Source organism: Python bivittatus, unplaced genomic scaffold (genome assembly GCF_059951505.1).
Source record: "Python bivittatus isolate LINGU-HERP-01145 unplaced genomic scaffold, Pbiv_v1 ctg000080_np1212, whole genome shotgun sequence".
In the NCBI taxonomy this organism is placed as follows: domain Eukaryota; kingdom Metazoa; phylum Chordata; class Lepidosauria; order Squamata; family Pythonidae; genus Python; species Python bivittatus.
In genome coordinates, this window is record NW_028277035.1 from 86985221 (window position 1) to 87107116 (window position 121896).

At 43.8% G+C, this 121896-nt stretch overlaps 2 protein-coding genes across 3 annotated transcripts; one reads left to right on the plus strand and one right to left on the minus strand.

Annotated features, from left to right (window-relative positions):
- The first annotated feature begins 6351 nt into the window (after positions 1-6351).
- Positions 6352-105424, plus strand: GABBR1 (gamma-aminobutyric acid type B receptor subunit 1). The gene is made up of 23 exons (XM_025166383.2): positions 6352-6433; positions 37048-37126; positions 57796-57999; positions 59314-59502; positions 61321-61353; positions 69990-70150; positions 75354-75488; positions 75930-76100; positions 80270-80371; positions 88322-88387; positions 88733-88924; positions 90121-90363; positions 91061-91124; positions 92177-92254; positions 93327-93477; positions 94176-94308; positions 96301-96417; positions 97929-98036; positions 100450-100543; positions 101360-101487; positions 102345-102473; positions 102659-102802; positions 103510-105424. Exons 2-23 carry the CDS (start codon positions 37048-37050, stop codon positions 103753-103755), a joined length of 2967 nt encoding a protein of 988 aa, XP_025022151.2. The 5' UTR covers positions 6352-6433; the 3' UTR covers positions 103756-105424.
- A 3758-nt stretch (positions 105425-109182) lies between these two features.
- Positions 109183-120586, minus strand: RNF225 (ring finger protein 225). 2 transcript variants are annotated; one of them, XM_007427762.3, is made up of 2 exons: positions 120431-120586; positions 109183-111817 (listed from the first exon to the last, which is right to left on the minus strand). In XM_007427762.3, exon 2 carries the CDS (start codon positions 111706-111708, stop codon positions 111010-111012), a length of 699 nt encoding a protein of 232 aa, XP_007427824.1. In that variant the 5' UTR covers positions 111709-111817; positions 120431-120586; the 3' UTR covers positions 109183-111009. The 2 variants fall into 2 exon arrangements, with proteins under 2 accessions (XP_007427824.1, XP_025022160.1); XM_025166392.2 differs by lacking the exon at positions 120431-120586 and adding an exon at positions 118386-120343.
- Positions 120587-121896: the final 1310 nt, after the last annotated feature.

Here is a 121896-nt window from a genome sequence, read left to right on the forward strand (position 1 = left end):
CTTCATTTCATGGGTGTAAAGAAGGATTTGTAATGCCCAGAGCTGGAAGTTTGTCCCTGTGCCATACCTTTACTCTTGCTCATTGCTCCTGCAGCAGGAAGGGCTAGAGAGCGTTATGGCCCACCGCTAAGAAAGCTTCATCTCCTAATGGAGATTGTGCAGTACTGTAATTATTACTCAGTTCAGTTTTCTTTTGTTGTTTGAGCCATTAGGCACGACAAGCGCTTATTACAGACTAGCTGCATGCGCGTTCAGAGGACCGCCGTCTTCCATCACCTCGTTGTTAAAAGTTAAAACATTCGATTGCAGAGTATCTGGAAAACCTGTCGCTATGGGGCAGGCAGGGGGGCCAATAACGGGGTGGGACCCGCACAATCCAGTTCACAAAGCACTGCTAAGATTCCCGGGAAGCGCTTTCCTTTTTCACCCTGGCTCTCTGGGCTACTGATTTTTCAGGGTTACAGAGAAGGAGACGATTTGGCAAACATTGGGGTGGATCCGGGGACTGGGTTTATGGGCTTCAGGAAGGTCCTCCTACCATTTTCTAAAGAATCAATGCACAACCACAAATGATTTTCTGCTAGAAGCTAATCAAGTGCATATAAAACAGACAATCATGCCTGGTAGGAAACTACGACAGTTTCTTTGCTGCAAAACCAAACATGGAGATACACAGACTTATGAGACGTCTGTGCATGTGCAGTTCAAGATTAGAGTCCGTGGATCTAATGAAGTTGGCTTCAGTCCACCAAAGCACACGCCATAACAAATTTGTTCTGCAAAGCTGGTTTTCAGTGGCACAAGCAAGTATTATCTTTGCAGATATGGAGGGACCCAAGAGGAACTTTCTCCACCATCTTAAAAATAATTAAGATGATCAGGTTCATGCAATATGTTAATGTGGTTTGGGTTTAGTGTGCTTTGTATCCAGGCATTTTAGTTCGTTAATCATGTTTTTTTTTATGTATGAACCTAGTTATTGTGGCTTATCCAACCAACGATGGAAAAGACAGACTATGGCTTAGAAAGTTGTACAAACTGAGCACTGATTATGCGGCCCATCTACTTCAGTAAATTTTGGAGACAGCCTTCTTGACCTTGATGGGCTCCTATGTATTGAATTACAACTCTGATCATCTATATTCAGTATGTCTAGTGTCATATTGGGAAGAAATGCCAGGTTTTATGGACTGCCATACCTAGAAGGAGCCAGGATACAATGTATGCTATGTCTGCTTAAGCTTCCTAAGGCTTAAGAGGAATGGATGTTTCCTTTGTTTCACTGACAGCATAGAGATTCTCTAACGATGACAGAAATCAGGGTTAAAAACCAAACACCTTCGGTATGCAGAGCGAATGCTCCACCACTGAGCCATGGCATTTCTAAAGTGCATTAGTTATTGGAAGAACAGAACTGTGGCTATGATCTATACTTCCAAATTACTTCTACCCTTAAGAGACCTTTTCCTCACTGTCCCTGAGCAAAGGTAGCTTACAACACTAATATTAAGTAACTACAGCCTGCATGACAAGAACTGAAACTGAATCTCACATATGCTTGCTTCAGAATACATTCCCTTGATTTCAGTCGGATGTTCTTCCAAGTAAGCATAGGAATTTTGATTCTTGTGACTAAACTACGCTCATAGCTTATCTTCTACCTAGGATTCCAGGTAGATCTTGGAGAGATTTTGAAGACCATTACGTCCATCCCATTGGGATGATTGTAGCGGTCTTTGATGGATGGCAACCCAACGTCTGCTTAAATACTTCTAGTAAAAGATGCACACCATATCCCAAGTGGTCTGTTCTTCTAAGGAGAATATACACTAAAAGAAAGTACTGAAACATGCTTATTTAATAGTAGCAATAATGAAAAATGTGCACCCCCCCTATTTTTACCTAAACGAGGCTGCTAAAATCACACCAAGTGGAAACCAGGAGTAGGCGTTCCACTGAGAAGATAAAGCTTACATTGTTTTACTGAAAACAAGTTCCTAGCTCAGGGCATTCCCACACAGCCATTGTTTTCACTCACCAGCCCCACAGAAACCAATTCCTATTGATTTGAAATTGTTCCCAAAATTGTCATGCTGAGCTATGAATGAATCAGCCAACTAGTCAGTAGGGCAGTGTTTCTCAACCTTGGCAACTTTAAGATGCACGGACTTCAACTCCCAGAATTCCCCAGCCAGCTGGCTGGGGAATTCTGGGAGTAGAAGTCTGTGCATCTTAAAGTTGCTAAGGTTGAGAAACACTGCAGTAGGGGAACAACAAAAATGGTGGGAAATAATAATAACAATAATAACAATTGCAATAGTTGCATGTAAGAAATTTTCATGAACAGAAATGTTTCTGTTTCTGTCTTCACTGACTTCTCTTCAATTTTGCTCCCACAATTATCCATGCACAGATATGGATGTTCAAAATTCACTATATTTCAAATACAGAGGAGGGAGCAAGCTAGTTGTGGAGTAATGTGGAATTTCCCATTCCTTTTCCATTCTTGTTCCACAAGTTGATTCATATTAAAAGTGAACAGAGAAGGAGAAGCAAGGAGGCAAAATATTGGCAACAAGGATTTTACTGTTCCCAAATTTGCTTGGTATTCTATTGCTGAGATTTGATATCCCTTCCCTGAGATTCAGCATCCCCATATTATCCTTCCAATCTTTCAGCCTGCATCTGGGTTTTCCCCCTCCAGTGACCCAGAAGTACCACACACATTTGCATGGCTTAAAATGCCTACGCAAACAACAGAGAGCTGAGCAAAGAGTTGGTAATAGGTGCCTTGGGTGCAATCCCCAAACATCTGGAGCACCACTTGAACACCATTGGCATGGACAAAATCACCATCAGTCAATTGCAAAAGACGGTTTACTTGGAACAGCTTCCATCCTGCAACGATCCCTTTAACACCATCAAACAAACCTGAACCCCAGTTATGTGATAGGACTTCCCATACTTTTCCTTTTAAGATACTAGCACAAGTTTTATTGTTAGTCAGGACAGCCTTAATAAAAGTCATTTATATTGCCCATTTGTGTGTGACTTGATAGCCAGAAAATGTATATAGTGCTCACATCTATATGCTGAAGGATGATCAAAGACCACAATTGATGGGCAGTAGGTAGGCAAACCTGCTTCAGTTAATTTTCTGCAATTTCCCCACACCGAGATGAAACTATAGTCTGTCTGCAAGAGTGAAGAGAGAGGGAGAGACCACTTGAAGTTGTTAGGTTTAAATTTTTGTTAAAATCTGAATGAGGAGCAGTCATGCTGTTGTTTCAATAGCAGTTCACACTGCAGAAAGCTGTTGGTCTCTGGAGATGATGCTTGTACTGGCTTAATAATGATGCTGGAGCATAAGGCAATCCATCTGTGCTGCTGCCTAGAGATGGATTTCTATAGACAGGCCTGGAAGAATGATAGAAGCCTTCACGGGCCCAGTTGCATATATACTTGGCATATGTGCGTGCCAACTGCATCTTTAATAACATCCCTGATCTCTCTCCCATGTGCTAATTAATGACAGGAATTGGTCCCTCAGAGTAGAGATCATCCCATGTAAACAGGGATAAAGGTCCAGCAGAAAGTTTTGAAAGGTAGTTAAGACCTGGCTGATTCCCCAGGTGCCTGAATCAAAATGAGGAGAGCTTCCAATTGGTGAGATATAGTTTTTTTTAGTTCTGATCATTATTTAATTGTTTCAGTTGGTTTTAATGGCACATGTCAACTTTTCTTGCATTTTTCCTTGATGGTTTTTTGGCATGCCACCAGAGTCATGTGGTTTAAATTGGGTGGCCTTATAAATATTACAAAGAAAGAAAGAAAGAAAGAAACTGGAGTTGAGTAGCTGTCTCTTCAGAAGACAGTCCTCTGTTTGAAAGGATACCAAATCCCATGAAAGACTCTAAGAACACAGAAGGGAGGCCTTGAAGTTGCTGATCCACAGAAGGTAACTAGATCTGGGATCTCCAAAGTAATGTCCTTAGACTTAGTACTGAAGATGTTACCTAGCCGGGTAATGAAACGTTTGCAAGAAAAGAACCAAGCTCAGAGAACCCCAAGGACTGCACAGTTCAACCCTGAGCTACACATATTTACCTCTATTGGTACCTTAGACCCTCTTCTTGGCACCTATCAGGCAAGTTGCACCATCTGATTTAATAACAAAAATAATGAAAAGTAATGACAATGAATCATGCCCTTCATCCATGCAGCGATGTTGACAGACTCTACTTACCAAGGAGCATAGGTGGGCGTGGAATGTTGCAAGGACACCAGACAGTTGAAGAAGAAAAAGGGGCATTACAAGAATATCTGAAGGACAGAGAAGAAGATGCACTGAAGCTGGTATACCATGAAGGCTTATTGAACACTGAAGAGACCAAACTGGCCTATAAGACCAAATGAAGAACAGAAAAGAGACACGGCAAGGCAAAGTATTACATGGTCAGTACACAAAAAAACTAGCAGGCAAGGCAGATAACAACAAGACCTGGCAATGGCTAAAAGTGGGAAAGTTGAAGAAAGAGACAGGGGCTAATTCTGGCTGCACAAGACCAAGCCTTAAGAACAATGCATACAAAGTCAGAACTGAGAAGACAGCAACAGACAGCAAATGCCGCCTCTGCAAAGAAGCTGAAGAAACAGTGGACCACCTAGTCAGCTGCTGCAAGGAGATCGCACAGACTGACTACAAACAACGGCATGACAAAGTAGCAGCAATGGTGTGTTGGAATATCTGCAAGAAATGCCATTTGCCTGCAAGCAAGAACTGGTGGGACCACAAAACAGACAAAATAATAGAAAATGAAGAAGCTAAAGTGCTCTGGGACTTTAGAATTCAGACAGACAAGCACCTGCCACACAACATCCCAGACTTAACAACTGTTGATAAGAAAGACAAAAAAGCCTGGATAGTGGGCATTGCAATACCTGGAGACAGCAGAATAGAAGAGAAAGAATTGGAGAAAACCACAAAATACAAAGACCTGCAAATAGAAGTAGAACGACTGTGGCAAAAGAAAGCAAAGATAGTACCAATAGTTATAGGCACCTTGGGTGCAATTCCAAAACGTCTGGAGCACCACTTGAAGACCATCGACATTGGCAAAATCACCATCAGTCAATTGCAAAAGGCAGCTTTACTTGGGACAGCTTCCATCCTGCGACGATACCTTCAACACCATCAAACAACACCATCTGCCTATCCCGGGTCCCTGGGAAGGACTTGATAGATGGACAAAAATGCCAAATCCAGTCTAAACATCTGGCTGACTGTGTGACCAACCATGCTAATAATACAGCTCCAAATATTAAAGACAAATGCCAGCCCCCAATTCCATCCCATAGGCATTCTTAGAAAATAAAAATGGCCCATAGCTCAACTGGAAGGCCCCCTACTTTCTCAGGGAAAAAAAGACAAATGGAAGATGGGAGGGCAGAAATGTCCTGAGGGAGGAGGGATGGCAGAGCAGAACATCGTCAAGTTTTGTAGAGGGATTGCTCATGGTCAGCCATACCCACCATGGCATCCATTCTGAAAAAAGGTAAGTCTCCCCCTCAATCTTCTGTGAAACGCTCCACAATATGCCCACCTGCCCAGCCAGATGGTGGACCTCCGACCTCGACAACAGACTGAGCAGTCACGCAGCTCACTTAGTCACAGTCTTTCCCCCCTTGTTGTGAGATAAAATGTATTTTTACTTTAAACACATTCATTATGTTTACATGAACATCTCTCTCTATAAATTAGCACATGCAAATGTTATGCAAACCTGTTGGCGTCCTTTTTGGTATGTGTGCATAATATGTTTCCTTTTGGGGAGGGTATGAAAATTTGGGGAGTATGAAGGTATGAAGGTATATAGACCTCCTGGAGATCAAGGCTGTTTTTTTATTCCAGCATTTCCCGAAATGGCAGTGTTGAGATCAGGAGGGAGTACAGCTCCAAGACTTTTCAGCTTGCCTCTAGCTGGACATTTGGGGAGTTAAAATCCCAAGACAAGATCAGCCCTTGATATCTTCGTGTCTCATTACTGTACTCTTAATGAGGGCAAGCTGTAAGTGAGCTCTGGAGTTCAGCTGGTGCACAGCCTTGCTTTGAAGACTGGAAACATTATTCCCACAGGTGTCCAGGCAGGGGAGTGACAAAATGCATCTTGCAATGCACACTTACGTGCAAGTGTGCAACATCAGAAGGCATATTTTGCTTTTTAACATCACTGTAGTTCTGAACCAACACCTAGGATCATTTCTATGCTTTCCCTGCAGTAATTTGTGAATTGGAAAGAAGACTGGCTTTAAAATGGAGTTGCAAATCTCTCTCTTTTTTCTTTTCCCCAGTCAGGGCTGAAAATATAAACCAAGATCTGGATCCGGAAAGTCCCACCTGTGCGGCTGGGGAGGTACAATTCCAAAGAGGAAGGTAAGAAGAATGCCTGCAAACTGATTAACCTGAGTATGTTAAGGCTCACCAATATTTTAAAGCAGTGTTCCTCAACCTTGGCCGCTTTAAGCTGTGTAGACTTCAGCTCCCAGAATTCCCCAGCCAGCATGTTGAAGTCCACACAGCTTAAAGCGGCCAAGGTTGAGGAACACTGCTTTAAAGCTATGCATTTGGTAAGGACCTCATGTAGCTGTTGCAAAACCACCCCTTTCCCTGGCTTCAGACCAAACAGTGAGGCTCTACTTGAGCTTCACATACCGTGAAAGCCTGTGTTTACCAGGAGCCGTGTCTCTTCTGCAGGGGTCTGGCACCATGACCTGTTTTTCCTGTGGAAATGGTATTCATGAGTCTAAGAGCACTGTTCCCTAACTTCGCTGTGTCTGCAAGTCAAAGAGAAATGCTTGTATTTCATCAGGCATTTAGGGATTTGGGGAAACAAATTGGGCGTGCAATGAAGTATTGTTTTAGGGAAAGTTCCCATTCAGGTTGCCAATCCACATGAGCAGATCTTTGGGAAGAGGCTCCATTTGTTGGTTGTCCTACTCAAAATTTCAAAGTGTTCTGTGGCCACAGGGTAGGCTCAATCTTCATTTGGGGGAACGACTGTGGATGACAGGGGGCCGGTGCATGGAGGACCTTTGTATTTAGGCATATGTGATCCTTCTTTACTTTACAAGAATGGAAGTGCATAAGGAGGAGATGGATTTCTTACTCATTACACAACTGTTTGGGAGACCTGCTGTGTCTGAAATTCTGATCCTGAGTGGGAGAAATTCCAAGCACGAGAAAGTAACAGATAAGCACTAAAAATAGACTATTTTTGATAGCCAGGTCAATTGGTTTTGTACTTAAAAACTTTCTGGAATCCAAATGGCAAAGGGCTGCAATTTGCAAACATAACTTTACACTTGGGACGATGGACACCTAATCACAGGACAGTGAAATTTGTTGCCCTGCTTCCTTTCCATCCCATATTTTAATAACATTTTTTGCTGCTGAAGTTCTGCAGAACTGAAAAGCTTACACAGTCTTTGGTCCTGATAAAATTATGACCACACTATAGATGTTGGGTATTTTATGGCCTATCAGTGTTTAATATTTGTTAATGTAAATGTGCTATCAATCTACAGGTGTGTGTGTGTGTGTGTGAGAGAGAGAGAGAGAGACAGAAAGACAGAGAGTAGTACAGCTCAGTATAAAAATATGTATATCTAGCTGTATCTATGTATATCCAACACTTGAAGATGTAATCCTTGTTTCTCCTACTTAATATGTACGGCATAATATACCATCTGGACATTTATCTTTGAAGTTTTTTTTCCTCCATAAATAAGGTAGATCCATTGAGATGAGTAAGACTTAACGTTTTCAGCCATAATTAACTCTGGCTCTGTCCTATCCATTTGAGTCCATTTTTTATTTGCTCAAGACCATTATTCTTATTCTTCTTATTCTAAAAGAAGGTGAGGTGGAAATCTGCATACGAGAACCAAGAAGACCACTGAAAGACGCTTCTGTACATCTTTCCTTCCAACATCATGCATATTTCTTTTGCCTGGGAAACCATACTTCTCTTCCATGTGAGAACTTTAGAAAGCCTGGTTAAAATCTGAACTCTACAGAAGCTGGACTTTCTTGTTATCTTGTCTTTTTTTCTTTTTTCCGGCAAAGGTCTGCTTCTGAAAAATAAGGAAACCAACTTTCCTGAAATTTCACTTTGTAAATTACGGAGGTGACACACAAGTCATAGTAAGACGGAAAAAATACAGGAACCTAGCATCTGTGTGGACACAGAGTCTAGGTAGCCAGCTACAATTTTTGCTATAGCATTTTAAGAAAATGCTTTAAACTTGACTGTACACCTTTAAGAAATATTAAATCTCCATGTCTGCTCCTCTTTCATTTTAACTAATGGAAGCCTAAGTTCTTCCCATCAAGGTATTTGAAGCTTTTAAAAGACTGCAGATTGTACTTTCTGCTGTGTTCTTCACTTTGCTGATGGTATCTTTTGGGAGGATTAATTGATAAAAACACCAGTCTTTTGAAAATCCGGGTCCTTCTGGATTTTTGTTTTAAAAAGTTATCTCATTCGTCCTTTTTTAGCAATGATGGGGAACAGGGGCATCCACAGAGTGGTTGAAAAGGTCAGGATGGTGTCTATGACTGCACAATAGACAACCCTGCACCTTTTTAATCATGTGGTTGTGGTTGCCATCTTGACCCCCCTTCAGACGCCTCTCTTGGGGATCCTTGTTTCACCCAGCATTGCATTCTAACTTGGGAAAAGTCCATTGGCAGGTGGGCAAAAGGGGATTCTTTTTCAGAATGAAACATTTCAGACCCCATTTCAAGGTGCACCATTTCAAGTTGCATCTCACTGTCTATTAGTCCTACTCATGCTTACACAGAATGAAGCAGGACTATTCGAAAGATGAGGTACGGAGGTAGAAAGGAGCAGGCTTCAATCACATGGTTGTGGCCACCATCTTTTCTGAGCCCTGCTGGTGGACATCCCCGAAGCTTTCCAGAGCTTCTCAAAAGGCTCTAATTCTCTAAACAGATCTTCTTTTGAGTCATGAACTCTGCTCCTGAAAAGTTAGAATTGTGCAGTTAGGATTCGGGGGTCTCTGCTTGTAGAGCACCAGGCTTTAGTGAAGCCTCAGTGACCACACTCTGGCCAAAGAGCTGAAATTGGACCCCAAGGGCCCACAATGTCGATGAGGGGGAAACTATTTGCTTCAGTTACACACACTGATGCTTCCTTACAGAACGTTCCTGCAGGCTTCAAAGAAGCATTTATACAATCTTAATAAATGAAATCTTCCCCTGTTCTGTGGGTCATTCTAGGGCCATCTCAAAGATGACCTTTTTGGCCAAGGTAGTTGAGAAGGTAATGATATTTTATAACTCCAAGGGAATTTGTGAAATACTATTGGACCATTACAGTTCAAGTCTGGTGCTGGAAGAGGGACCGGAATTGCTTTGGTGGCCCTGATGAATGACTTACGCCAGGAAGAGGATGGGTGCAGCCCTGCTTGTTCTCCTGGACCTCTCAGTGGTTTTTGATATCATCAACCATGGTCTCCTCCTGACTCTGCTCAGCAGTGGTTTTAATATATCCTTTGGGACTTATTCAGGCATGGACTTTGGAACTATTATTAGACCAGTGAAATGTGCACCACACCCACACCCACCACACCACAAAGGTGTAGATGTGTTTGTGTGCCCAGGATTTCACAGGATTCCATCATGCCTGTTTCTCCCCTCCCCTCCCCTCCCCTCCCCTTGCTACTAAACATTGACAAAAGCTGCTTGGTGCAATCATCTGGAGCTTTAGAGCCAGGTGCTATCAGTTTGCTGATGACAGCTAGCTCTATTGCTTCTTGTTATTAACTCCAGTCAAGCAGCTGAACATTTAGGGGGTGAACAAGCTCCAGTTAAATCCAAGCAGGACAAAGAGGCTATGATGAGGCCAAAATGAGGCTCAGAACTGGGGGTTGGCTTGTCCTACATATGAACATGGTCCTGTTAAAAGAGCTAGTCTGCAGTTGGGGAGAGTTCCTACATTCTCTGAACAGTAGCAAAATCACATCTAGCATGAGCATTTTAGGCCAAATTTGGCAGTAATCCTTAATTATGCCATGCTTCAACTATCGTAATTTCCTCCACATGGAACAGCTCTTGTTCCTGTTTTGCCTGCCAAAAGGTTTTTGCCCACAACTGAATTTTGTGCACCAATCGATCGATTGATCGATTATGTGCTGTCAAGTCATTTTCGACTCCTAGCAACCACATAGATATTCTTCATGATGATCTGTCCCTAACCCAATCTTTTGGGACTGCCAATGGTGCAGTCATCCCTCACTGTAACTGAGTCCATCCACCTGGCTGCTGGTCATCCTCTTCTTCTCTTTCCTCCCACCTTTCCCAGCATTAGAGCCTTTTCCAGAGAGCTAAGTCTTTGCATCTGAGAGATTGCCTCTTCTCTTATGAACCTGTAAGACTCTCTTAAAGATGCTGCTGCTGCTGCTTTCAGAGGCCTAGTTGTCAAATATCTTGTTGTGTATCGCTCCCAACTAGGAAAGCTTTCCCTAGGGAATTTTATTTGGCGGCCACCCCATCCACCCTTAGAAAAAGAATTAAGGCGCATATTTTTAATCTGGCCTTTTGAGCGGTAAGTTTAGTACTTATGCATTATTTTAACTAAATTTTAATTGCATTTGTAGTTTTACTGTGCTGTTTGCTGCATTGATTGTCCAGCTAGGGCAGAATGGTGAGGTTTAAAGGAAATCAAGTGCAAATAAATAAATAAGTAGAGCCTATTTTCCTGTGTCAATTATACTGCTCCAGAATTTAAATCTGTCTCAGAGCCAATTAAAAAGAAAGAGCAAATTAGGCCAGGAGTAAGAAACTGTTGTGACAATTCCCATCTTCATTATTGTTGATCAGGCTAGGCGGAACTGGATCTGGAGAGGGCCACCATTTCCGTATTTCTTCCCTACAAAGAAGTAATGGGTTTCTAGACAGAGAGGACTTCCTTTTACCAGTACAGAAAGGTTAGTTATTTCCAGTTCCATTTCAATATTCCTTCCCTAAACAACTATAAAGAAGAAATGGGTTCTAGACCAGTATTTCTCAACCTCAGCAACTTTAAGATGCGTGGACTTCAACTCCCAGAATTCCCCAGCCAGCAAGGGAGTTGAAGTCCATGCATCTTAAAGTTGCTGAGGTTGAGAAATACTGTACTAGACAAACAGGACTTCATTTTACCATTACAGAAAGGTTACTTTGGATGCTGACTTCTAAATAAATGGAGGACACCTGGACGAAGAAAGGGAAGAAGGAAAAGGAAGTCAGAATGAAACACTTACCCACTTCCTTGTCTCTGGGATATGATGCAATACTGTATTCAGGACCTGCAAGACTTGGACCGTCTTAGAAACAGTTCTTGTGCTATAGCTGTGAATATGCATGGTGTCCTATTCAGTAGGGCAGTACTTCACTCTGCCAACCTGTCTTCCAATTATTTTTAAAGAAAGGGTTTTTCCCCCCTCCCAACTCAGTCCAGTCTCTGTGTTAGCCACTGGATTGTTCCAAATGCTTAGTGGCATTTTACGATTACTGTTTTATTTAATATGCCATTTACTGTCTTAAGAGCCAGAGCAGTGTACAGAAATAATAAAAGCACAGCATCACCGTACAACTGGCAGCAAATAAAACTGAAAGAATGAAAATTCACACACATGAATACGTCTTTCAACATAGGCACATATGAAAATTCCTATAAATCCTGCTGTTCCTCTCCTTTCTTTCTTTGCTCGAAAACCAGGAACTGATGCAACACCAGGCTGGTTTTTGTAAATATCTGGGATCACTTGGAGCTTTGATGAAAGAAAAGTGGATACTTTATGAGCTGAAGACCTTGTATGCAGAAGTACCAACCTACATCTCTTAGCTCAATTTAAATTAAATTGTATTTTCCTGGGGTAGCAATGCCGCAGCCTGAAATTTATTTGCACCCTCATTAATTTTCTTCCCAATCTTTGAATTTTCATTATTCTACATAATCTGGATCTCAGCCTTACTGCCTTCAGCACCACCATCCTCCCAGGCCATCTGCCTGGTGGGTATCCAGGTAGAATGAAGTATTTCAACTTTCCCCATCAGCTATGCTTGGCTGGGGATTATGGGAGCTATAGTTCCCCCACATGGAGGATGCCAGGCTGGGGAGAGCTGGTTTATCTGATTGTTTCATTAAAGGTCCATCTCACAGCTTGACTCAAGTTTACAAAAAAGTCAGAAGGAGTCTGGCAGCACATTTTCCAACTAACATTTTATTAAAAGGCACGAGCTTTTGTGAGCTACAGCACACTCATCAGAGGCATGGAGTGACTTGACTGATGTAGGATTTAAATTGGGATGAGGGAAGAGGAGACAAGTCAGTCTGCAGATGCAGGTTACACATGAGACAGATTGCAAGTATCTTATCAATTAAAACTTGCAATATATTAAAAATCCATTTATTTGTTGAGACCTATTGAGGCAGCCTGAAACCTTTTGATGTCTGTCAGTTCAGCAGTCTCTTGCTCTTAAAGTCTCTTAAGTGCTGTTCAAGTCTCATTTTTCCAAAAAGGTCATTCTGAAATCTGTAATAATGTCCTGGGAGATTGAAATCCCCTACCACTGTGTCCTTGTTTTGAGTGCTGATGTCAACAAACTTGCCTCCATTAATTCTTTTGCACAAGGATTGTCTGGTACACAACATTTGTCCCATTTACAAAGTCACTGATCAAGCAACCAGTCCCTGATTTAAGCCTTGTCTATGCAACAATGTCATTCACTGGCTTTAAGCAAGCTTTTGTTTCATCAGCTTCAGTGTTCTCATTTGCAGTATGGGAAGAATAATATTGTCTTGTCTCAAAAGGTTTTTCTTTGTAAAGCCTGTGAATGTTGCAGAGCGTTTCACACATGACAGATACTAACCCTGAATGACTCCACTCAGTTTACAGTTCTCAGCATGTCAATCTGATTGCTTGAAATCATGTTCCAAGTGGAATTAAAAGATTATAGACACTCTGGCCGTCCCTCTCAAAACAAACAACTCACTAGAATTTGGGGAGGGGGGTTAAGGTTGAAGACCTTTCTGTATACAGAAGCACCTCTGTCAAATTGTCAGGAAGAGAGAGGGCTTAAAAAAAATGACTCGGGCCGGGTAGATTTGGCAAGGTGTTAAAATGAAATTAGCAGGCTGTCTGACAAGGTGGCAACACCAGAAGTTGATGACTGTATTTGAAATAGTAAGTCCTTGCCTCGAAATAAGCAGGCTAAAGCCCAAAAGTAAATCAGCCAGTAAATATAAAAAAAGCTAAAGAGGGGGGCATGAACAAAGCAGATGTGACTAAAGTCTCTTCTACCGAGCAACAACAGCAAAACGCTGAAGCATTATTTAGCTATCATATCAGCACCTCATCCTTCCATCAAAAACAACTACGAGTGTACATAGCGCCCAGCTGGAATGAGCCATGTGGGCTATGTAGTCCAGGGAGGGGCAATGTTGGCCAGGGCCTCCTCCTCTTCCTCCTCCTTCTGACAGGGGCTTAATGCAAAGTGGGCAAGGCCAGGTGTACGTGAGCAATGTTGTATTTTTCATATTTTCCTAGTAAATGAGAAAGAATTGTGGGAAATTTTGGTGACAGATTGCAGGGAGGCTGGGAAAGAAATAGAAGGGAGATTAGACCTAAACTGTTACGATGAGTCCATTGGTAGCTTCTCTGTTAGATGGCAACTTAGCCCGGGTGCCAAGAAATCTGGGAAGAAGCGTTTCAAATCTGGCTGGGGAATTCTGGGAGCTGAAGTCCACCCATCTTCAAGTTGCTGAAGTTGAGAGACACTGCTCTGGAGAGAAGGGAGCTTTGTTGCTAGCAAGGTAATTTGGCTGGGTGCGGGGCTCTTGCAGCAGTGGAGGGTGAAGCCCAGAGCGACTCTTCTCCCTCCGTTCCTGCTTTCCCCCATCTGCCCTGCTCTGCTGCCAGAGGCCTTTGGACATTCGGTCAGGCCTAACCCCCAGAACTGGACCGGCTGCCAAGACCTGACAGCCCAGCTCCTGTTTGAAATCAGATCTGGATTGGCCCTGTTGTCAAGCTTTGCCCGGATGCGAGGCTGGCAGGCAGGGATTCAAGGTTGCAGCTCTTGGATAAGCTAGTTAATTATTCCAGAAAAGCCGTAAGAAAGCAGAAAACCCGCAACTTCTGGCTGTAACCCTCAAGCCGTGTATATATAGCAGGCCCGGGTTTCAAACCTTGCATCTCTTTCTCCTGCCTGAGCACCCAAAGGGACAGAGAACTGGTTGTTTCTGAAGCGGCTGATTTGCTACCTCCCCATTGTTACTGCAATGGACCTGTCGGTCTTTGCACCGGACTTCAGTCCTTCCTGCCCTATACACATACACATTAATATACTTTTATCATATTCATTCATTCGTTCGTTCAAGCCTTCAAATCAGTTTTTGGCTTTTGGCGACTGCCGTCCAGGTTTTCTTGGCAAGGTTTTCGGCTGTGGTTTGCCCTGGCCTCCTCCTCCTTCCTAGGGCTGAGAGAGAGAAGGTCCCCCAGCTGGCTTCATGCCTGAGGCAGGACTAGAACTCATGGTCTCCCGGTCTCTAGCCCGGTGCCTTACCCACTACACCACACTGGCTCTCAATTATTTATGTATTTAATTATCTCTTACAAACATATGACTCCCTTTCCAACACCTCTCCAAAGCATTTAACATTTTAAAGCATAATACAACAGCAGTTGGGGGAAAAAAATGAAATTAACCAAGGCAATAGCTAAATTTGATGAACTGATGGTCATGACTACATTCACCCATTGCACTAGACCATGGTATGTTGAATCATGGTTTGTTGAATAAAACCCACAAGGAGCTGATTTTTGTAAAAGGCTAAGCTGTAATCTTTGACACACTAATTCACAAGGGGCTGGGATCACATATCACTTTAAGCCAAAACAAACTACATTTTGGCTTTACAAGATGTGTGAAAGTGAAAGCACAGATTAAATAAATGCGTCAGAGAAAAGCTTTGGGTGAAAAAAGTCTGCAATAGATACCACTTAAAAACTTTATTTATGTTCCCAACTGAATTCTCTGCTGGTTTTATGTGATCTGTGTTTTTATTGCCTATAAGGTTATCAACGCCCACTATGTGTTGGTTATTTCATTTCATAACAGTGTAAGTCAGGGATGGGTAGAAAAACAAATGGGATGTACTGGGAATTAGGATGAGGAAGGAGTTTAGCACGCATCCCCAAATCTCAGCCATTTCATTCTCTGTTCTGCAGCAAACCAGGTTGAAGTTACCTTTGCACCCAGATCACCCTAGCATAAATAAGTTTTATATATCACACTAAGCCACAGTTTATTTATCCATGGCCTGATGATCGAACTATATTGGTTAGGTTCATACAATATGCTAAGTTACAAGCCACATAATAGTTCAGTGTATTTTGTGGACCCGGCTCTACCCATGATCCCCTATCCTTAAGCCTGGTGGGCGGACCTTGAGATTCTAATAAAATAATAATAACGTAACAACATTTATTCAGGCCTTTTAGACTTTTTAATGCAGCTGAGTAGTTTTAATATTTAACTCCCCACAGCTATTTGGGAGTGGGTGGCCCGTAAATGTGAAAAATAATAACAAAACAAATAGATATTTGGAAGATGTGTGTTATCCCCCTCCCCACTGCACCCCCCCCCCAATATAAAGGACTTATTCTGGCCTTCACCCTTTTGTGTTTATGGTGGTGGCCGCCCAATGAAACGTCCTGCCCATCTGGGCAGAAGGATGTTCCAGAGAAGATTAGCTGCCTGCTTCCTACTTAGCAGAGCGATTCGTGCGTGGGAAAGAGACCAGAGCCCTCTCCTGAAGCACACACATGCTTCAGAGCATGAGAATAGCATATGGCGGATGATGCAGAGGTGTGAATGCACTGCTTCTCGGTTAAGGACAGATCTATAAGACAAAACTGTGCCTCCACAGTTACTCATTCTGATATGTCAATTAAAACTTGTCTTGGCAGCTAGCTTGGACAACAAATAATGAGTGACTGAAGAAAGAGATTTTGTAGCTGCTTCTTCCAGCTATCATCTTGCTTCGCACATTTTGCATCCTTTTGAAAGGTGCAAAATCAAATGGGCTGGAGTTGACAGTCCTGGGTCCTAAGAAATGAGTGTACATGCAATGAATAATCATGGGGGAAGAGCGTGAGATTTCATTGTGAACTGGTATAGCAGATCTGGGCTGCAGAAGTCCAGGTGAGCACCAGATGACAGCAGAGAGATACAGAAAATATGTAAAATGCAATTTCTGTGGGGAGAATTAGTTAGTAGAGACTAACTAGAAAAGAGATGGAGATGGGTAGTTCAGTGAAATAGTCTGTAGCCTGGTTCACACATACTCAGCCATAACGTACCTTGTTTGATTTTGGCTTAGTGTGATGTGAAGCCACCTGTTGTGATTTGTAAATTGTAGTTTATAGCTTAATGTGTTGTGTGAACCCAGCCAATTGTGGTTCATTCATGAACCATGATTAAACAGACTATGGGTCCCTGTGATCCATGATTCTATCATCTATCTACCTACCTACCTACCTATCATCTATCTAGCTCTTTCATCCATCTATCTATCAGAAGTACATATCTTTGAATTTAGTGTGGCTTCCTCCTAAGTAATAGAGATAAGATAGCAGCAACTTTCACACAAGAAGGGCAGTTCTACTCTAGATGTAAATGCAACTGCAGTTACTGGAATTTACTTCCAAGGAAGAATGTAGAGAATTTTAAGAGCCACAAATTAGTTGTCACCACGAGTAGACAATTGACCCTGGATGTTGTTGAAAAAGCTTAGAGTAAGACCTGGTTTCTACTTAGATGGGAGATCACAAAGAAAGCACAGGGTGGAGGATAGATTGGAAAGTCACCAAATATCTCAGAAAAAGGCAATGGCAAACCATGGATTGTTGTCAAGAAACCTACATGGACACACCCAGAGAGTCACCAAGAGTGGAACTCAACCTTGATCTTTACCATTATAAATTAGTTACAGAAGAAATACCAATTGTTCTGTGATGAAATCAGCCTTTGTTATTCCTTTGTTCAAAGATAATAATCCTGAACAAAAAAACTAACCATTTTAATTCAATTCATTGTGAATAGCAGAGCTAGAATTACAGATTAAACCATAATCAAAAGTTTCTGTGTGAAAATGTCCATGTCACACTTATTACAGGGATCATGTATTTAAGCCTCTCATCTTCCCTTTTATCATTTGGCTTCCTTGCACTACTCTAATATCTGTCTGTCCATCTGTCCTATATTCCATGCACCTGCAGAAATGGGCAGTGATCCAGAAAAGTTTAGGCAATAAAACTGGTATTATCTTTAAGCTGCTGTTCTGAAAATGGTTGGCAGGGACCACTCACAAAACAGTTGTTGAGTGTGGCACAGTTATTTATGCAGAGGCAAATTGATTAAGACATGCAGTATGATGAAGACTCTCTATTAGGGTTGTGCTATGTTTGGAATTTAAAGGCAAAAACGGGTGGGCTTGGATGGGCTTCCACCACACCTGTTAGCAACTCTTTAGTGGCTGCATCTTTTCCTGGGATCACCCAACCTGTCTCTGCAGCTGCTGTGCAACCCCTGGAAAAGCTGTTATTGGATTCCAAGGGTTGTTGCCCACCGGGACCCTCAAGGACCCTTTTCCCTCTGAATCCCCAGCACTACACTGTCTTTGTATAATTCTTGAGTAAGGTGGGCTGAACATTCTGATGATGCTAGCCAAGCTTTGTCACTCGTTTGCTGAAGGATGGCTTGAGATAACTGACTGAGTATCTTGGAGAACTGAAGTTCATGAGTCCGGATATTTCCATTTCAGGTGTCAGACAATCTCCCTGCATTCTGTTGCGCATGGATCAGTCTGTTTATGCAGTGGAGAAGCCAGTCCATGACTTTGATACGATATGTAATCAATTGATATCTTTCAGTTTTAATATTAACTGAATCTATGTAGGTGAACAGAGTTAAAGAGTGAAATTGATTTATAGATATGAGTATTTTTATCCCAACCCGTCTAATGGACATGCATTACTCTGAACAACCTGCATCAGGAAAAAATCAGCTGTTTATTCAAGGGCCATGTAACAGTAATAAGGGACTGTCAGTCTGTAAAAGTGAAAAACAAAAAAAAAGCAAAAAAGCAAAAATAAAAAACCCTCTTCAGTTCCTGATAGTGAGGAAAAAAAAATAATTATGCAACCCTTCTCCTCGACGAGCCCACACACCCCTCTCCACAAGCTACGTAAGTTCTTTCAGTATCTGTGTAAACTTCAATTTAGTAGCAGTTCATTATCATAGATGCAGAGTAGAAGTTTGTACAGATAGTTTCAGGCCGCCTTCTCCAGCCTGCTCCCTACCAGGGGCAAGGGACTTCAGTGTGACTGGGGTCTTTAATGGGAAGATACGAGATGCAACAACTATCTGCCCCTTTCAGATGCAATGCTATATTTTCCCAATCTGCTACTGTCTAGAGAGGGCCAAGCACAGCTGGAAGGTGCCGGTTGGGGAAGACAGAGAGAAACAGAAAGTCTGGGTTCATGTAACATGCTCAGCCATGGTCAGCTTAACAATGTTTTATTTATAAATCACAATTAGCTGAATTAAGCCATAGTCTAGAGTTTATTAGCTGCAGTGCAGTTGTGAGAAAGATCTGGAGGGTTTGGCAGACCCCAGATTTAGAATGAGCCAGCAATGTGCTGCAGCTGCCAAAAAAGCCAATGTGGTTTTGGGTTGCATCAATAGAGGTTGAGTGTCAAGATTACAAGAAGTGATAGTACTGTCTGAGCACTGTTCAGATGGCATCTGGAATACTGCGTTCAGTTCTGGTTGCCATAATACGAAAAAGACGCTGAGGAACTAGAAAGAATGCAGAGAAGAGCGACAAAGATGGGCTTGGAGGCTAAATCCGATGAAGAGTGGTTAAGGTAACTTGGTACGTTTAGCCTAAAGAAGAGAAGGCCAAGGGAAGACACAACAACAGTCTTCCAATGCGTGAAGGGATGTCACAGGGCAGAGGGTGTGGATTTATTCTCCAGAGCACCTGAAGGTGAGACAAGAGCCAATGGGTGGAAGCTTTATAGTGACAAGAGCCAATGAGTGGAAGCTTTATAGTGAGAGACCCAAACTTGGGTCTAATAAGGAATTTCCTGACTGCAAGAGCTATTAAGCCAGTGTTTTTCAACCTTGGCAACTTGAAGACATGTGGACTTCAACTCCCAGAATTCCCCAGCCAGCTACGATCATAAGCACAGTCACTGTTTCACTTAGTGACCAAGTTGTGGTCGCTAAAGGAGGACTACCTGTATACAGGCAGACATGTACATATGTATTTGTATTTAAAGGATCCAAAGAAAAAATCAGATAGATCTGAGAGTCTTATGAGCACCAAATGAGTTGTTTAGGGTACATTAGAAACACTAAGTTGCCCACCTTGACTTAGGCTCGGCATTCCAGCTGCAACCCTGTGTAGAGAAATCCAGGGATGTCCATGAGGTATGGGAAACAAGGTCAAGATGGTGGCTGTGACAGTGCAACTGTAGCTCCACCAGATTTTTATTGGTGATGCAGACGTGATGCGCATAAAAAACAGGTGGAGATTCAACTGCACTGTATGCCGCTCTGCCTTTGGAATGTGATGTGCCAAGCGGGCGATATCTGCCCTGGTCCAACACCAGCAGTCGCTCACACGTTTCGGAGCCCAGTTAGAAATGCCGCCTTTGAATGTTAACATGTTCAGTGGTTTAGGTTTAAATGTCTTCCCTGTAATCCTTTCCATCCTTTAATGCCAGCTACACTGGTGCTTTTCTTTCATCTCCAGTTGCAAAAATAGGAGGGTGAACGTGAGAGAGAGGGCTTTTTCTGCAGTAGCCTGAAGCCTCTGCAATGAACTGCATCACGCTCAAAACTTGGCAGATATTTTAAGGAAGTTCTAAAGGTTCACTTGTTCACTTTGACATGGTTTACTTTGTTTTGCTCTTGAATCGTCTCTTTTCCTGGTGGGTGCTTAGCTACTATTTGGTGGGGTATTTGTTTATTATTCCCTCTGAAGAAAATACTGTAAAAATATTTTTTTAAAAAAATGTTTCTAGCAAATCTAGAAAGTCATGAAGCTAGGCATGTGGGTGCAGGCTGAACATGATTGCAGGAGTCTCCTGTCCTCTGCTGGTGGCTTCCTGCAGTGCAGGCGGTAGAGAAAAAAAGAAAGCTGGAAAGTCAGAACTCCGGTTTCAGTCAACCTATTCTTGCTGGCTATTGTTATGACCTCACTGTTTGATGATGTCACAATGAAACAAGCGGCATTGGTTGCGTGCCCCTCTTGTTGCATACCTGCTGCCTTCAGGACAGACAAATCTGTATCTAATAAGTATGTAACAACAATGCACAACTTAGTTTCACAAGAAGGTGCTAAACCAGCCATCTCCCACTGCAGCTCCTTTCCCTTCATGGTCACATACAAAGGGATGAAATTTAAAGCTCCCTAGCCTTGGTTTGTGAGCAACTACAGTTTCCTGTTGGCTCTTCTTTCTGGCTTTATCCTGATATATATAATTATGGTTGAACACACTGCACTCTCCTATGTTGGCACACCTTGGAAACTGTAATTTGTATAAACTGCAGCTGATGATTTCACATGTCCTTTTCTAACAAGCCGAGGATGCTAGAAAGAGTAAAGGAAGGAGGTGCTGTTTGACATTAAGGCATAGCTCAAATAATTAGCTGAATCTATCAGTTACTTCCTAAAAAGATGTTCAATAGATACAAAACCACAGTTCCCTTCCTCTTGTGACTCTGAACTCTTGAATATCCAATTTAATCTACTCTAACCACTCTATAAACAGTTCTTAGAAAATTATTTTGTAAAGAGAATGTTAAATTCTTTTAGGGCTAATTTAGGGATCCTGGCACGTATCTAGGCATCCACAAGTATTTGAACAGGAATTAATCCAATATTGCAGCTTTTAGACAAATTATACCTATATTATAGCTCCACAATGAGCAGAAATTCATAATCCCATCCCATTCATTATCAACTTTTCTTTTCTTTGGAATATGAACCCTCCTTTTCTGTTTGTGTAAATCCTCAGGGCAACTTACAGCAATTAATCGGGGGTATCTACACCCTATTCTGCCCAGATTCTCTAACGAAAGGATTGCCTCGCTAGTTTCAAGTTTGAATTCCCTAATAACTGATATAGTAAGAGATGGAAGTCCAAACGTTTCCGAGGCACTTGGCACCCCAGCTTGAAGGGGTGCTAAATACACTGAATCCAAGCTGGATGCATTCACAGGAGAAAGAAAATACACCTAGTGCTATACCTGTATATCTGGAAAATTAAAGCCTCTTGAAGCTTTCTGGGTGAAAACTGAAGGGGAGAGTGGCTTCAAACAAACCTCCCAAAGAATGCATTGCATTTCTAAAAATATATTTTAGGAACATGCAAAAACATTACTTTTGATTACTTTTCGGCACCGAAAAAGCCACTCCTGTCTTCCATGAAATCCTTTGTGTAATTGGACATTATCAGCACCCTACTGAAGCTCTTGCTGCAGATGACTTCATCAAAGTATTTCTTTCGTAGCGGTAAATCTCAACCAAGTAGGGAAAACACGCAGAGACGGGCTTGTGGCATTCTTTCCAACCCCTTTTCCAGCAGCGGCCATGACAAAGGGTCTGTATTTTCTCCCATGTAAAGAAGTAATACCTTGTGGCTGTGCGTGGGGGTGTGTATGTGATTGCACGTTCCTCTTGTGTTGCCTCTCTGAGCATTTGTGGGTCTTGTGTGCACAGGGCATCACAAGAGCAGGAGGAAGAAGGGAGGTGATTAAAATGAAGTCGCTGCCCACCTGCCTCTCCCATTGGGGAATTTTTTTCTGGAATGTTTTTCTCTAAGACAGATCAGGCTCACCCCAACCTTACTCTACTTGCCCCATAAAAATCACTCCAGGATCCCTGCTTGTTTTATTTCAACGGAACTCAGAATAACAAAAACATTCCAGGTTTGGTTTCTGTGAAACCACAGCTGATCCTGAATGAGGCAAAACTTCAGAATACAATGCGTTTGCTTTGAGTTTGGGATGAAGATGGAAATGATTTTATTTATTTATTTATTTTTATATATCAAATTTGTCAACACCCATCTCATTAAAAAGCGACTCTGGGTGGTTTACAGAAGAGATAAACTCCGTTAAAATATAATATAAAAACAGTCTTAAAAATAATAAATAAAGTCCAAGAATGATGGGATTGGTGGATAACTCAGGGAGTAACATCAGGGCTCCAGCCATACCCAGGACTGATCAAAACCCCATGCAAGCTGGCAGAGCCAGATCGTTAATCCTTTCCAGAAAGCCTGGAGGGCAGAGGCCCACTGCACCTCTGGGGGGAGAATGTTCCAAAGGGCAGGGGCAATGGCAGAGGAGGTTCTCCTCCTGGGCCCCACCAGCCGACATTCTCTCACCGATGGGGTCCGCAACATGCCCTCTCTGTCTGACAGGATGGGATGGGTTAATGTGATGGGGTGGGGCTGGGAGAGGGCGGAGCTGGCGTCGCGGCGATACGGCGGGCGATCCTGGGCTCCCAGGATGGCAGCCGATATCTCCTCGCCCGGACGGTCCCGATGGACCTAAGCCGTCCCGTAGAGATGGCGAACGCAAAGGGCGCGTCCCGCGGATCTCAGGGACGCCGCAAGTCCCAGATCGATCCGGGGAGAAGCTCTTGAAGCCGGTGGAGGAGAGGCAGCCAAAAATGGCTGCGAAAGCCGGGACAGCTCCAAAGGAAGATGGAAGAGAAGGGTGTCAACTGGGTGAGATGGACTTTTACTATTTAACTATTCTTAGAGAACACCTTAAGTAACTTAAAGAGATTTTTAAAAGTGAAGAAAAGTGGATTAAGCGGCGAGATTGAACCCTATTAAAAAAAAGAAGGGGGAGAAAATTTTTCTTTTCAACTTTCCCTTTTTAGTGGAATTGACAAGATGTTTTTCTTTTAAAAAAAATATATTTTTAACTGGATTGGCTTTCTCTTTTTAATACTCAATAACTTTTTATTTTAAGCCTTTTTTTTTTACTAAGATTTTTTTATTGTTATAAGAAATTTATATCTTTTTGACTTTGAAATGGGGAAAGTGGAGTTAAGAGAAAGTAAATGAAAGAAAGTTGCACTGCCATTTAGAGGCGCGAATTAGTGCTTTTTTTTTTCATTGTGACGCACGCTCAAAGACCCTGTGCTTTCTAAAAAGATAGTGGGATGTGCATGTTTATACAGGTGCCATCCGTAACTATAAACAAGAAAGTGGAGTTGAAAGCGACTTTGAAAACATTAAGATGGAAAGTTTGAGCCAGTCACAAGAGCCTTGATTAGTGGCAGTAGCTCTTTTTTCTGCTAGAAGCTCTGCTTTGCTTTCTATTCCCCCAGATGGATTTTTTTTTTTAAAGAGGCTTAGCCTTTTCCTTCTTTTCCTTTTCTTTTTATTTTTCCTTCTTTTTTTTTTATATCCTTTTGCTTCTTTTTTTATATTATTTTTGGCAAGAACAAAGATAAAGAATCCTTTGACTCAATGAAGGTTTATCAAGATAATAGACTATACGAGAAACACAATGCAGAAAAAGATCTTTAAACTATTGAGGATGACTATAAAAAATTGGAAGAAGAGCTGCAGAAATTCTCAAAAAAAAAAAAAAAAGATATTAAAGCTAAAATGGACTTAATTAAACATAAAATGGGATCATTGGAAAAGGAAGAAATAGTACAAGAAATCAGAAACATTAAACGGAATTATTGTGAGGCCTATAAACTGAGAATTAAAAGGGTTAATCAACTGATAAATGAAGAGAGACAGATTTGTTCTTGGCACTGAGGGTGAGAAAAAGATTATACAAGATTATAATGGAAAATCGTACTAAGAGAATGTACAAAAAGAAGAAGTAAAACAATATTGAAAGAAACTATTGCAGATGTTTAAAGAGAAAATCAGGGGAATACAACAATGATGGAACTGACAGAAGCTTCCAAAAGCAGAATGTTCAAAAGGACACTTATTATTGCTTTCTCTTATCCAATAATATAGAAAAAAGGAATGAACAGCCAGATATTTTGGGACATTGAATGAAAAGGGTGAACTCAAAATTATGCAAGCGCTGGAATAAAGTATAAATCTGAGATATATAGTTAAAAATTGTATAACATGTAGTGAAATCTGGTTAGAACTGTAACTTGGTTAGAATTGTAATTGATACTGTAACTGATATTGGTTAGAATTGTAACTCTTAAGAATTGGAAAAATTAAAAAGTACTTATGCAGGAGGAAGTTATTCAAAATTATGGAATGTGCAGAGATGAGTTAAATTGAGATTTGAAATTAGAGTAAGAAGATAAGCAATTTTATATGACACGGGATTTGTTTTTATTAATGATTAGATGAGAAAATATAGTAATGTAATAGATTAGGAAATTTTATAATAGAAATTTGATATTAATTATTATATATATACACATATAATAGATAGATGGAGATGTATTACTAATCCTATTGAAAGTTAAAATTTTTTGTAATATATGATTTTATAGATTAGCTATGAATGATTAATAATTGTTAATTGATAAGTATACAAGTATATTTTTGAATAGATGATATGAGAATTTAAGATTATGAAAGGGGCACCAACGAGTTTAACTGGTTGACACACGGTATAAAATGGAAGATGCTTTTTTATGCCTTTTTATGTTTTTGTTTGTTCATGTTTGTTTTGTGTTTGTTGTAAAAATAAAAAAAACATTATAAAAAAAAAAAATGTGATGGGGTGGGACAGTCCCTCAGGTAACCTGGACCCATGCCGTGAAGGGCTTTAAAGGTGATAGCCAACACCTTGAATAGGACCCGGAAGCAAACTGGCACCCAGTGCAGCTCCTGCAGCAAAGGTGTTATATGTGCCATCTTTGGGGCACCCAAGATTGTCCGTGTGGCTGCATTTTCAACCAGCTGTAGCTTCTGGATACTCTTCAAGGGTAGCCCCATGTAGAACACATTGCAATAGTCTAATTGAGAGATGACCAGGACATGAGTGACTGACCGGAGAGCCTCCTGATCCAGGAAGGGACATAACTGGCACACCATACGAAGGTGGGCAAAGCCCCTCCAGGCCACGACTGCCATCTGCTCCTTGAGCAGGAGTTGTGAGTCCAGGAGGACCCCGAGATTATGCACTGGTTCTGCCTGGGGCAGTGCAACCCTGCCTCAAACCGAAGATGGTAAATTCCCAGATACAGAGGGACCTCCAATCCACAGCCACTCCATCTTACCAGGGTTCAGCTGAAGACTGGTGTTCCCCATCCAGACCCCCACAGCCTCCAGGCACTGTGAAAGGGTGGTCACAGCATCACTCGGGTCATCCGGGATGAAGATGTATAATTGGGTATCATCTGCATATTGACGATACCTCATCCCATGGTGGCGGATGATCTCACCCAGTGGTTTCATGCAGATGTTAAAAAGGAGCAGAGAAAGTACTGAACCCTGTGGCACCCCACAATGGAGGGGCTGCAGGCTGGACCTCTCTTCCTATCAACACTGATTGGGATCGACCTCGGAGGAAGGAAGAGAACCAGCGCAAAACTATGCTGCCCACTCCCAACTCTCCAAGTCAACCCAAAAGGATACCATGGTCAATGGTATCAAAAGCCACTAAGAAGTCAAGAAGAGCAAGGATGGATGCACTAACCCCATCCCGCTCCTGCCAGAGATCACCCATGAGTGCGACCAATGCCATTTCCATCACAAATCTGGGCCCAAAACCTGACTGAAAGGGGTTCAGATAATCCATTTTCTCCAGGATTCTCTGGAGATGCAACACCACCACCTTCTCAACCACCTTCCCTAAAAAGGGGAGATGGGAGACTGGATGAAATTGTCCAATATTGTGGGATCCAGTGATGGTTTCTTGAGGAGGGGGTACACTAGTGCCTCTTTAAAGGCAGCTGGGAATACTCCCTCCCTCAAGGATGTATTCACCATTGCCTGGGCCCACCCACATGTCACCTCCCAAGTAGCCTTAACCAGCTAGGAGGGACATGGATCTAGTTGACAGGTGGTGGCATTGACCGCCCAGAGGACCCTGTCCACTTCCTTGGGTCCAGCAAGATCAAACTGTTCCCACATAACAGGGTAAGCCCGTAGCCTGGGCATCTCTACAGACCATGCCCCATGCTTGGCATCCAACTGGGACCGAATGCGGCCGATTTTATCCTCCAGATGCCTACAAAACTCCTCTGCACAACCCTGTAAATGGGCCTCTGGGCCCCCTTTCCCAAACGGGATCGGGGTGATCTTAAACAGGGCTGCTGGGCGGCATTCTGTGGATGCAGTAAGAGCGGAAAAATATTGATGCATTGCTGCTGCTGCAGCAGCAGCAGACGTTGCCACCACTGCTACCTCAGGAGTTAGAGCAGAGTTTGTCAACCTTGGCAGCTTTCAGATGGGTGGACTTGAACTCCCAGAATTCCGCAGCCAGCATGGCCTGAGTTCTGTCAAAAATGCTTCCTAAAAACACCCTTCAAATATTTAAAACAATAATTAAATATACAGTCAAGGGCTGGCAGAGCCAGTTGCAACTCTCTGTACCTTTGTTGCGGTCAGTCTTGTGTTGATCTTGAGGGCTGTTTCGCCTTCCTCGGAACTGATGAACTGGTGACTCATCTCTGGTTTTGTTGGCCAAATCAGAAAATAACCAATCAACTCTCCCAGCATGGCTGGCTGGGGAATTCTGGGAGTTCAAGTCCACCCATCTGAAAGCTGCCAAGGTTGACAAACACTGGGTTAGAGAAGTCATTTCTCTTTTTGAAGTCATCCCTTTGATGTCCCCTAGAGAGTTGATTGGTTATTTTCTGATTTGGCCAACAAAACCAGAGATGAGTCACCAGTTCATCAGTTCCGAGGAAGGCGAAACAGCCCTCAAGATCAACACAAGACTGACCGCAACAAAGGTACAGAGAGTTGCAACTGGCTCTGCCAGCCCTTGACTGTATATTTAATTATTGTTTTAAATATTTGAAGGGTGTTTTTAGGAAGCATTTTTGACAGAACTCAGGCCAGAGGGCATGTGGCCCCCTCCATGATGTCATCTGGGAAGGCCATAAAACCGATATTGTTCCAGAGGGCACTTGATAGGTAACTCTCATTTAACTTGTTCCTTAATTGCTTTCATCCATGAATCGTTGATGTTTTATTGCGTTATGTGTAAATCCCCCCAAATTGTATTTGGTACATGATGGTGTATAAAAATTGTAAACAAACAAATATACATTAAAAATTAAGCATCTAATAGATGGCAGGTATTGGACAGCACTGCTCTTGTATTGTAATGTAAGAACAGGAGAACAGCTGCTCAAGCAGTGGTGTCTGTGGGGTGTGTGTGTGTGTGTCAAACCAGCCTGTCTGACAAAAGCAGGGCCGCACCGTTGTGACAAAAGCCTTGGGCCTTTGGTATAGGCATCATATATGTCCCAAAGCAGGCAGCTTGTGGGTGCAAAGGTGCGCAACATTGCTTGTGTGAGTTCCATGCAATCAGCTGGAGTTGCAGATGCCCGGGGATCCAAGAACTCATAATCTGGGAAAATGGGTGGAGGGCTGCTCTTTGAGATGGGCAGAAGCAGTGGGGGGTTGCTAGGTGTTTAAGAACTGGCCGTGCCCTGCCACTAACCACAGAACAACAGGCATGACAGCTCAGCTTTGCCCTCAACCAGCTGGCAACATTTCAGAAAATTCAACACTCAGCTCTTCTGAGCCAGTGCAAGCCAGCTCCAGCACACCACGGGGCATAGAGGCGCCTTCCTAGACTGGCCTAAACTTGTATATATTACCTGAAAAAACCCAGCTCTTAAAACACTGTTCTGCGCTTTGGCCCAGGCGCACACCAGCATTTTTCTTGGGGCAGGGACTGAAGCATAGGATGTGATTGCCACTTGTGTGTATGCAGTGGGCACCACAACAACACCATTGCCCATTTTTCTTGTATGCGTGCTATGGCATATTTTGGGCCACCCCATGTTTTCCTAAATTTGACAGCTTAATGAGGTTTGTCAGGCAAAGGGCCCTGACAAATGCAGGAACGTAGGAAACTGTCTTGTGCAAAGTAGACCTTTGTTTGTCTAGCCCAGTGTTTCTCAACTTCGGCAACTTTAAGATGTGTGGACTTCAACCTCCAGAATTCCCCAGCCAGCCATGCTGCCTGGGGAATTCTGGGAGTTGAAGTCCACACTTCTTAAAGTTGCTGAGGTTGAGAAATACTGAGCTAGACCAATATTGTTCATAGTGATTGGCATCACCCCCTCTCTTCCGAGTTTCAGGCAGAAGTCTTTGCTATCCTTACCTGATGAAGGCAGGGATTCTACCTGAGGCCACCTGCTTGCAGAACGGAGGCTCTACCACAAAACTACAGCCTGTCCATCTTGAAAACATGGGCGAACATTCGGTAAAGAGTAGCCGTGGAATCTGTGGCAAATGTACTTTGTAGTGAGGATGACGAAAAATAAGTAGGCTTAACCAAAGATTGGGGACCCCTTTTTTTCTCACAGTTCAGGAGGCGCATTTCCCACCAGCTAACATAATACAACTTTGCCATTAAACTGAATGTTATACAGGGCTGATGCTGTTGGATGTCAGTCTTGAACTGGATAAAGTAACATAAATGGATGCTTCATCCAGTTTAGACAGAAGTATACCTCATCGGTCAATGCAGTGGAGAAAACCTTGAAGAAGTTATGCAGGAACAGTGAAGGGAAAATATGAGACAACTTAGTCCTAGGAAAAGGGAAAACGTGAGAACAAGACTCAGAATTGCCCTGCCTTGATTCTCTTTGGTAGAAGGGGGCTAGAAGGAAATTTGGTCAGGTTTTCAAGGTTCTGCTATTATACCCTATAAAAACAGAGTTCCAGTAGTCTGTTTTCAGAACTGGCCTACCTCGAAGGGCTGACAATCAGGGATGGAACGTCTAGTCATCGTGTGGGGAGGCAGATTATGGATCTGATAAACAAATATTTTCCCCGGCTTCCTTCAGTTATGTAAGGCCACTTGATCTAGCTAAATTACCCACATTAGAGTAGGTAGCTTTCTAATCATTTCTGAGCAGCCACGTGCCACGTCACCTCATTCCAGAAAGGGCAGTAAGAAAGAAAGAGACATTTGCAGCTTTTCTTAACATTGTCCTCCGTCCCTGCCACACTACTGGAAACTTGTAAAAACTTTTCTCCTCCCTCTGGCATGGGGAGGGTGCTTTACGACATGCAGGCGGTATCAGTGGCACGCATGGCTTATTGATGTGATTTTGTTTCTGCATACCTTTGGGCTTGGAGGGTTTTTAAACTGTTTGTTATTGTGAGAGCCTCCAGAAATGGGTGGCTTACAAGTGGAGTGAATAATGAAATAGAGAGCCAGGTTGGTCTAGTGGTCAAAGGCGGTGAACTCGAAGTGGGGAGAATCCCACCTCAGGCACGAAGCCAGCTGGGGGACCTTGGGCCAGTCCCTCTCTGTCAGCCCTAGGAAGGAGGAGGAGGAGGAGGCCAGGGCAAACCGCTTCTGGAAATGTACCCAAGAAAATTGCATGGATTTGTCCATGCAGTATATCAGCCAGGAGTCAAGGTTGACTCAAAGGCACACGTGCGTGCGCGCACACACACACATCTCATTTGTGCACCAGAAGCCATTACAGCCCTTAATAATTGCCTAGCTCCTGACTTCAGCTTCCACCAGCCATCCCATATTGTACTCTATTTCCTTCTATCAATATTGTATCATTTATGCCAGGGATTAAATTTCTATTTCTTACAGTTTATAGCTAGAATCTTATCCCAATGAGTTCGGTGTAATTTTATTCTTGAATATTAGGTTATGCTACACCTACCAGGACTTTCAATCAAGAACTGAGCTATTCTGCAGGATTATCACACATCCCTTTCTTGTAAATAGATATACCGTATTACCTTTCATGGCTCAATCTCTCACCCAGCACCCAAAAGAAAAGAAAGAAGTGGGAACAATGATTGCAGTAGTTCACAGATCCTATTTTTTTAAAAAAGAGGATTTCCCTGAGACTACCGTGTGTAACAATGGGGGAACTTATCTAGAAGCACAGAGAGCTTATGCTTTAAAACATGTATTAATTTAGGTTACCTGGGCTGCAGAACGGATGACTACAAGATAGGGGCAAAGGGACACTGCCTATTTGTTAACACCTAGGGGTTGTCCAGATATGGCAGCTCAGAGATGGTAACCCTAATAAACTATAATCTCAGGGAAATCCTCTTTTTTTTTAAAAAAAAAAAATAGGATCTGTGAAATACTACAATCATTGTTCCCACTTCTTTCTTTTCTTTTCTTTTGGTGGATACAGTCAGCCCACAATTGCCCAGTCAAAGCTGTACACAAGCTTGGATTGCTAGCTTGGTCGTGTTTTAAGAGAAGAATCACGTCCCATCAGTGAAGATTTTAAGAGTCGTTCCCCTCCAGGCAATGAGTGTGTCAGACAGTGTTAGAACTATCTTCTCACTGGCTTAAAAACACTTAAGAAGCAGGAACAAGAGGGACCAAGTGTTTTACTTTATATCCCCCCTTCTAGAAAAGCCAGAAATTAGCTCTCTCTCTCTCTCTCTCTTTTTTAAGTGGAAGTTGGGAATGAAGGGGTTTATTTACGGCATTTCTAGGAGGAGGGCCTCCCTTGGAGCCTTTGCTGGCACCAATGACTGGGAGGGCACAGCGGTCCTTCCTAGTGATTGCAGTTCTTGTCGAAACAGCCACACGAGGGCAGCCGTACACTTCTCTTCCTCTGATGAAAGGGCTTCCTTTCTTCGTAATCTCCAGACTGGGTTTAATAACAAAACAACGTATCTGCGCCATCCTTGCTTCACCCTGGAACTTTCTCTTGCTTCCCTGAATAGACCATCGTAGAAACAGTGGCAAGAGAGGAAGAGACCTGCTGCTGCTGATGGAAAACTGTATTTCATTCCTGAATTCTTCCCAACCAGATGGTACATGTGGCCACCCCATTGTGATTCTCCCTGCTTCTCCTTTTGTGTTGTTGATTGGCTGATATATAAATAGTCCTTGTCTCTGCAGCCCTAGGCTCAGGGTTGGCATGTAGGAGTTGTCTGCAGACCCCCTTCTTCACAAACATTTGGAAAGTGTGAAATAAACCATTTGGTTGCAGCACCTGCAGGAGGGAGAGATTTGGAAGGTCAAGGGTGAGGGTGACCATATTCCCCACCTACTTTTTATAAGACCCTCTAGTCCATTTGTCTCCAAAAGGAGTCTTTGTCTCCAAAAGGAGTCTTCCATACCTTAAGAACATAGGAAGATAAGCAAGGCCCTGGCCCATCTAGTCCACCAGTCTGTTCTCATAGTGACAAGGAAGTCCGTTATTCTCCTAGACGATGGCCTTCAAAGGCCGTCATACCTCTAAGAATTCCCACATAAAAATTGAAAACATGCCTGTACTAGTCCTATTACCATATCAAACAACTGTCTAGGCCTTTCCTGGTCATCGTATTACTGTAATGAGATAGGGCTGATGAACTGAATGACTTCAACATCTTTTCTCACATGGTGATTTTTGTGGCTGAAAGCTCAGGAAGGGAGCCAGAGTCATGCCAGATCGTTGCTGAACTACAGTGGCCAGCATTCCTAAGAAGCATGGTCAGTCGTGAGAGAGGCTGGGAATTGACGTTCAGCAACATCTGGAGTGACCAGTTATCCAACCCTGGCTGGAATGTTGGGGTCTGACACCAGAATGACTTCTTAAATCATGAAGGTGATGGTACCTATGGGCATTCCTTGCTATAAGACATTTTGCTGATTTATTTATTCACTTATTTATTTATGGAGAAATCTTGTCATCTAGCTCATAAATGGGTTATAGTAGTATGTAAAACTTCTGTAAAGCATCACATTTGTATTTGGAGGCTAGTTCCACTGAACTGAAAGAGAGTTGCTGATAAAGAATTATGTTGCAATTGGTCAGGCTATGGGGATAACATTTTCTTCCTTTTTTCCTACTTTGCTCAGTACTCTGTTCAGATACATGTATTTAACACCCAACTTCCATTTGTTTCATGAGAGTGGGAGGAAAATGACGACCTATTTGCTGGGCTATAATTCCCAGCATCCCTTCCCTGCATAACCACTGATGAACCATCCTGAGATCAACTTCTGGAGGCCTATCTATCTATCTATCTATCTATCTATCTATCTATCTATCTATCTATCTATTTTATATAGCTGCCCACCTCATACTTGTGACTCTGGCCGGCGTACACAATTAAAACACAAAGCCAAATAATCACCATAACTAAAACAAAACTGTTAAAATACAGTTAAAACAGCTATAATAACAAAAAGTCGGGGAGAGTGCATTCTAAACTTACACACAATGCAACCATTTAATGGGTTCCATGCTTCCATGGGATCCCCAGGCCCAATGGCAGAACCAACTTTTAAGGGCCTTCCAGAAGGCCGACAGGGCTGGAGTCAGTCTCACCTTGGGGGGAATGATGTTCCAGAGGGCAGGTGCCAAGGCCAAAAAGTCTCTGCTCCTGAGTCCCACCAGACAAACCTCCTTGGCCAACAGGACCTGGAACCTGCTCCTCCTGCCAGACCTGATGGGACAGGTAGATGTAATGGGGGAGAAGACCTATGGGTCCTCAACCTTCTTTTAGGGAAAACAGCTTTGGGAAGGAAGTGCTTTTCACGAAGTAGCAAACTATTTTGTGCCATGGGTTTCTGCTTCACTTCCCCCCAATGGCTGTCTTTCTTCTTGGCATCTCAAGTTTATATTTACTGTGCTTTACCTGGAAGTCCTCAGGGAGAAAATGCTTGCAAAGTAGGTACTGAAACTAAAAAATAACTTTGTAAGAAGAATTAAGCGCCTTCTCTGAAGTGTTTTGGATGGAAACTCTCCTCCCCACCTCACACTCCTTATAGGAAGGAAGCAAGCAATGTGCAGGTGTGGAGATCTGTTTGATAATGTTATGATGTAAGCTTGCAGCAAAATTAAGAGACCAATGTATGATGTAACTCTCTCCAATGCATGGGCTAAACTATTTTTGCCAAACTGGAGACTTCCAGATTGTTAGACTTTAACTCCCATCACTCAAGTTTGACAGGTTGAAGTCCATCGTATATGGAGGATTCAGGATGAGCCAAGCTGATGCAAACTCAACTTGGCTTGAATTGCAAGCAGTTCTAGCCAAGTCTGGCCAATGAGGAGAAATGTGGGGAGTTATATTTTATAACATTGGAAATTCCCTCCCGAACTAACACCCTTTCAAAAAGTAGATACCAGGCAAGAGAAAACGCATGCTTTGCAGATCTGTTTGAACTTCTTTGAGCAAACTTGAATGCTATTCAATCATGTGCTTTAAGTGACGGAGACAATGGAAATTTGGAATGGAGTTCCCTCCCACCAAAATTCTTTCCACCCCAATCTCCCAAATGGGCTTTGTGGTGCAAATTTTGGCTAGAGGTGCAACTGGACAGCAGCTGGGGAAGAGAAGTGATGGAAACTGGAGAAGTTCATCCATATGTGGTGGAAGTGCTCTCCAGAATCCATCCAATCTATATATGGGAATATTTTTTAGAAAGCAGTTGTTGTTGTTGTTTTTTTTACTAAATATGGATACAGCAGAAACCTATTTCAAAACCGTGCCCAGATGGTGTATTACCTCCATGTATATTTGAAAGAATAAGAATTACCATTCCAGGTGTTGAAATTGTAACAAAACAAACAAGATCACTATGAACAAATTCACTCAGAGACATATATGAATAAACACATCTGCCTCCTGCTCAATACACATTATACATTTTCATTTTATGATGGATTTCTTCACTTACAAGAATGCACTGGGGATAAGAAAATTACAGTTGGAAGGATTTGGGGATGCGATCCAAATTGTGTAGTCAAGTATTAATTATCAGAAAATAGTGTTTGTGGTTTAGATTAAAGAAAAAGAACAGCTCCAATAACAGCTGAAGGAATTGCGTGTGCTGAATAATGAAAATTAATAAAACAGTCTAGCTATTAAGGAAGAGATAAATAAAACACAGGATTACAGCTTTGAGTAAAATTAACAAATGGTGCTCAGAGGCACTTTTGGACTGGATGAAGGCAAATATGCTGAAGTATAATGCAGACCAGACAGAAATATGGTAGGTTGGAAAAGTAACCGTCTGGATGGAATTGAACAGGCTGCCTTGTACAAGAAGACGCAGATTACTTTGTATGGCACTACTGAGTCAGCATGTGGAACTCGTGAGAATTTCTTGTGAAAGACGTTTGTGTTATTTTGCCAGTAGAAATGGTCCTACTTGCTTTGGCATGGATGGCATGGTTTGACTAAATTCAGAGAGGGATATAACCATGGGACTAACCTTGTGTTATATGAGGTCACTGTACTGGCAATGAGGACTGAAATCTACTGCTGATCTCTAGATTGAGATGGGCACACCATGGGCCTCATATGGCACTTGATGGTTGTCTGCGTGACTCACCTCAGAGGCTGCCATGGGCTTCGGCTTCCCAACACTGCTAGATAGTGGGTTAGCATTTCCCCAGCATGACATTATGCATGCACGTCTCTGTGCAGATGCAACCAATATCCAGCTCTGTCGCACTAGCTGGAAGCCTTTGGAGATGAAAAGATTGACTGCTCATGCTCTAGATCCTTGTCTTTCCTCACTATTGAAATCTGCCAGGACTGGGTTCACAATATGTTGATTGGAGAAGAAATGTGTTAAAGGAAGATAGGGTGATCCAAGTGCTGAAGCAGCAGCTTAGGTCCTCTGGGTTTCAAGAATTATCAACCAATTTCTCTTATATAATTCTTGAGTTTCAGAGTAGGTGATATCTTGACAATTCCAAGCAGTTTTGGAGGACACAAATTATTTAAATTCCTTCTGCTCTGTTTTCTAGCCAGGTTTTGGAATGGAAACTATCTTGATTATCTTGGAGGTTGGGGAGTGAGAGAATACAAGTCTATAGATTCTCTGGACCTCTCAGTGAATCTTGGTGCCATCAGCCATTGAATGCTTCCTCTGGAATGGGACTTGTAATATTGGTGTCATGGTGACTTAAGTTCTTGTGGGGGGGGCAGACTCAGAAAGTGATGCTGTGATACTTCCATTCCAGCTTTTATCGTGGGTCTTTGGGGCTAACTCAAGATTGTCTCTTGCCCCCGTGTTTTTTTTAACTTTTACATGAAATGGCTTGGAGAAATCATTCAGAGATGTGGACTGAGATGTCAGTGTACAGATGACATGCTATTTTTCATCATTTCATCCCAGGGAAGTGGCTAAAACAATGAACAGGTTAAAGCCCAGCTCAAGAAGAAAAAAATACTGCTGATCTGGCAACTCCTTTTAAATTGGACTGCACTTCATTTGTAGAGTCATTTATGCAATGTGTAAGTTTTAAATTCAGCATGTTCAGAGGTGGTGTAGTTAGGGCCAATGGCCAGGCATGGTTTTGTAACCAATTTAGGCCAAGCATTACATACTCAGTAATGCTTATTTATTGGGTAAAGTCCAGGGTTGATTAATATAGTGTCCTTTTATGTGGAGCTCCCTTGAAGATGATTTGAAATCTGCAGTTAGTGCAGGAGCTTGTGGCCAGAACTTTTGTGATCGCCGTGCGACATTCAGACCAAATTCTATATTGGTTGCACGGCTTCCTATCCATTTCCAAATCCATTTTAAAGTGGTAATTTTGGCCTTTAAAGCCTTAAATGGACAGAAGTCTGCTCACCTGAGGGACTAGTTTACTGCTGTTTCTGAGCAATGAAATCAGCCTCTTGGCTCCTGCAAAGTGACCCAACATTCAGAGTTATTAGCATGGTATGTTCAGGATTAGATATTCTCTTTGCTGGCCACACACTCCTGGAACCCCAGAGGATGAAGCAGAGCTTCAACCTGTTGCTTTATAGAGCACTCTGAAAAGGCTTTTATTTTTGCCCACATGTGCTTAATGTGCTTGGGGGAAAAATAGCTTCTGGCTTCAATAAATGGGTCTGAAATAATCATCTGTTGCATTTCTCAGTTGGTTTATAGCTATTTGTAAGTGTTTTAAAACCAGTTTCATACACTGCCTTGCAGGCAGAGCGGTGTGCTTTGAAAGGCCAGTTAAAAATCCATTAAATAGGAATCCTACAGCTTCCACTTGCAAGAAACTTGTCTAATTAGTTATACGTGTGTTGGGCTCTGTGCTGTTTGAGTAGAATGCTGTGGGGAATGGAGGCATTGTCAATATTGGGGTGCATTGCTAGTAGCAAGGGCCTCACCCCACCATCATGAGTTGCAAGATCCAGCAATATACAAGCAAACAAATGAATGCGTTTGTTTTAATTTCCGCATAGACCTGAAAGTAGCTGAACCATAAAATCTCAGGGGGCTGGGAGAGTTAGCAAAACCCACTGGAGTTGGGAGGCCAATACATTTAAATAAATACATAAATGTGACCAGAGGATAAGGCTTCAGAGCTTGGCAGTGAAGCTGTTGTCCTGTCTTCTAATCAACTTGCTAATCCTCATGCCATTGGTCCTTCTGGTTCAGAGAGGCACATAGTGACTTGCGGTGCTTCTCTATAGCGAAGGCTTTCCCTGGCCATTTCATGGAATTTCCCCCAGGGATTTAATGCAAGGGAACTTACTGCATGCCAAACATCTGCTCTGGACCTTCTGAGACAATCAGAAGGAAACAGGAAAATAGAAAGCATGTAGGCAAACATTCTTTGTTTGTATAATTTTTAAGATCACATTCATTCTGATGGTGGACAAAATAGGGGCTACCTGCATGAGATTGTTGATCATATTAATTTTTTTAGGGCAAGGTTCACAAAATCTTTTGCACCCCCCAGTGCTGGAGTAGATAATGAAATGCAAGAATACGTGATCATCCTGCAATGTAATCTTTCTGTGGCTATTACCTCTTGTCCTCAGATGCCGCTTCTCCTTGTGCTGAGTTTGCTGGCGATACCACAACTGGGGCATGGAGCATTCCATCTGAACATCACAGAAGGTAAGACTCCCCCTCTCCCTTCTACGCTTCTGCCTTAGGCCTCTTTTTCTGGGAGCTCAGGTTCCTTGTGCTGTGCATACCCCAAAGATGGTACATTCGGGTCGAGACAACATGCTACTATTTTTCCAGCATGCAATACCTGTCTAAGGTCTACTCAAAATAGAATTTAATAGAAATTAAATGTCTTTATATTTAAAATTTCTAACATTGGTTTTAAAAAAGGCCCAAATGGGTCTTCTGAGTCTTGTGTGATGGTTTCTGATGGGTGCCAGATGGTAGTCCCTTTGTAAGACAAGGGGCCAATGCAGAAAAGGCCTTTCCTCTCTTTGTTCATCAACCTCATTGTCCTTCAAGGTAAGTAGGTAAGAAGATTTGGCTGTCTGGTCTTTGCTAGGGTTTTCCTGTTCTACTCTCGACTGAACCTGGCTGGGATCTTCTGCAGCAAAACAAGGGCTCTAAGAGAGGCTCAATCAGCCTCAATCCATCCTGTATTTTTTGAAAGGTTAAACAAGAAAGCAGGACACATCATTAGAAATTGCCTCAGTCATATTTTGATAATTCCCCGGTAGGCGTGGGTTTCTTGCAAGCCGCAACTCGTGGACCAGGGAGGTTCTAGTCATCCCTTTCTTGATTTTGTTGTTATTTGAATGTCTGTGTTGTATTTCATATAGAGATAACTCATGCAGCGACTGTGCTACAATGCTGGAAAAGGATTGAAGTCACCTCAGCCCTTGAAAGCTCATGACAGTGCAACTGACCTACTTAGTGCATCATTAACTTGTGGAATTCATTAGTACAAAACATGGTGCTGGCTACTGACTTGGATGGGCTTAAGAGGGGAATGGAATGGAGAGGTCTATGAAGGATAGGTCTCTCACGGACTCTGTTCAAGGTTGGGGATAGCCTGCTTCCCAATACCAGTTGCAGGGGAAGAAGAACAGGATGGGTGCCTGTTTTCTCTTCTTCCTTGTGAACAGCCCAGAGGCAGATGGCTGGCCGCTGTGAACTACAAGGGGCCTTGGCTCGCTCTAGCAGGGCTGGGCTTACATTCTTATGTTATTATATTATTTTATGTCTTTTTTTATTATTGTATTTTGGGTGCTTTTATATTATTCTATTTTTGCTGCATTAAAATGAAGATTTTAATTTCCTACACTACCTGGAGCAGTATGGTATGAGAGGTAGGGTATAAATAAACAGAGTGAAGTTCAGAGTAGCAGAAAGTTAAATCTAATATGTAAAATGAGATCCACTAATCAGAAGCAAAATGCCACCAGCACAAACACGGCCAAGGAGATGTGTCTTGAACAACTGACAAAGTTGTGGAATTGAAGGTGCCAGATGTACCTCCAGTAGCAAGGGGCTCCAAAGCAAGAATGGCATATGGTATAAATCAGAGTTGTTGAGAGTCACGCAGCATACGAGTTCAATGAATAATAATTATTATTAGTGGTGGCACGGTCAGCCAGATGTTTAGACTGGATTTGGCATTTTTATCCACCTATTGAGCCCTTCCCAAGGACCCAGGATAGGCAGATGTTGTTTGATGGTGTTAAAGGTATCGTCGCAGGATGGAAGCTGTCCCAAGCAAAGCTGCCTTTGGCAATTGACTGATGGTGATTTTGTCAATGCTGATGGTCTTCAAGTGGTACTCCAGATGTTTTGGGATTGCACCTAAGGCACCTATTACTATTGGTACTATCTCTGCTTTCTTTTGCCACAGTTGTTCTACTTCTATTTGCAATTATTATTATTATGGTTGGTCACATAGTCAGCCAGATGTTTAGACTGGATCTGGCATTTTTATCGTATCATCATCATCATCATCATCATCATCATCATCATCATCAGATGGTCCTGACAGAAGTCCTAAGTCTGGGCTGCTTAAACCCCAACGGCAATCCTGATGAAAATCTGTCTCCCTGGCACATGGTACTGAATTAAAAAAAAATAATAACCATAAATTCGTACTTTCTAATGCAGTGGTTCTCAGCTGGGTAATTCTGGGAGTTGAAGTCCAAACGTCTTAAAGTTGTTGACACTGAAAAATACTGTTCTAATGGCACCTCTGGGTTCACATTCTTACTGCAAAAGTACATATATGTGGATTACATCTCTGAGTGATGCCTGCAGATATCAGGACATCAGTCAACCACAGAAACATTTTCCATGAGCCACCCTTCTAATTAAATTAGAAAAATTGTGTAACTCTTTTTTTTATTATTATTATTTTGGAGATCTTGCATGAGATTTTTGTGAGATGATGGAAATGTTGCATGGTAGATCATGGAATCTTAAAATGAGATTTCTTTAAACCTAGTGGAATTAAATTATCTTTTGAGGCTTGGGGCAGTTGGTGGATGGATGGGACACTGAAGTCCTGGGAAAGGTTACTACTGCCAAAGATAGAGAATTTCTTATGGCAAGCTTTCAATAGCTAGTCTGAAAAGTATCTCCCGTGTGTGCATTTAGGGTGCGCCTGGTTTTTCTCTCTGTTTAAGTAAAGAAGTCCAGAGCCTCTTGAATTCAGTTGTACTCTTTTTTTTCAAATAACTTTATTAGATTTTAAGATAAAGACAATAAAAACTAACAAAAACTATTATTAAAGATAAAGAATGAAAAAGAGAGGAAGAACTAGAAAAAGGAGAGAGAACAAAGTCAAAAGTGCAAAAAAAGGGAAAAGAAAGAAAAAATACAAAAAAGAATGACTTCCGACTTTCCTCACAACAGATATAAGTAACAATGTACATAAACTCTTACTTTAAGTTTGCAACTTAACTTTCATTTTTTCTATTATTCAGTATTGATTCTACTCATCAAATCCATACAATATAATTTCATTTTTTTCTGTTTCATGTAAAAAGTCCAAAAAAGGCTTCCAATTAGCATTAAAATTATTCAATGTCTTTTCTCTAATCAAAGCCATCAATTTCGCCATCTCAGCCATCTCCATCATCTTCACCAACCATTCTTCCATTGTAGGTCATGTCAAGTCTTTCTACCTTTGTGCATATAAAAGCCTTGTTGCTGTCATCATATATAAAAACAAAGTTCCATGAGTTTTTTTCCAATTATTTATCCATCAAACCCAAAAGAAAAGTCTGTGGTTTTGATTATATATTGATCTTTAAAATCTTCTGAATTAAGATACGAATTTGATTCCAATTTTTTTTTTTTTTTGCATTAAGCTGTACTCTTGATAACTACATGGAGATCTCTCTCTCTCTCTCTCTCTCCATCCATCCATTCATCCATCCATCCATCCATCCATGCATCATCCATCCATCCATCCATCCATCCATCCATCCATCCATCCATCCACGGTATCTATCTATTTAGTCATCTATTGTTTTCTTGGCAACAGCTTGTGTTCTTCTGGAAAGAGTTTCCCACTTCCCAATATGCCGTAGTCTAAAGCTCTGATATTCCTGGGGGAATCCCATCCAGGTTCTGACAGGTCCAATCCTGCGTAAGTCAGGTGCCGTCACGTGCAGAGAATTTTAGTGTAGCTCATTGCCAGAGATTAGGATCTGCTTCTGACCTGTTCTGAAGTCCTTTTGCTGCAATCTTTTCCTCAGGCTTCCCAAGTTTCTCTGATTTTATTAGCTTGTGTCAGCTTAACGATATGAAGAAGGAGACAAATGGACCCTGTTGGGGCAGGGTGAGTGCTCTCTCAAATGCCTGGCAGTGCAGGAGAAAAACCAAGCAAAGCTTGACTGTTGCCAGCATTGGAGAGGGAATGAAGGCCAGTTCCCACCAGCAAACAAATATACATTGTTTCCCAGTTTAAAAATGTGGAGCACCACTTTTACCGACAGCGACGTCAGGGCCATTGGACATGCTGGCTCCCCTTTTTCAGGGGGACTTCCAACTTGAGAAGGGCAAATCCAGCATCATTTGGCTTCTCCCATTATCCTGCTTTTTCCAAGGTGCAAAAATCCCCATCTCTGAAAAACCCCAGGAGTGGAATAATAGCAGCAAATCCAGGTGGGATGAATATCCACTGGAAATACACCCCTTCTTACTGCCCCCAACTGCAGAATAATTTTAGATTTGCTCAGAAGCTCAGAGAGACCTTTTCATGTGAGTTAATTTAATAATGACCTCAACTTTTAAAATGTGATTTTAAGTGTTTATGATTTATCATAATCTGCCTGAGGTAGAAGAGCAAGATATAAACATTGCCCCAGGACCAGAATTGCCCCATTGCCCCAGGACCAGAATCATGGGTATAAATTGCAGCTACCCCAATTCCATTTATATATAAGGAAAAATATCCTGATAGTAAGAACTGTGCCAGAGTAAATCATCTCCCTGTGGAGGTGGGGGGTTCTCCAATGTTTTGAAGAAGAGGCTGCACAGCCACCTCCCACAGATAGTTTTCCTGCCCCTGGCCGAGGGTTGGACTAGATCAGTGTTTCTCAACCTCAGCGACTGGAAGATGTGTGGACTTCAACTCCCAGAATTCCCCAGCCAGCATGCTGGCTGGGGAATTCTGGGAGTTGAAGTCCACATATCTTCCAGTCGCTGAGGTTGAGAAACACTGGACTAGATGATCCTTACAGCCCTTTCAAACTCCACATTTCTGTGATCCAGTGATTCTGTAAATAATACCATTGCTTACTGTAAAAGAGGGTTTGTTTGTTTGTTTGTTTGTTTGTTTCATAAACCAACCAACAATCATAGAAATAAACTTGGCTCTTTTTCTGCTTCCTCCCTGCCTGCAAGATGTTTGGCAAGGTCAGAACATTCTGCTGTAGGAACATTTTGAGCAGAGCATAGGATTGCTCTATTAAAGCATATTTTTAGCGATAGTAATCAAGGTTTTTGTAAAAAAAAATCCTAGACTCAGAAAGTTTCAACCTCAAAGGAAATATATAAGCCAAATAGAGGTACTTTTTCTTTCTCTGGTAACTTTGCACTACCCTTTATCTTCATAGATTCAAAAAAAGAGTATAATAGGTATATCTCTTATCTGTTTTAAATGTGTATACTTATGTGCAGGGAACTCAAGGGAGAAATCAAGCACAATCAACAATGTTTTTAAAAATCAGTCTTTAAAGTGATATTGAATCAACCCTTAAAGCCAATTAACCATACCAAATAGGCATACACTAAAAACAAAACCTTCATAATACAGTAAAATAGTTTAGGAACAGTTAAAAATAAAAGGCCAGGGACAAGTTAAAATATAGACCACGTGCTGACACCGCCACCATTAAAGCATCACTGCAAGAAAGTCTCATTTTCACACATATTCTATATTTGCCTCTAAGAAGATCTTAAGATATTTAAGTGGCTACAATAATATTTACTCTAAATCAGTGTTTTTCAATCTTGGCAACCTGAAGATGTGTGGACTTCAGCTCCCAGAATTCCCCAGCCAGCATGCTGGCTGGGGAATTCTGGGAGTTGAAGTCCACACATCTTCAAATTGCTGAGGTTGAGAAACTGCTTTAAATGAATGATTGATAATGTATAAAAAGGCAGTTCCCAGAGTTATAGCATCTTTTAGAGGCACTTTCCTCAACTCAGGGCCCTCCCAATGCCTACATTCTAGATATTGCAGTCTTAGCCAATCTGGAGGACACCATGCTGGGGAAGACTTTAAGGTGAACCCCCAATTCCAAATGCAGAATCCATACTCAAGACTAGATTTCTGCAGCAGGCCATCATCCTTACAGGCATTGCTCTGGTAGCAACACCACATGAAATCCAGTTCTGTCGACTTCAGTGAGAATCAACGTGAGTGTCCTGTCCTCCTTGAAACCAGCCCAGTTCCTGAGAAGGCTTACCCTAGTCCACCTCTTTCAGTTCTCTGCAACTCAGTGCTTCACTCTGTCTGCCTTTCCTTCCCACTTCCCACTCAGAGTCATCTTCAGAATACTGATAGATGAGGTGACCCACATAAAACTGGGTAGTGTCTGATGTGCCTTTTCAGAGTAAAGAAAGGATGAGAACGGCAGACAATTATCTATATACACCGCTTCAGTTGCATAAGACTGTCATTTTTTCTTTCTTCCATCAGAGCTCCAGGTCCATTCAGCCGTTGAATAATAAGTAGGTATTCAGAAGATGAAGCTACTTCCATTCTTGCGTTGTTACCTGTTGACTATCTACGCATCTGTCCCTATAAGCAAGCCGGGCTCACAGGGGGGAAGAAAAAATGTCTTGGCCCACTTTTGTGCCTTTTACCAAAGGATGATCCATGTCCAGGGACTGATATTTATTTTATTTTATTTATTTTTATTTATTTGTCAAATTTATAAGGCTGCCCATCTCACCCAAAGGGACTCTGGGCAGCGTACAGTAAAACGAAGAATTAAAACATTTTGCAAACCCATTAAAAGAATGAAAATGGATAAAACAAAATGATGAGAGGGAAGATGTTTACATATAGGATAACCAGTGTGCACGCTCCCTAATACCAGGGCATTCCCAGGCTTGCCGGAAAAAAAGGGTTTTGAGGGCTTTCTGGAAGGCCTTAAGGGTTGGACCTGACCTCATCTTGGGAGGGATGATGTTCCAGAGGGCGGGTGCCATGGCAGAAAAGGCTTGCCTCCTAGGTCCTGTGAGATAGAACTCCTTCGCAGACGGGACCTGCAGCATGTCTCTCCTGCCGGACCTGATGGGACGAGTAGATGTAATAGGGAAGAAGCATTCCCTCAGATAACCTGGCCCCATGCCATGTAGGGCTTTAAAGTTCAAAACCAGCACCTTGAATTGGACCCGGAAGCAAACTGGCAACCAGCGCAACTCATGAAGCAGAGATGTAACATGTGTCCATGTAGGGACACACATAACTGCCCGTGCTGCTGCATATTGCACCAGCTGAAGCTTCTGGATAGCTAAAGCTTCAAGAGCAGCCCCATGTAGAGTGCATTACAGTAGTCCATTTGGGAGGTGACCAGGGCATGAGTGACTGAGCAGAGCCTCATGATCCAGGAACAGGTGCAACTGGCACACATCATGAAGTTGCACAAAGGCCCTCCTGGCCACCCCATCCAGAACCAAGAACGGTAAAGTCCTAGATTTGTTAGGCCCTAAAACCCAAAGCCACTCAATTTTGCCGGGGTTCAGTGAAGCCTGTTGTTCCCCATCCAGACCCCTATAGTCTCTAGGCACCGGGACAGGACATCCACAGCATCGCTTAATTTGCCAGGGGTGGAGAGATATAGTTAAGTATCATCAGCATACTGATGATACCTCATCCCCTGGTGATAGATGCTCCCCCCCAGCAGTTTCATGTAGATGTTAAACAGGAGCAGAGAGCACCGAACCCTGTAGCCCCCCACTTAGTAGGGGCCGAGGGCAGGACCTCTCACTCCCAATCAACCCAACTGGTATTGGTCTCTTAGGAAGGAAGAGAACCAGCATAGTACTGTGCTGCCCACTCCCAGTCCCTGGAGCTGATCCAGAAGGATACCATGGTCAATAGTATTAAGAGCCAGTGAAAAGTCAAGTACATGGATGTACTATCCCCATCCCGCTCCTGCCAGAGATCATCCAAAAGTGTGACCAAAGCCATTTCTGTCCCATGTCCAGGTCTGAAACCTGAATGAAAGGGGTCCTAATAATCTGCTTCATCCAGGGACCACTGAAGCTGCTGTGCAACCACCTTCTCCACAACCTTCCCTAAAAAGGAAGGCTGGACACTGGATGGAAATTGTCCAATATGTTGGGATCCAGCAATGGTTTCTTGAGGAGGGGGCACACCAACACCTCCTTAAGAATGAAGGTACAACCCCCTCTCTCAAAGATGAATTAATCACTGCCAGAACCCAACCACATGTTCCCTCCTGGGCAGCCTTAGCTAGCCAGGAGGGGCATGGATCTAAGGAGCAGGTGGCTGAGCTCATGGTGATAAGGACCCTGCCACTTCCTCTGGCCCAACAGGTTCAAACCATTCTCAGATAACAGGGCAAAACTGTGCCCCAGGCATCTCTACTGGATCTGCACCAAGGCTGGCATCTAATTGGAAACAAATTTGAGCAATTTTGTCCAACAGATGCTCTGAAAATTCCTCCACCCAGCCTTGAAGGTGAATCTCCTGGTTCCCCTTGCCCAAAAGGGCTTGGGTCACTCGAAACAAGGCCGCTGGACAGCATTCTGTAGACACAATAAGGGTGGAGAAGTATTGTTACTTCGTCACCCCTACCACCACAAGGTAGGCTTTAATAGCGGCTCTTGCCCAGGTTCGGTTGAGTTCATCCTTCATTGACACCACCAGCACTCTAGACATCTCTTCTCCCGTTTCATCTTCCTGAGCTCCTCCGTAAACCATGGGGAGTGACAGGATCTATGGGAAGGGAGAGGTTGCATGGGTGCAATCTGATCCAAGGCTGCAGCCACCCTCTCATTCCAAGCAGTGGCTAAGGCCTCAGTCGGACCATGCAGCAGACCCTCAGGAACAACCCCTAGCTCCCCCTAGGACCCTTCCGGGTCCATCAGTCCCCAAGGGTGGACTCATCTAACAAGTCCCACCTCCCTGCAGTGGAGGGTGGCACCAGAATCTCATAGCTACCAGGGCATGATCTGACCATGACAAGGGAGTCACCGAGAGCTCCCCCAATTCCAGATCACTTTGCTATTGCTCCAACAGGAAGACCAGATCTAGTGTGTGACCACTGTCCCATGTTGGGCTCTGGATGACCTGGGATAGGGCCATGGCTGACTTGGAGGCCATGAACTCCTGAGCCGCCTCAGACCCCGCTCCCAGGGAAGGCAGACTGAAATCCCCCAGGATCATGAGCCTGGGGAATTCTACTGCCAACCCCGAGACGGGGTTAAGGAGCTCAGGCAGGGAGGTTGCTCCATAGCAGGGAGGCTGGTGCAACAGCAACAGTCCCAACTGATTCTTACAGCCCAACTTAAGGAAGAGGGTCTCACATCCAGCAACCTGTGGAGCAGCACCCCTGAAAGCTGTAAGAGACGCCCGGGTGACAACTGCCATGCCCCCACCTCTGCCTTGGGATCTCGGCTGCTACTGCACCCAAAACGTGGCTAGGCACATTTCTGAGAGGGGACCCCCCCCCCGCTTCCCTGGACCTAGCCAGGTCTTGGTAATGCACGCCAGGTCAGACCTCTCATTGGTGATTCAATCAAGGCCTTATTATAGACTGACTGGGTGTTTAGCAGCAGCAGCCGAAAGCCAGGGCCTCTGAAGACCTGCTGACCAGGAACTGGGGTTGAAAAGCAGGAGCTGGACACCGGGTCCTTGTTTCCCGAGAGTGGCCTGCCCCAGACCCCCCCTGAGAACCTCATGCCCCCAACCCCATGTCCACCAGCTCCCAAAACAGGGGATCCCCACATCACCTCCCTACAGTCACACGAGCCAGAGAAGGGAGGGGTGAGCCCCCTGGGCACTTAGCACATGCCCTCAGCACCACAAGGAAGCCCAAGACCCACCTCCCATCCACAGACTAGCATCCACAGCCCCCCCCCACCAGTCACTCCCACCAACTGGCAAGGAGTTGCCTTCCAACACCACACGTCAATTCCCCCCATATTGGCTCTTCCCCAGGGAGGGTAATCAGTCCCGACCAGGGAGGAAACCCTCCCCCCACAAACAAGACCCTGCTAGTCCTCGCTGGAGATGGCGTCTATATAAGCCCCCTTCAACTGGTAGACTTCTCATGACACGGAGGGAAGCATTTGCCCAGGGATTAAATCAGATCAGTTTGCTATTGAAGGGGTGACTGGCTACAGCAGTCTGTATAAAAACTGTTTCAGCCTTAAGGTTCCTTTGTTTTTCTATTCCATCAGGACAGAACAATAGTAAATAATAATAATAAGAACCTTATTGTGTGTTGATGTGTAGGCTGGAAACAAGCAGGGGCTAAGCAGATATGAATCCACTGCCTCCCCCCCAGCTCCCCAGCTGATTATTCTCTCTTGGCCCAAAACACCCATTCGTTTATCCTTTCACCATAATAAGATATTGCATTTGGGTGACTTTGGGCCAGTCACTCTCTCTCGGCCCAGCCGAGAGGGTTGTTGCTGTGGGGAAAATAGGAGGCAGGAGTAGTAAGCATGTTCGTGATCTTGAGTTATATATAAAAAAGGCAGCATAAACTAACAACAACGAAGACCGTGATAATACGTTTGCCTCTGGTTCCACAGAGTACCAAGTTAAGGTTTGGTTCAAAGAGCCAAATGGAGTCAACCCCTTTTCAAAACTCAGTGAAAGCGCCAGGGGCAGAAATCCGTGCTTCCTTTCCTTTCGTCTTTGTGAGGGTGAATGTCTTCAATGAACGCAAAAAATAACAACCGCAGCCGGTGGCTGGCTGCTGCTTTGTCTGGAAGTGAAACCAACTTGAATGCCGGTTAATTACATGGCAATTTCCTTTGTGGAGGAAGCTGCTGAGCGCTTTGCCTTCATTACGGCTAACATAATTATCGGATGCTGGGGACAAACAACAGGGGACAACTATCTTGATCATGCCCTATTTTTCAGCTTCCCGGGGGCATTTGGCCGCACACTGCTGGGGAGGACGTGCTAAGACTTGGATGGGCCCGTAATTTGATTCAGCGCAGCAATTTGTGTAGGCTTGATTGAAATGCATTGAAAACGATCCTAGGCCGGTCTAGTATTATTTCTGTCTATTCACAGTCAAGTAAGATTAAATTTTAAGCAAAGCCTTGGAAAAGTCCCAGCTCAGACTTCAAGTTTTCAGAAAAATGGCCTTTTCTTCATCCCGGCAGTGGGAACTTGGTGCATAAGGTGTTAGAGATCATGGCTGTGTTGGGCCTTGCAGTTTCCTCATGTTTGTGTAAAGGGTCCCAAGGCAGTCTTCCCAAATCTGCTGTTTTGAAACTGTGATCTTCAGAATAGTGAATTTCATTCCCAATGCATCTGAAGGATGCCAGCTTGGAGAAAGCTGCCCAAAGGGCAATCATGCCCAATCTGGGGACCTTCCAAATGTGTAGACTTCAACTCCCAGAATTCTCAGCAGTGGCCCATGCTGATTGGGGAATTCTGGGATTTGAAGTCTACCTATCTGCCCAGGTTGGGGAAAGCTGCCCTAGACCAACCTTATTCCAAGTACCTTTTAGGTCCCTCCCTAAAACCGCTTGACGTCTGTCAGATCAGTTCCACAGAAGGCCACCTTCTGGGAGACTAGTGGGGTTCCACGTGCAGTAGCTTGGCCACTGTGTGAACAGACTGCTGGACTAGATGGGCCAGGGGTCCGATCTGGGAGGGCCCTGCTTATGTGCTTAAGACCCGCAGCCATGAGAGACTTCCTACAAGACGACAAAGTGAAGGCTTCATCCTGACTTAGCACGACATGGGCCAATACATTCTGCCACGCATTTGGTAACGCTGCCATTACAGGCGCAGCTTCAGGAGCTGACTGAAAATTTGGCAGTCTTATTAAGAAAGCAGTTCTCTGTAAATCCAACTGCATTGTGCGCACAAGAATAAACCTCAATGGAGATATTGATGGTAATCAGGAGTGTATTGTTTTCCCCCAAATTATGCTTCATAATTCATATAATGTTCCTGCGGAAAAAAAGTCAGCTCCCGATAGATGTTTTCGCAATTACACGTTTTACAATAATTGCTTGATTTCCATGCGCGGTTCAGGTTTTCGCCTACATGATTATCAGCGCACCTGCTTTCTTTTCTTTTAAATCTGGATTTGCACAGTCAGAGCTCAGAAGAAACTAAACGGGGAAAGGGGCAGAGAAGAAGTTGCCTCTTCCTTAGCAACCATCAGAATGAAGTCTATGTTATATTTTAAAGCAGCCTTTGGCCAGCTTGGTGCCCCCTCCTAGTATGTTGGACTAAAACTCCCCTTATTTCCTTACCAGCTAGGAGAGGGCACCAAATTGTAGAAGGCTTTATGGTACCTGTAGTCCAGGGTTTCTCAACCTCAGCAACTTTAAGATGTGTGGACTTCAACTCCCAGAATTCCCCAGCCAGCATGCTGGCTGGGGAATTCTGGGAGTTGAAGTCCACACATCTTAAAGTTGATAAGTTTGAGAAACCCGGCATAGTCAATGCAATGATTTTGTAGCAGCCAGTTCCCTAGGCTCTGTGGATAGGTACACAATAGGAAAAGGTTAGGCAATCTCACTGGGTTTATCTGAGATTTTGAGACTGTACGAACAGTGTACTAAAAATAGCTGCCACAGAAGTTTGCCTGTTCACAAAATGGTCACGGTGGTGGCCTTGCCAGTCACAAAACACCCATTTACTAAAAGGCATAGATTAGCTAGTGACACAGGCTTTGCCTTGTAGCATCCTTGCATTCTATTTGGGTTTTTAATTATTATTATTTTTTAAAAATCAGATGGGGCAAGGAGCTAATATAGGGTGTGCTACTCTACCTACAAGGGATGACGTGACATCCATTCTTCTATAGACAGGAGGCATGGATGTGGGTGCACGCATCATCTCTCCTTCCACATTCTGTCTAGTGGTTCCCAAACCTTAGAATATGATTTCCATCACTCCCTTCCCTCAGATCACCCTTCATTCATTTTCAACCTGATCTTAGCTCAGTGGCCTGGTTAGTTAATCTTCGATTCTGGGAATAATAGTTCTAAAGAAGGGAGTTCTTTTGACCATAATGGGTATGGCTTCACTTATTTTAAAGCGTGCCAAGTGTATCCAACTGGTGGGAACTTGGTTGTCTGCTCCAAGATCCTTCTCTTATGGCTTCACTGATTAAGTTTCAGACATGTGCAGAAAAGAGCTTCATTTTTCTCCTAGAGGTTGGGGAACGTTGGAAATCAGAACAGAAACAAAACCAGTGAAGTCTCTTCCAGCACATTCAAGACAAATGAAACAAATAAGGTTTCCTGAATCAAAGCCTAGGTCATCAAATGCATGGAATACAGGCCTATGAATGTACTGTTATATGTGCGTCTGTGTGTATGTTTGTGTGTGCATACATACATAGGTACATACATACATACACATACAGTTGTTGGCTTCATGGGGGAAGAGAAGAGGAAGGGTGAAAGAAAAGCTGAACTGTAGAATTGCCTATTAGGCAACCAAAATTAGATGGTCGTTAGGTGTAACCCAGATATTCCTGCATTTACTAATTAATAAATACATGGGTGATAAGAAACTGCAGTCCTTGTTTAATCTGTGAGAAATGGTGTTAAATTGTTGAATGAATCCCAGCTCCACTGTTTGCTGATTCATTCCGTTTTCTCAAGGATGGTGACCCTCAGGTCAGAAACAGCCTGGGCAGTTGAAATGATCCCTCTTTCTTTTGGGAGTATTGCCATTTTTTACATCAGATCTGTGCCTACTTATTCTGTTGCAAGGAGATCAGGAGAGGTTGTCCAGCATCATGCACAGTTTGTTGGGCACTGCTGATAGAGGGGGGCAGGTACCTCACAGAAAAGTGAGAATGTCTGTGCTTCCCCGATGTTATGGGTGATGTCAGTAGCCCATTGTGTCGTTTAAATAGCTGGGGAGAGGCACTGCAAACTTTGGGTCCTGCTGTTTGCCTTGTGGCATGCATAGTGCATTATTGTATTAATTAAAATAGTAATTCAAATCTATTAATAATTCCTTTTAAAAATAATTAAAATTCAGTTTATTTATTGAGGCTGGTTATTAGTTGTAGGCTATCTATAGCAAATCCAGGCCAAGCACTCAGGAGACGTGCAAAAAGGAGCCATCCTTCCTTTGATGATTAATTATACTGTTGAGCGGCTTTAGCTGAGAACAGTAGGTGATGAGTGGCATTTTGATCGTTTTTTCTTCCTTCTGCGCCTCTCTTGTACCAGATTATTCCTGAGAACTAGTTGATCTGGTATTTAATTTCATTGGGTGGGTCTTATAGTTGGAGTTGTGTGGGATGGATCCCAACAGATGCTACTAACTTTATGTTTGGGCAATTTTTTTAATTTCATTGTTCACCTTTTTCCTTTTTCTATCCTCCCCATCAATAACTCTGTGTATGTGTGTGTGTGTGTGTGTGTGTGTGTGTGTGTGTGTGAGAGAGAGAGAGAGAGAGAGAGAGAGAGAGAGAGCGCACACACTTTCCTTTCTCAGCAATCCATATTGTGTGGATCTGATGAAGCGAATTGTGAAAGAGTATGCAATAATAAATGTGCTAGACTTTGAGATGCTAGAAGACCCTTGATTATTTTTGCTTTCGGTCTAATCCTTTGGCAACAGAAATAAGATTCCTATGACAGGAAGGCATAGCCCTCCCAGTGTACCTGCTGCATTCTCATCCCTTCCTAATTCCAACCCTATCGCCTGTTACAGCCGAGTTATAAAATCTTTCTTCTAAATAGGATTGGATAGTTGCTTCAGAGAAGAGGGGAAATGGTTCTAGGAAGTCATGTAAAAAGGCATGAGTAGAAATTTCTATTCATAGCGTATTTTGCAGTTGGGAGAATCCATTCGTATCTGCCGCAGATTCTCTTGCCTGACCAGTGAAGAAACCAGGGTTTAAGCCTGTTCTGCCACTCTGGTGCCCTTTAGACGTATTGGGTTCCCATAATCCTAAATCATACTGGCCAGGGACAATAGGAGTTGAAGTCTAGCACCTTGCAGGAAAGTATCTCAATAATGGGTTTCTGCTATCCTAAATTAGCTTTCTGTTTCTTGAATCAATTAGCTTTATTAGATTAGCAGTATGACTGTTGTCCAGGGTTTAATTACAGTTCTGGTTCTCTCCTGACTGGCGATAATGCCCACTTCTTTGACAAAGCCTTTTGTGTGCCATCCAAGTCCTTTGCTCCTCCCTACCCACCTGCACTATTCATTGCCAGCCCTCACTTCTTCTCTTTCTTGCAACGTAGCCCTTCCCAGGAACCAGGGAGGCAGGGAGAGAAACAGAAAACTCTCCTGGATAGAAAAACCGTCCACGGTCTTAACGGCATTGAGAAATATAAGGCAGCCTATAGAAGACTCTCCTCTTTCATCCTCATTGCACCACTGTCTGGGTTCATACATTGTACTAAGCCATAACATTCTTAGAATGTGTAAATGATGATTTGTTGCTTAGGGTGTTACATAAAACTGACAGTTGTAGTTTATTCAGTGAAAGATGGCTAAATAAACCATAGCTGGATGCAATAGGCAAAACCTATAATGTATAATATATAAGGGTCTGGCTCATTATAGTAAACTCTCCCCTTTAAATCAAGCTTGATACACTATGTTTTCTTGACTTCCCTGGGATTTCTTGGTTGTCTCCCATCCACATGTTAAGCAGTTTCGATCCTGCTTAGCTATTTGAGACTAACCAAGCTCCTCTCCTCTCATTAAGCAGAAAGAGGCAGCTGTTCGGTCTGCCTTGTGTCTCCCGTGTGGTTTCACTGCCCTCAGGCATGCACTCTTGTTCTGCCTGCCCCAAGGGAGGGGGAGCTTCCATCTTGAGCCACTGAGCATCAGTTTGCTGCATTGCAACATCTGGCCACGAATGTGCCTCCAAGCTCTGCTCATGGGCTTCCCAGAGGCCCCCGGCTGGCCCTGATGGGAAATGGGACTCATCTGACATGACCCAGCGGGATTCTTGTTCCATTCAGTGACGTGGTTCGTCAAGTGCATTAAGCCAATATGTGGTTTCTTTGGAGATGGGTTAGCAGCACATGGTGAACTATGGTTTATGGCTTGGTGGGTAGCATGAACTAGGTGGTTATGGCCTGTTTAAAAATTTAAAAAAGCAAATCAAGGGGTTGTACAAATTTGGATCAGGCCTGAAGCCCCAAACAGTAGATTCCTGCACACAAAGAAAAGGCAGCTTTGGGGAAGGGCAGATAGCTGAGCTAAGTATTTTGTTTGGGACTCAGTCATGATCAGATGAGGTCACTCCATTTGGAGATGGTCTCGAGGACTCAGAAGAAGCCTTCCAGGTAATCTCCTGTTTCCTGGAGTGACCTCATCTGACCTCACATCCTCCTGCTATGCTGTAACCCATGAATTGCTGTGTGAAGCGGAGATTGAGTGACTGGCCTAAGCAGAGTCTGGTCCAACTTGGGCCAGACTAAGTGTAGGTTTGCACCCAGGCTTCCTGGTTCAGATTATACCTGATCTGATACCCTGACCTCATCTTCTTCTCTCACCGTATGTTCTTTCTCCCTTTCCATCCGATGAAGCCCTCCTCTACCTCCTTTTATGTTTGCCTAGGCTATAAAAGAACTTGGTGTGTGTGGGATGTGTGGGTGGGTGCAGATGGTCATTTATCCTTGCTGACATCTGTGCCAGGGAGCCACCATCCACCTGATGCCTCCATTCCTGGGGTGAGAGGAGAATCCTATTCCTCTGTTGCTCCGGCTTCTTAATGGATTGCCAGGGTGAAGCCGCAATCCAATTGTCTCCAAGGCTTTGAGCAGCCCCTGATGTGGCTGCCTGCTCACAGAGTTACCCTTGGAAATGACCCTCTGTATTCAGCCTGCATGAATGACGTTTAGGGATGACTTAGAATATCACTGCCTAAAATGGTTGACGCGATCTTTAAGCCAGGATCCAAAAAGCTCTTGCACCATATGGAAATGGTTTTGTGCAGGATAACTTAGATTTTTGCTGGTGGGTCTCTGCTTGCTGAACGAGGCTTGATAGCTATCTCTTGGAGATACCCTTCATTCTGGGTTAGCTGCATCAAACTGAAGGTCATGGGTGTCTGCCAAGGGCAAGGAGGCAAGTCACATCAAAGACACCATCATAGAAGTGATGTGATTCTGTAATTCAGTACCTAATTCATGCCATTTGCATGATGACATCATGAGACATGAGACATCATTGTAGCTTGTACCAGGTGCTTACACTGAGGGTTGAACTAGGCAGCCTCCCACTATTATAATCGCTACCTATTTCTTTTCAGTTGCAGTCTTACCTCCTAAATGAAACCAACCCCCTTTCTAAGACACTCATTGATTTTGGAAGTATGTTCCCAGATACAGAGTGGATGCTCTTTGCGGAACCCCGTTCATCCGATCAATCTTCAGATCCTACCGTTGCCAAGAATTTTGTGAGATAGTGCTGTGTAGTGACATTTGTGCTGGGTTGCGATTAGAGATCTCTAGTCAGCTGTGAGTTTAGCACATTGCACCAAGCCATAATATAGTTTCCTTTGGACTTAACAGATGGTTTGAACTCAGCCCCTATGACTTATAGGGTGGAGCACGCTGTGTATCAGCTCCCTCACAGCAGAGCATAATCTGCATGCAAGAGCTACACAGACTTCAATAAGGGTCTTTAATGCAGGGATTAGGTGCAAAGTAGGAAATCTTGGAATCTGCAATAGGACTTCCATCCCTCATTTATTACTGAGTTTGTTCAATGGAATTTCTTCGAAGGCCATGAATCTTTTCCTCTCAGGCTTTTTGCAGCTGAGATTGTGCTCCCATTGATGAGATAAGCTACTAACGAACTCTGCAGTCTGTTGGTTGTTTAGCATTCCTCCTGCTACCTTCCCAGCCTCCCCACAGTTTCTCACATCATGCAAAGTCCAGCCAATTGTGGCTTGTTTAACAGACTATGGGAGTAAGTAATAGTGTTCTGTTTATTCTTAACAATAATGTGCTACATGTGAGACATCTTTAGGCTTCAGCAAATGACCAAGCATCTGTGCAACCTTGTAAGAGCTTAGAAGCTAAGCAGGGTTGGGCTTGGTTAATAATTGGATGGGAGACCACCTTTTCTGGGGATTTCAAAATCTCAGGGAAATTAAAAAAAAAACAACCACCAAATTCCTGAAAAAAGACAATGGCACATCACATCCGTGTGGTTGCCAAGAAAAGTATGAGGATGCAGCCGTGAAGTCAGCTGGAATTCAGCTGGAGTCAAAGGAGACTTTATTAACACTGTCTTCAAGACCAACCAAAATATCTTTAGGTTCTCACACTGTGGGTCAGGACTTCTCTGTGGATCCTGGGTGAGTGAGATGATGTCATGTTTTCTTTTTAAAAATCTGATCAGCATTGCATTGGTAGAGCAGGAACCCTGACAAAATTTGCTCAGGGCTTGGCCCCTTGACTCAGTGGGCAGTTCTAGTGCAGCAAAGTTTGAGAACCCCTTCATATATAGCAAGATTCGGAGTGAGAAGTCCCACCCTTGGCCCCTACTTTGTGGGGTCCCGCAGCATTCAGTACTTTCTCTGCTCCTGTTTAACATCTACATTAAGCTGCTGAGGTCACCCATTGCCATGGGATGAGGTACCATCAGTATGCTGATGATACCGAGCTGTACATCTCTGCCCCTGGTGAATTTAGTGATGCTGTTTTGTGTCCTGTCTTGGTGTCTGGAGGCTTTGGGGATCTGGATGGGGAACAAGAGGTTTCAGCTCAAATCTAGCAAGATTTGGGTTTGGGAACCTTCAGGTTCTGGGAATAAACTATCTTTGGTGCTAGATGGGGTGGCACTGCCCCAAACAGATCCTATGTACAACGTGGGGTTCCTTCTGGACTCACATCTCCTGCTTAATGAGTGGGTGGCACTCATGGCTAGGAGGGCCTTTGTGCAACTTTGGGTTTTTTGTGCCACTTGTACCCATTCCTAGACTGGGAGGCTCTACTGTCAGTCTCGTATGTCCTGATCAACACCTGAATAGATTACTGTAATGCGCTCTACATGGGGCTGCCCTTGAAGAGCATCTGGAAGCTGCAACTTGTACAGCAGCACAGGCACTCCTAGATCAGCACACACAGCACCTCTGCTCCATAAGCTGCATTGGTTGCCGGTTTGCTTCTGGGTTCGATTCAGGGTGCTGATAATGACCTTTAAAGCCCTCTGTGGCATGGGGCTGGGTTATTTGAGGGACTGCCAGTTACATCTACGTGTCCCATTAGGCAAGCAGAAGAGGCATATTACAGACTCAGGAAGAAAGCCTTTTCTGCCATGGAACCCACCTTTGGAACATCATCCCCACCCCCCGAGATTAGATTGGCCCCATCTCTCCCAACCTTCTGGAAATCCCTTAAAACTTGGCTTTGCCAGCAGGCCTGGGGATCCAGTGGAGGAATGGAACCTGCAAGTTGGTTGCGCTGTTTCTAATGTATGGATTGCACTTTCCTGTAGATTATGTTTCATGGTTTTAATTGGTTTTCCTTTTTTTTTGGTTTTATTTGTTTTGATTGTTTATTAGTATTTGTTTATTTTTTGTTATTTTAATTCTGGGAGCCACCTAGAGTCACATATGTGAGATACACAGCTATATAAATTGAATAAATAAATAGATTAAAATGTAATTATTAAAAGTGAGTGTAGATGTACTTCTTGTCCAACCCTAACCCCAATGAAATAATTAAGGGGGGGCAAGGTAATTCATGTAGGGGGTGACAGTCCTCCAAAGCTTGAGAATCTCTGGGCTGTGTGTGAACTGAAAAAGGTGAAAGGGTGGGGTGGCCGCTGGCATGAAGTTGAAATCAGAGTCTGCATTTAGGTGGGATTAAGGAAGGAGAGATACTTGTGGTATATCCTGTGGTACCTTCAAGACAAACACATATATTACCTGGTAAACTTCATGGCTTTATGCCTGAAGGGTTATTTTGAGTCATGGATTACTGAGAAGGGGGGTGAAGAAAGAATTGTAAATGGTAAATTAAAAAGGATACAGGCATTATTGGGCAACAGCTGTCTTATGACGGAATGGTCACTGTTAATAAGATGGTTATCACCGTTGCACTCTCATTTTTGTTTGATCTGCCTGTTTGCGCTGCTTTTTCCAGCTGTATGATTCAGCATATTTCCCTGTGCATCATTTGAGGACAGTACCTCCCAAATCCCTTTTTGTAGATCCAAAAGCCCCTTTCAGTGACATGGACAAATTTCCCACCATTCTGAAGCAGGAAACACCTGAAAAATATAGCGTAAATCTACATTAGCAAACCGTCTCTCAGGACTGCAATTAAATTGGGCTTTGTAAGGGGGCTGTAGTGCACTGATAAGGCAGTGGACTGGTTGATCGGGGTTCAGGTCAACCCTCGGCCATAGAAACTCACTGGGGAACTTTGGGCTAATCAGCCCCACCTGCCTCACAGGGTGGTTGTGGGGAGGGGGGACCATGGGAGGGAGAACACTATATGTTGCCTTGAGCTCCCGTATGAGGATTAAGATGAATAAGCAAGTGAATAAATAAATGCTATGTGTCACAGCAGACCCCCAGGAATCCCACTAGATTGGCAAGTTGAACAAAACCATGGCATATTGTTTCTGTTTATTGCCCAGAAGGCTACATGGATGTGTTCATGTAGTCACCAAAAGCTGAGATTGACTCAAATGAATCTTTTTTTCTTTTTTTACTGTTACTAGTCGCACATAGGAAAACCTCTATGATTGCTGGAATAAAGGAACATTTAATCCAGCTTTTAAGATGGCTGCTTGGAGTGAAGGGAGGGTTAGCTGATCTGAAGTGCCTCAGTGACTCCTTAAATTAATATTCAAGGATGATTTCGTTTCTTGGGCTTCCTCCAAAAAGCTCAGGAAATAATACCTGGACATAAACAGACACACCTTTTAACCTCATAGTCCTCCTGTAAAGTGTAGGTGGAAAGCGAAAGCCAGAGATTAGCTCTAGGTCTCCCAGTCATAAGCTCTGCAGCTGATCCAGATCTCTCAGCTGACATACAAGACCCAAACGCCTACACAGCTCTGGTGCTCAGGGTACAGGTGACTTTCAAAAGCTGTGTTCAGGTGTGCCATATCGCTTCGACCCCTTGAACGGATCTTTTGCTTTACCCTTCCCATCCAGGTTGCAAACTCATCTTCCCTCCTTGGGATGGTGGTATCCGCTACCGAGGCCTGACCCGTGAGCAGGTGAAGACCGCCCACTTCCTCCCCTTCGACTACGAGATTGAATATGTCTGCCGTCCAGAGAGGGAAATTGTGGGGCCCAAAGTACGAAAATGCCTCCCCAATGGCACCTGGACCGACAGTGATGTTGAAAGCCGCTGCTGTGAGTCCCACCTGGCGGTCTGAGAGAGGAGGCATTCCGTTGTGGTGTGTGTGTATGTGTGTGGGCGTGGGTGTGGGTGTGAAACATTCTGATAGATATGGAAATTGTCCTTGCTCCGGGTAAAAGCTCTGTGCCTCGGGGGACAATGGGACACAAAAACTGTTAGTTCTCAGTGTAGGCTCCAGAGTTTCTAGGTGAGCTACATCTGCCATGTTGGACAGATTTCTGATGACTCCATTTAGCTAATTTCCTGCACTCCAAATAATTTGTGCGACTAACTTCATCCTGCTAGCCAAGGTGTTTTTTTTTAATTTAAAAAAAAAACTTGTGGCTTTATTATTGCTTTTTCAGTTTCACCTTAGTTCATTGTGAGAGCATTCATGCGGTGAGAGCATAAATCCATGAGGGAATTCTTCACCATGGGGAGAATATGATGGGGAAAGCTTGACCTGTTGGATTTCTCCTGGTTTTGCAGGGACACTTACTGAAAGGGGTGGCTGGAGAGGTAACTGAAAGGAAGTCCTCAGCAGTTCTAACAAATCCTGAGTTTAGCACTTAGACCACAGGTCTGGCACTAGCAACCAACACTGAAATTTTCTCCAGATGGCAGGCAGCTATAAACAGTCATTTTAAATTTCTTAGGAAGCTCCAGAATACCCACTGAAGTGTAGGGAATTTACAGTGCCAACTTAAGTTGGCTTGTACAAGGTAACCCCCAGGTTAAGAACGCCTAGTTTGCAGATGATCCATAATTAAGAACAGAGACTATTGTAGCAAAATTTGAGTTAAATACCTAACAAGTTAAATACACAATGGTTCGAGTTCATTACACAATACTACTTATACAGTATATGATAATACTGTTCCAACTTACATACAAATTCGACTTAAGGACAGACCTTGGGAACGGAACTCGTTCTTAAACTGGGAACTACCTGTAGTTTGTGCCCGTTAAGTTTGGGCTCATCAAGATAGGTGACAGTGCACAGAGGAATTTTGCAGAAGATGCTTTCGACCTTGGAGTCAGCTTTGAAAGTATCAGTGATCAGTACTACAATCAAGCATAAGAGTTAAGGGGACAGATTCTACTGAACAGTCAAATTCCTGTTCCAAAGTTACATTAACTTTGTGTCCAGGCAATACAGACTCAGACAGGATGAAGGTGCTGGCTGGGGAATTCTGGGAACTGAAATCTACATATCTTCAAGCTGCCAAGGTTGAGAAACACTGATCTAGGTGGCTCAAGCCGCAGTGCCAAGCTAGGTACAGAAATATTGCGGGATGTTTCTGAAACGAACACTTCTTTTTCTACAGTACGCACTTGTCCCAAGATGCACCTGAACCTGGAGAATGGGCAAGTCAATGTCCGGGCAATTGAACGGGTGCCCGTTGAAGGCACCTGGCTGGAGTATCGCTGCAACCCTGGCTTTTACCTAGTGGGCAGTCCCCACAGCAATTGCACCAAGGTGGGCCGCTGGAGCTCCGCCAAACCTGTCTGCGAGTGTAAGTCACAAGGCAGGAGAGCAGAGCTGGGGGACCCCAGGCCCAGGGAAGGTTTATTGGGAGCAGAAGGTTCTCACTTAAAAAAAAAAATAGTACTGTTAACTTCAGAAATTCTGGGAGAAAAATAATATTTGGGATAGATGGATTTAGATCAGTGTTTTTCCAAACTCGCCATGTGTGGCCTTCAACTCATCTTTAACACATCTTAAAGATGCCAAGTTTGGAAAACACTGATTTAGGTTGAGTTTGTAGCAGCCATAGCTGATGCCTTTTTTTGTACACTCTAGCTCTCTTTGCATTCTTTCGTTGGAATATTGTTCTTGGAACTCCAGGTTAGCTTATGACTGTTAGTACTCCCCTAGTAAACTGAATGAGAGTACCCCAGCATCCCCACTAGTGGTGGCACTGATGGCAAAATCAGTCAGAATAAAATAAGGTCACAACAAACCCTAGAACTGCCCCCTTATTTATTTAAACAGTTTCCATACTGCCTTTCTCTGGGCATGAATTCAGAGTGACTTCTCTAAGAGCACATCAAGCGACAAATGAAAGAGATGCCATGCAAAATTACAGCTGAATCTATTAACATCAAAGAAAACATCAGCTGGGAAGGAAAAAAATCTCTAAAATAACACAGCCAAGAAAGCAATCAATTAAAAGCCTTCTGTAACAATTGGGTCTTTCCCAAAGGTCTAAAACTGTGTTTCTCAACCTCAACAACTTTAAGCTGTGTGGACTTCAACTCCCAGAATTCCCCAGCCAGCCATGCTGGCTGGGGAATTCTGGGATTTGAAGTCCACTCATTTTAAAGTTGCTGAGGTTGAGAAAGACTGGTCTAAAAGAAGGAAGCTAGAATGGGGAATCTTTTTTAAGCTTGTGGGCTGCATCCCGCTGCTGAGCAGGATACACACATACCCTTAACAAGTGGGTGGAATCAGGGAGCAGAATGGCCCCTCACCTCTCATCTATACATGCTTTCAAACTCATTGATTCCTATACATTCCTGTATAACATACATGCATATATGTACACACACTCCTCTGTATTTTCCTTTAACCACCCACTCTCAGACCCATGCATGCCAACTCATCTCATGCCATTGTTAACGTAACAAAAAGTCTTTTGATGGACTTCAGTGGAAGGCTTTTTCCAAGGCTGATCATACTGAGGATGATAAATGATGAAATAAAGTACATTTATCTGCTTCTCCCCATAAAATATATCAAAGTGCTTTACAATCAGGTTTAAAAAGAGTAATAAAACATTTATAACAGTTAATAAAAAACACATATATTAACATGGAAGAGAGAGTATATTAAAAAAAAATTGCCCCAGCTACTTATACAGGAAAGGCCAAGGTTAGTCGTCCCAAAGCTAGGCTCAAAACCAGATTGAAACAGATCCTTCCAGGAATGTCTGGTAGCCAACAGGACTACCAGATCTGGGCTGCAAAAATCCAGATAACCATGAGATGACAGCAAAGTTCCTTGTGCTTTTTTGCTGCCATTGGCCATACACATATTTGCAACCCAGATCCCTGGAATTGGGACTTACTTAACTGTTAAAATTTTACTGGATATGTCTATTTATGGAATCAATTTTGGGGATCCTAAATGTTTATAAGCAGCTTTATTGGTGGTATTGATAAAATAATGAGGTTTCTACCATCACCCCCCACTTGCAAATCATTTAATTTGGCATGTAAAAGAGTATATTCTTGTAATATACTGTACCAACGTACTCTTTTGGGAGGGATGAAAATACCTTCCCAGATCTTTCTTGGGTCTCATCACTTCCTCTTCCTGTTTCTTTGCACAGTGTGGCGTCCTCCTGTTTCCCGGTCTGGATCAGGTGAGTTGATTTCTATTTGCCTACCATCCTTTCCTTCACGTGTCCACAAAGCTTTCTCACCTTCACCCCTCTGTGTTCCTGAATCTTGGCCTTGTCTTGTGTATTTCTTGAAGGTCTTCCACTCTGGCAGCCTGTTCCAGCTGATGCTAGTAGGTGACAAGGCTTTGTTCTCTTTGAGATCCTGATCCCAGTAGTTAATCTCATTCTTTGACAACAGCACCATTAACGTGTCAGAGATAGGTGTGTCAGCATCACATCAGAGAACATACACTTTTGAATTCTTCTCTAATCCTGGGCCTACATCTCCGCGCTACTGACACTTAGCTTAGAGTTTTTGTGAGACCAGGTTAGAGTGGCAGGTTAGTACAGTGACAAGAGATACTCAGCAAGTATTGATGATAAGTAGGCAGGTCAGCATGGGCTTTGGAAGAAATTGGGAGTTGCAATGTTTGATGTTCTTGCCACTCTATGCAGTATTTTTTTAAAAAAAAACCTTCTCCATCAAATTAGTACATTTCCTCACACAATGTACTTCTATCTTGTACTTCAATTTGTTCACCCTCATTCATGCCAAAACTGAAACTCAAATTAGTCGTCAGAAAACAGGTTGAGTTGTAAGCTCTCTATTAATAATAATAATAATAATAATAAATTATATTATTATTATTATTATTATTATTATTATTATTATTAAGTAAATGTGTATGCCTGACTCTCAACGACTCTGGGCAGCTCACAACAATCAACCGAAGAAATTACAATCAAATCAACAAAAAATAAAATATAAAGATAAAAGATGGCACTTGCAATGAAGTGAGGGGTTTCACTTTCCCACGCCAAAGGCCTGGGTGAAGAGCCAAAGGTATAACCCATATCTTTGGATCATTTCCTGAAGTGGTTTCATGTTGATGTTAAATATTATGGGGAACAAAATGGAATCTTTCAAAACCTATTAGGCACAGCAAGAATCCCATAGGCCCAACTAAACCAAGAGAACCAGATTCCCTGAAAATTGTTCCTCCCAAACTCAACTAGACAATTCAAGGAGACCAGGATTCTCCATTTTATCTATACTTCCTTTCAAGCGCCTAGGACCCTTGCAACTTCTTTTTGATTCCTACAGCAATCCTGTAAGGGACAATAATAGGCTGAAATGACCTGTTTTCTTTGGGATGTTTTTAGCATTCAGAAGAAGAACCACAGACACTCTTTCTTGGGCCTTTAATGCATCTCAGCTCTCGCTTTAAGAGCTTTGTCCATTTTGCTGAAAGGGGGCACACCTGCCCAGAATTCTTGATCATGGGTTCTTTCTGCTGCAACGTTGTTGTGTGTGGTCAGAGCCTCTGTAGGGATCTTTCTGCATGCACATTTTGTCCCTCAGTCAAGTTTGAACTTGGTTGCAAGGAGGCCATTTCTCTCTCTCTCTCTTTCATCCAGATTTTATTTTTTAAAGCTATTAAAAGGGAGATCCGCTTCAACCCCAGGTTGAAACTTTCCGGCTTGGCTCTCTGATAGGTAGTGTTTGCAGGCTTCCCCTCAGCTGCCAGGAAATGTCTTGGGAAACTACAGATTGTTCTGCTTCTCGTTGTGAGTCATGAGCTAGGAGGCCCTGGGGACCTGGGATTATGGGATGCTGCTTTCTACTTTTGTCACTTTTTGGCCACTTTTGTCTCATGTGCCTGGAAGAGATTTTTCAAAGTCTCAGGCAGAATTGGGCCTTTTCAGTCTTTCTGATGGGAGACATCAGAAGCTGAACACGGGACCCTCTTTCTGTCTTTAAAGCTTGGGTTCTCCTCAACTCTGCAGCTTTGGCCATATTGGTTGGGGATTATGAGAATTGAAGTCCAGCATAGTGGTGGGCTTCAGGGTGGAAAATTAGTATCAGCTCTCTCGGGTGAAATGGACATTGCTGGGAGCCATACAGTGCTGAATGTGGTCTGAATAAAAAGGTGTACAAAAGATGCATTTTCTAGGAAGACAAAAGTTCTGGAATCTAAGAGTCTGTTTTTCCCCATTTACACTCTATTCCAGTGTTTCTCAACCTTGGCAACTTTAAGGCATGTGGACTTCAACTCCCAGAATTCCCCAGCCAGCAGGCTGGCTGGGGAATTCTGGGAGTTGAAGTCCACATGCCTTAAAGTTGCCAAGGTTGAGAAACACTGCTGTATTGACTTATAGGGGCAGTGCTGTAAACTCCGAGGAAGCTGTCTCATCCCAGATCAGAACATGCATGCCTATAGCTGAGGACCATCTTTACTGACAAGGCACAGCTCTCCCCCATTCTGAGCCCTCCTTGGGGCTTGAGCCCAAGATCTTTCATGGGAAAAATGTTGTTTTATCCCCAGGCTACAAGCCTTTCCTCCAGCCAGTTACACTTTATGCACAAATTAGGAACTACATCTTTATTCATATTTTATAGTTTCTTGCCTTGATCTTTGGTCCTGTACATAAGGTTTTTTTTCTCTTCTGTATCAGTTCTTTCATCCATCTCTCCTTGCAAGAGACTTTTTCCATGTTTAATTTATTTAGCTACTTCATTTAGAAGTCATGAACCCTTGTCATAAAGAACATTGAATGGGGCATATCATACAGGATTCTATTTTGATAGTAGATCTGGGGTGTTACTGGTGCTTTCTGTAAAGCAAGCCACAGATTTTATCCCCATGTTGTTGATACTTAAGCTGAGGAAATAGAGGCTCATCTGAGGCCACCTGAATAAGTGAAGCAAAAATATAATTAGGGACTTCTCTGCTGATAACTTAAAAACATATGAGGCAAAACTTGCTTCTGTCCATGCACACTCCTCTAAGAGAGTCACATATCAGTAGTAAAGCACTAGTGCTGTTGGCTCTAAATTAAACAAGAAAACATTCCTGCATTTATATTAATGTTGTTGTTGCTGTTATTATTATCATCAGCCAAAATCAATTCACTGCAACATGAAGTCCTTTTCACTGAAGGTTATGGACCATGATCTACCACACTGATCCAGTGCAAGTTGGGAGATAGATGTTTTTCAGCTTCCTTATCACACCCACTCATCCATATACATATGTACAGAGACAGAGTGGGGACCCTACTTGCTTCTTATTTCTTTTTTGCAAATGCCAGGTTTCATTTGGGAAATGGTAGATAATGGCTGCATGTCATTTTGCTGTGCTTTCTTAGGTCAATGGTACAAAATATTTCATAATTACCTATGGAAGTGAAACAAGAGCTGCCAAATGTGTGGACAGAGAGAGACAGATAGACAGGACCTGGGTTATGGAAGTCTGGGTTCATATCTTCACTAAACCATGAAGCTCAATGAGTATCTTTGGGACAAGTCACTCTCTCACAACTCAATAGGATTGCTGTCAAAATAACATGGAGGAACCCCTTACATATCTGTTATCTTGAGTTTTCTAAGATGATAACAAATGTTCCTCTAAATTTTCAGTATGTTTCTTGTGCTGAGTACCTGCCTCCTAACTCCACCTCTCTCTTTATCTGCTGTTAGATTACTGAAACCTTTGGTCTGTGCATTTGTAATGCTTGCTACCTAGGAATGCTGCCAAAATCGTTCCTCAGAAGTGAATAATTCTGGCCTGGGCCATAAATTATAAGACTATACATTCTGTGGAACTGGCCATCATGTTGTGGTTCTCCACTGTCCTACTCTTGTTCCTTACAGCTGCTAGCAGGTGTGTGGAGAAACAGAAGCTGTCTCTGATGCTTAATGGCATGAATGATTCTATGTCTTGCAGCTAGGCCAGGGATTAATCTAACCGAGAGAAACTAACTTGAGTCCCTGCAGATTCATGGCAGCAAATGTGATGCTTCTCAAGCTTCTAAGAGCACTTCTGTATCACTGCTTTTTCCATTCCTTAACCATTCGGATCCAACATACTGGTGTAGGCAGTATCTGTTTCTAGTATATTGCCATCATGTTGTGATTCTCTACTGTCCTACACATGTTCCTCATAGCTGGTATACTGGATTCAGATCCAAGCTTGCAAGAGCCCATGGTTGTTCCTGGTATGGAATTTCGAACACCTGAGCTAATTAGTATCCAACTTGTTTTGCAGCAAGACAAAAAATAATAAAACTATATGGATGCCTAACTGAAGCCTAGTGTGAGGGCATGAAGCACTCAGGGAGGGGGAAGTGCCAAAAAGCCAGTCCCCCCACTATGAAACTGGCCTAGTATGACACTGGCCCACATCAGTTCCCCCCAGTATGAAACTGGCCCACACCCAAGCCCCAAAAGAGCTCCAATGTCTCAAATGATAAAGTAGAAATTTTGCTATTTGAGATTTGGGGTAGTTGAGCTAGAAGAAAATTGACCTGGATGTTCAGCTAGGATGGAAGCTCAGAGATATGGGGCTCACATATGTGGAAAGCACCAGGTGGGCTGTGTGAAGGCTGTCTTGACTAGTTAGGCAGCCAAAAAGTTGACCTCACCATTTGCAGGGCAGCTTGTTCAAAAGTATTGGAGTCTGAAATCATTCGATGAGGTAACTTCCCCTTGGGACTTTAAAGGACACCGTGGACAAGTGCTTTTCACAGAGGCGTAACTAAGTACTGCTTTGTTTTGTTCTACATGCTGAGGATTGAATGGCTTCCTTCTTTCCCCCAGCACACGTGTGCACATGGCATAGGAGCCAGACTTGGGGTTTCTTCAAAGGCAGGCGTCTCTTGCAGATGGCAGCAGTTGGCCAACCTTGTTTAGGCTTGGAACTAAGCAGGATGGGCCTGATAGTACTTGAACGGGAGATCACCAGGTAATTCCAATCTCTTCCAAATTGTTGCCAAGAACATACCAGGGATATATCCACATCCACTTGAAGGAACTTAACTTTAAGTAGGAAACAGGATTGTCACATTGCAACCCAAGCACAAGACACATTAAATCACCCAACTGCTGTTGGAGATGAGGCAGCCACAGTAGCTCCCTGTTCCTTTGGGGCTTAGTCACCCTTTTTCCTCACAAGACTCCACGTTAGTTGCCTAACAGAGGCAGAATGGACCTCCAGACCAGGGAAGAAACTGATAGGAGGACACCCTCCGCCTCATCTCTCATGCCATTGGTAGCTACGGGCTTAGGGTCCAGGTTGGAAGATGGTAGCCTGAACACAGGAAAAGAGCATTCCCTAGAAAAAGTAGGACAGCTATTTTATTACTGGGGAGGAGAAATGCCAAGCAAAGTTTAGAACGAACATTCATCCTTCCTCATCCTTGTACTCTCCAGATGGGAATTTGCAGAGTTAAAATCTTGTCACATCTGGGGGGCACCAGGTCACAAGAGGCTGCTCTAGAGTAGGCTTCTGTTGCCAGGCCCAAATCTACTGGCGGCAGTGGGATATGGTTGCCTAGCAACCATCACATTCCCCATCCACCAGTCCTGCCCCTCAGAGCAGCTACTGCTGAAGGCCAGCTGTTTGAATGGAGGGATGGAGGAACAGCTGGCAAATATCTTTTGATAAATCTTCCGCTGATACAGTTCAGAATATGCATAGGACTTCCTGTATTGTTAATACTGTTGCACATACAGTTTTCTTCTGTTATAGTTTGAGGTAATACCTTTAACAAGATATAGCCAAGATATGTGGGATCCCCAAATATTCCATTTATAGCCTTGACACCTCGCTCTGTGAGTTGGAACAGGCTGCTTGTTGTGTCCCCGCCCCCCACCCCCCCACCCCCGGTATATAGGCAACAGGTTTGCCCCCTTGCCATTTTGGGAAAATGTCCTACTGATAACTCCCGGAGATAATAGGTGCTATAATTTGTTCTTTCCTACCAAAAGCCTGAGAGCCCAAATTCCAAATTTTGATATAAAGCCATGATGAGAATCAAGAAGCTACAACAAGGAGATTGGACCCAGGAGTGCAACAGGGCTACATTCCTAGGTTGCTAACTTTTGCTTTTCCGGTTGTTTTTTCTCTTCCTCATGCCCTTTCTTATTAAGCCGCTGTTTCCCTACAGGGGTGAACTCTGGAGAGGGGCTGCAGGGAGGTCTTTTATTTCTTTCTGTTTCCGTTCCTTTTCCAGCCACCTCCGCATGTGTCTCTTTGCCAGGGAAATGTCAGCAACCAGCAGGGAGAGGAATTGGTGATATACACTTCCTCCTCCCCATTTCCCAGAGCTGGGAAAAGAGTCAAGGACTTTACAGTGCACCCCCCCCCACCAAAAACCCACAAGTACCACTATTCTAATCAATTTGGCCCCTCTTTCAGCAAATCTAGGAATTCTGCCTCCCAGTGTCTCTGTGCTAGGCCAGATATCCATACCCTCTGCCCCCCCAAACATGGAGCAGAACTGATACACCACAACGGTGTTTACTTCTTGTGATGTGCCCCTACTTATCTGCTGACAAAATAACCTAAAAGATTTTTTTTTTCCTTCTGGCCACTAGGTTAGGGCTACCTGATCTGGGCCGCAAACATCCAGGCATCCACTAGACAGCAGCAAAGAGATAGGAAAAGGTGTAACTTGGCTGCTGTCTATTGGTTGTGTGGACTTATGCAGCCCAGATTTGGTGGCCCTGATATATTGGACAGGCTCCCTCTGCATGCCATTGCTGCTTGCTCAATGGCTGCGATTGGCTGATCCGTGAATTGCTGATTGCTGCTCGCCATTTCCATGGCATCCTTGCCTCAGTTTTATCACCACCACTCAGTGCTTCCCGTCTGGTATGCTTTGATGAATCCCACTGCTTTCCTTCCCCTCCATGCCTGCTTTGCACCCTTACCTCCACCCTTTCTCTGTCAGCTCTTTTGTGTTGCGCTGTGTGCTTCTGTAAAGCCTCTTTGCTTTCCCTTACTACCCGCTTTCCCCACCTCTTTGACTCCCATCCGGCATTGTCTCTCTTTTTATCTGCTTTTCTTGTCCAGCCTTTGCTTGTTAACTGCTTCACTCACTTTCCTCTTTCTGTGTTCCTCACGTTAACTGCATTTCTGTTCTTCTCATCTGTCTTCATTAGTCCACCTCCCTCCTCAGCTGTTCTGTTTCGCCATCCTTCCCCACATCTAATTTCCACAATGTCTTTCCTCAAGCCTCACTATACACTTTTCCATCCTTCTACCAATTATTCTCTCCCTTTTCTCTGCTCTTTCTCTTCTGCTCATCCTTCATATCATTTCTTCATTCTTTAACTGCCCCCTTTTCCAGAGTCCTCCATTTATCTTCCTTCCATCTTCCATCTTCGAGCACACCAGCAAGTATGACTGACAGGGAAGCATGCTGGTAGCCAAAGTGGAAGGCCATGTATTTTACTCCAACTTTCTTTAAATACATGTTTCCCCTCTTTAATCATCCTTCCAACTTCTTTATCACCTCCCCCTCTGCATAGCTTTTCTTTATCCAAGCTTCTATCGTCTGTGCCTTTAGGTCTCCAACTTGTACCGGACATTCCTTTGGCTTTCCATCTGTTTCTGGTCTTCTATCATCTTAGTCCAACCCCACCCACACCCACCCCTCTATTTTTCTCTCCAAACTCTCATCCTTCCTTGCTCTGACTTCCATCTCTTTACCTCCCAATCCCCATTCTTGTCTTTCTATTATTCGTTCTCCACGTATTTCCAGAACACTCCAGACATCTCTCTTCCTTCATCATTCCTTGTTGCCTCCTGTCGGTCCACTTCCCCTTTTCTGGTTCACACTTAACCCGGCTGCTGAATTTCCATTTCACAGGATACTTTGAATCATTAGCTAAGTGGGCTGCATTCACATGACCCCAACCCCCTGCCCCTGCCCCCAGTAATAACGTTTAACCAAACTTAGCCTGCTGGGCAGTCCCAGCTATTAGTTCTTGAATGGATTTGGCTGGGTGAACCTGGCCCATCTGCCTAACCCATTCCTTTTGCTTCTTCCAGTTCTCCATCACTTCTTTTGGTTTGTTTTTTTTTTAAACTGATCTCATCCCTGTTCCCTGTTCGCTCAGGTCTGTCTCGCCTGGGTTCTTATCTTAGTCCTCTTTCCTATCGCTCCTCGGCTCCATTTCTCCCTTGCCTTCTCCATCATCTCTGCCCTTTCTCGCCACTTCTCATCCATTTGCGCTTTACGCTTCTCCCATCATCACAGATGGTCTCCTAACCGACTTTTCTTCCTCTCCCTCTCTAGCATTCACCTGCCCTTTTCTTAGCGCCCTTTTTGCCTTTCTCCACCAGCCCCTAGTGGTCTCCGCATCCCCTCCCTCTCCTTTCTTCTCCATCATCTCCGCTTTCCTTTGCCGCCTCGCTCGCCCGCTCGCTCGCCCGTCCGCCGCCCCTGCGACGAGGCGGTGCGGTGGGCTTATTGCAATTCCCCCCGCGCCCTGGACGGCGGCGTTCCGCGCCGGCTCCGCGCTGACATCAGCCCCCGCCCCCTCCCCTCCCCTCCCCTCCCCTCCTCTTGGCTGGCTGGCTCGCCTGCCCGCCCGCTCGCTCGCTCGCTCACTGCAGCACCGACGCCGGGCAGCGCCATGGAGGAGCCGGCTCTGGCGCCCTCGCCGCCGCCGCCGCCGCGCAGTGCAGCCGCCGCGCGCCCTCGCCGCCGCCGTCCCTGACCTCCGGCCGGCACCATGGCCTTGCCCGGCCCGCGCCCCGGCGGGGGCCCCCAGGCGGCCTTGCTGGTGCTCACGGGCTGGCTCTTGCTCTCTCCTCCGCTGGGCGCAGGCAAGAAGAGGCTGCACATCGGGGCCCTTTTCCCCATGACCGGCGGCTGGCCGGGGGGCCAAGCCTGCCTGCCCTCCGCCCAGATGGCCCTCGAGGACGTCAACAGCCGAAGGGACATTCTGCCCGACTACGAGCTGCGCCTCGACCACCGCGACAGCGAGGTGAGCAGAGCCCCACGCCCCACCTCCCCCGCCCGCCCAGGTGGGGACAGGTGGGCTTCCGCAGGGGGAGGGAAGTGAGACGGCCCTTGGTTGCCGCGGGGAAGCCCCCCCCCATTGACCGGAGGGAGGGATAATCTGTTCGACTCGAAAGGGGTGGGGGAAATCAAATTGGGAGAGGAGGATGTTGTGCCTTATAGCCAAGATAGTCCTGTGTGCAGAGGGATGGTTGAGCATATTGGACAATCCTGGCACAAATCCTGCACATCCCCAGATCATGCAGGGACCCATCTGTAAATGGAGACCAAAGCGGCTTAGAAGGATGTTTTAAAAGGTGTCAGTCTACACAACTAGGGTACTCCTGGGGGAGAGGTTCATAGAAGGATGGAAAGACAAGGCAACCTTGAAAGTAGAAATGTGGAAGAGTCTTTATGGGGGGGGGGAGGTGAAGGTTCAACTCTTAGGGCAATATCCTTGCCAGGAAAGATCCATGAGAAGGCTAAGACATGAAGGAGAAGGAAACGGCAGGACTAGGTTAGCACCCAAGGGTTTCAAGCTATATGAGGGGTAGAAAATGTGAGCATAAGCCACAGAAGTCCCTCTTTTCTCACCCAACTTTCATCATGTTCCTTTTGGGCCAGAGCATCCCTTGGTAGGACGCTGTGCAACCCGCTCATGTCTGTGGAAGAGTTGGAGAAATGGTGAAGCTTGGGCTGTTCCAGGGAGCTTCAAGCCGAATGAGTTATGGGGAGCATAGGGGTAATACCACAGATAATGATCAGGGGATTTGGGGAAAGAATGACCTGGAAGATGGGGAGGCCGAGGGCTCCCACAGGGTGCTGTGGTCCAACATATCAGCAAGGTAAACAGATGGAGAAAGGGTAGGACTGGAGCAGTGACATTGGTGCACTGACTGGAGGCAAAGTTTGGAGAGCATGTTCAGAAATGGGGCTGATAAGAAGGGGCTGGTGCTGGAGGTGTGAGAGAAAGAGTCATATGGAGATTCCAAACACGAGAGTGACTCATATAACAGTTTGCTAGGGTTCCCATGTAGAGATGTGCTGGAGGAAGATGCATGTTTCTAATGTGAGGAGGAGGAGGAGGAGGAGGAGGAGGAGCAGGAGCAGCAGCAGCAGCAGCAGCAGCAGCAGCAGCAGCAGCAGCAGCAGCAGCAGCAGCAGCAGCAGCGAAAAATATTAACAATTAGACCTCTAAAAGGAATGGGGGCTGGGAAGTCCATTTTAGGGAGCCCTAGACTTAAATACTAAGCAGGCTTGGGAGTGATTTGTACTTGGATAAGAGACCACCAGGGAATTCTTGGCTTTAGGCTAGACTGGAAAATTTAAAAAAGATCCCAGCCAGAGCAGTGGAAAACCTGTCCGGGCAGCTGCCAAGAAAACTGCATGAATGCATGCATGTGGTCACCTGTAACACCAGGACTCAAGCTCAGCTTGAAGAAAACTTTCATGGAGCTTATAGGACTGCAGGCCCTGTTGTCAGCGTGGCAGTTTCCTCCTGGTAATATACAACAGTTGGTAATTTGGTGGTAGTTTTCATAGGACGTTTTTTCTAGGTATGGCTCTTAGATGGGAGGTCAGTATGCCAATCTGCTGAAAGGTTGATTGAGGTAGCATCACAGATGTTATAATGAGCTGGATATCTCCACTAGAGTACCAGCCATGTGGATAAACAGGGGTAAGAGCTATGGATCTGATAGAGGGTTGTTCTAGAGTTATAGGCATGGATGGATTCTGGTGCAAGTTCATTAGGAGGAATGTAGAGAGGAGCAATCAGCACCTTTTCAGCCAATGATGGTGTGAAATTCCCTGTCTTCAGAGCACCAGTTCCTGTCCGAACCAAAATCAGTCAAAGTCAGTTGCAAACAGGGTTGGATAGCAAAGATACCCTAAGCCAGATCTGTCTCTTGAAATGTAAATATCTTGTCAACCACCTTCTCCCCTTCCCAACCTTTCATTTTTTAATTCATGTGTTTCACTCAAGAAAGACTGTGTAGAAGACCGTGCAGAGGATAAGCACGGCATTTCCAGGGACCTAACTTTGGTCATGCCCAATTGTTTTGTATGCTTTCATTGCACACTCACGTGCTGTGTTCATTGTCCATTTATGTCTGCATGCACCATTTCTGACTTGTACATTCTTGAGTCTTTCTATATGCGCTCATTGCTCTCCAGTACATGTTGGACAACTCAGCTTGTCTGTTAAGTTCTTATTCAATCCTTTGTGCTTTTGTTTTTATCTCTACATCTGTTTTTATGTTTACCCTGATAATCAAACTCAGATGATTAGATGAGCTCTTGTGCACTGAGCATCAAAATGTGCCACGAATAATGAATGGGAAGAGAAATCAGGGGTGATGTTGTAAAACTGTTGCCCACATGGTTTAAGCCTTCTGGAGCACTCTTCAGGCTAAGTACCAACTGGGAACAAGCCATGCCTCTCACCCCTAACTGGAGCAGACTCCTGGCTTTCACCATGAGTACTATAAAGGCCATTACGGTATAGGTCTTCATTTCACACGTTGCCACAATTAAACCATGTTTTCCTTCCCAACACTGGGAAATGAACCAAACTCTTTCTGTTCTTTCTTGGGGCTTCACTGAGATATTTATCTTTTCATGGCCAGTGGGCCTAGGTGTGCATGTGGATTGCCGGCCTGACCCTGGACCTGTTGATGTGGCCTTGATCCACGTATGTGGGCATGATCTCCAAAAACACCCATGTTGCAGACTTCCTCATTTGCTGCAACTGCTTGTCTTAAAGGCTTGTGCTGATTTTGGCAACCTGAGTCAGGCCACATGCCCATTCCTCCGAATCCCTCCCCGCGCATGACCTCTCCACACTCATGCGGAGATCCCTGTAGCCCTTTCCTTTGCCCAGCTGCCCACAGCTGTATACATCAGCCCTTCCCTACTCCATCCCATCCCCAACTTCATCCCCATTCCCACCTTTTCCTTGAGCGCAAAGCAATATGGCCCAGTTGTCCACCATCCTGCCCCGTTCCCTTGCATGGAATTCCTGCAAACTTTTTTCCCATTCTCTAGTTCCCTCCAACCCTACGAAGCCAGCCTCTGCTCACATCCATTGCTCTACCCATCAGTCTGTCTGGTTGTCTGTCCCTTCTCCCACACACATCTCCCCTCCCTGCCCTGCCGGTTCCTTTTTCTCTCTCCCTCCTCCTCTTCTGCTCTCCTGTGCTTCCCAGTCAACCCCCCCATGGCGTTCCCTTTGTTCCCTCCCTATCGAAGCCCGCTCCCTGGTGCTGACAGGTTGCCGTGGCAGCGCCTGCCTGAGGTTTCCATGGAAACTGATCCTCTTTCTTGGGGCGGCGATGCCCTGAATAATTCATCATCCCCTTGCGGTGGAGGCTCACAGCCAGGAGCAGGATGGGCCACATGGTGTGTATATGTGTGTGTGTGTGTGTAGGAAAAAAAATAGTGGGGGATCCTGGGTGACACATTTGTTCGGAGAGAGAGAGACACGGCAGGGCAGAGGTCAGGTGGAGTGTGCAGAGTTAGGGAACAGCTGTACGTAGGCATTAGTTGCATGCTCAACCCTGTTGAAGGATGGAGAAACTTTGGATGGCCAGGATGACATTTACAGCAACATTTTTGCCTGTCCAGAGGGCACAGTGGATGAAGTGACGGTGCAGGATGGGCAGGGCCGGAGCTTTGTGGAGGAGTTGGATTTTTTTTTTTCATTTGCTTTTCGGTTACGCTCTGCCTGCAGTTGGGTGTTTCCCATCTCCACATTTTAGGAAACTGCCGCCATTTTTTAGCAGCTGTGATCACAGGTGGCTGTGAGGAATCACAAAAAAGAGTTTCGGGGCTGCATACAGCCCTAGTTCTCAGGTTGCCCACCCTGCCCTAGAGGGAGCTGAAGTGTTCATCAGCCAACTTGGCCTCCACACCGTATTGTCTATTAATCGGAAAGCCCCCAGATCACTGGAAGTTGAGAAAATGGCCTGGAAAAAGGCGGTGCAGGAAGGCAGTGCAACATTTAGGAACTGTTGCCCAGAAAGTGACAGGGACCTGCCCACATAGTCACCAGCATCATTTTATCTCTACCTGTACTCACCATCAGCCCGAGAAGCTTAGCTGTGTTGTCTCCTGTTACGCCTTAGTAGTGGAAATGTAGGGGAAAGAGTGGTGGATTGGGTGAACACCTTTGGTCTGCTTCTCCATGGTGAAAATTCATCCATCATGACTATTCTGGGTTGGCTTTTTCCCAAGTTTCTTTCTGCATGTTGGCACAGAAGTGGATTGAAGTTGTTTCTGAATCCAGGAAGGGCGGGACCAAATCTCTTTGGTTGTCCTGCCCACTTCCATTCAAGCCTAGTTCATATTCCAGGGTTGGCGTCTTTTTTAACTTGTAAACAAAATTCCAATGAATTACTGACTCCTCGCTACTCAGAAGCCTCCTAGCCATGTTTTCCTCATCCTAGGCATTTTCCAGTCATGTAGACATGAATTCCCAGAATTCTCAGCAGTGGATATACTGGTTGGAAATTCTGAGACTTGAAATTCATGTTTCTGGGAGGTACCCAGCTTGGTGAAGATTGTCCTAATTTAGTACCTTCATTGCTCGGGGGCCAGGGGAATAAGGAGCAGTAATGTGTCTGTGGTAAGCTGACTTTTCGGAAAAGCCATTTCCTTCCTCATGCAGCCCCAGTGCAATCCAAGAACTCTGGTCTATCAGTAGTAGCATCATTCCTGGGCCTTGGCAGAGCAGTTGGCAAGTACATGATATTAATGTTTTTATGGAGCAAGGATCACAGGAGGACAGTGGTCCATCTGTTGCCAAGTTCACTGGCAAACCAGGAGCTCTACGCTTTTCTCTGTCTAACTTAACAAATTACATTCTTTTTCCTCACTTTATCACAAAAGACTTTTCCACCCCTTCTACCTGAATTTCCGTGGCCATTTAACTTTCTATTACTAATTTTGTCCAAATGTTAATCTTCCATGTCTCTTCTAGTCCGTCTAGTTTGCAACTTGTTTGGGCTCAGACTCCATGGATGCCTTTTACGTACAGCATCTTGCCTATCATTTGATATGAGAATAAATGATTAGGAACAGTTCCCTGGGTTTGACCTGAATTCTGAAAGAGGTCCATGCAGGGCCTTGTGCAGGTTGGTGAGATTCTTGGTGTTGAGGTTTATCCTCTATCTGTTCCCCACCACCTACAGTGTGAACCTGGTGTGGCAACCAAATTTCTCTATGAGCTCCTGTACAATGACCCCATCAAGATCATCCTTATGCCTGGCTGCAGCAGTGTTTCCACCTTGGTGGCCGAGGCTGCACGCATGTGGAATCTCATTGTGGTAAGCAGCTGTCATTGTTGTATATGTGGATGTTATGGGAGAAGCCAACACTAATTCAGACCTTCCAAGTTGAAATTTTCAGCCTGAAACACGTGAGGAAAATGCTTCAAAGTGTTTCTTAACACTTAAGACAGTGTTAAGAGGAAGGGACTTTGAATCTTTTTAAAGTACCTTTCTCTTAACATTGTCTTAGCATAGACCCCATCTTTCCCCATGAATCTGTGAATGGAGGAAGGTAAAATAAGTTGGAAGACTCCAAAACCTTGACAGAAGCATCTCTAGAAGGGACCACAGGGACAAATGTCTTTGGTGTTAAGCACACATATCTATGTGGTTGTGTGAAGGGGCAGAAGGGAAGTCTTCATCTCAAAGTTGGCTAAGGAATATATGGGTGTCTCAGCCTTTCTGTCTTTAATCGTTTTTCCATCTTCTTCTTTTCAGTTGTCCTATGGCTCCAGCTCGCCAGCCCTTTCCAACCGCCAGCGTTTCCCCACTTTTTTCCGCACGCACCCATCAGCCACACTGCACAATCCCACCCGTGTGCAGCTCTTCAAGAAATGGAGCTGGACTAAGATTGCTACCATACAACAGACCACAGAGGTGTTTACATCGGTATGGAACCCAAACCTGAGCTTAGATCCTAGTTTAATTTTTCAGCCATTCTGTAACCTCCAGCAGGTTCCAGAACACTGACCTTTAAACCTAACCCTGACTGTAATTCCTGGTTCCCATCCTAATCACATCAGTATAATAAATTGTCCTCGCAGACTGTATGTACAAACCCCATTGTTTCTACCAGAGATTCAGGACTGGCCTGATTTCCAAAGAAACCAAGTACAATTCATTGATTAATTACTGCAGTTATATTCCATCTTGTCTTATCACCGCTCAAGATAATGTACATAGGGTTCTCTCATTTTATTGCTGCAGCAACAGCCCTGTGAGGTAGGTTAGGCTAAGGGAGAATGCCTGGCCCCATGAGAGAGTGGGGACTTGAAGGTATATCTCAGTCCAAGACTAATAATCACTACACTGCCTGTGTTCATAAATCTCTTCTAAAACTACTTTATTCTAACTGCTTTCCAGAATTTCAAATGATCACTCCATCACCAGCTACCTGATTCTTTTAACCACAGATGCAGGGGATTAAAACTGAGGCATTCTTTATGCAGAATATTTGTTCTGGCAATGGACTGTGCCTTTTTCTTACACAAAATCTGCTCCATGCCCCCAGTACTGTAATCAACAGTGGGGGGAAGCTGGTTTAGTCTTGATAGCCATTATGCCCTTGAAAGTGCCTCTTTACATTTTCCCCTCTCAGTGAATGATGACTTAATTTCAATAGAGGAAATTAAAAAATAGTCTGGAGACATAGTTGCAGTGAAGACAAAATCTTTGTTGCATCCTTGACATTATGCCAATCCTCGTTGGCCAGAGGATATGCACAACGATACTTCACATTTATGCAATGGTCTTTAAAATATCTTGGCAGCAGCCTTCCCTTCATAAAAGCCCTGATTCTGTCATAATTGCCATTCTGCTAGTCACCAATAAAATTAGCAACATCACTCCTATTTCAGGGCATGCTTTTATTACCATCTAATTGTGGAGTTGCTTTAAGTCCTTCTTTGAGCAACAGAATCTACCCCCAGCCAGTCTGATACAATCCTCAACTTCCTCAGTATCTCCACATACTATTTCACAAAAGTCCAAACATACAAACAAAAAAACTTCTCACATTCCTAGCCCTTGTGGTCCCAAAAGACGACTTTAAAATGGGCAGGCAGTGTTTGGTGAAATCTGAAAAGAACGAATCTTGAAGAACCGTCTAATGGACCAGAAAGGATTTTCCTTAGCAGTCCTTTCTTATTCTCCTGGTTTTGGGCCTTGTTCTTTTTCATATTTTGCTGTATCTCAGCTGATACTCCCACTTGTTACTATTTACCACTTGAATCCATACTAAAACATTTCAAATTTGTATAAATGCAGCCTAACTCATGTTATCTATGGTAATTGCTTCCATTTATATACATTATTTTCATTAGATTTGAGTTTCCTAATGTATACTAATAGAGTTTATCTACCAGAAATAACCTTGCAAATCTCAAACTTCAGCAGGCTACTGAATATCCATGTGTGTGTCTCTCCCAGCACAAAGACCTTATCCCTGACTTGAATGTGTAAGCTTAAGATTAAGGTCTTCCTCCTTGATTGTCTCTGAAGGAAAACCCAGCTGAAGTTTAATGCCCTCTCTCAACTTGATGGCACCTCTCTAACTATTATAATCCTAATCTGCCTTTGGGTATGGCATGACATGTCCTCCAGTATTAGCAATCATCTCTTTATCCTACACACAAATGGACATTTAAAATTCTTGTATGTCTCAGTCTTGAATATCCTTAGAAACTCAAAGTTTTCCTTCAGAATGTCGGGACTTACTGAAAATTGACATGACAGGAATTATTGAAAATGGGTTCAATCCAGTGTATGATCTGTGGACAAAAAGAAATACTGACTGAATGAGGATTACACACACGTACACACAGAGTCCCCTGTCTCCCAGAAAATTTGCTCTGGATGTTTGGGACTGTCCAGAAATGTGGGGGGTGGCCTGCAGTTGGAAGGGGAAATGGCAAAAATTATCCCCTCTCTATTCTGCTGGCAGGAGCATCCTGAGCAAAGCTTCATTCAGGAGGCTCCTACCTGTAATATAAAAGCTGAAAGAATTCTATATTTATTAAACAGACTATATGGTATAATACAGAGAGCCAGTTTGACATAGTGGTTAAGACATCAGGCTAGAAACCAGGAGTCTGTGAGTTCTAGTCCTGCCATAGCCACGAAACCAGCTGGGGGACTTGGGGCAAGTCTCTCTCTCTCAGCCTTAGGAAGAAGAAGGAGGCAATGGCAAACCACTTTCAAATAAAACTTTGCTAAGAAAACTGCAGGGTCTAGTCCAGGCAGTTGCCCGGAGTCAAAAAGGCACCCCATATATATGGTGTAATAGCAAGAATGACACTGTAATTCTTCCTCAATTGAATTTTATGGCCTGACGTTAGACAGATGAGAGGGGATGGAATGGGTTGGGTTGGGTTGGAAAGAAGGAGGAAATGACAAGAGAAGAAGTAATGATTCTCTTGATATGTTTCTAGACTGTTCTCTCTAGCAGAAAATATATTTCCAGGTCCTTTTTCCCTTATTGAATTTTAATAAATGTCAACTGAGATCTCAGCTGAGGGCTATTTGTCTCAAAGATGTCCTAAGAACAATTACAGCTTCCACTTTCAGACAAGGAAAAAAAAATAACACAAATAGCTCCAAGAAAGAAGAGGAATATTTTCACCAGCTGTGTTCCAACGTCCATCACACTTATGCAAATGTGAAACCCCAGAATTATTTTTATGTGACCCATGACAGGCAAGTAGACTGCAGGCCTCCATCTCTCACGGTGGTACATTTCCACTAGCACCACCAGGGCTGAGCGATTTTCCTTCTGCCCAAACTTGTTCTGAATCTTTGTCTAATCCTGGTTCATTATCAGAGAAATTAAGAAATTGTGGGTGATCAAAACAGCTCTAATTAATGCAGAATGTGACTGGTACGAGCAGTGTCTCATGATATTTGCCCACTGTTGGGTGGTATTGTTATTGTTATCATTGTTGTTATTATACCAGAGACACAGTGGAACGCAGAGATCAGCGCAATTAGAACCACAGTATGGGTTACATTTTTCACATCTTTGAAAAAATATTTTGAAAGAAAGCAGCTGATGGACCCTGATCTCAAACTTTCTCCTAATTCCAACTGGGGCTCTTAGGCCCCTGATTCCAGCGATTGTGAAAGTAACCATCTTAAGCGTGCTTGAGTTCATGCCAGATACGCAAGAATCCAGCTAGCCTTAGTTAGTTGCACTCACCTTTTCCTCCATATACCCCAGTTCTATTTTGCTTCCTGTCTGCGGTTTGCTTCCTCCTTGGTTTCCCTCCTTTAATCAGTAGCATCCAGCTATGCAAAAGTTCTGTTTACTCATGAAAAGTAGTCCTTTACTTAAAAATAGATTGCTTCTCATTGGGTCAAAGAGCTTCAACAGGGAAGGAGCGTAGAAAAGGAAAACGCCCTTTGTGTCTGTTTTTCCTGAACAGAAAGACAGATGTATGTGCATCAGAAAACGTGCTTAACTTGAATGTTGAATTTGATAAAAGAGGCCAAAGTATGTGAAATAATATTTCAAACAATTTATTTTGTATTTGTTCACCATGATAGCAAGAATCAAAGAAACCCTGGGAGCTCTATAGTGCAAAACAAGGGCCTGCTTCTGATATTTGACTAAGTATTCCTGCACGGCCACAGGACTAGTATCTTTTGAGAACGTAGAAACTGAAATTTTGACGTTCTGTTTTCTGCAGGATAACAAATGCTGGAGATTTTATAAGGTTTTATATTGCGATTTTCATGGTTTTTAACTTAACCCTTGAGTATGCACGCAATGACTTTATGCATTGTGCTAAGCAGTTATTTGAATAATCACATTTTTTTGAATAAGGGATAACTGGGCTGGGTTTCTACACCACACTAACCCATAAATCATGGCTTGCAAACCAGAATGACTGGATTCACACAGCATGCTGAACTGTGCTGTGATTTGTTTGGGTTTGGCTTAGTTAGTATGATGTGCAAACTCAGAATATATATTCCCCTATCTTAATGTAGCTTCTGAAGTAAATCTTTGTTCAGCTTCTCATTTCTTCATGATTATGATGCCTCCTTCTGTCTTCCCACAGACTTTGGATGATCTGGAAGAGCGAGTCAAAGAGGCTGGCATTGAAATAACTTTTCGCCAGAGCTTCTTCTCTGATCCTGCTGTGCCCGTCAAGAATCTCAAGGTGATCAGAGTGTGCCTGACTTTGAGCAGTCATGGGATAGGCATCTTTTGACAGGTTGAGACCCAGGATACTTTCAAGCAGCCTTCCCCAACCTACCATCTTTGACATGTGTAGGGATTAAGCTTCCAGAACAGCCAGAGAGTATGTTAGGGAGGATTGCCCTTCTTGCCCAATCTGCAGCTCCAAGATTGCATGGGTGAAATTTGACAGCAAAATAATAGACTTTTGGCAGAGTTGTCATAAGGCATTTTTCCTGCAAAGAGCTACATGGATACACTAAGCCTTTAAAAAAGAATTTCCTACAAAACATGGGCCAAACATATTTGACCTGTTCCCCTGTAACAGGTCAATATTGGGGCTAAAAAGAGGATAATTCTACACAGGTAAATTACTCTAGCGAATAAATGGTTATTATATGTAGACTTGTTCTTTAGAAATGAACCCGTTTATTCATGAACTTTATATGATTAATTATGTGCCATTAAATTGGTATCGACTCTTAGCAAACACACAGACAAACCTTCTTCAGGATGATCTGTCATCAACCTGGCCCATCAAGTTTCCAACAAGGGACCCATTGCTGCTGTAATTGAGTCCATCCACCTTGTTGCTGGTCATCTCTTTTCTTCCACCTTTCCCAGCATTATAGACTTATCAAGGGAGCTGAGTCTTTATACAGTGTGTTCAAAATATGATAATTTCAATCTGGTCATTTATCCCTTGAGTGAGAACTCTGTGTTAATTTGTCAAATGTTCCATTTGTTTGTTTTCTTGGCTATCCGTGATAATTGCAGGAATCTTCTCCAACACCAGAGTACAAAATCATCAGTACACTTTCTATATTTTACCTCTTCAGAGTCCAAATTTTGCTACCCTAGAAATATCACAGGGAAAACCATTGCCTGCATAATTCTGATCTTTGTAGGTAAAATTTGGACTCTGAAGAGGTAAAATATAGAAAGTGTACTGATGATTTTGTACTCTGGTGTTGGAGAAGATTCCTGCAATTATCACGGATTTGATAATTACACCATTTGAATATCTTTTCCATAGATTGCTACTCTCCCAAATGCTAGACTGTGCCTTATTTGTTGATTGCTGGTTCCTTTACTGTTGATTGTCAATCCTGAAAGGTAGAAGGTATCCACTACTTCATTATCAATTCACTGTCATTTCTAAGGCTGCCTGCTGTACCTGTTGCCATTAGTTTGGTCTTCTTTATATTTAAGCCTAGACCCATTTTTTCACTGTGTTTCTTGACTTGCATTGCATTGCAAAATGAGCTTGCAGATCATTTATATTTTCAGCTATCAAATAATGTCATCAGCTTAGTACAGGTTATTGATGTATCTTCCTCCAGTTTTAAAGCCACACTCATGTTCCAATCCTGCTTGCCTCAGTATATATTCTGCATATCGGTTGAATAAATAAGGGGAGAGTATTCAGCCATGTCTCACTCTTTTGCTAACCTGGAGCCAGTCTGTTTTGCCATGTTCCATTCAGATTATGGCTTCTTGACAATGAGAGGTTCTGGGATTCCCATTTTTCTAAGCACATTCCACAGTTTGACATGATTGACATAGTCAAAGCCCTTTCTGTAATCAATAAAGCATATACTGACTTATTTTGGTATTCTTTGGCTTTCTCAGTTATCCAGTATGGATCAGCGATAGTGTCTCATGCTCCTTGGCCTTTTCTAAAGTCAGCATGAACATTTGGCATTTCCCTTTCCATGTAGGGCTCTAATCTGCATTGGATATTCCTAAATATTATTTTGCTGACATATAAAATTGACATTGTGCAATATTTTGCATATTCTGTTAAATCTCCTTTCTTTGTTAGTAGTATGTAGACTGACCTCTTCCAATCTTTTAGCATCTGTATCATTCTCCAAATTTGCTGGCAGAGTTTGGTTAGAACCTTTACTGATTCTTCTTCTGTTGCCTGCCATATTTCTATAGAAGTTCCATCAATTCCTGTAATCTTCCAACTTGGTAAGGACCTGAGTGCTAATCTAACCCCATATTGTAGTACAAGAGGCTCTTGTAAATAGGAAATATCTTCTAAGGTATCTTGGATGTTGACCTCTCTACCGAATTTTAGTATACTCCTTCCATCTCTGTTTGATCTTTGAATCAGCTACTGTCTATCCATTCAACATACCAGTTTGAAGTTGGAATCTCATTCTCAGTTTGGATCTTTTAGAAGATCTTGTTTTTCTCTGTTTGCATCATAAATGTCTTTACAAATGTTGTAATATTGTTTATTATCTCTTCTTAGAGCTGTCTGAAATTCGTTGTTAAATTCCTTCCTAAGATCTTTGGCTTTCTTGGTTTTGATTTCTCAGCAATTTTCACACTTTGCCTTCTTCTGTTTGTTCCAGTTTGCTTTCTTCTTTTCTTGGTCTTTGGCAATCTCTTTTCACATTCATCCATAACAACTTATTGAATTTCATTCCACTCCTCTAATTCCCTATCAAGGAGGTTCAGAACTTCAAAGTGATTCTTATTGTTCTCCTTGAAAATGATGGGTACTATATGTGCTCAAGATCATATCATGCAAATTGGACAGCTTTCTTCTGCCTTAGTTTGACTAGGAATTTGCACATGAGCAGTTTGGGATCTGTTCCAGAGTCAGCCTCTGGCCATGTCTTTGCTGTTATAACTGAGCTCTTCCATCTCCTTGTACCAATAATATAGTCAATTTGATTTCTGTGTGTTCCATCTGGTGATGTCCATGGATACAGGTGTCAGTTTGGTGGTTTGAAGACAGTGTTAGCAAGGAAGAAATAATGGAATTGGCAGAAACTGATAATTCAATCTCCATTTCTGTTGCCCAGACCATTAAGTCCAAGTCCAATTTCTTCCATACTACTTCTGACTTCGGCATTCCAGTCTCCAACCACAAGCAGCACATCTTACTTGTACATTCTGTTGATTTCAGATTGAACTTGACTATTAAACTTGTCAACCTCCTCTTCTGCAACAGTGGCTGGAGTATAAGCTAGGGTGATCATCTTTTTAAAGGATTTTCTGCAAAGTCTAATTAATATTATTTGGTCACTGACCACATTGTACCCAAGTACTACCTTTGTAATATCCTTCCTGACCATGAAAGCAACACTGTTCCTTCTTTGTTTTTCATGCCTGAGTAGTAAACAGCATGGTTTTCTGAAAGTATCCAATTCTAGTTCATTTCAATTTGCTGATGCCTTAGATATCAGTGTGTAGTTGATTCATTTCATATTTCGATGGGTTGAGTTTTCTCATGTTCATGCTTCCTATGTTCCATGTTCCCATAGTAATTCTGTCTTTGTAGCTTCAGATTTTTTTTCCTGGTTGGTCATATCAGCAACTAGACACCCCAAAGGCTTTAAACATGCTGCATCATAAATACTATTGATACTCTTCCCCAGTATCATGTCAAGTGTCATCTGACTTGTGGGGCCCATCATCCAGCACCATGCCGTCAGTCACTTTATCTTGTCTATCTGTATGGTTGTCTTGATAAAATACAGGAGTGGTTTACCACTGCCTTCTGCTTCTGCTGCCTTCTGCTTCTGCTGCCTTCTGAAATGATACTTTTGTCAATGTCATTAAAGCAGTCATCCACTTCTAGCACCGTCCTTTATCACTGCTGCCCAGCTGAAGTGTCTGCATTCTGAGATGACCTTCATGCCTTGTGGGACCCTGTAGAGTCACCTGTTGGGGGGAGATGGGTGGCATACAAATTTAAAAATAAACAAACAAACAAATAAATACTCTAGGCTGCACTCCTGGCACACTTCACTCATCCCTCCCAGAACCCCGCATACCAAGATAAGGCAGCATAGCAAAAATTGGAGTGTGTGTGACATATACATATGCAGTATATAAGATTCTTATGATTTTAACATGTATTAGAATCATCAGAGGAGATGTGAGCGTGTGTGTGTAAATATGTGTGTGTGTGTGTGTGTATGTAGTCAATTCCCTGCATGTGTGTAGTGTAATGTCCTCCTTCACCTATCTAAGAGGCCACAAAACCACACTACTTCCCCATCTGTTGATGTGGCTCTCTGGACTCGTTCCTAATATCCAAGGATTGACCGTAGGTCTTAATGCAGATGTCCGCAAGCAATACTTGGGTATCAAGAGCCAGAGTGCTAGGAGCAGTACAAGCAGCACATTTCCAGCATGGCTCAGGTGTGTGGCTATAGAGGTGAGCTTATGCTTTCAGGAACCTTGCTTACAAAATTGCCATTTAAGAGCACCATCTTGGGCTCAAATAGCACAAGCTCAGATCTGAAGTGCTGGTTTTAATATTGACAGTTCTTTATCGCTCATGGCCATGTTACTGGTGGACTCCCTGCCTGGGTTCGGTGCTTTTTAGTTGGCTTTGGAAACTTAGACATAGGCCGTCGAAGACTGGTTAGATTAGCACAGTGTTTCTCAACCTTGGCCGCTTTAAGGTCTGTGGACTTCAATTCCCAGAATTCCCCAGCCAGCCATGCTGGCTGGGGAATTCTGGGAATTGAAGTCCACAGACCTTAAAGCGGCCAAGGTTGAGAAACACTGGATTAGCAGATAATACAGATGGGGAGAAGGCGCTGAAACTCACTCTGATGGGATACATGCTAACCTGCCCCCTACATTTGTTGGAATCAAATATGTGTTGTTGTTTTTTAACTGATGCAATTTGATTTGGCAAGCTGCAAGTCTGTTTGCTATGATATGTGAAAATAATTTAATACAGGCTGAATCACATTTTCAAGTGCTACTTATCTTTAGATGTTTGGTATTTAAAGTTTGAATGGAATGCCGTGCAACTTATCTTTGAGAGGCCATTGTCCAGAAAAGCTGTGTTTGGGTGTTAAATTAAATGAAACGTAGAATCATAGATTTGGAAATGACCTAAAAAGTCATTAAGTCCAACCCCCTGTGCACTGCAGGATTCACTACACCATCCCTCATAAATTATTATCCAGTCTCTGTTTGAAAACCTCAAGTAAAGGGGAAGAAACAATTTCCTGTAGTAACCTATGCCACTGATTGACCATTCTTACTGTTAATAAGTTCTTCCTAATGAACTGTGAGAGCCAGTTTGGTGTAAGGGTTAAGGCACTAGGCTAGAAACCAGGAAACTGAGTTCTAGTCCCACCTTGGGCACGAAGCCAGCTGGGTGACCTTGGCCCAGTCCCTCTCTCTCCGCCCTAGGAAGGAGGAGGAGGCCAGGGCAAACCATTTCTGAAATCTTGCCAAGAAAACTGCAGAGACCTGTCCAGGCAGTCACCAGGAGTTAAGACTGACTTGAAGGCACCAAGAAAAGAAAAGAAAAAAGAAAAGAAAATGGCTAATCTGTATCTACGTCCTTGAAATTTCACCCCATTAGTTCTCGTCTTACCCTCTGAAGCAAGTGAAAAAAAATCCAAACCCTCTACAGCCCTTCAGATATCTGAAGACAGCTATCATGTCCCCTCTCAATCTTCTCTTCTGCAAGCTAAACATACCTAGGTCTTTTAACCATTCCTCATAGGACTTGGTTTCCAGTCCTTTCACCATCTTGGTAGCCCTTCTCTGGACTTCCTCCGATTTATCGATGCCCTTTTGAAACCGGGGTACACAGAACTGAAGATGCTCCACGCGTGGTCTGACCAAGGCAGAAGAGAGCGGGATGATTATTTTCTATGATCTGGGTGCTCTTCAGGGTGCCCTTGGCCTTCTTTGAAGCGGCATGAATCGACCCGGGGAACTTGCGTAGGGTTGTCTGCTGAATGAGAAACCCTTTTATGAACTTTTCCCCTCTGTTAACCTTTCTAGAAAAAACAAGCCAGGCCCACCCGCCCCTGGCCTGCAGCCAGCAGTGCAACTTCAACCCTCCCGGGGTCAGAATTACTCTGCTTCCAGACAGGACAGATCCATCCCAGCCAGTTTAGCCGCCTCCTGAGAGAAGAAAAATGCTGTCATTGAACTTCTGGTCCTGATGGCAGCTGCCCTTCCCTGAATGAAGAGATGGGCCGACCGTCTTCCTTCTGGTTGCCACTGGAATGAATGCACCAAATACCACATCAGTGACAGTACTTAGCCTTTTCATGGGTTCCTTAAAAAAGCAGAGCAAAGTTGTGATAAACGTCTGCTGGTAGCACTCAGATCACTGTGACTTGTCTCCTTTCCTAAGGGGAAGGATGATTGCCTTGGTTCCTGTGGAAGGAAGGACGTTTACGCCCCATTCAGTTTTGGTGGGACAGAGTCTCCCTTTCGCTATAGGCACCGCAACACCTTTCCCCCAAGGGGGCCAGAAAACGTGGGCCCTGTGCATCTCCCCCTTCTTCCTAGAGAAGGCCAGCTGCAACAGTTATTTCCCACGTCTCAAAATCCAATGGCCCAGTTCAGCGGCGTGTATTCGTAATTGATGGCACCGAAGGATAGATTCATCAGACCTGATTCTGCTGAAAAGAAAATGAGGCTGGTTCGAGTTTCACCAAGTGCCTTGTCTACTTCAAAAATGCAGAATTCCCAGCTAACCTGTTCTGACATGGAGTACACCTCCTGATTAACAGTAAGTTCAGGACAGACAAAAGGAAGGACGTCTTCATGCAATGAATGATTAAGCCAGGAATATGTGCCTCGAATGTCGAGTGCCTGTCTCCGCTGGCTCGGATGGCTTTTTAAGAAGTCAGAACAAATTAGCCCCAGTGGCCAATTAGGGTCCAGGAGCAGAGGCAGGGCCAGTAGAAAGGAAAGATGGGCTCGGCTCCCTGGAGGGAGACCACTGTCAGCATGAAGAGTCCTCTGGCTGTAGTAATGCTCCTCATTGCTTTCCACCTCCTCTGAGCTTGCAAGCAAGGATGAGAGTGGGGAAACAGAGAGCACCCTCTTTCCTTCGCCTTCATGCTCCCTCTGGGCAGCGATGCTGGTTCGGTACAGGGAAAGGGAAGAAGTAAATAAGCAGAGGAGACAAGAAGGAAAAAGGAGGTGAACCCAACCCACTGAGGGCCTCTTGGACAAGGACCGAGGTGCCTGGGCAAGGGAGGAGGAAACTTTCAGGTTCTCAGAGTCTTGCCCAGGTGGAACTTTGCTTTGATCCAGCTGACCAGTTCTTATAGCCTACAGCCTCCTCCCCCAACCTGGGGCTTTTCAGATATGATATACTTCACGTTCTGTTGGCCATAGTGGCTGAGGATTATGGTAATTAGGACCCAGCACAGAAGGACAGTGACCCCAAGTTGGGGAATCTGTAGCTTGAGTTGTTCTTTCACTAATTGTTCTTCTACCTGTTGGAACTTTGTAACTTTAGTGCTTGCCTGCCTGCCTGTCTGTCTGTCAGTGTATGGACCAATATAATGAGAGAGAGTAATAATGACTTCTGGAAGTCTTGTCAAAATAACATTGTCTCCCGATAAAGTAAAGCGAAACACATCTCCATTTACCCACTTAGGCTCACAGAAAGTAGAAACTCTTGTTACAGATGCACTTACCGTATGTAGATGTGATCTTTCTGTGTGCATGAAAGAATACAGTGGTGCGTATGTTGTGAGGCTCATGATGTAACTGCAGTTGTCTGTGCATGGGTGCGTGCCTGGGTGCTTGCAGTATGCCTCCGGGAATATTTCTGTCCTTGACTAGCTGATCGGCCGGTTAAGTTTTGTATCTGGGTGTGGGAGTTGATGCGCCTTGGGGAAGCATCTAAACCTGAAAGGGCGAGCTTTGCAACTGTGAGAAGGGGCAGTAGGGAATACCGTTCCGTGCACTTTTCTAAAAGCTGTAAGGGAGGTCATTTAGATGGTTTCATTCTATTTAACGGACGCGTGGTACATGCAATTAAGTATGTTGGAGAGTAATGAGTACAAGCAGAAATACAATTGTGTGTGTGTGTTTGTGTGTTCATGAAAGTGTGTGTGTTTCCTCCTGTGAGTATCATCCATGCCTAGCCTTGTCTTCTGGGCATCTGATTCCACTTTTTCCTTTTCAGCGCCAGGATGCTCGCATCATTGTTGGGCTGTTTTACGAGACCGAGGCACGAAAGGTTTTCTGCGAGGTGGGTACCCGGAGTCCTCTGAGCAGACCAGAGAATGCAGATAGAGTATTTTCCTAACTCCATTCTGCTTGTGATTTTGGAAACTCAGCATTAGCGGGTATGGGGATAATGGCACTAATTTGGCTAACTGTTGCCTGCCTGGCGCTCTGGGGCTCGGCTTCGGTACTTGCTGGTGCTTAGCGCATAACAATCCCCCCCCGCTTCCCCCCCGCCTCCCCCCCCCACCCCTCCTGTATGTATTCAGTGGAACCCTTTCGGTATTAATGTGATCTCATACTGCTGGGAAGTGTGGCTTCCTCTTTGTGAGTTAACCCTCTTTTCTTCCTCCTTTGTGAACGGTGGCAGGTATATAAGGAGCGTTTGTTTGGGAAGAAATATGTCTGGTTCCTGATTGGCTGGTATGCTGATAACTGGTTCCGCATCAAGGACGCGAACATTAACTGCACCGAGGAAGAGATGAGGGAGGCGGTGGAGGGACACATCACCACAGAGATTGTCATGCTGAACCCAGAAAACACGCGCAGCATCTCTAATATGGTGAGGAAGAGCCACAACAGGCAGGGAACACGGTCGTAGCTTCCCAAAACGAGAGCCCTGTTAATCTGGGATAGCCAAAATCAGGAGGAGTCTGATAGCACCTTTCCAGACTAATGCATTTTATTAAAAGGCATATCCACCTTGTCTTCCCCTCTCTTTCTTCTCCCTCCACCACATCCCAATTTAAATCTTGCATCGGTTTTGCCACCCTGTGCATTTGAGGAAGTGAGCTGTGATTCAAAACGCTTACGCCTACCAGACTCCTCCTGATTTTTGAAATGGACTTGCACATTTCTCGGTTTAGAAGTATTTACTCTACAGATGGATTGGCAGTATAAGAAATGTTCTCTAGCCAATGGCACTTATTGAAGTAATTACACATAAAATAATTACATATTTTCTTTTATTACAGATCATTAATCAAAATTATATACATTGGCAGAGGAGATTTTTTTATAGTATTCCAGCTAAGCAAAAACATTTTTTTAAAAAGGTGCTCCCTGATTTTATTAAAAAGAAAACAAAATTGTTTCATGAAACATTCCTTTCCATTTAAAAAGAGCTGATTCACTATATAAACTAATATTTCTAATTCAGTTAAAATTAGAGTCCAGAGCTTTCTTTTAGACATCTGAAAAGCTATTGATTTCTCTAATAAGACTAATTCCCCTATCTAGGAAACCTTACAATCTTTTGCATTCAATTATGAAACAAACTACAATTAAATCTTTGAGTCAATATTATTCTCAAACTTTTACAGTAAGATTTCTGTTTTTAAGCAGCTTGTAAATCATTTAACAATATTAAGAAAGTAATCTCAAAGCAGTGTGCAATAAAAATTAAATAAAATAAATATTAAAGAATACGAAGCAACATAATAAAAATTATATTCTAGAATTAAATCATGTAAGCATTTTTTTTAAAAAGGTAACCCACTAGAGATCTAAATGGAATAATGCACTTGGGCAGAACAGTTTTTAAAAGTACCAAAACCACAGGAGAGTTATATTATCTAAGAATGCTATTTACTGCATTGCAAATGCAAAATATTCTTAATTAGAAAATGCAGAATCTTGTTTATTTATAAACGTCGTATCTCAGTTTTTGCTATTCCTTTTTCTTTATTAAAACAATCCCAATAATTATCAATGAATTGTGCATGAAGAGATAATTTTATTTTTCTTGGTCCTCTCCAGACATCACAGGAATTCATTGAGAAACTGACAAAGCGCGTAGAGAAATCTCCAGAAGAGACTGGGGGTTTCCAAGAAGCTCCGTTGGCTTATGATGCCATCTGGGCACTGGCTCTTGCATTGAACAAGACCTCAGCTGAGCTGGTAAAGAAGGGGCTACGTCTTGAAGACTTCAATTACAACAACCGGACCATTACAGATGAGATCTACCGGGCACTCAACTCTTCAGCCTTTGAGGGAGTCTCGGTGGGTGGTCCTTTGAAGCAGGAAATCTGGCATGCAGAACATTTAAGATCTAGCTATAGGCAAGTCTGCTAGAATTCTGGGCCACCAAGTAAAATTATTTTGAATAAGATAAAAAAATCCTGCATTCTCATTTGAGTTTTTAGAGCCTTTTGTTTTGGGGGTAGTAATAATAGGGTGCCAAGAAACACTGATGGTAGGGAAAAAACAATATATAAAGAGGTATTAGTACATGGCATATAACAAGGAAAATATCATGAAAGATATTAGATCAAGGATTGATGTCCCAGTTAAGGAACAAAAACTACTTGTTCTGTCTATGACCTTTCACTGAGATTGCGTGTACATTTTCAGATATTTCTTCATAACAATGATGACTTGGTTCTTGAACTACTTGTTTCGTATTTTTGAAAACTGAGATTCTCAGAAACTTTTTCCGCCCTGGAACTCAGACACAAGATAGAAATATTGCTTGAACGGAACTGTCGAACATAGAGCCAAGTTGATTCCGCGTATTAATTTTACGTCCTTCTACAATACTGCCACATTTCACCTCTGAAACTTCTCACAAGAGAGAAACAACCATTCTTTCTCTTATTGTTGGGATCTGGTGCTCTTCCACAGGTAGCATTGGCAAGAGATCCAAACCAGGTTGCCACCACGGGGACGCTCTCTTAATACAATTTCCTTCACTCCCCAGGGACATGTGGTCTTTGATGCCAGTGGCTCTCGGATGGCTTGGACCCTCATTGAGCAGCTTCAGGGTGAGCAAGAGTCCTTGGGATACTCCTAAGGGTTTTCCCATTTATTGCAACATCAGGCTCACTCACATGCCACATGAGACAGCTGCCAAATCGTTGCACTCACATCATTTCTGTCCTTTTATCCCCTTTTCTCCTTTAATAAACATAGATATGCTGTAATTTCCATTTTGGATTTTTTTTTATTGCGTGGCAACCATGCAGTGTTACAGTTTGTCTTGCTAGGAGTGGTTTTAATTTGTAGAATTAGTTTTGCTGCTCCTTCCCTCCCCCACCTTCTCTTGCTATTGATTTAGGTGTGTGCTGATAACTCCAGAGTGTAACTTATATCACTGGGGGGTTTACCTTTATCTTTATTTTGAGTGATGGGGAAGTGGTTTTTTTCCTCTGTGTTCTTTGTTCCTGCACTGTTGCACAACTCTCTGGAAATCCCACCATTTGAATAAATAAACACAATACACATGCACCCCTGAAATGGACTTCTGCTGCAGCACAGCTGGACATCCCATTTAAAAGAGTTTGCAAAGAAACAGCAAAGTCAGAAGTGCCAGCACCTTCCAGGAAATTAATGGTCTCCTGGATATTTGAGGGGAACAAAAGATTACAATTATGCTCTCACCATTACAGTGTTTGAGATTGTAGCTCATAGAAATATACTGCTGGGAAGATGCTCTAAAACAAGTGCTTGCAGTTAAGAGTGCCATAGATTGTGAATCATACCACTGGGCTCGGGAGGAATGCCATTTTTTTGCCCATGTTACTCAAAGCTGTACAATACCCCACTAAGGGCAAGATATTCAACATTACAATGATCAGCACTGCACAATAAATACTGTATAATTATGTAGAAATGTTCAATTCCACATAATTATATAGCATTTATTTTTTCATGTTTCCTTTTATAAAAAGGCAATCAGGTGTTGCTATGCTATTGCTATTTTTTTAAAGATTCAGCTCTGGCATTTAGACAGCTTAAAAACTGGTCCAATATCTATCTTTCCATAAGTCCATTACTTGATACTTCTGTTGTCTAGAATTCTTCTCTTTGCCAACAGATGGTGTCTATAAGAAGATTGGCTATTATGACAGCACCAAGGATAACCTCTCCTGGTATAACAATGAGAAATGGATTGGTAAGAGACTGAAAGATGTTCATTTTGAGTAGGAGTGTGCAAAATGTTTTGAGCTCAAAATGTTTCATGTGTTCTGAGCTTAAAATAAAACACTATTGTTTTGTTCCAAACTTGGAACAAAACTTAACCATTCTGAGCAATGGTGTTTTGAGTGTTTTGGTTATAGAAGTAAATACTAAAATACTGTTCCAACCCTGAAGCTGACTATTTCAAGTGTTCCGAGGTCAATACAAAGTTGTATGTTCCAAGAGTTTTATTCTGAGGGCAGGAGTTGAGACAAAATTCTGAAATTGTTCCAAGTTTTGTTCTGCTACAACATAGCCAACCTGATCGTTTCAACAGAACAGTTCAAGTAAGCCAGTATAAGGCATTTTCGGTTACTTAAGATACAATCCAATTCCTTCCAATTTATCTGAAGAGCTGAAATTCTAGGGACTTTAACTGGTGAGTCAGAATCACTAATAATGAAACTGTATGATAAGGAAATAAACAAGCTGACAGTTATCAGTGAACTCCCAATGCATATTTGGGCTAAAGATGGGCTTTAGATTTGAAAAGGTGAAACCTAGCAGTCTAGAGATTTCCTTGAGGCCTAAAAATGCTTTTATCTCAGATCTAGACAATTTGGGAGCATCTGTATTGACTTAGATAATGATTTACCTCAAGAATAACTTATTAAGGCAAAGAGTATATTCTTCACAGTGATGGATAGAGGAATACATTATAAAGGGTAGGAAAGGGGTCAGATGAATTTGAAATTTTAGAGCTTTCCACTTCCTTGTATGCATTAGGGTTAATGCAATGAAGTTAACAAATACCATTTTTAGGTATTGTTGTATGGATTTCATAATTCAGTATTCAGTGTCTGCCAAGATATGCACCTTGGGAAATGTGGGTTGAGTCAGGATGAACTACTTAGCCTCAGGCAATGCATCTTTTAAGCTATTAAGGTTAGTCACCATATAGAAACTTCCCTGCACACGTCTAGTCTTTGTGGGTCTTCCTGATGGAAAAGAGCATGATATGAATAGACTCCTGAATTCCTTTCTTCTTCCCGTATCCACCACTGCAGGTGGTGTCCCACCAGCTGACTATACAAAGGTCATCATCACCTTCCGGTACCTCTCCCAGAAGCTCTTCATTTCTGTTTCAGTGCTCTCAAGTCTGGGTATCCTGCTGGCCATCATTTGCTTGGCCTTCAACATCTACAATGGGCATGTCAGGTGTGTGATGCTTAATACATCCGGCCTCTTTTGCTAAGTGAAAATTTGTAGTTCAACGGTAGAACACATGCTTTGCATTCAAAGTCCCTAAGTTTCATTCCCAACATATCCAGTTATGTCTGGAAATGTTGGATTCTGAAATGCTGGAGAACCATTGCCAGTCAGCACAGATCAAGTGTGAGGAACCTGTAGCAGTCTAGATACTGTCCTATTTTAGTGCTCATCAGTATATGTTGGGATTTCAACTTCCAGAATTCCCTGCCTGCATAGCACAAGTTGCAGCACCTGAACAACCAGAAGATACCATGTTAGAGACAGCTGGTATAGGGATTACCGAGTGAGACTAAAATCTGAACATCTAAGGTAACTTCTTAGATTCCTGCCTGAGATAGTATTGAGGGGCAAATTCACCTGAAAACGGTCAAAAGGCATTGAGCATTTGCTTATCTTACTTAATAATGGTGAGGCTCTTTCAGGACCCAGTTCAATGATTCAAATTCCTAAATTAGATCAATTTTTCAAATCAAATTGAATCAGGAATTGAACCTGACTGCTTTTAAAATTGGTTATTCAAAATGGATTTTGCCTGGTCCATATATCTGCAATACCTTTTTTGGTTTTCTAGTAGTTTGGAAGCAGAGAGCTGGTGGCTGTACTTCAGATTCCATTTGGACCTTGACAATATCCTTTTTTTACAGATACATCCAGAACTCTCAGCCCTATCTCAACAATATGACAGCTGTGGGCTGTGCATTGGCCCAAGCAGCTGTCTTCCCACTCGGGTTGGATGGCCTTCACATCAGCAGAGACCTCTTCCCTTTCGTTTGCCAGGTACATCGTGGCTGCTGTAAAGCTTTGGGGAACATCCTGGTAGTTTAATTAGCTAAACAAGGAGTAGGAAACCTGAGGCCCCCACATGCCACTGAACCACATTCCCCAGCACACCTAACCAACATGCCTAATGGTAAAAGATGCTGGGAGTTATAATTCTGCAGTTTCTGGAGAACCACAGTTACCAGCCCTGGGTTAGGCATGTACCCAAGGCCAATTTCTGACTTTTTTCTTCCTTCTTTCTGTCACATGTTAGGGAAGATAAAGTTCTGGATTTCCTGCCATAAGGTACAGCTGAGCCAAATGTCTTTTAAGGTCTCCTCCATTTCTAATTCCATTTCAGAATTGAGAACTACTGTGGAAATTAATGGAAAAAGTTCAGAACTGCAACATTTTTGTGTTCAGGCACCAGCATATCTACTCCCATATCACTGCCCAAAAAAGTTGAAAGAATACCCTAATTAGGGTCATACTTTGTGTGAAAGAATGTATTTTTAAGATGTTTCTAAGCATTTAAACATGTTTGCATGCAGTCAAATCTTCAAATTCCTCTGTCAGTGCTAGATTTTGAGGAGATGGTATTAGGAGGCTAACCTTTGCTCAACCTGAATGGTGCTTTGTAAGGGAAATATTGGAGTGGGAATTTATGTTACAGGTAGTCCTCAACTTATGACCACAATTGGGACCGGGACTTCAGTTGTTAAGCGAAGCAGTCATTAAGTGAGTCGCACCTGATTTTATAACCTTTTTTGCCACGATTGTTAAGCGAATCACACGGTCATTAAACAAATATGGCTTCCCCCATTGACTTTGCTTGTCGGAAGACCCCTGGGAAGGTCGCAAATGGTGAACACATGACCCTGGGATGCTGCAGCTGTTGTAAATACATGCCAGTTGCCAAGCACCCGAATTTTGATCACGTGACTGCAGGGATGCTGCAACAGTCATAAGTGCAAGGACCGGTCGTAAGTCACTTTTTTCAGCACCATCATAATTTCAAACAGTTGTTAAATGAATGGTTGTAAGTTGAGGAGTACCTGTAATTGTATCTCATCCCACACATTGTCTTAACAGTGGACAATCCTGTATTGCTGTTGTAAACATTTTATTTTAAATACAGTTCTCCAACCCACCATAAGGTGATATTACTGATACTAAGGCAGTATCAGTACTGATACTGAGGCAGAATGATATCTGATTGGGTACTGATTCTTAAAATATCTGTGTGCTGTTGATGTGTGCCGGGTAGATGATAGTATTAAAGCCTTCATTAGAGCCCCTGTGGGAGTCATGATACAAAAAGCATGTGGAAACTTTTGCACAACCTTCAGTGGGAATTGTAGCATTACAGTTTGTGGAACTTCCCAAGTTTAATTAAAAGTACACTAATGTTCTTTGAAAGACTATTGAATGCTAGTCTCATAATCTTGGTGCAATGCGAATCCAAGAATAATAATGCCAGACTGTTGTGTGTGAATGCCGCAGTGTGTCCCACAATTTGGCAAAAACCATTAATAGGCGACACAGCACATTTTCAGTCATAGCATTTCTAACCTGCAATATAGCAATGAAGGAACACAGCTGAACTGGGATGCAAATAGCAGGGCTATTTTTAAAAAACACATATTTTAAATCGTTTAATCACACTTTTCAAATGCGAGAGAATAGTGTTAGAAAATGCATCAACTCTCTGTGGTAGGCCGTAGATATCTCTTGGGAAAGTCCCAGATTCTCTCAGCACTTTACAGAGCTATATTTGATTGTCTGCAGCCTACCTGCAGGATCCTCTTCCAACCACAACATAATGTAAACTCTACCGCTTGGAATGAGCCTTTTAACATCTTGGCTGATTAAGAGCTCTGAGGAAGTTCTGACATTCTTTTGTGATGAGATATTCTAAGGAGGGTAATATGGATTTTGGAATCAGAAAAATATGGCAGTAAAGGATACCTCTTTCTTACCATTCTTCCCCCTACCCCACCCCACCTCCAGGCTCGGCTTTGGCTCCTGGGTTTGGGTTTTAGCTTGGGCTATGGCAGCATGTTCACCAAGATCTGGTGGGTACATACTGTCTTCACTAAGAAGGAAGAGAAGAAAGAACGACGGAAGGTGAGTATTTTGTCTTGTTATCACTCCACTGAAGTGAGTAGTACAGGGAAAGAATTTGGATGTACTGTAGCATGTATTTCTTTTGAATACCACCAATTATTAATATATGCCACTGAACTGGGCCATTGGATTTTGAGACGTGCAGCTGGCCTTCTCTAGGAAGAGGGGGAGACGCACAGGGTCCATGTTTTCTGGCCCCCTTGCGGGAAAGGTTCTGCAGTGCCTGCAGTGAAAGGGAGACTCTGTCTGAATGGGGCATAAATTTATTTCCTTCCACAGGAACCAAGGCAAGCACCCTTCCCCTTAGGAAAGGGACAACTCACAGTGGTCTAAGTGCTACCAGCAGATGTTTATCACAACTTTGCTCTGCTTTTTAAAGAATTGGCTTGTGCCACACCAAGACAAGAGTTGGCAACATTTGTCAACAGCAGATGGTCTTTTTCTATTCCAAAGGAATTTAATCTGAAGTCACACCACTTCCTTGTTCCACTTAAACAACTGTTGATGCAGATTAGAATTTCCTACCCTACCAGATCCTTTATCTTTCATATCTGGTGGGTGCGTCCTTAGGTGAAAGGTTTTACACAGAATAAGTTCATAAATCTTAGTAAAACCCAGGTGCCATTATATACCCTTAGATCTGATTGGCTGCAGATTTGGAGGGGAGCACACCATTTTCAGGGTGGAGGGACTTGTAATTCTGATCTTATAATCATACTTCCAAAAAGGCATAATAAAGTCATCACAGTTCCTCGGCAATGCACACTAGACTTTCTCTCTGTGTGTGTCCCTTGCCTCTTGTTTAAACGCTGCTGAACATCGCTTTTTTAAAAATAATTTTGATTATTGCTTTATAGTGTTGTATTTTTATATTTATGTTGATATGTTTCCCAAGGAACTCTATCATTGCAGGTACAGAACTTAAATTCATAGGAGGCTGCCTTATATTGAATCAGACCACTGAACTATCTAATCTGGCATTGTTGTGACTGGGAGGAGTTTCTCCAGTCCTCTCTGGAGGCAGCAGGACTGAACCAGGGTCTTGCTGCATGCAAAACAGGAATTTTGGGGAAAATACATTTGTCTCCCAGAACATCTTTGTGTTGTCTTATTTCTTACTTTTAAGACCACTTTTCCACTAAATTTTTGACACAAGCCCTTGGATTTCCCACACTTCCTCAACCTTTCTCAGTCTGATGCCCTCCAGATAACATTAACTTCAGTTCCCATGCTTATGAGAGACTGAAGGCCAGCCATCTAAAAGGCACCAGCTTGGGGAAAACTGCTGTTCCTGTAATCCAGAAGCAAGCATGTGAAATGGGTGCATGTTGTTTCCGTAGTGCCCAATTATGCGAGATAAAGACATTGGGTAAATAATAATTATTATTACAATGGACTAGATGGATTCATGGTCTGAACCCTCAGGACAGCTTGAATTTGTGGTCTCTAGTATCTATGAAATTTCTTGTGGGCTCAGCCCCCAGTTCTCTCTTTCCTCCTTTTTTTCACAGACTCTGGAACCCTGGAAACTCTATGCCACTGTTGGATTACTGGTTGGGCTTGATTTTGTCATCCTGGCTATTTGGCAAATAGTTAACCCATTGAAACGCACAACAGAGGTAGGGTGGCATCGCTTTAAAACAAGCTGTAGGTCCAGGGATTCCAGGTGACAGGGCCAATTTGTTGAAATGGTTGTCGGTACCTTCTGTACTAAATGTAGGAAATAACAGTGAAAAAAAGCTATGGAGCATACCAGACTGCCTTTCTGTTGTCAGCCCAAAATGTTTTAGGGAGTTAAACAGGCATCCACAAAAGTTATGTTAGTCTGAACAAGAAGGTCTATCTTTTCAGGAATGAAATATTGCTTTGTCAAATGTATCAAGCATGCTTACCTATTCTTATGTTAGAAACATCTTCAAAAGAGGATTCCACCCTCCTGTTAGATCTAAGTGAAACTCATGGCCTTCCAGCTGTTGCTATTTTGCAATATCCCTCATCACTGACTGCAGGCTGGAGCTCCTGGGAGGTGTAGTTCAGGAACCACAAAGAGGACCACTAGTCCCATGTTGCTGCAGGTGGTTCTCATTTCACTGACCACCTGTTTTTTACAGAAAAACCAACAGTTGCAATCAAGGTTAAACGCACTAAATTAGAAGCCAGGAGGAGACTAAGCATTCTTCAGTCCTGCCTTAGGTGTAAGTCAAGTGGGTGACTTTGGGCCAGTCACTCTTTCTCTGTCCTAGGAAGAAGGCAATGGCAAATCTCTTCTGAAAATGTTGGCAAGAAAACTGCATGGACTTGTCCATGTAGTCACCGGGAATCAGGGTTGGCTCGGTGGACCATAACAAAAGCAAGTGTTCATCCCAATGTATTGTAGAAAATTCTGCATCTCTTGGCTGACTATCTCACTCTCTTTCCTCTATGACCCAGATCCTCCGCTTCTTCCCTTAAAACATTGCCCCATAATCTCCCATACACTTACTGCCTCTTGTTTTTTGAGTCTTCCCCCTTCATGTGCTGCATTCACATGATGCACTTGCCTCAATCATGGTTTAACCAATTAACTGAGTTTTTGGAGTTTGTACAGAAATACCTACTTGCCCAGCCACCAGAGACAGTTGTAAGCAAAGTAGAAACTCTGTGAACTAACCTTACCAACAATCAACCTGTGAGTCTGAGTTTTACAAGCTCCTACTACTTAAGGTTTAAAGAAACATATTACTGGCCTTGATGTTTGCAGTTGTAGATTCCATCCTTTCCATATGTCCCTGCAGCTTCTTCTCCTCTTCCATATAACAATCTGATGACCTGATTGTATTTCACCCTTGTTGCTTTCCTCTCCATTCTTGGCAGCTTTGTTCATGTCTCGATTGAATCATGATCTCCAGATGAGGTGTATGGGCTTAGTAAAGCTTACTGCTGTTGTGTGAATTGGGATATATCTAAAGACCTGTCCCAGGTCCTTTCCTTTTTTTCCAAAATGTCTTGGGACTTATGGCTCTGGTAAGGGGCTAAAAGGTCAGTGTTCCTTCCCTCTGGCCTAATAGTATATCATACGGAGTGGGGGAAGAGGAACAAATGACAAGATGATCATTGTGAAGTATGGGTGCAAGCTCTGCCCTTTTGTACATTCATCATGATGTTGCATGCACAAATGTAAGGAATGGAGCCTGCATTGTGATGTTGCAACACCCATTTCCTCATTTTGATGAAACTGTCAGATTCTGCAGGTGTTTCTGCATCACACCTGCAGGGTGCCAGGAAGCTGTAGAGCAAGCCATAGCCATTAAGCTTCTATAAAACCAGTTTGTTAGAAGATTCCTTTTTCCAAACTACCCATGGCAGCTAGTGGCCTGTAATTTTGAGCTTGAAGCTACCCCAGTTAAGTATAAAGCAAGAAAAGGCATGCGTGTGTGTGAGAGAGAATGCTACTAACTTTCTTGCCAAGTTTTACTTAAGATTATTTTTCAGCTGGGCTCTTGTTATTAGCTGAAAGAAGAAACCTGAAAGGGGAGGGTGAAGCAGGGCAAGGAAGATGGCCATGAGACAAAAACCTATCCATGCACTTTAGATTACAGCTTCACCCTCTCCCACATCCTTCTTTATGGAAGAGAAGATCTGCAGCTCAGGGTTGAACTGTGGAGTCCTTGGTGCTCTCTGAGCTTGGTGGTTTAATGGCAGACGTTTCATTACCCAGCTAGGTAACTTCATCAGTGCTAGTGAGGGTGGGATTTTCTCCCTGTCTATAGACAGTAGCTTGCCCTGCCATTGTTGGTGGGGGTGTGGTTTTCTCCTTGGTAGGGTATTTCTTTATACATGCTTCTTTACATTCTTCTTTTATATGTGTTTGAGACTGGCATGTATCTGCAATCACCTTGGCCCTTATAGCACAGCCTTAAGAAATAGTTAACAACGTATCCTGCTGTTAACCCTTATTCAGTTGATTATCTGCTTTGGCTATGAAATCCTTTTTGGCAACGCAGCTTCCTAGCCTCTTCTGCTTCCAATGTCTTCGTTCTGTCTCCCCCGAAGGAATTTACCAAAGAGGAGCCTAAAAGTGACATTGATGTGCTGATCCTACCCAAGCTGGAGCACTGCAGTTCCGAAAAGATGAACACCTGGCTGGGTGAGCCTCTCCAGGAAAAGAAGGGTGTCTGGTTTTGTCCCAAGTCCACTTCCGCTCCTCATCCCAAGGTTTCGGTGTCCTTACTTTCCTTGGCTAGCCCTATAACCCCTTCCCAGCCTTGCTTTAGTTTAGAATTGGACACTTTCCTGCATTCTGGGCTGAAACCCACACTCTGAATGTTTTCCAGTTTTGTGTCCACTGCCCAATTGCCCCAGATGTTCCTTCTGTACATGCGTATTTTACCCCTCCAAATAAAAAGGGGTCTGTAGGAAATTGGGGAGGACATACTGGAGGGCTGAAGAACAATGCAGGTGATAGGGCTGGAGACATAGACTGGGACTGAATGGGGTCCTGAGGGGACAGCCACCTAGGTGGCTCTGCCAGGAATACTGGGCATGAACTGTATACAATGTGGTGCCTTCTCCCATTGTACATTGATTTGTACTCAATGATTACTGTTGTTTTTACACTGTTTTGAAACTATTGCTGCTTAGACAAGTTTTCCTCAACCTGGTACTTTCACTACAAGGGCCAGCAATTAGACTATATGGAATTTTTGAGAGACTTAATCCTGGGGAGGGGGGAGGCTGGTTTAAAGCTCTGTTAAAATCTGTGTTTTTAATTTTTTTTTTAAATTCTTGCTTTATTGTCACACATTGCTTTTTTTTTTTCTTGTAAGCTTCCTTAAATGTTTCATAAAAGAAGTGAGCTACCACACAACGAGTGAGAGAGATACTAAGGGAGGCAGAATCTACTGCCCCCCTTCCCTTGGGATTTCTTCCCCTCCACCACCCTCACATTTCTCCCTACCCACAGGTATCTTCTATGGCTTCAAGGGGCTGCTACTGCTTTTAGGCATCTTCCTTGCCTATGAGACAAAAGGAGTCTCCACAGAGAAGATCAATGACCACCGAGCTGTGGGCATGGCAATCTATAACGTGGCTGTGAGTGGCTTGTTCCTAATTACTGGCATCTCTGCCAGTCGACCTTCTGGGTCTGGCAGTGAAGTTGAGAGTACAAGTACTTCGAAAAAGCTCAGTTGCTCCTGAGCCTGAGAGCCTCAGGAGAAGAAACAAGGCCTGGGCCAACATTCCTGCATTAGCAGGGATCAGAATGGGGACTGGGCCACTTCTAATTTGTCACCACACTACAGTGCTCTTGTTCTGGCCACTTTTGCCTCACACTGGCTGTATGCAAGATCTCTTTTTGTAAAGAGGTCTTCACAGATAGACAAACTCTGTTGCCAAGGCGACAAGAGGCAAAACATTTTCTAAGTCCAGAATGTCCAGATAACATTTGGAAGTGGCTCAGAAAGACACCTCCCTAATTCACTGAACTATAAGAAGGAGTAGGAGGTACAAACTGACTTGGAAGATTCTGTTATTATAGCCAATCTCAATAAAAGTAGTTTTAGCCTTCCTGTGGAGTTGATTTACTGGTGTGGTCCACCTAATGGGGCTGACACTTTTGGAGAGGAGGTTCTGAACATCTGGCTGCAGCTCAGTCAGGATCCCTTACTTCTCAGTGTTTAGTGTTGCAGTGATAACCATCTGTTTTTGTTAAGCCATCTTGTCCTGTTGGATGACATCATGGGTATTATCTCTCCTTGGCCATAGGGGCAGGATGAGCCTTAAAACCTAGAAGCATATTTCCTGACAACTCCTACACCAGCTAGAGAATTCTGAGAGTTGAAGTCCACATATCTTAAAGTTGCCAAGGCTGTAAAACACTGCTGTAGGACTTCCTGGGTGTGTTTTCCGGTGCAAGCTCTCTAACTTCCTGGAGCCTCTCCCTCTTGTAGGTGCTATGTCTTATCACGGCCCCGGTCACCATGATCCTCAGCAGTCAACAGGATGCTGCCTTTGCCTTTGCCTCACTTGCCATTGTCTTCTCCTCTTACATCACACTGGTTGTGCTCTTTGTGCCCAAGGTAGGTACTTCCCCTGACACTGTTTAAGTCATTCTGTAGCTCATCCCGGAAAATGGCCTTTTCAGGAGGGGGGCTGAAAAAGTAGAGAGGCGCACCTGGCCTTCCAAGATCATAATGTTCCCTGTTCCGGCTGCACTGCTCAGTCCTTTCTTGACCGTGAGCTGCAAACGTGTGGCTCGTTTCAGATGCGGCGCCTCATCACCCGGGGGGAATGGCAGTCCGAGCAGCAGGACACCATGAAGACTGGCTCCTCCACCAACAACAATGAGGAGGAGAAATCACGGATGCTGGAGAAGGAGAACCGTGAACTGGAGAAGATCATTGCCGAGGTGGGGAGCGTACGTGAGTTGGGGGGCAGTTATGGGGTGATATTTGGCTGTGTGTCCTTGCATTTCCAGCTGTATTTTCTGCACAACGTTATAATGCACAGTAGGGAACTTTACTGGATCCAGAGGGAGAACGCTTTGGGCAGGGGACAAAGCAATGATGGGAAGCCATGGGATTTCTTCCTACCAAACTTTTTGGGGGAGGGGAGTTTCTTTCCTCAAAATAATAGGAAACTCCATCATGAGGGTTTTCAGTGATCATTGGTGGAGAATGCAACCCTGGAGGTGCAAACTGGCCACACCTTCTATAAAGACTAAGAATGTGGTCAAACACTGCTTACTATTCATAAGCACCTTCTGAAACATTCTTAGAGTATACTATTCTAGCAGTCCACAAGACTGAGTATAAAAGAGAACAGCAGAAGAATGGAGCTCCCTTTTGATTGCTGGGTAATGTCCTTGGAAGTGAGCTTGGTATTTGGTGGGTTTTTTGGGTGGGGAGGATTGCAGCTGCCTTCTCCCTGTATCTAAAGAACCAGGTTGAGGACAGATCCTCCTGGAGAAAATCTACCTATCTCTTAATCTATCATTAAGAGTCAATGCCAGCTTGATGGCACATAATCCTGTGCATAACCTCCATCCCTTCCACCAGGATGCTGGGGGTCTTGCCCCATTGCTTCCTATAGCCTTCCCTGCCTCCTCCCTGACAGAAAGAAGAGCGTGTCTCAGAGCTCCAGCAGCAGCTGAAAGAGCGACAGGAACTGCGATCCCGGCGGCGCTCCTCCAACTGTGCGGCTGACAACCATTTCAACAACTCGGCTTCAGCTTCAGCAGCCACTGGCCCCAACCTGTACCAGCCCAGCCTGCCCCTAGTCCGTTGCCTGGTGGCTGAGCAGGCTGACAAGCTGGGACGCAACAACTGTGATGGGAGCCGGGTCCACCTGCTCTACAAGTGAAGGACCTTGCAGACACCTGGGGAGGGGGAGAGTGGGGACCTGCCTGGGTAGCTGGGGAGTGGGCACCTGGTGGGTAGGGACTCTGTACAGCTGGCTGGGAAGGGGTTTTTTTTTCCAGAAGAAAGAAAGGAAAAGGAATCATAATCCCTAGTCCTTGTAACATATCTTCATGTCTGTCCACCTGCCTCCCCTGGAGCCTGGAATCCAGGTGGAAACTCTGGAGACTTATTTTAGAAGTAGGGAATCCCAGGGATACCCACATCTACACTTTCCCCCATACACACACATCTCACTACTCTTCAAGTGTTACTACCTGGAAGGGGAGCAACTGGAATGTGGCCGTTACAAGACAAAACTCTCCATCTGTGTGTGTGTCTGCATGCCATGTATGCTTGCAGGAATGTGAGGGGGAGAGGAAATACAGAGGGAAGGGAGCATTGAAAACTTGTGCAGTTTTTGCTCCTGTGTAAACTTACCTAGATACAGATCCTGGTAGCTACAGCATACAGGGATACCAATTTTGTGTCCAATTGAGTTGTGATGTGGCAATTGTATTGCATTACTGATAGTCATACCATAGTTCACAAGATCTTATTTACAATACTTTTTTTTTTCCCTGTTTGCTGCAGCCTGATAGTTTGCAAAAATAGTCTTTGAAAGGGTCAGTTTATTCCAAGCCAGTCTGTAGCACAGTCTTCCTGCAGCAGATAGTTGAGTCTTCTAAGCATTTTGGTATGAAAGAATTTGTTTCACGTAGCCCCAAAGAGTTCCATACTGTTGGACTGGAATGCATTATGTACATTCGTTATCGAAAGCAATTAACTAGTTTCCCGGTCCGATTCTGGCTGCCAGTACAAGTAACCACACACCACCACCACCTGGCTGGCTGTGCCTATAACCATATGGTACATCATAACCAGGTCTCACTTTAACCTCTGCCAGCATTCCTGTACAATCATGGGACAGTGCAGTCACAGCTGGGCCATATCTATGTAAAGGTGAAGAGTGATGCAAGGATGGAGGTGAAGGTTTAGAGTTAAAGGGGAAAATTGTAAAGGTGAAGATGGAGCCCTTACTCAGACATGTGGGACACTGCTAGAGACAGGAGAGGAAACATACCAGGTGACTTCCTTGTCCAGATGGTAATTAATCACAGGCTACACCTTGCAAATCTTCTTGCAGTAGTTCTTAAGAAAGCAAGCACCGTTACTTGGATAATAAGAGGTGGGCATTGCCAGATGTGAGGTTAGCTTGGAGTTCTTTCTACAAATATTGGAGTTCTCATTCAGCAACAACTGCTCTCGCTTGGAAGTGTGTCCTCCTTTTGAGAGTGGGTCATGGAGAATTTCTAGGCCATGTTCAGCTGCTGCTATTGCCTTCATCTGGGCTCATCTACACAAGGAATGTAGGGGGCTGGAGCTACAGTGAAGTCAAGGATTGGCTAGGTTGCTGATGAACATTAGGGAACTGATGAACTTATGCACCTCTGCTTGTATAATGCACACTTGTGCTAGGTCCTCCCCACACATTTTCCATTTGGAGCACTTTATTGTCCCAGCAGATACGGCAAGCAGTGGGTGCTGCCTAGGGGGTGAGGGAAGCCCAGATGCCTGCCAGACTTTTCCCACCCAGTATACAATGTTCTTTAGTAAAATTACACCATATGAAATTATTGCCTGTGTGTCATCTGTGAAAAGTATGAATGTCTTCAAATTGATGGTGTGGTCCTAACTCCAGCAACAACATGAGCCCCACACGCAGCAACAAGGGCTGGAGTGGGGCAGAGTGGGGGAATTGTGTGACATCCATGAAAGCATCGCTGCTGCCATGTGTTTCTCCCCCAACTTGTAGGTACAAGCCATTTGTTCATTCTCTTAGATAGGAATTCAATGCATGTTACTCCAGAGCATCTCAATCTAGTACTGTCTAAATATTTTGGCTTATAAACTTGCACCAGCTTTGAATATTAACCATACTTGTTGGGAATGATGGAAGGACATGCTGCTTGGCCCAGAAGTAAGTTTCACTGAGTTCACTGGGGTCCTCTTCCAAGTGAGTTCATAACAGATTATAGCCTAGAGAGAAAAAACTGCTGGTGGGCTCATAAATTTCATTAAAAAAAATAGTCAGGGCCAACTATAGCTGGCTTCTTCTGCAGTCTTGTACAACTAAGTTGTTTTTCTTAAAACTCACTGTAGAGAAGGCAGGTATACTTGGACTTTTTTTTTTTTTTTAATCCGTTCAATCGTGTCTGATTCTTGGAGACTGCCTGGACTAGTCCCTGCAGTTTTCTTGGCCAGGTTTTTCAGAAGGGGTTTGCCCTGGCCACCGCCTCCTTCCTAGGGCTGAGAGGGAGGGACTGGCCCAAGGTCACCCAGCTGGCTTCGTGCGTAAGGTGGGACTAGGGCTCACGGTCTCCTGGTTTCTAGCCTGGTGCCTTAACCACTACACCAAATTGGCTTCCATACTTGGACTGTTTCCAAATTCTCCTTATTACTTTAAAAGAAAAGCTGTTCAATGACACTACCTGACTGGGAAGTGGGGTGTGTGTTGGAAAAGCTTTGTCACTGCAGCAAAGCCAAGAAAGCAAAGGCGTGCAGCTAGGCTTTAGTCTGAAAAGCCTCTTTTAAAATACAGGCTTAGTCTCTGCAGACGAATGGACAGATGAAGTAGCCTGGTAGCCCTTACGCAAAGAGAATCATTGATCTAATAATGCCCAGCTCCTGGAGTTAAAACAGAGAACTATGGAGAATGGCAAAGTAGCAGAGATTGATGGAGGCTGCAGAGGGCAGCACCAGAGTAGCCCTCTTGCCGCCAAGACTGAGTGCCAGGACAGTTCTCCGTATAATCAGAAATTGGTCCATTCTTTTACAATTGTAGACATAGATCTCTAGGGACAAAATATAAGACTTAAGTGAAGTTGGACAATTATTCTAAACTCCTAGATCAGGGGCAACCAGAAAGATAGAAACTACCAGGAGTTTACAGTGCATTTGGAAAGTATTCAGACCCCCTTCACTTTTTTCAATTTTGTTATGTTGTAGCCTGATACTACAATCGTTCAAATTCATTTTTTCTTCTCATTAATCTACACTCAGTACCCCATAATGACAAAGTGAAAACAGAATTTTAGAAATGTCTGTAAATTTATTAAAAAGGAAAAACTGAACTATCACATTGGCATAAGTATTCAGACCCTTTGCAACAACACTTGACATTTAGCTCAGGTGCCTCCCATTTCTCTTGATTGTTGCTGAGCTGTTTCTACACCTTGATTGGAGTCCATCTGTGGTAAATTAAATTGATTGGACATTTTGGAAAGGCACACCCCTCTCTATAGAAGGCCTCACAGCTGACAATGCATGCTGTACCAGAGCAAAAGCCATGAGGTCAAAGGAACTGCCTGCAGAGCTCAGAGACAGGATTATTGCAAGGCACAGATCTGGGGAAGGCTACAAAAAAATTTCTGCTGCACTGAAGGTTCCCAAGAGCACAGTGGCCTCCATAATTCTCAAATGGAAGAAGGTTGGCACAATCAGAACTCTTCCAAGAGCTGGTTGCCCGGCAAAACTGAGCAATCGGGGGAGAAGAGCCTTAGTAAGAGAGGTGACCAAGAACCTGATGGTCCTGTGTGGTGATGGGACAAAGTTCCAGATGGACAACCATCACTGCAGTCCTCCACCAATCTGGGCTTTATGGCAGAGTGGCTAGACAGAAGCCTTTCCTCAGTGCAAAACACATGAAAGCCCACTTGGAGTTTGCAAAAAAGCACCCAAAGGACTCTCAGATTGTGAGGAACAAGATTCTCTGGTCTGATGAAACCAAGATTGAACTGTTTGGCCTCAATTCTAAATGTTATGTCCGGAGGAAACCAGGCACCGCTCATCACCTGCCCAATACCAACCCAACAGTGAAGCATGGTGGTGGCAGCATCATGCTGTGGGGGTGTTTCTCAGCAGCAGGGACTGGGAGACTGGTCAGGGTTGAGGGAAAGCTGAATGGAGCAAAGGACAGAGGTATCCTCAATGAAAATCTGTTCCACAGCACTCAGGACCTCAGACTGGGCTGACCTTGCAACATGACAACGATCCTAAGCACACAGCCAAGACAACACAGGAATGGCTTAGGGAAAACTCTGTGAATGTCCTAGAGTGGCCCAGCCAGAGCCCTGACTTGAACCCTATTGAACATCTCTGGAGAGACCTGGAAATGGCTGTCCACCAACGGTCCCCATCCAACCTGATTGAGCTTGAGAGGATTTGCAAAGAAGAATGGCAGAAAATCCCCCAATCCAGGTGTGCAAAGCTTGTCGCGTCATACCGAAAAAGACTTGAGGCTGAATTGCCACCAAACGTGCTTCAACAAAGTACTGAGTAAAGGGTCTGAATACTTATGGCAATGTGATAGTTCAGTTTTTCCTTTTTAATAAATTTACAGACATTTCTAAACTTCTGTTTTCACTTCGTCATTATGGGGTACAGAGTGTAGATTAATGAGAAAAAAAATGAATTTGAACGATTGTAGTATCAGGCTGCAACATAACAAAATTGAAAAAAGTGAAGGGGGTCTGAATACTTTCCGAATGCACCGTATATAACCTCAATCATCTGCTCGTCCAAAAGGTTTCTTCCCCATCAAAAAGGGACTCTTAGAATTTCCCATTTGTAGTAGTTGAGATATAGATTTGTATATGGGATACAGAGATTCAGAGTAATTGGCTTTTCCTCCACTACAACTTGCATCTGGCTCCCAGCCCCAAGGCATTATATTCTGCATCTGCCTAGGCTCGGGCCAGCATTCTAATAAATGCAGCCACGTAGAACCTGCATGCTTGGTAAACAGCCTCCACAAGTGGACCAAGAGCCTTGACGGCCAATTTTGCTGTTCTCTATGGTAGAGTTTCTCAACCTTGTTAGCTTTAAGACAGTGTTGTCCAAACTTGGCCACTTTGAGTGGACTTCAGCTCCCAGAATTCCCCAGCCAGCATGGCTGGCTGGGGAATTCTGGGAGCTGAAGTCCACTCATCTTAAAGTGGCCAAGTTTGGACAACACTGCTTTAAGATGTGTGGAATTCTGGGAGTTGAAGTCCACATATCTTAAAGCTGCTAAGATCGAGAAACCCTGCTCTATTGTGTATGTCGTTCATCTGTTTGTGAACTTAGAAGTTTTCATGTTTAGATCTCTTACTGGAAAATATTTGAGGGAAAGGGCAAAGGAAAAATAAAAGCTATCCCAGGAAGGTACTCATTTAGCTCCATCCACAGCAATGATCAATTAATCAAGATCCTTATAAAAATGCCTATAACTTAGTTGGGCTTCAGAAGTCAGTCCCAGGCAATGAGTTACTGGAGATGAGTTTGCTCAGCTCATAGCCAACCATAAGGAGAGAAAAATTACACACGTTATAAATCCAGAGCAAGTCCTCTATACATTCTTAGGAAATCTGTGAAAGTCTTTTAATGGTTATTTGTGATTGCAGACAAAACATTAAAAAAGATTACATTTCTTAGGACAGTGGGCATAGAATTCTAGGCTTTTGGATTTCAATTCTAAATTTCCTTATCACAAATACTGTTCTAAACAGCTGGCCAATATTTTTAAAAATTAGTATTATTTTTCCAATAGAGCAGAGTTCCCATGCAGGATGGTGAAACAGCTTTGAGGGGCATCTGAGAATGAGGTGCTCCTGATGCAGAGGTGGCCAAAAAAAAAAAAAGCAAAAATGGAGAGTAATTTCTAAGGCACAAAACTTGAAGAGTGCAAAATTTTACTGTCATTCTTCCTTCCCTAACCAATCCTTCCTGTTGCATTTCATACAGTAATCTGACCTGTATTAATTGCCCATAACTGCTTCCTACTTTATCTGCTGATCTGTGCATTTTCTGCTGCTATTAGAGGCACAGGCACAAAGCAGGATGTCTTTTTTTTTCCTAGCCATAATCATAGCCATAATCCACTAAGAAATATGGTTCTGGAGATAAAACCTCCAAGCCCAAACCATAGGCTGTCTTTGGGCAGGCTCCTTCCCACCCCCTGCTTCTCTCCCACCTTCCTAAATACCAGTCTCGTGCCTTTAGCTACACAGCAAGGAGTTCAGAGCAGGTAAAGCCCCCTCCCTTTACTACACCTCTGATGTTAGGAAAACCTTGGCTAGTTGGATTCCCACTTGCCACACAGCTGTCCAGGCCACAGAAGATCAGAGGAACATGAGGTAGCAGAACAAGCAAGAAGCCAGAGGTGATTCTCCACACTGTCCTTCATTAGGCTATTGTGATCCACAAGACTTGAGACCTGTATTCATGCTGGCCAGAACTTCAGAGCAGCATCAATGATTAATCTCACCTTGGTATCTTTGGCAAGGTGCCCACTGCTGACCACCACAATCAAGTGGATTTCTCTGCCAAGTTGCTTCTGCTCCTGCAAGGAGTGTGGCCTGGGCCCAGGAGAAGAGGATACAAAGCAAGAACGGTGAAAGTGCAGCTGCCAGGGAGAAGGACCCCTTGCCAAAGAATCCTCAATCCCAGGAAGGGAAGTGCCAGATCCAGCTGTGAAGCAGAACCGCAGAGTGGATTCCACCAGCTGTTCAGGAGAGAGGGCAGTGCAAAGGCCTTCTTCATTTGCTTCTCTCTAAGCATGTTTTCTAAGAGTTTTACCCCATCATATTCTGTGCTGAATTAAATTTCTGACTGAAGAAAGAGTTTCAGGCTGGCAGTTGCTTGGTCACCTGAAATGTTGCTCCCCTCATCTGGAGTGATATTCTCCAGTCTGGCACCCACAACTTCCTGGAGAGGATGGAGATAATAAACCAGCATGTCTGGAGGGCACCAGGTTAAGGAAGGCTGTCAACATTTTAACAGCATGGTGCATCTCTGCCAAGATAACAATTAAGGTGGATTAGTATGTTCACCGAGAAGTTGTAACATGCTGTGTTTTCCCACCACCCTGCTCCTGTGGGCAATAAAATGGTGAAGGGGCAATATCAGTCTCTCCTTTTCACGCAACCTAAAGATAATACACAGGTGGGTGGCTGTGAGGGAAGTTCCAGCAGAAGTCCAAGCGGCAATTCGCCAGTAAAGTCTGGTGCAACAGCCTCCAGAGATGAAAAGGATTAGCAGGCAGAGTTAAGCTTTATCTTCCCATCCATCCTACGCCAGCAACTGGAGGCGGCCAGGGAGTTTCTGGAGAATCTGAAACTATCAGCAACACAATCACATCAAGTGGACGCCTGAAGGGCAGGAAGCCCATCTCTTAGTGTTAGTGTGGGGGAAACCTTGTTGAATAGGACTGGTTCCCCCCAGACTCTAAACTGTGATTTCCTTGGGGAAATCCTCCCACTGAAATGTACATAGAAGGCATCATAAAGATATAGATGCCACAGACCACCAAGGCAACCGTGACTAGCAAAGCAACTGCTAGAGCGACATAGAACGGCCAACCCGAGAGGGCCAGTCTCCGGGCTGATCCCGGGGGTGGAGGCCTCCCAACATCTACACTCAAGCTGACAGTGTTGAGGGGTGGCCCCGGCTTCGACCCAACTTGAGCCCCACGTTTACTCCCCCCTGGCAGGTAGAGCAAACCCCGCCGACGATCAAAGCGCACTGAGCCAGGGGGCACCGGCATTGAGGCGAGCTGCTCCAGCAGGTCACGGCGAGTGGGGAGGCCCGGCAGGCCCTTGCGGGAGGGCAAGGCAGTGGGTGCCCGGCAGACAGGGCAGGTGATGGCATTGACATCTTCTGAAGAGACATTGATGCGGGCCAGGCACTCCAGGCAGAAGATGTGACCACAGCTCAGCTCCTTTGGCAGTTTGAAGAGCTGGTCATAAGAGGTGAAGCAGATAACGCAGTCCAAGGGGCTGGGCTCGGCAGTTTCTTCCTTGCAATCCACTGCTTCCTCCTTGTGATCTGAGTGTGGGATTGAGGATTCAGGCTGGAAACTGACATTGTGGTGGGCCATGGCGTCACTGAGCCCAAAGGCTGGAGGACCAGACGCTGAGGGACTCGGGTGTCATGCCTCAACAGTCCATGCTCCCATTCAGCCACTGGTCAGGCCTGTGTTGACACTTCTGAGGAAGGACAAAAAGAGGACAAAAGTCTGCCCCTGAGAATATCAGACTCCCAAACCACATATGTACCAGGAGCAGAACCACCTTTGTCAAGTAGATTCAAAGGGAGGCATTCCAGTTTATCTGCAGATACCAAGATAAGGCAAAGAACTGCAAATTACAGCAGCTTTCAAACAGCACAGCCCCGCCCAGTGGAAAACATTTTTTCTTTTGTACATGCAGCTTTTGTGATAGACGTTATGCCTGTTGCCATCAAGGATTTGAATCAGTAATGCTTGCTCAATGCCCAAACTTAGCCATCACAGACTATAGGTGGCTCTGTCTAGAAGCTTCATGTGAAACAGATCAAAATCCTTCCACTCATTTTCTTATTGCAGAAATGCAATAAATTACAGGACTTAAGAGCTGCTAACACCTCCTCAGCCTCATCTTCAGCAGCCCTAGATCACCTACTACAGTTCCGACCTTTTTTTGCTATCTTTGTGTGTGCGCATTTCAAGTCAGTCTTGACTCCTGGTAACCACCTGGCCAAGTCCATACAGTTTTCTTGGCAACATTTTTGAGAGTTGTTTGCCACTGCCTTCATCTAGGACTGAGAGAGAGGCCCCAAGTCACCAGCCGGCTTCATGCCTAAGGCAGGACTAGAACTCATAGTCTCCTGGTTTCTAGCCCAGTGCTTTTAATCACTACACCAAACTGGCTCCCTTTGCTATCACAATCCAAAGATTCTTTGCTGTCCTTGGTCTTAAATGGCAGCTATACCAGCTCCTCTCATCCTATCTCTTCTCCTCATGGCAGAAGCTGTTGTTCCTCTACCCCAATCTGTCACGTTCTTAACCATCTAGATCCTTAGCAGTTCTCCCAATGTTATCCTGATTAATATTCTACGACACAGTTTTTTCCTAGCCCTAAACCTTTCATTGCTTTTGTGGCCTCAGCCTTAGTAGAACAGACTTCTTGTAGATCCAAAGGATCTAGAATATGATCTAAATTAGCAAAGTATACCTTTCTGCACCTGCTGTGGAAAAGAACAGGGAAAAACTGAATACAGATGGATTAGAGAAACTGCTCCATCAATTATTTTTCATTGAGCAACTGACTTCTCAACTGGGTAACAAATACGGTGCACCTGAGAAATAAGGGGCATTTCAGTAAAAATAATTATACCACTTGATATTTAGAAACTCCTGCAAGCACGTTTTCAAGTCACACATATGCATCTTAAGAGAAAAGCACTGAGAAGAAACCTATATTAAAATAGGTTGATGTTAATGTCTGAACCATCCAAAGAAACTGGGCTTGGACAGTTCAGACTTTCAGTTTTGCGCTGGTTCTGTTGGTGGAACACCTGCAGACAGGGAAGGAATATAAGTTTTGGATACTCAGCTAGTTTGCAAATCTTTTCTGCCAGTTCAGATTCCTATTCAGAGTACACTAGTGCCACATTCAATTGGCAACAGAGGTAAACATGGCCTTGCTTTGGTCATAACACCCCAAGCACTTACAGCAAACAGCAACATTTTTATTGGCTGTCATATATTAATCTCTAACACCTAGATCGGCGCAGGAGGTAGAACAATGCTTTACAAATCAGTGTGCATTAAAATACTTTTTCTCTCTAATTCAAAGGACTCTAGCCAAAGAAACAATTAAGCTAAGCAGAACTTCTGGATCTACAAGAAAAAAGCAGGTCTACTTTATTTCTCAGCCCAAGGTTTAAATGAGGTTTAGCCAGAACAGAGGCAAAAATATTTTTGTTTTCCCCTTTCCCCATCCAAATACATGAAAAACATCTCTCCCTTCAGGTTCTTCTGGCCTAGCTAAATGCTTAAATCCTTCCCTTGCAACCTTCTGCTTATCTGCAGGCTAGTAAGACTTCCACCAACGGCCCCAATGCTCATTTCAGCATTACACTGTCGCATTTGAGCTCTTTTATTCTGGAATACAAGGCAGCTATCTTGACCCATGGAATTTCATTCTGAAAACACAAATAACCTCTTAAAAATTAAGGAAGAGTCCATCAGTTAACAGACCGCAGTCATAAGACTGCTGATTGAGAAGAAAGGAAAGAGTTCTTGTGGTTTAACAACTGCCTAATTGATAGTTGTCATAAAAAGCAAGTAAGGACGATCACTGTTAAAGTTTTCACGGCAAGGTACTGTTAAAGGCCCAATGGCAAGATCTGGTTTTAAAAACTAGCCATTCTCATGGATGCACACCTAGCCTAGCATTCCTCAATTTGTGGCATTGGAAAGTCCAGATCAGAAGAACCTCTGAACCAGAATGACATCAATTTCCTGCCCTTTGCCAGAAGAGTTCCTTTTAGCCTTGCAACAATCTTAGATCCATTTCCAGAGAGCGGCACGGCCATGTTATGTTATTTGTTACAGCAAAAAATGGTAATGACTGACCAATGTAAGATATAATCTATTTAATTTTAAGTAAAACAGGAATTATTTGTGCTGTTGAAAGCTAAGGGGGGAAATGGCTCTCTTATTTAAATATACAGGTAGTCCCCAGTTTAAGAACAAGTTCTGTTCCCAAGGTCTATCCTTAAGTCGAATTTGTATGTAAGCCATAACAGTATTATATAATAATATAATAGTATTAGTAGTATTGTGTGATGAACTTGAGCCATCGTGTATTTAACTTGAATTGTTGTATATTTAGCTCAAATTTTGCTACAATAGGCTCCGTTCTTAACTATGGGTGGTCCTTAAACTGGGCGTTCTTAAGCCAGGGACTACCTGTATACCAAGCCTAATATGAGAGCCAGTTTGGTGTAGTGGTGAAGGCATCATGCCAGAAACCAGGAGACTGTGAATTCTAGTCCCACCTTGGGCCCAAAGCCAGCTGGGTGACCTTGGGCCAGTCTCTCTCTCTCAGCCCTGGGAAGAAGGAGGAGGCAAGGGCAAACCACTTCTGAAAAGCTTTGCCAAGAAAACTGCAGAGATTATCCAGGCACTTGCCAGGAGTCAACACTGATTCAAGGATACATACACACACGCAAAAAGTCTAATAGGTTTTTTAAAATATTTTTTTATCCCGCCTTTATTATTTCTATAAATAACTCAAGGCGGTGGACATACCTAATACTCCTTCCTCCTCCTATTTTCCCCACAACAACAACCCTGTGAGGTGAGTTGGGCTGAGAGAGAGTGACTGGCCCAAAGTCACCCAGCCGGCTTTCATGCCTAAGGCTGGCTTAGAACTCCCCATCTCCTGCTTTCTAGCCTGGTGCCTTCACCACTAGACCAAACTGGCTCTAACAACTAATACAGTTCTTCTAATGCTGCTTCCTGGTGCCTTAGAATTCCCTCTAGAATCTCCCCTCCAATTTATTTTTTCCAAGCTGGACTGCACCATGAGAGTGAGGAATACAGAAACTCCTGTCTGCAGGAAATGGGAGATAATTTAGCTATTTTCTCTCTTCCTTCTGCAGCCTCCAGCACAACTTGTATCTTCTGGATCACTTTTGGAGGGAGCCTAGCAGGCTCCATGGGCAGAAGGCCATGCAGAGAGATGGTCCTCTTCTACTGCATTGAATGAGAAGGAAGGAAAACTTCCTCCATGAGACATTTTCAGCAGCAATTCAGAAGTTTCCACTGGTGCTAACGTGGGAGGTTATGGGTTGTCCAGCCCTGTAACATTCAGGGATGTGCAACAGGGACAAAGATGCAGACACTCCCCCACTCATGGTTTCAATTCCAAGAGAACCTGGAGAATATATGGGCTCTAAAAAGAATTAGAATGTGTGCAAGTCATTCCAGCAATGGGCAACCATCCACATATACGGTAGGAACAAAAGAGGAACAGCAACTAGCCAATAGGGATGCACGGAAGATAGGATTGTTGGACTCCGTGTCATTTCAGTTTAGATTTTATTTGGGAAGGCTCATTTTATTGATTGCGTGGGGATGTTTCCTGTATAACTTGGCACGAACAGGGACTGAGCATAGGAGGGATTCTCCAATGGCATCATTATCTTGCATAAGCAAAAATGCCTGGTCTCACCTTAGTATAACAGAGGGGCAGGAAAACCATGCTCATCCCACCCCCTCAGATCTGTCTTGCAAGACCCCCTTGCTTGGCAACAAAATGAACCAAGGTGGAGTTATTCCACACTGATTTGGGGGTGGGAAATTAAAAAAAAGGAATGGGCTTGACCTTCAAAAAATACCCCCCTTTAAAAGAAAATAGGGGTACAGGTCAAGCACCCCACCTTTCCCAGTGGCCCCTAGCTTCACTGCCCCGCTACGATGTTCAGCAAGTAAGTGGTAGGTTACTCCCTCAAAATGACTGTCCATCTCTGAGATGACTATGAAAACGGGCATTGTTTAATCCGGTATGATGAGGAATGTTTGAGAGGGCTGGTTATTTTTAAGAGAACATTAAGGAGAAATGTGATGGAGGGCTTCAGCTAATGTCACTGAGAAGATGGAGTAAAATAATAATAATAATAATAATAATAATAATAATAATAATAAAGGGGTGAAATTAGAGCTAAGCCTAAATAACCTTTCAAACTTCTCCACTCAATCTGTCAGACAAAGTGGATGTTTTTTTCTGAATTTCTCAAGGGCAGGGCTCCTTCTCCTTCATGGAGAAACTCTATCTATGTGGTCGCTAAGAGTCAACAACTTGGTGGCACGTAATCAATCAATCAGGCCTCCTTCTTAGCAGTAAAAAAGCCCAAAGGAAAACTAAGCAACGAAGGCTGCAGGACAGATGCTGGCAAAGTTAGGACCTGCCCACGCACCCTTTGGCCACACTGTAATTAAACAACCGCAAGAGTACCACAAACCCCCCAAGGACTCTTGTTCCTTTTTTGCCCACCACTAGTGATAAAACCTCACGTCCAAAACGTTTTTGCACAACCGCAAATACATTTGCACAGGCAAGTTCTGTGAACTTTCATTAATCAACCATTCATTTGCACGAATATTATTGTGCAGATATATCACGCAGAACGCATTCAAATATATCCTTGTGATCACAGAAGTCACTGATGGGCAAAACCTTTTTGGCAGCACATAAAAGAAAGAAGAGCCCAACCCACTCCTGATCATTTCTCCTTTAAAACCATTTCTAAAACCAATTCTCTTTCCTCCAACTGAATGACAACTCAGAGAAAAATCTGCAGGAGCTTCATTATCTGACGCTGGCGGAAATAATACCAAAGAGGCATCTGGTTAAACATTATGAGAAATTCCCTAATAATTACAGCGGCTAGAGAGGAATCAGACTGTCTTGAGAGGTACCATGTTCTCTTTTCCTGGACAGAAAGAGAGAAAGAGGCTTTAAAACTGTATCTTGCATCCTAGATCCTATACTGAGCTGTGGGTTGGACTAAATGACTCCAAGAAATATTTTGGCTCAAAACAGCTTACGACTCTGTTTTCTTTCTGTAATTATAATCCACAAATAATAACCCAACCAATTGCACTATACTTCTTTTCATTTAATTATCAACAAACACCTCACCCAACAAATGAGCTGAGATGAAAAACTGCCTAAGGCCACCCTTTGGATCCAAAGTGGGATTCAGACTTCAGCTTTCTGCCAACCAAGTTCACGCCCACCTACTGTGCCGGAGGAGGAGGAGGAGGAGGAGGAGGAGGAGGAGGAGAGGAGGGACTGTTATTCAGTTGTCACAGTACAAGCTTTGCGTACCAGATGTTCCAGGTTCAGGCTGCGGCATTTCCCATTAAAAAGATCAGGGAGTAGGGCTTGGTGAGCTGCTGACTGTCAGAAGAGAAACAGCAAGAAGGATGGAAATACAGTGGTACCTTGGTTCACGAACTTAATTCATTCCACGATTCTGGTCGTGAACCAAATTGGTCGCCAACCGAATCAAATTTTCCCATAAGGTTCAGTGTAAATAAGGTGAATCCGTTCTGAACCATATGTATTTTTTTTTTTTTAACCACAAAAATATGAAACAAAGTACAGGCGATCTCACCTAGAGGAGGCCACGACCACATGTCAGAGCAGGGAAGACGGCCGTGGGTCATGTTCGTCACCCGATGCGGAGTTCGCAAACGGAAGCAAACTTTTGCGAACGCTGTTCGTGAACCGAATTGTTCGTGAACAGAAGCGTTCGTGAACCGAGGTATTACTGTATAGGGCAGCTCCTGACATTGGGAAATGAGGAAGTCATGTTGGGAATGGGATTAGTTGGCTTCATGCGAGCCCTTTGTTCCTCTGCAAAGCATTTCTTCAGTAGGCAGCAGGTTGATCAAACTGTGCAAGGCATGAATCAGACTGCGGTTGCTTCGACTGTAAAGCTGTGGCATGTCATTTACAGGAACTATTGATCAATTTTTCAGAGGTCAATAGGAGGAGGAGGAGGAGGAGGCCCACCAGATCTGGGCTGCAAAAATCCAGATGACCATTAGATGGCATCAAAGAGTTTATCTCTGCCACCATCTACGGGCAGTTTGGATTTTTGTCACCTTAGGACAGAGGGATACATAACCTCAACAAATGAGGTAGTTAATAAATAATAAAGGAACCAACTACCCCACAACCTGAATCCGTTATTTTCTCTAATTCAGGAATTATGGACCTTCAGCTGTTGCAGAAATCCAGGTCTCAGCCAACACAGGCACTGTGGAGGGAGGTTGCAAATGTGGGTCAGCAACATCTGGAGGGCTGTAGGTTCTTCACCCGTTTTAATGGTATTCCCTTTTATCCACCAGCTTTGCAAACACTCAGAGAAACATGGAACATGTGAAGCTGCCTGATTCCAAGTGTTCACTGGCAACAGTTTTCCAGGTTTCAGACGGGAGTCCTTCCCAGCCTTAGCACAGCAGGGAGTACTCTTCCATGGGGCTACAGATGAGTGTTTCTCAACCTTGGCAGCTTTAAGATGAGTGGACTTCCACCTGCCACATGGCTGGCTGGGGAATTTTGGAAGTTGAAGTCCACTCATCTTAAAGTTGCCAAGGTTGAGAAACACTGCTATAGACCTTCCCTGAGTGGTTTGACCACAAACAGAAACCATGGTGACTTTAAAAAATCTGGGCAAGTTGGAGTATTGGTCAGTAACTCATCGGCATGCAGGAGCCCTGACCATCTTGACAGCACATCAGCTTATTAGGAGGTCATGGAAAAAGCAGAGAGGAGGCCAGCTGTCTGGATGGACAGGCACACAGGCATTTGCACTCCAGTCAAGATGGATCCCCTGGGAAAGCTGGAGCATCTGTCAAGTGAAGGCTTGGGGAAGCAAAGATGGCAATGTAAGCTCAACCAGGAATTCTCTCTGCCTGGAAACCAGAAAAATCACTGATCCTGGTATGCTTGGTCTTTGCAGATCACTGGGTTTTGTCTCCAGCAGCCGCCACCTGGAGCTTTCTTGAAAGAGTTCCAAAGAATAAAGTTCCTCCTGCGTTGGTCCTCGGACAGGGACAAGCACATGCCAGGGAGAACAGGAGAAACAAGGCATCGCCACAGGAGCTCTTGCAGGCATCTCCTGAGGGTGAGGCTGGAGGATTTGGGGCTTCAAGCGGAGAAGGAGCTTGTCTCTGTCTCTTGAGCCCATTTTTATACAAGCACCTGAAAGCATCCCCATTTCTGGGCACAGACAGGTGAGTCAAAGAGACAGAACTGAAAGGTGACTGCTCCCTCTGTAAACATTTTTGAGTCTAAATTCCCCAGCAGGTTACCTTATTTTCAGATCCTGCTTCCAGGTCCAGTACTATACCATATGGAACACATGAAAGCATGGGTTTGAGAAGAGTGCCCCTGAGCATAAGTGGAGTGCAGGATTCTTGTGGCACTGAAGAGCTGCATAGAACTTCTATAACCAGCATGGGATTTGCTAGAAGACGGGGTTTCCAAGTAACCTGGGCTCCAGTGCATCTAATTTGAGGAACGTTACCTCTCTTGAGGCGTGCTTAGCTGACAGCAGCCCCTGGTTGACCTTGACTAGACTTGGCTGCTTAGTTTCGGCTGGATCCCTGGATAAGAGACTTCCCAGGAATCCCTAAGATGTAGGCTAGACTGGGAAGCTGAAAACCATCTGGAAAGCAAAGCAGAGGCAAATCCCTTCTATAGTCTTGCTGAGAAAATTGCACAGCTGAGTCGGTGACCTCCGAAGGAGTTGAGCTTGACTTTATGGTATCAGTACTGAATGAAAAGCAGCCACTCAGTGGCTGGAGTGATTCCAACTTTTCAGTTCGGTAGCAGAAATGGCCTTCCAAGGCTTTCCTGCACACACGAGGACTAGAAACATGCCCCTTTGAAACACGGTCGCTTGGTATTCCATGGTTGTGTCCTAAGCATATCCAAATCAGGCACGGCCCTGCTCTTCCCATGGGGTAAAACAAATGCAAAGCACGGAAGGTGCCCTGGGAAGCCCCGAAGGGCATCATTAGTACCCGGTCCCCCCGTTTGGGGGTCAAGGGAACTTTCCGCGATAGGGACGTTTTTCCAGCGACATTTGGCCTTAGCTTCCATATGGAGCGCCCTTCAGCTCCCCCGGGGAGAAAGGCCGCTGGCCCCCCGCGGGAGCGCTCCGCTTCCACCACCGCGGCCACCCTGACCTTCGCCTGGCCCCCAAGGCCTCTGCAGGGCCGCAGCTCCCCCGGCCGGCGCGCCGGCCAAGCTTACCCGTCTCAAGAAGCAGAAGGGCCTCCGGGAGCCGCCTCCCGTGCGCCGCGCGCCAGCTGCTCTGCTCCTGCTCTCATTGCGCTCCCGGCTTTTTCTGCTCGCCTCCGCAGCCGTCCCCCGTCCCCGGCTGCCGTTTGCTCTTGGCCACTCCCTGCCACTGGAATCTGCCCCCTGGAGAGAACGTATTCCGCGGGCACACCCCGTCTCAGGACTCCACCTGCTCTGGGGAGCGGCGGGGGTGACCGAGCCGGTGCCGCTGCATTCCCTCCCGGAGGAGGAATTCGCCAGCGCGCAAGCCTGCGCCGAAGCGCCCCGCGTGTTCTCGCCGACCCTCATCCCCGGCGAGGTGCGGATTCGTGGCCCCTCCTCCCGCCCGAGGCTCTTCGGGCCCCTCTCCTAGGAGAGCGCTCCTCGGAGCTTCTCTTCGCAGGCGGACCCCCGTAGGTATGTCTCTTCGCGCCATGCACACAGGGGGGCTCGCCCTGCGAACAGCCCGCGTTCCGGAAGATGGTTGCCCTCGGCCCTTCCGATGGGGCTCGCAAATGCCATTCATAATTCTGGAAGCCTCCACTGGCCGCCTTGCTGCAGTCCGAGACCTCGGGGCCCCGGTGTGCGAGAAATCTTCCACTCCATAACAGACCTCCAGGACTGCAGGCGTAAATTTCCGGATGTTGCTGCTGGAATTTTTCCAGGCCCGTTGGCTGCAAACCGGAGCCCCTCACCTCTGCTTAAGGGATCCACCTTCCTCTGCGAGACTTGGAGGTTGGGTTCAGACAACACACTTACCTATGGTTCACCTAATCACGGTTCACTTAATAAAATCGATTTGGGGAGGGGGGCATATAACACGCTGAGTCAACCAGAAATGAATTACACAGGGCACGGCAAACCAGTTGCTCATATACCACATTTCCTTCAGGTCTTGAATTACTGTAACACATTTCTCGGTTTGCCTGAGACACTGAACCATAAACCAACCCAGTGGGCTGATTTCACACCACAACCTAAGCCAGAAAGCTAACCCAGCTTAGTATGAGGTGTGAACCAAGCCGGAGAGTAACAAAGCAGTGAAGCTGGCAAATTAGCAACCATACCTTCTGTTAGAAGGTACAGATGCAGCTGCCAACATCTGGAAACAGCAGATACAATCACTGCGCTTGTGCAACATGCATCCCTTGGTTAACCACAGTTTACTCAGCCCAGTTGTCAGGGTTTTCACAAAACGTTGAGCTACAAGCTACATATTAGTGTAGAATGCAGTGGGCCAGAATGAGCATGAAGTGAGGGCAGCTGGGGCCTCTGCCTTCGAAGGCGGGTTTGCCTGCAACATCATCCCTTGAAACACAGAAGAGAATACACACACACACACACGCGGGTGTATGTAACTTCATAAATGTAAACAGCATGTGTGGGGGTCAGGCCCTGCAAAATGACAAAACCAGTCATCGTCAATAGCCAAATAGTTC

Bases quoted from the DNA above. Each gene is read 5' to 3' on its own strand.
- GABBR1 (XM_025166383.2), top strand. From the start codon at position 37,048: ATGCCGCTTCTCCTTGTGCTGAGTTTGCTGGCGATACCACAACTGGGG. The intron at 76,101-80,269 runs GTATGGAACCCA...GTCTTCCCACAG, and splicing joins CCACAGAGGTGTTTACATCG to ACTTTGGATGATCTGGAAGA. The intron at 80,372-88,321 runs GTGATCAGAGTG...TTTCCTTTTCAG, and splicing joins TGCCCGTCAAGAATCTCAAG to CGCCAGGATGCTCGCATCAT.
- RNF225 (XM_007427762.3), bottom strand. From the start codon at position 111,708: ATGGCCCACCACAATGTCAGTTTCCAGCCTGAATCCTCAATCCCACAC.